Below are 133,553 nucleotides of genomic sequence, written 5' to 3' on the forward strand. Positions count from 1 at the left end.
TGTTAGCACTTGATGGTCTATAGCAGCTTCCCACCAGAATGGGCTTTAGGTGAGGCAGGTGAACATGTAGCCATATTACTTCAACAGTATTTAACATGAGATCCTCTCTAAGCTTTACAGGAATGTGGTTCAGAATATAGACCGCAACACAGCCCCCGTTGGCATTTCTGTATTTTCTGTAAATGGTATAACCTTGTATTGCTACCACTGTATCATCAAAGGTATTATCTAAGTGAGTTTCAGAGATTGCCAGAATATGAATGTCATCTGTTACTAGCAAATTATTGATTTCATGAACCTTGTTTCTTAAGCTCCATATGTTAACATGGGCTATTTTTAACACTTTTCTGGGATGCCTGATTATTTTTATTGCTTTACTGGGAAGCTTAGCAGAGGTAGACATATTTTTATTAGTGCAGGGTGAGCTGCACACAGTGGGCATATGATTACTGCATACAATAGCTGTAGGATCTGCAGAGGCATTCTGGGCAGTAAGAGGGACATAAATTAGGTTATTTACAGTGACTTCCAACACCCCTAGGATAATGAACATTTGCTGAAACATTATGACAACTCAGCGACACAATGGTAGGGATTAAATAAGCTGGACTTGGGTCATTGATAAGTCATTGTCTCAACGCAGCCTTATAATGCTGTGAAAGGATCCAGGAACCCAAATTATTTGGGTGGATCCCATCCTCCTTATAATACGAGCTTTGTTTCCAGAAGGTATCAGAATTGTCAATAAATGTTACATCCACAGAGCTGCAATAGTCTCGTAGCCAGTTATGGAGGGCTAAAAGTCTGCTGAACCGTTCAATGCCACGATTTAGGGAGGGCAGTGGGCCACGGATCTGGTAGTGAATGGCCACGGACCTGGTAGTGAAGCATGAAATCCAAGTTATTGGCATCCAAGAGGTTGTGAATTCAAATCCTAGGTGTGGTTGCGTCCCAAGTGTGCTAACTGATGTTGAGGTCAATTCCATTTTAGTTCCAGTTATTTCAGAACCCTTGTCCGGTATTGAAAATAATTGGATTTAGAATTGGAATTCCTACAGTGCATTCGGAAAGTATTCAGACCCCTTCACTTTTCCACATTTTGTTACGTTTCAGCCTTATTCTAAAATTGATTAAATTACTTTTTCCCATCAATGACAAAGCGAAATCAGGTTTTTAGAAAATGTTGCACATTTATTTAAAATAAAAAACAGAAATACCTTATTTACATAAGTATTCAGACCCTTTGTTATGAGACTTGAAATTGAGCTCCGGTGCATCCTGTTTCCATTGATCATCCTTGAGATGTTTCTACAACTTGATTGGAGTCCACCTGTGGTAAATTCAATTGGTTGGACATGATTTGGAAAGGCACACATCTGTCTACTGGATATAAGGTCCCACAGTTGACAGTGCATGTCAGAGCAAAAATCAAGCCATGAGGTCGAAGGAATTGTCCGTAGAGCTCCGAGACAGGATTGTGTCGAGGCACAGATCTGGGGAAGGGCACCAAAAAATGTCTGAAGCATTGAAGGTCCCCAAGAACACAGTGGCCTCCATCATTCTTCAATGGAAGAAGTTTGGAACCACCAAGACTGAGAAATCGGGGGAGAAGGGCCTTGGTGACCAAGAACCCGATGGTCACTCTGACAGAGCTCTAGAGTTCCTCTGTGGAGATGAGAAATCCTTCCAGAAGGACCACCATCTTTGCAGCACTCCACCAATCAGGCCTTTATGGTAGAGTGGCCAGACGGAAGCCACTCCTCAGTAAAAGGCACATGACAGCCCACTTGAAGTTTGCCAAAAAAGCACCTGAAGGACTCTCAGACCATGAGAAAGAAGATTCTCTGGTCTGATGAAACCAAGATTGAACTCTTTGTCCTGAATGCCAAGCGTTACGTCTGGAGGAAACCTAGCACCATCCCTACGGTGAAGCAAGGTGGTGTCAGCATCGTGCTGTGGGGACGTTTTTCAGCGGCAGGGACTGGGAGACCAGTCAGGATCGAGGGAAAGATGAACGGAGCAAAGTACAGAGAGATCCTTGATGAAAACCTGCTCCAGAGCGCTCAGGACCTCAGACTGGGGCGAAGGTTCACCTTCCAAATGGACAACAACCCTAAACACACAGCCAAGACAACGCAGGAGTGGCTTCAGGACAAGTCTCTGAATGTCCTTGAGTGGCCCAGCCAGAGCCCGGACTTGAACCCGATCAAACATCTCTGGAGGGACCTGAAAATAGCTGTGGGGTATTGTAGATTGATGAGGGAAAAAAACAATTTAATCAATTTTAGAATAAGGCTGTAACGTAACAAAATGTGGAAAAAGTCAAGGGGTCTGAATACTTTTTGAATGCACTGTATTTACTTCCTGTATGTACTTGTCATTATGGGGTATTGTAGATTGATGAGTGGAAAAAAACAATTTAATCAATTTTAGAATAAGGCTGTAAAGTAACAAAATGTGGAAAAAGTCAAGGGGTCTGAATAATTTCCGAATGCAGTAAAAATGATAGAAAACACTGTTACTGTAGACATAAAATGACGTAAATGTACCACTAAATTAACAGCAATGGATAACAGTGTAGTTTCATGTTATCACATGTTGAATCACATGATTTTACATGTGGAAAATCACGATTTCACACGACACATGAAAATATGTGTTTTTGGAACACTTTACATGTGACATTTCACATGTAAAAGCATTTTTTTAAATATACTTCAAAAGTGACATTTCACATGTGAAAACTTGTTTTTGGAACACTTTACATGTGAAAATGTGTGTTTTTGGAACTTCACTTAGCATGTATTATCGTTGTTTGAACTCACAACCTCTGGTTTTGAGGAACACTCACCTTTTTGCTACACCACCAAGTCTGTAGCGTTCCACTACACATTCATTACCGATACTCTTTGGCACTTAGCAAAAGAGAGCCATCAATCAATTTATAACATTTTTGACATGCGTTTTTCTGGATTTTGTTGTTGTTATTCTATCTCTCACTGTTCAAATAAACCTACCATTAAAATTATAGACTGATCATGTCTTTGTCAATGGGCAAACGTACAAAATCAGCAGGGGATCAAATACTTTTTTCCCTCACTGTAAATAGCCATCACTAGCACATTAGAGGCTGCTGCTGCCTATAGAAATCACTGGCCACTTTAAGATATGGAACACTAGTCACTTGAATAATGTTTACATATCTTGTATTACTCATCTCGTTTGTATATACCTTATTCTATAATATTATACGGTATCTTAGTCACTTTAATAATGTTTACATATCTTGCATTACTCATCTCATATGTATATACTGTATTCTATAACATTCTGCTGTATCTTTAGTCCATGCCGCTCTGTCATTGCTCGTCCATATATGTATATATTCTTAATTCCATTCCTTACTAGATTTGTGTGTATTGGGTATTTATTGTGAAATTCTTAGATATTACTTGTTAGATATTACTGCACTGTCGGAGCTAGAGGCACAAGCATTTCGCTACACCCGCAATAACATCTGCTAAACAGATGTATGTGACAAATAAAATTCGATTTGATCATTTATTTAATTGACTTATTTCAGCAATTAGAGGCTTTTCTGTATAGTTATCTAATGTTCGTGTGTTACATTATTCTGTTTTAATGTTACTCCTGAATCACTATGATGTATATAATTGTTTTTCTTGTGTATTTTAACAAAGCTAAGATTTGCTTTGAAGTCAATAGTGTAGGAATATTGTGTAATATAATCTAGCGATTGACACAGACATATTGGTGTAGCAGGAAGTTTGGAATGCAGTGAACCAAGAGGTTGTGAGTTCAAATCCCAGGTAAGCACATGTTGAATAACAATTACTGTATAAATAAACACACAATGTAATTATGTATGTCTAAGTTGAAAACACTGTATGTTAAAACCACTTTGTGTGTTTCTTAAAGACTTGTTTGCAGGGCATTGCTTGTGAAAGTCTAAATCCACATGTGAAAGATCATCACGTGATGTGTTCCAAAAACACGGTTTCACATGTAAAAATCCACGTGAAGTGTTCCAAAAACACATAATTTCACGTGTGGTCTTTCCATAAGGAATCTTATGTTCTATAGGATCAAAACGCTGCACACATGCTCTATGTTCTTGCGTTATATAGTATTGTGGTGTAGGTGGCTGGAAACAATGTAAAGCCTATAGAATAGGGCCACATTTATATAATGTAGAGTTTGTTACATACATTACCAGTCAAAAGTTTGGACACTCATTCAAGGGTTTTTCTTTATTTTCACTATTTTTTACATTGCAGAATAAAAGTGAAGACATCAAAACGATCAAATAACACATATGTAATCATGTAGTAACCCCAAAAAGTGTTAAACAAATCAAAATATATGTTATATTTGAGATTCTTGATGACAGCTGTGCACACTCTTGGCATTCTCTCAACCAGCTTCATGAGGTAGTCACCTGGAATGCATTTCAATTAACAGGTGTGCCTTCTTAAAAGTTAATTTGTGGAATTTCTTTCCTTCTTAATGTGTTTGAGCCAATCAGTTATGTTGTGACAAGGTAGGGGGGGTATACAGAAGATAGCCCTATTTGGTAAAAGACCAAGTCCATATTATGGCAAGAACAGCTCAAATAAGCAAGGAGAAACGACAGTCCAACATTACTTTTAGACATGAAGGTCAGTCAATACAGAACATTTAAAGAACTTTGAAAGTTTCTTCAAGTGCAGTCGCAAAAACCATCAAGCGCTATAATGAAACTGGCTCTCATGAGGACCGCCACAGGAATGGAAGACCCAGAGTTACCTCTGCTGCAGAGGATAAGTTCATTAGAGTTACCAGCCTCAGAAATGGCAGCCCAAATAAATGCTTCACAGAGTTCAAGTCACAGACACATCTCAACATCAACTGTTCAGAGGGAACTGTGTGAATCAGGCCTTCATGGTCGAATTGCTGCAAAGAAACTACTAAAGAAGAAGAAGAGACTTGCTTGGGCCAAGAAACACCAGCAATGGACATTAGACCGGTGGAAATGTGTCCTTTGGTCTGGAGTCCAAATTGGAGATTTTTGGTTCCAGCCGCCGTGTCTTTGTGAGACGTGGTGTGGGTGAACGGATGATCTCCGCATGTGTACTTCCCACCGTAACGCATGGAGGAGGAAGTGTTATGGTGTGGGGTGCTTTTCTGGTGACACTGTCTGTGATTTATTTAGAATTCAAGGCACACTTAACCAGCATGGCTACCGCAGCATGGCTACCGCAGCATTTTGCCGCGATACGCCATCCCATCTGTTTTGGGCTTAGTGGGACTATCATTTGTTTTTCAACAGGACAATGACCCAACACACCTCCAGGCTGTGTAAGGGCTATTTTACCAAGAAGGAGAGTGATGGAGTGCTGCATCAGATGACCTGGCCTCCACAATCCCCCGACCTCAACCCAATTGAGATGGTTTGGGATGAGTCGGACCGCAGAGTGAAGGAAAAGCAGCCAACATGTGCTCAGCATTTGTGGGAACTCCTTCAAGACTGTTGGAAAAGCATTCCAGGTGAAGCTGGTTGAGAGAATGCCAAGAGTGTGCAAAGCTGTCATCAAGGCAAAGGGTGGCTATTTGAATAATCTCAAATATAAAATATATTTTGATTTGTTTAACACTGTTTTGGTTACTACATGACTCCATATGTGTTATTTCATAGTTTTGATGTCTTCACTATTATTCTACAATGTAGGAAATAGTACAAATAAAGAAAAACCATTGAATGAGTAGCTGTGTCCAAACTTTTGACTGGTAGTGTAGCTACATACACGCACCAAAGTCCCCCATTTTAACCCTGATAGAACGAGGGTTCGAAACAGTGAAAGGAGTTAAATTAATTGAGTAACTCAGCAATCCAGAGAGTTAAATACAAATACTAGGTATTAGTTGTGGTCTTTGGTTCTTAGCATGGGAAACATTGAGGAACAATGCAATTAGTGAGTGAGTAAGTGGGTGTGGAAATTAATTACTTAGGAAGTAAAGGAGAGAGTTACAGGTTGAAGCATGTGTGTTACAGCATAAAGCAGATGAAGGATATTTGGTAGTGAGCCCTTTCCCCCACCAAACGTCACTGATGCAATGGTGGAGCAGGAGTAATCTCTTAAACCAGGTCTGATCCGCTCAATGGGGGAATCTGTGTGACGATATCGACCTGAATGGCAGCACAATGCCAGGCTCCGTTTTCCCATGGTCAGGACTGGGCCTTAGGACTAAGTTAAAGCTCGGGGGCGTTGTGTGTGTGTGTGTGTGTGTGTGTGTGTGTGTGTGTGTGTGTGTGTGTGTGTGTATATGTGTGTGTGTAAACCGGCAACACCACAGATAGTGGCACCATATATAGTCAAAGGTCTCAAAGTATTTTATACAGTACAAATGAGTAAACGATTGAAGAAAGAAATCCAGCATCATATGACTGGACATATTCTGAGTGTGCAAACAATGTACACCTATATAATGCACCTATATAATGCACCTATATAATGCACCTATATAATACACCTATACAATCCACCTATATAATGCACCTATATAATACATTTACATTTACATTTTAGTCATTTAGCAGACGCTCTTATCCAGAGCGACTTACAGTTAGTGAGTGCATACATTATTTTTTGTATTTTTCATACTGGCCCCCCATGGGAATCAAACCCACAACCCTGGCGTTGCAAACGCCATGCTCTACCAACTGAGCTACATCCCTGCCGGCCATTCCCTCTCCTACCCTGGACGACGCTGGGCCAATTGTGCGCCGCCCCATGGGTCTCCCGGTCGCGGCCGGCTACGACAGAGCCTGGATTCGAACCAGGATCCCTTAGACCACTGCACCACTCGGGAGGTTGTACACCTATATACACCTATATAATGGACCCATATAATGTACCTATACAATACACCCATATAATACACCTATACAATGCACCTATAAAATACACCTATATAATGCACCTATATAATGCACCTATGTAATACACATACTGTATGTAATACACCTATATAATGCAGCTATGTAATACACCTATGTAATACACCTATATAATGCACCTATATAATACACCTATATAATGCACCTATGTAATACACATACTGTATGTAATACACCTATATAATGCAGCTATATAATACACCTATATAATGCACCTATATAATACACCTATATAATACACCTATATAATGCAGCTATGTAATACACCTATGTAATACACCTATATAATACACCTATGTAATACACCTATATAATACACCTATATAATACACCTATATAATGCAGCTATGTAATACACCTATGTAATACACCTATGTAATACACATACTGTATGTAATACACCTATATAATGCACCTATGTAATACACATACTGTATGTAATACACCTATATAATGCAGCTATGTAATACACCTATGTAATACACCTATATAATGCAGCTATGTAATACACCTATGTCATACACCTATATAATGCACCTATATAATACACCTATATAATGCAGCTATGTAATACACCTATGTAATACACCTATATAATGCACCTATGTAATACACATACTGTATGTAATACACCTATATAATGCAGCTATATAATACACCTATGTAATACACCTATATAATGCACCTATATAATACACCTGTATAATACATCTATATAATGCACCTATAAAATACACCTATACAATACACCCATATAATACACCTGTATAATGCACCTACATAATGCACCTATATAATGCACCTATGTAATACACATACTGTATATAATACACCCATATAATACACCTATATAATACACATATATAATGCACCTATGTAATACACATACTGTATGTAATACACCTATATAATGCAGCTATATAATACACCTATGTAATACACCTATATAATACACCTATATAATGCACCTATGTAATACACATACTGTATGTAATACACCTATATAATGCAGCTATATAATACACCTATGTAATACACCTATATAATGCACCTATAAATTACACCTATACAATACACCCATATAATACACCTATATAATGCACCTATATAATACACCTATGTAATACACCTATATAATACACCTATATAATGCACCTATGTAATACACATACTGTATGTAATACACCTATACAATACACCCATATAATACACCTATATAATGCACCTATATAATGCACCTATGTAATACACATACTGTATATAATACACCTATATAATGCAGCTATATAATACACCTATGTAATACACCTATATAATGCAGCTATATAATACACCTATGTAATACACCTATATAATGCAGCTATGTAATACACCTATGTAATACACCTATATAATGCACCTATATAATACACCTATGTAATACACATACTGTATGTAATACACCTATGTAATACACATACTGTATGTAATGCACCTATATAATACACCTATGTAATACACCTATATAATACACCTATATAATACACCTATGTAATACACATACTGTATATAATACACCTATATAATGCACCTACATAATGCACCTGTATAATACACCTATATAATACACCTATATAATGCACCTATATAATGCACCTATATAATACACCTATGTAATACACCTAAATAATGCACCTATATAATACACCCATATAATGCACCTATATAATGCACCTATATAATACACCTATAGTGCCTTCAGAAAGTATTCAGACCCCTTGACTTTTTCCACATTTTGTTACGTAAAAAAAAAACTGAAATATCAAATTTACATCAGTATTCAGACCCTTTTGTCAGTACTTTGTTGAAGCACCTTTGCCAGCGATTACAGCATTGAGCTCTGTCAGAGTGACCATCGGGTTCTTGGTCACCTCCCTGACCAAGACCCTTCTCCCCCAATTGCTCAGTTTGGCCGCACGGCTAGTTCTAGGAAGAGTCTTGGTGTTTCCAAACTTCTTTCATTTAAGAATGATGGAGGCCACTGTGTTCATGGGGGCCTTCAATACTGCAGAATTTTTTTGGTATCCTTCCCCAGATCTGTGCCTCGACACAATCCTGTCTCGGAGCTCTATGGACAATTCCTTCGACCTCATGGCTTGATTTTTGCTCTGGCATGCACTGTCAACTGTGGGACCTTATATAGACAGATGTGTGCCTTTCCAAATCATGTCCAATCAATTGAATTTACCAAAGGTGTAGAAACATCTCAAGGATGATCAATGGAAACAGGATGCACCTGAGCTCAATTTCAAGTCTCATAGCAAAGGGTCTGAATACTTATGTAAATCTGTTTTGTATTTTTTTTATAACTTTGTCAAGGGGTCTGAATACTTTCTGAAGGCACTGTATATAATACACATGTATAATACACCTATATAATATACCTATATAATGCACCTAAATAATCCACCTACTGTATATAATGCACCTATATAATACACCTATATAATGCACCTACAGTGGCTTTCGAAAGTATTCACCCCCCCCTTGGCATTTTTCCAATTTTGTTGCCTTACAACCTGGAATTAAAATGGATTTTTGAGGGTTTGTATTATTTGATTTACACAACATGCCTACCACTTTGAAGATGCAAAATATTTTTTGGGGTGAAACAAACAAGAAATAAATAAAAAAAACTGAACATTTGAGCATGCATAACTATTCACCCCCCCCCCCGCCCCCCTTTGTAAATGTCAATAATTTGTAGAGCCACCTTTTGCAGCAATTACAGCTGCAAGTCTCTTGGGGTATGTCTCTATAAGCTTGGCACATCTAGCCACTGGGATTTTTGCCCTTTCTTCAAGGCAAAACTGCTCCAACTCCTTCAAGTTAGATGGGTTCCGCTGGTGTACAGCAATCTTTAAGTCATACCACAGATTCTCAATTGGATTGAGGACTGGGCTTTGACTAGGCCATTCCAAGACATTTAAATGTTTCCCCTTAAACCACTAGAGTGTTGCTTTAGCAGTATGCTTAGGGTCATTGTCCTGCTGGAAGGTGAACCTCCGTCCTAGTCTCAAATCTCTGGAAGACTGAAACAGGCTTCCCTCAAGAATTTCCCTGTATTTAGCGCCATCCATCATTCCTTCAATTCTGACCAGTTTCCCAGTCCCTGCCGAAGAAAAACATCCCCACAGCATGATTGTCATGCCCTGGCTCTGGGACTCTTATATGTTGAGCCAGGTTGTGTAGATTCTATGTGTTTGTGTTTCTATGTTAGGATCTAGTTCATGTGTATCTATGTTGGCCGGGGTGGTTCTCAATCAGAGGCAACGAGAATCAGCTGTTGCTTGTTGTCTCTGATTGGGAACCATACTTAGGCAGCCTGTTTGGCACAGTGTATTGTGGGATCTTGTTCCGTGTTGGTTTGTGTTTGTTACCAAGGACTTCACGTATCGTTTTGTTGTTTTTTGTTCGTGTGGTGAATATATAATAAAGTATGTTCGCATTCCACGCTGCGCATTGGTCCAATCCTTTTGACGATTGTGACAATGATGCTGTCACCACCATGCTTCACTGTGGGGATGGTGTTCTCGGGGTGATGAAAGGTGTTGGGTTTGCGCCAGACATAGCGTTTTCCTTGATGGCCAAAAAGCTCAATTTTAGTCTCATCTGACCAGAGTACCTTCTTCCATATGTTTGGGGAGTCTCCCACATGGCTTTTGGCGAACACCAAACATGTTTGATTATTTTTTTCTTTAAGTAATGGCTTTTTTCTGGCCACTCTTCCGTAAAGCCCAGCTCTGTGGAATGTACGGCTTAAAGTGGTCCTATGGACAGATACTCCAATCTCCGCTGTGGAGCTTTGCAGCTCCTTCAGGGTTATCTTTGGTCTCTTTGTTGCCTCTCTGATTAATGCCCTCCTTGCATGGTCCGTGAGTTTTGGTGGGCGGCCCTCTCTTGGCAGGTTTGTTGTGGTGCCATATTCTTTCCATTTTTTAATAATGGATTGAATGGTGCTCCGTGGGATGTTCAAAGTTTCAGATATTTTTTTATAACCCAACCCTGATCTGTACTTCTCCACAACTTTGTCCCTGACCTGTTTGGAGAGCTCCTTGGTCTTCATTGTGCAGCTTGCTTGGTGGTGCCCCTTGCTTAGTGGTGTTGCAGACTCTGGGGCCTTTCAGAACAGGTGTATATACAGTGAGGGAAACAAGTATTTGATCCCCTGCTGATTTTGTACGTTTGCCCACTGACAAAGAAATGAGCAGTCTATAGTTTTAATGGTAGGTTTATTTGAACAGTGAGAGACAGAATAACAACAAAAAAATCCAGAAAAACGCATGTAAAAAATGTTATAAATTGATTTGCATTTTAATGAGGGAAATAAGTATTTGACCCCCTCTCAATCAGAAAGATTTCTGGCTCCCAGGTGTCTTTTATACAGGTAACGAGCTGAGATTAGGAGCACACTCTTAAAAGGAGTGCTCCTAATCTCAGTTTGTTACCTGTATAAAAGACACGTGTCCACAGAAGCAATCAATCAATCAGATTCCAAACTCTCCACCATGGCCAAGACCAAAGAGCTCTCCAAGGATGTCAGGGACAAGATTGTAGACATACACAAGGCTGGAATGGGCTACAAGACCATCGCCAAGCAGCTTGGTGAGAAGGTGACAACAGTTGGTGCGATTATTTGCAAATGGAAGAAACACAAAAGAACTGTCAATCTCCCTCGGCCTGGGGCTCCATGCAAGTTCTCACCTCGTGGAGTTGCAATGATCATGAGAACGGTGAGGAATCAGCCCAGAACTACATGGGAGGATCTTGTCAATGATCTCAAGGCAGCTGGGACCATAGTCACCAAGAAAACAATTGGTAACACACTACGCCGTGAAGGACTGAAATACTGCAGCGCCCGCAAGGTCCCCCTGCTCAAGAAAGCACATATACAGGCCCATCTGAAGTTTGCCAATAAACATCTGAATGATTCAGAGGAGAACTGGGTGAAAGTGTTGTGGTCAGATGAGACCAAAATGGAGCTCTTTGGCATCAACTCAACTCGTCGTGTTTGGAGGAGGAGGAATGCTGCCTATGACCCCAAGAACACCATCCCCACCGTCAAACATGGAGGTGGAAACATTATGCTTTGGAAGTGTTTTTCTGCTAAGGGGACAGGACAACTTCACAGCATCAAAGGGATGATGGACGGGGCCATGTACCGTCAAATCTTGGGTGAGAACCTCCTTCCCTCACCCAGGGCATTGAAAATGGGTCGTGGATGGGTATTCCAGCATGACAATGACCCAAAACACACAGCCAAGGCAACAAAGGAGTGGCTCAAGAAGAAGCACATTAAGGTCCTGGAGTGGCCTAGCCAGTCTCCAGACCTTAATCCCATAGAAAATCTGTGGAGGGAGCTGAAGGTTCGAGTTGCCAAACATCAGTCTCGAAACCTTAATGACTTGGAGAAGATCTGCAAAGAGGAGTGGGACAAAATCCCTCCTGAGATGTGTGCAAACCTGGTGGCCAACTACAAGAAACGTCTGACGCCAACAAGGGTTTTGCCACCAAGTACTAAGTAATGCTTTGCAGAGGGGTCAAATACTTATTTCCCTCATTAAAATGCAAATCAATTTATAACATTTTTGACATGCGTTTTTCTGGATGTTTTTGTTGTTATTCTGTCTCTCACTGTTCAAATAAATCTACCATTAAAATTATAGACTGATCATGTCTTTGTCAGTGGGCAAACGTACAAAATCAGCAGGGGATCAAATACTTTTTTCCCTCACTGTATACTGAGGTCATGTGGCAGATCATGTGACACTTAGATTGCACACAGGTGGACTTTATTTAACTAATTATATGACTTCTGAAGGTAATTGGTTGCACCAGATCTTATTTAGAGGCTTCATAGCAAAGGGGGTGAATACATATGCACACACCACTTTTCTGTTATTAATTTTTTAGAATTTTTTGAAACAAGTTATTTTTTTCATTTCACTTCACCAATTTGGACTATTTTGTGTATGTCCATTACATGAAATCCAAATAAAAATAAATTTAAATCACAGGTTGTAATGCAACAAAATAGGAAAAATGGCAAGGGGGATGAATACTTTTGCGAGGCACTGTATATAATGCACCTACTGTATATAATGCACCTACAGTGGGGAGAACAAGTATTTGATACACTGCCGATTTTGCAGGTTTTCCTACTTACAAAGCATGTAGAGGTCTGTAATTTTTATCATAGGTACACTTCAACTGTGAGAGACGGAATCTAAAACAAAAATCCAGAAAATCACATTGTATGATTTTTAAGTAATTAATTTGCATTTTATTGCATGACATAAGTATTTGATCACCTACCAACCAGTAAGAATTCCGGCTCTCACAGACCTGTTAGTTTTTCTTTAAGAAGCCCTCCTGTTCTCCACTCATTACCTGTATTAACTGCACCTGTTTGAACTCGTTACCTGTATAAAAGACACCTGTCCACACACTCAATCAAACAGACTCCAACCTCTCCACAATGGCCAAGACCAGAGAGCTGTGTAAGGACATCAGGGATAAAATTGTAGACCTGCACAAGGCTGGGATGGGCTACAGGACAATAGGCAAGCAGCTTGGTGAGAAGGCAACAACAGTTGGCGCAATTATTAGAAAATGGAAGACGTTCAAGATGACGGTCAATCACCCTCGGTCTGGGGCTCCATGCAAGATCTCACCTCGTGGGGCATCAATGATCATGAGGAAGGTGAGGGATCAGCCCAGAACTACACGGCAGGACCTGGTCAATGACCTGAAGAGAGCTGGGACCACAGTCTCAAAGAAAACCATTAGTAACACACTACGCCGTCATGGATTAAAACCCTGCAGCTAACGCAAGGTCCCCCTGCTCAAGCCAGCGCATGTCCAGGCCCGTCTGAAGTTTGCCAATGACCATGTGGATGATTCAGAGGAGGAATGGGAGAAGGTCATGTGATCTGATGAGACAAAAATAGAGCTTTTTGGTCTAAACTCCACTCGCCGTGTTTGGAGGAAGAAGAAGGATGAGTACAACCCCAAGAACACCATCCCAACCGTGAAGCATGGAGGTGGAAACATCATTCTTTGGGGATGCTTTTCTGCAAAGGGGACAGGACGACTGCACCGTATTGAGGGGAGGATGGATGGGGCCATGTATCGCGAGATCTTGGCCAACAACCTCCTTCCCTCAGTAAGAGCATTGAAGATGGGTCGTGACTGGGTCTTCCAGCATGACAATGACCCGAAACACACAGCCAGGGCAACTAAGGAGTGGCTCCGTAAGAAGCATCTCAAGGTCCTGGAGTGGCCTAGCCAGTCTCCAGACCTGAACCCAATAGAACATCTTTGGAGGGAGCTGAAAGTCCGTATTGCCCAGCGACAGCCCAGAAACCTGAAGGATCTGGAGAAGGTCTGCATGGAGGAGTGGGGCAAAATCCCTGCTGCAGTGTGTGCAAACCTGGTCAAGACCTACAGGAAACGTATGATCTCTGTAATTGCAAACAAAGGTTTCTGTACCAAATATTAAGTTCTGCTTTTCTGATGTATCAAATACTTATGTCATGCAATAAAATGCAAATTAATTACTTAAAAAGAATACAATGTGTTTTCTGGATTTTTGTTTTAGATTCCGTCTCTCACAGTTGAAGTGTACCTATGATATTACAGACCTCTACATGCTTTGTAAGTAGGAAAACCTGCACAATCGGCAGTGTATCAAATACTTGTTCTCCCCACTGTATCTGGGGAAGGGTAACAAAATATTCTGCAGCATTGAAAGTCCTCCCCACTGTATATAATACGCCTACTGTATATAATGCACCTATATAATACAGTCGTGGTCAAAAGTTTTGAGAATGACACAAATATTGGTCTTCACAAAGTTCGCTGCTTCAGTGTTATGAGATATTTTTGTAAGATGTTACTATGGTATACTGAAGTATAATTACAAGCATTCCATAAGTGTCAAAGGCTTTTATTGACAATTACATTAAGTTTATGCAAAGAGTCCATTTTTGCAGTGTTGACCCTTCTTTTTAAGGACCTCTGCAATCCGCCCTGGCATGCTGTCAATTAACTTCTGGGCCACATCCTGACTGATGGCAGCCCATTCTTCTATAATCAATGCTTGGAGTTTGTCAGAATTTGTGGGTTTTTGTTTGTCCACCCGCCTCTTGAGGATCGACCACAAGTTTTCAATGGGATTAAGGTCTGGGGAGTTTCCTGGCCATAGACCCAAACTTTCGATGTTTTGTTCCCCGAGCCACTTAGTTATCACTTTTGCCTTATTGCAAGGTGCTCCATCATGCTGGAAAAGGCATTGGTCGTCACCAAACTGTTCTTGGATGAAAATGACTTTACCCCATTCCTCAGCAGTCCAATCCCTGTACCTTTTGCAGAATATCAGCTTGTCCCTGATGTTTTTCCTGGAGAGAAGTGGCTTCTTTGCTGCCCTTCTTGACACCAGGCCATCCTCCAAAAGTCTTTGCCTCACTGTGCGTGCAGATGCACTCACACCTGCCTGCTGCCATTCCTGAGCAAGCTCCGCACTGGTGGTGCCCCGATCCCGCAGCTGAATCAACTTTAGGAGACGGTCCTGGCGCTTGCTGGACTTTCTTGGGCGCCCTGACGCCTTCTTCACAACAATTGAACATCTCTCCTTGAAGTTCTTGATGATCCGATAAATGGTTGATTTAGGTGCAATCTTACTAGCAGCAATATCCTTGCCTGTGAAGCCCTTTTTGTGCAAAGCAATGATGACGGCACGTGTTTCGTTGCAGGTAACCATGGTTAACCGAGGAAGAACAATGATTTCAAGCACCACCCTCCTTTTAAAGCTTCCAGTCTGTTATTCTAACTCAATCAGCATGACAGAGTGATCTCCAGCCTTGTCCTCGTCAACACTCTCACCTGTGTTAACGAGAGAATCACTGACATGATGGCAGCTGGTCCTTTTGTGGCAGGGCTGAAATGCAGTGGAAATGTTTTTGGGGGATTAAGTTCATTTTCATGGCAAAGAGGGACTTTGCAATTAATTGCAATTCATCTGATCACTCTTCATGACATTCTGGAGTATATGCAAATTGCCATCATCAAAACTGAGGCAGCAGACTTTGTGAAAATTAGTATTTGTGTCATTCTCCAAACTTTTGACCACGACTGTACACCTATATAATGCACCTATAAAATACACATATATAATACACCTATATAATACATGTACATAATGAACCTATATAATGCACCTATATAATACACCTACTGTATATAATGCATATATTTTTACAGTACAAGGGGAGGGTCTTGAAAATATTTTAAACGTAGGGGAAGGGAGTCCATTTTATTATGACACCTCGAGTTGGACCAGCATTGTGAAGTGGAAACGTCTAGCAGCAACAACGGCTCAAATGGGTTTCCATGCCGAGCAGCCTAAGATCACCATGCGCAATGCCAAGTGTCGGCTGGCATGCACAGAGCCCTGACCTCAACCCCATCGAACACCTTTGGGATGAATTGGAACGCCGACTGCGCGCCAGGCCTAATCGCCCAACATCAGTACCCGACCTCACTAATGCTCTTGTGGCTGAATGGAAGCAAGTCCCCGCAGTCATGTTCCAACATCTAGTGAAAAGCCTTCCCAGAAGAGTGGAGGCTGTTATAGCAGCAAAGGGGGGATCAACTCCATATTAATGCCCATGATTTTGAATGAGATGTTCGACAATCAGGTAGTGTACATGGATAGCTAAACTTCAAAACTGTCTAAGGGCATTTTTCGGGGCAAACTAAAGGAGGAAAAAATAAAACACAACCCTTCCTGTTTTAAATACGATATTTGTGTGCAGCATCAGAAGGTATTCAGAAGGTATTCATATCCCTTGACTTATTCCACATTTTGTTGTGTTACAACCTGAATTCAAACGGATTCAATATTTTTTTCTCCCCCATCTACACACAATATCCCATAACGACAAAGTCATAACATGTTTTTAGACATCTTTGCACATTTATTGAAAATGAAATACAGAAATATCTAATTTACATAAGTATTCACACCCCTGAGTCAATACTTTGTAGAACCACATTTGGAAAAGATTACAGCTATGTGTCTTTCTGGGTAAGTCTCTAAGAGCTTTCCACACCTGGATTGTGCAACATTTGCCCATTATTCTTTTCAAAATTCTTCAAGCTCTGTCAAATTGGTTGTTGATCATTGCTAGACAAACCATTTTCAGGTCTTGCGATAGATTTTCAAGTAGATTTAAGTCTAAACTGTAACTCAGCCACTCAGAAACATTCACTGTTTTCTTAGTAAGCAACTCCAATGTAGATTTGGCCTTGTGTTTTAGGTTATTATCCTGCTGACAGGTGAATTAATCTCCCAGTGTCTGGTGGAAAGCAGACTGAACCAGGTTTTCCTCTAGGATTTTGCCTGTGCTAAGCTCCACTACGTTAATTTTTTATCCTGAAAAACTCCCTAGTCCTTAACGATTGATTACAAGCATACCCAAAACATGATGCAGCCACTACTATGCTTGAAAATATGGAGAGTGGTACTCAGTAATGTGTTGGATTGCCCCAAAGATCACACTTCGTATTCAGGAAATGTTTTGGAGTACTACTTTAGTGCTTTATGGCAAACAGGATGCATGTTCCGGAATATTTTTATTCTGTACAGGCTTCATTCTCAGTTTTCTCCCATCACAGCCATTGAACTGAACTCAACAAAGGGGTTGAATACTTATCGACTCAAGACACTCCAGCTTTTCATGTTTGTTTTGGATTTTTTTTTAAAGAACATCATTCCACTTCGACATTATGGGTTATTTATTGTGTGTAGGCCAGTGACCAAAGAAATCTCAATTTAACCAATTTTAAATTCAGGCTGTAACATATCAAAGGGTGGAAAAGGTTGAGGGGTGTGAATACTTTCTGAAGGCACTTTACATGCTCACACCTGTAACTGCCAGAGCAGGCTTCTCTGTTATATGGGTTTGACGACGCATGCTGCAGCATACAGCCAGAATGGACAAGACCAGTCTGCTCATCAGTTTAACATTGGTGGACATTTGATTTCCCATAGTGGCTGCATCTGCAGTATTGCCTTTCACTTGAGCAAGCTATAGGATTTAACAGGCCTTTCACCTGAACAAGCTATAGGATTTCCAGAGGAAAGCTGATTATATGGAAGACTAGAGGGCATACATTTGACAAGTCACGGAGGGTTCTGAAACAAAAAGATTGAAACCGATTTTAAGGCTTGCACTCCCACCTAGTGGGGGTGGGAAAAAACTCTAACACGAGTTGCTTATATCAGAGGGCAAAAAACAAAAACAAAGTGGGAGTCAGGAAGTCCGTATTAAACACTGGAAAAAACTATTTTCATGATTGGAAACAGAGGCTTTCGAGACTGGGACAAAGTATGTGTTGTTCAGATCTGGAACATTTAGAATTGTAAATGCAGCAGATGTGCTAGTCTGTCGAGGCATCTATTCCAAAAGAGACAATGAAAAAGAGATTAAATAAAAGGTAAAATTCCATGTTCAAGTGCAATGCATTAGCATTTGTTTTTAAGTCCAGTTAAGACCGTGCACAATACATTTAGTAGATCATTTTATTTTAATATATTGATATTCGATTAGGGCACAGCAGGACCTTCCTAGAGTAACAGCAGAAAACATCAAGTTGGCAGTATTGTTCACCATTAGGTAACCAAAGTCAAACAACTTAAGTTCAATACACAGCATTAACTCTAAAAGTATGAGGTAACATTCTGCTTAACACCCTCTTCAAGGTGGTCTTTTTGGACCACAGGAGGTTGGTGGCACCTTAATTGGGGAGGACGGGCTCGTGGTAAAGGCTGGAGCGGAATAAGTGGAATGGTATCAAATACAAACATATGGTTTCCATGTGTTTGATGCCATTCCATTCGCACCGTTCCAGCCATTATTATGAGCCGTTCTCCCCTCAGCAGCCTCCACTGTTTTGGACTGAGTGTTCACCCAGACAGAACTACGATTTCACCTTGCACAAAACCAAAGTCCAGAACATTGAATGTGCATTTAAGTTAAACAATGCCTTTAAGAGCAGCAATTTTATATTCAACTCCATTTCTTTCCACAAAATGAACACAATCATGTCTGCAACAACATGATTTTTCAAATCACAAACTGAAACTCTCCATGCAAATATTTTCACAATACAGCAATACAATATTCTGTTTGATACTTCCAAACCACGTTTAAAATAAAGTTACGATGTTTCATATCTGATTAGCACTAGTATCTGCAAGTTAAGTCAACCTTGACACACACACAGGCTGTACTCCCAATTATCATCAAGCCCACTTATTAATTCCTCCCCCACTTTCCCAGTTCAATCACTGATAGAGATGAACAATTCCTCATAAAGCCAATTTCCTAATATATGTATTTTCCATAGACAACCTCGTGAAAGGATAAGATGCATAGCTTCCATTTTGCCAACACATTGGGTTTCAAGTGTAAACCCATTAAAACCCATTTTAGCAATTGGTGTGCAATCACCTGCATTCGAACTGGGAGGGGTTGTTGAGTCTTTTTGGGCATAAACGTCGGCGTGTGCGTCCATTTGAATTCGCACAGCAAAAGTCATTCGGCTGCAAGTGTGACCATGTAGGCAGAACACGGTCAGGCTACTCATTTTGAAATCAATGAAACCGTACCCATTCCTGACGGTGAACCACTTGACTATACCCCAGACCTTTGTCACAACGACTCCCTGGTTCTGTACGGCTCAGTTGGTAGAGCATGGCGCTTGCAACGCCAGGATTGTGGGTTCGATTCCCAGGGCCACTCATATACAAATATATATCCATCCCTCGTCCCCTGCGGCTGCCGGGCTGAATGCTACTGGCTTCACCAAGTGGATGAAGAGACAACCCCTCCCAGCTTAGATGAATTTGAGTCAATAACCATAGGTCAGAAAAACAGACTAAACCATACTGCCATGCTTGGCAACTTTAATCATTTGACTTAATACCCCTGGCCTAGTACTATCCCCATCAACTGTCCTACAGCCTTCTCCTCTCTCCTCTCACCGACTGTCCTACAGCCTTCTCCTCTCACCGACTGTCCTACAGCCTTCTCCTCTCACCGACTGTCCTACAGCCTTCTCCTCTCACCGACTGTCCTACAGCCTTCTCCTCTCACCGACTGTCCTACAGCCTTCTCCTCTCACCGACTGTCCTACAGCCTTCTCCTCTCACCGACTGTCCTACAGCCTTCTCCTCTCACCGACTGTCCTACAGCCTTCTCCTCTCACCGACTGTCCTACAGCCTTCTCCTCTCACCGACTGTCCTACAGCCTTCTCCTCTCACCGACTGTCCTACAGCCTTCTCCTCTCACCGACTGTCCTACAGCCTTCTCCTCTCACCGACTGTCCTACAGCCTTCTCCTCTCACCGACTGTCCTACAGCCTTCTCCTCTCACCGACCGTCCTACAGCCTTCTCCTCTCACCGACCGTCCTACAGCCTTCTCCTCTCACCGACCGTCCTACAGCCTTCTCCTCTCACCGACCGTCCTACAGCCTTCTCCTCTCACCGACTGTGCTACAGCCTTCTCCTCTCACCGACTGTGCTACAGCCTTCTCCTCTCACCGACTGTCCTACAGCCTTCTCCTCTCACCGACTGTCCTACAGCCTTCTCCTCTCACCGACCGTCCTACAGCCTTCTCCTCTCACCGACCGTCCTACAGCCTTCTCCTCTCACCGACTGTCCTACAGCCTTCTCCTCTCACCGACTGTGCTACAGCCTTCTCCTCTCACCGACTGTGCTACAGCCTTCTCCTCTCACCGACTGTCCTACAGCCTTCTCCTCTCACCGACTGTCCTACAGCCTTCTCCTCTCACCGACTGTCCTACAGCCTTCTCCTCTCACCGACTGTCCTACAGCCTTCTCCTCTCACCGACTGTCCTACAGCCTTCTCCTCTCACCGACTGTCCTACAGCCTTCTCCTCTCACCGACTGTCCTACAGCCTTCTCCTCTCACCGACTGTCCTACAGCCTTCTCCTCTCACCGACTGTCCTACAGCCTTCTCCTCTCACCGACTGTCCTACAGCCTTCTCCTCTCACCGACTGTCCTACAGCCTTCTGAAGTCCTCTGGCCAGTATTGGTCCTGCATGTAGTGGTTTGAGGTAGCGGGGTCTGGGAGAGTACCTATGTCCCAGTCCCTCATTCTCTCTCGCATATCCTGTTCCCACTCCCCCTCCACCAGTTTATACAGGTCCAAAGAAGCCAGAGCGTCCTCCACTGAACTGTGGCCCCTCCTTCCAACCTGGTAGGGATGAGACAAAGATAATGTGTCATCATAGAGTCAAAACCCCCTGACCAACCCAACACTGTCAAGGCTGTTATGATCTATCCATCCATTCAGATCCCTAACCTCAGATGCTTTTAAACGGTCACCAAAAACACCTAGACGGCAGGCAGGAGCACTCACCTGTATTTTCCTGTTTAGGAGGCCATTTGTCAGGATCTTGAGTGAGACGCAGCGCTTTGTGGGGAAGCCAGCCAGTCGCCTGAGCAGACGCGTGCCACTGGTGTCCCTGATCATGTGACCTGGGTGGGTCAAGTCTAAGGCCTGAAAGTCGTTGTACAGAGCGTGGCCGATCACTACTTTCCCCTCCAGTATTCGTAGTATCTGAACAAGGAAAGCAGACTGGTTAGTATTGGTGCCCATTACCAACGTGAGTATGCACACAAAACAAATAACCAAATTATTAAACTAATCGTAAATGGCTGCCTTTGGTCTCAAAGGAAAGGATATGTGCAACCTAAAACCCCTGAATAGTTGAAACCTATGTCCAGTTGGGCTTTCTAGCATAGAGACTACTCCGATCTTTGCCCACAAAGTAAAGGACTCAAAGGAGAGTAAATGGCAAAGCCAGTCTTCTGGTGGTTATGGTCTCATCACTGACCTCGGTCCTAGCCTCTGGGAAGGGCAGAGCGTTCTGTAAATGGTGCCTCTGGATGCCACTCCAACGGGTCCTGTAGTCGGTCACAGGCTGGCATGGACGGATGTACTTATCGTACAGGATGTTGCCATGGTAATCCACCAGGCTGCAGCGTGCCAATTCACTAGTGCGCCCGCCCAGCCCTGTGCCAACCATCTCACAGTCCATAGCCACCACAGTGGTCGGGCACATGCTGTTGCAGGGAGAACTGTGTCTGCTAGCTCGGGGTGGTGGGGGGGTGGGCTGGCCTCAGACAAGAAGCCACTGTCCACCTCCCATCGTTCACTCAAAGCGGCCGCAAACAGCTTTTTGCTTACTGAAGTCTGCCGGTTGGCTACCCTGTTGTCCCCAGAAGCAGCTGTCAGCGAACCCTGTACAATAGGTGTTAAGGGCACTCCACATTTAGCTAAATGAGTCCTTGAGTCTGTGGGTTTTAGAGTGCTATCAACTTCTAGACAGGTGTGCCTCTCAGGTAATTTGATATTTTTTACTCTTTGGATAGTGTCCTGCGTTTCAATGTTTTCGTCTGTCCCTTTTCTCTGATTGGTGATTTTATGATTCTTTTGATGCGACTTCCGTGCTCTGGCGTTCTCCACAGCATGGAGGAGCACGGCTTCCCGGGATAAATATATATAGTTGTTGATCAGTCCCCAATAACTGCGATGGATTTTACTTCCAATTGAAGTCACTGTTTCAAACATTGTTCTTGCCATGTAGTATCACATCTGCAACAAACAAAAGGTTACTAACTCATAAAAAATAATGTTAAAAAGTTAGAGAATATATGTGCAAGTAGAGAATCGGCAACTTTTACATCACGTCATTATTAAAGGAAAATACCACCACCAAAACAAAAACAAAACTTTGGGTAAGCTAGCTCGCGTGCATTGACAGCGTGTTACCAACGTGTCAAAATCACATTAACAATCAAAATGCCGTCAAACAACAACAATAGGATACATGCTTAGCTAACTTGATAAAGACATAGACTAACCAAAACGCTTTGCTAACAAATAATAGCCTAACACATTGCTAGCATACCATACCTCTGCTGACACGTGCACCAGTCCCGGTACGCGCTACAAGTTTTAATAACTTGCCACTGATTGGCTCGTACGCACATAAGCCCCGCCTTTGGGGTTCGCACTAAACTCTGATTGGATTATATAATGACAAATTAATGTATTTCTACAAATCAAAGAAAAATACCAACTCCTGACCCACTGTCAGTCATTTTATGGAAGAACTTCCAGTTCAATAAAATGTATTGGAAAGCTCCAACGACGTTGACCTCTACTGGAGAGGAAGATTACTTTATCAATAATCCTCCACCATTCAAGTCTGATTCAAACCGATTGAAACACTGAGTACGGTTAAATGCACGCAATAATGTGAGTATTGTGGATAGTAAGATTAATATAATAGTTCGGTTAAAACGTGTACATGCTTTGCAAGAAGAACGATTTCCCTAATAATCCTGTTTAAATGGACACATCTGAAATCCGGATACCTGATGGCACTCTGATAAATTCAGAAAATCGCCAATCAAAATATACGTTCTACCACAGCTACAGCACCCTCTCAGGCAGTACCATCCCAGGCTGCTTCAGTGGCCCAGAAATCAGGAGCTGACCCAGACGCAGAGCTGGATAAGTAAGAGATAACATTATCATAATCAAACTCATAACACTGCAATTCCGCTTGTTATACACTACATTAATTAACAACGTTATCTGTGAGACTAAAGTTGTATATTTAATTCAAATCATTACAACTGAATTCATCTTATTTTGTCTGATTACAACTAAATGTTTCTTTCTGTGTTGCAGGGCAGTCAAGAAATGGAAGGCCACAGAACATTACATCAAATCAAATTGTATTTGTCATATGCGCCGAACACAACAAGTGTAGACCTTACAGTGAAATGCTTACTTACAAGCCCTTAACCAACAATGCAGTTTTAAGAAAGAGTTGGTTTTTCAATATGTTGATGCCATTGATTAAAAGAGTAAGAATATGATGCATTGCCCAACCCAAAAAAATAAGCTTGTTTTACTCAATTGTTTGTAAACAATATAAATGTACAAATAAATTGTTGGTTGCATAAATAATGATTTGTTACATGAAATGTAAATATGAAATAGCAAAACCGAATGGAAACCCCTTTGTTAATAAGTATTGGCATTAATTCACTTAATGGTGAGGCTTGGAATAATGTATATTTTGTTACGCTGGATGTTTAAAATATGAGTAGGTGATTTGAGTCATGCTTCTTCAGTAGTGGAATAAATACACTTAGCACTTGAATTTTGTAAATAAATACTGTGTAAATACTGGAGTGATGTATGATGGTTAATAAAATTGTTCATACACCAATTTTTTTTATACTGTGTCCACGTGTATGTATGCAAGCATGTTAAAATTACATTGTTTTCAAGTCCTTTCAACCAAAACCGAACATAGACATCGGGCATAGTTCTTTTCAACATTTTGCTAGGTGGGAAAGACCAGGGTCAGGTAGTCATGGCTGGATCAATTCCATTTTGACTTCCAGAAAATCAGTTGTCGTCAGGTGTTTAGGAAGGGAGTCTCTTTCTTGCCAACAACCAGGAGTCACGTCTCTGCCCCACCATTATACTTCTTTAGAACAAAGACAGAGCACATTGGTGTCTTGAAGTGGCCTCTTACAATCAAGGAGTTTCCCGGAAACAAAAGCCTATTCCTGGACCAAAACACTCTTTCAGTACAATATCTCCATTGCATTTCAGTCCAGGAGTAAAGCTTACTCTGCGTCCAGGAAACGGGCCCGTTAAAAGTGCAACACGCTACATTTATAGAATGGTCCCCCCTGGCTTTGAAGAATATGGTTTAGAAATAAGATTATTTTATTATTATTTAGAGCACAACCCCTCCCCCCAACAACCCCCAAGGAATTCAGAAACATTTATTCATAAATTAAAATAAAACGTCTTGGTTTTCTGGGCCTTTTATTTCACAATCCTTTCAAATGTACAAAAACAAAAGATAAAAGGAATTCACCATAACTCCCCTCTTCCAGAAATAAACCAATAGATGACTGGAAATTGGTATTGTACCAAAGTGCATCAGAGGTACAGACAGACCAGGGGAAATAATCTCAATTTCAAAGCTGTCCCTCATCCCATACATTAAAAAATTAGGCAGGCCCTTGACACCACCTCCACTTTCCACAGTGTTCGCAGAGCGGCAGGACCCAAGAGGGCCCTCATCTCAACTGGGCTCAGAGCATTCTGTAGTTCACTAAAGATTGGAATATAATTTAGTTGTCAGTGTTTCCCTCCTCGGAATGTTGACTCCAGTTGAGCTTCTATAGTTCGTTCTTCTTCTTCTTCTTGGACTTCTCCTCTTCCTGAGCCACCAGGGGGTTGGTGGCCTCCTTCTTCAGGTAGGAGATTAAGTCACTGACCTCGCGACCTCCCTGAAAGAAAAAACATCAACAAGCCAGGTTAGCTGCTGCATCAATGTGACACAATAAGGCCTAAATGTGAGTTAAGCGTGTCCTTGGAATTTTACATGACAAGGCATGCAGTTATAAAGACGTTTTAGAACTAAACCAAGATAGACCACAGCCCGTTGTTTCAAATGGGAACAAATGAGTCATAGTGGGCAGAACAAGCAAGGAGGTGGGCAGAGCCAAGCACGAGCTGGTGAGATCCTATTGGCGCGTTCTAGCTACATTTGCATAATTCCATCATGGAATGCCTATTCTGTGAAGTGCGCGTGTGCAATAACTCAATTTGCCTTTGCACTCCTTCTAAACAATGTTTTTTATTTTTATTACTTTGGCAAAGGGTAAAGTCTACAAAACGTAGTCCACTCTGTTCGTAACAGATTCTAGTTTTCGGAACAGAAAACGGTAGAGATCAAATGTTTCACCAATGAGAAAATTAGCAGAATGTCGGCCAAAATCCATCTCGCTCCATCTGCTCACACTGGCGACCAATGGGCTTCCTCGCATCACCATATTTGGTAGTGAGTGGAAATGCCAAGCGGATGCTTCACATTTATACATCCGGTTAAATATCTGTCTCCTTGTTCTGTGGTTATATATGTATACTCGGGACAAACCTCATATTTCTTTGGGCTCATTTTCTGTCCAGCTGGAGCGAAGAAGATGGTAGGGAATCTGAAACAGGGGAAAGAAAAGCATGATGAGACAGACAGGACATCAGACAGGACATCAGACAGGACATCAGACAGGACATCAGACAGGACATCAGACAGGACATCAGACAGGACATCAGACAGGACACCAGACAGGACACCAGACAGGACACCAGACAGGACCTACATGTCAAACACTTGCTAAATAGTTATGACTGTTGGAGATTTATCACTCACCCCCTGACTTCGTATTGGGATGGCACGTCATTGGCTGTGGCGTCCATCTTTGCGATGACAATGTTGGGATCACTGGACAGCTGCGAGGTAGAGAGGGAATGGGTTAGTCTCACATGCCAATGCAGAATGGCCATAATCAGAGAATTTAAAATCAGTAGCCGTTACTTTCTCTCCCAGCTCTTTCCACTTGGGCTCCAGGCTCTTGCAGTGGCCACACCAGGGGGCGTAGAACTCAATCAGCACGTCCTTGTCCTCCTCGTTCACAATGGCATCAAAGTTCTCAGCCACCACAGTCTGGAGGACAACGAAAGAGGGCCTTGGTGAGAATGGTTTACACAGACAAACCTTGAAAGAACCCATGCCTCTTTTTGGCGTAAAACAGGGACATCTGTCGGACAGCGCAACACAAACATAGGCCCTCCCCCAACACACTGCTCCAATTGGAAACCATTGAGTTGCTGCTTCTTTTACACATTATTTTGTCTGATTTGGGAGCACCCAACCGCTCGCAATGTCAGTCTCAAGTGCTGACTCACCTTGACTGGGCCGTCGTTGGACTCAGGGATGGGCTCAGACTTGAGGTAACGCTTCAGCTTGCCGTCAAAGTAGTCCTGCAGGAAACGCTCCAGGGCCTTGCCGTCACGTCTGTGGAAAACCAAGACATTGTACTGAATCAGTATAGAAATAACACCCAGATACAGGATGTTTCCAGAGGTTTCTACAGAGGTCACCATGACCCGTTAGCGCTGTTATATTCAGCGGAAAGTGTACATTTAACTTGCTGGTAGTAAGACATTACATGTGTATCAAGCCTTGTCTGCTTCTAAACTGTGGTCCTGGCTGATATCCTTTGTTGCAGAGAGTTTAAAATGTCACAAACATGGTGCCAAAGCTCCAAGAGATTTTTTACATTCAAGGGACGCTTGAAAATGTTACTGGAGTTCTATGGCAGATTGTGCTCACTCACATAGTCTACTCACAACAGTAAGTGAAATCCCTAGTTAAATAACAGGTATGATCAATAAACTCAACCAGTAAATTCTCAACCCAATGTCCATCCCCCTATCCTAAGTGATACCATGTCCCGAAGTACCACTTGGAGTTGCGTGGTGATAAGTGACTCTTACGAGAACTCCTCGGCCATGACGTATTTGTCTCCCTTGGCGGTGCGTATGCCGACCACGGGCAGCTCCCCGGTGCTGGCGTCCAGGCCCATCTCAGCGATGTCTTGGCTAAAGCTGTTCTTGCTGGCCACGGCAAAGTTCAGCTTGTTCCCCTGGTCCAGGAAGCCCTTGGCTACCTTCATTACCCTATAGACGGTGAGAGAGAGGGAGTTGGGTTCATGCATACAACAACAATGCCTTGGAACATATTTTCGCGCATCCCAAATAGTCCAATGAAATGCAAATCTGTTGCAAATCTCCACTGAACATGCTTTTCCATCCGTGTCCAGGAAACCAGCGTTCAGAGTACACAAAATGAGATGCAAGTTAAGTCTTGGGGACTGAGAGCTGGAGAGATTACACTAACACACAAGACAAAAGGAGGTCCCCTCCTGGGAATAAGTGTTATTTATTAGGGACCCTACCTGTTCCTCCAGTAGTTGGATCCCTTGGGGTTCTTCTCGTAGTCCACATCATAGTAGGCCACCAGCAGGTCCTTGCCCTTCATTTGGTCCTTGTTGTCATCAGTCATGTGGGGGCACATTCCGAAGCTGATGGGGAAAGAGAAAAACGCAGTTTAAGAGCTACAACTCCTTTCATAAATGTCAGCATGCAAAATACAGTAGAATAGAGCTACAACTTGTTCAAAATAAATAAAATTCACCATCACCTCATTCTAGACCATGGAATTGAACAAAAAAAAGCTGCTCTTGACAGAAACTGGTCTTAACTGGTCCATGCATCTCCCAAGAATTCATTAAATATTCTTACAATAAGAATCCATTCAAAACCGCCTAAAATGGTTCATCACTGGCGGCAACACAAAAGGGAGAAAATATTGTGGTAAAACTCACATGTTGTCCTGGATGAACTGCTTGATCTTGGCGTTGGTGAACGTGTCCTCGCTGAACTTGACAATGCTCTCTTCAAATTTGTTGTTGAGGCGTGACGGACGGAACAGAATGATTCCCCTGCAATAAAAACAGAACACAAGCTGATACTAGTGTCAGAAAACACATCAAGCAAGGCAACGCAAACACAATGAGCAATATTAAAAAAAGGGACAGTTCACTTTAAATACATATTAACATGATTGTCCACTTACCTTACAACTACAGTGGAGAAATCACATTCATTTGTATTGAGTGAACCGTCCCTTTAAAAGGGACAAAGAAGACAATGATGAGAGAGCACTCACTCTCCCTCTATGCCATGTTTCTGGAGAAGCTCCTCGGCGTTGGTGTGCGCAAAACGGAAGGACTCTCGGAGGGCACTGGCCGACTTCAGGAACTCCGCTTCGGCTGGGCTTCCACCGTCAGCAAAGAAACCTGGACAGGACAGACACAGGAAACACGGCATACAGTCAAATATCATTGACGACAAAAGGCAAAAGTAGAAACATTTTACTCAGTCATTTGGTTTTGTTTATTCATGCAGAGCTCAACTTTAAAAAAGGCAAAACCTACCCACAACACTTGCGTCACGGTCTCCGACATACTTTGTGAAATCTGCCTCGGTCTTGAGCTCCACGGAAGCTGGACCGGCCTGCTTTTTAAGATGGCTGACAATTCCATCTGATAGAGAAACCATTGAAATACAGGGTCAAAACATGTAATAGGTGAATGACAGGCAGTGATTATGCATCTCAGCCCATCAGGACAAGACACAGAATGTTAAGGCTAAATACCTGCATTTCTGGGTCCATCATAGGCACCGGCGTCCTCTCCGTCTCTGAAGATCTTCAGTGTTGGGTAACCGCTGACTCCGTACTTCTGGCATACATTGTTGTGGACCGTGCAGTCGACCTAAAGCAAAATGATAGGCGGCCATTACTTAGTGAGTGTGACCAAGAGCACAAACTGGGCGACAGTTTAGAAACATTATGGACATGGTTGTCTTTACATGAGTATGGGGGATTACACACACAACCTTTTCAGTCCAAAGGTCAAATGCAATTGTCCAATGTAAGGTGCATTATGTGACAGAAGTACCTTGGCCAATCCGACGATGCCTTTCAGACGTGTGGCTGCCACCTCATACTCCGGAGCTAGTTTTTTACAATGACCACACCTAAGGAACAAACAAGTGAGGTAAGCTGATATCTGTAAAACAATAAAAAGCTTGGCTCTTATGTTGCCATCCCAGGCAGTGAACCATTCAGGCCTTAGCTTGAAATCTAGATGAGGGGTGGGAGTTAAAAGCAGGTGGAATTTGATACCACCACGACAGATCAAATTGAAGTGTAAATGGACGTTAAAATAAAATGCAGCCGCAATGGTTTGAGGAAAAAGGAAATCCACATATTGCTTGGAAAATACAAATCTGTGAATGCAGTTATCAAATCTGATCAACCATCTTGAAAAGGATAGATTGTTCTGATTATCTGAGGAAGCCCTGCTCAGGTTTGACAGCATTGTTGAACTATGTAACAGTTTTGGGGACCAATCAGGAGTAGCCACCCAAGCTTCACTGGCCAATCATAAGGTTACAACTAACCTAATGTAGTCACTGAGGTGTAGAACCTAGCAGGGTCAAGGCTAGAAGAGATCCAGCTTTTGTGAAATTAACGTTAGATTTGACATTTCGTGGCAGGTTAAGATAATTAGTTTAAGGTTAGGAAAAGGGTCAGGACTAGGGTTAACTAAAATCCACCCCCCAAAAAAACAACATATTTTGACAAACGCTGGATCCCTTCTAGCAATGACCACGTTGCAGGCGTAAAAGAAACGCCTGAGCGGAAGCCACATTCGTTTTTTAGCGCAAAAGGAAGCTAGGTTGAATTAGTTGGATCCTTGAAAACCCGGATGCATCCGAATGTTGGCAACTCCGCTAAGGGTGGGCCGTCACTAGTTATTACAGCCACAGTCATGATTATTGCTAAACCCCGCCTATTTCTACAATTTATCTAATTAAAATCTGATTTTAAAAACTTAACCCCACTGCTAACCTTATGCCTAACCCTACCTTTTTTGTTTGTATTCATTTTTAAGATAACACACCCCGGCACAAAGTTGAAATTGGCTAACTAGCGACAACCCAAAGGGTGGAGTACAACAGTGGCTGGCCAAGCCCCCAGCGTCCTTATTGGTAACCTAATTGTAAGGTAATTTCCAATTGTAATAGCTAGTAATTTATCATTCAGGCTAAGTCTGAGAGGTAGACAAGATAACTTAGCAAACGAATGATCAAACAAACTACGAATTAGAAGGCCATTTACTATTAAAACATGAAACGTTCTGGCTTGCCAGGCTCAACTAGTTAGCTATATTAGCCATCTAGTTAGTTAGCCAACTAACCAGCCATGTCCATCTGAGACACCTAACTAGTTAGTTAACGCCTTTAATAACGCGTAGCAAAGTGCATGTAACAAATGGTAGCAAAAATGGGTCACTAGGCTAGGCTGTGGCAAATTAGATAGCCATGCACTTCCTAACTTGTTATGAGCTAACCATTATCAACTAGGTACCTAGTTAGTTAGATGGACAGTTGGGGAAACAAATTTGCTAACGTTAATACAGTTAGCTACATGTTTATATAAATTCTAAGGAGCATTACCCTTTTTTGGACAAGCCAATGTTATTCCTCTTGCGTAAGTAACTGAACAGTAGAGACAAAGTAACGATCGCCAACTAGCTAGGTAGCTAACGGCGTCCGTTCACTGGAGATAAAATTGTAACGATTTAGCTTCAGAATGTAGCTAACCTAGCCAGTAGCAAGCTAGCTATGCGTTTCTGTAGAACTTACCATGGCGCAAAGAATTCAACGAGAATCATCCCGTGATCTCCAATTTTACTGTCAAAATCGTCATCCGTGAATTCAATCACATCACTCGCCCGGGCAGCTCCGGCGAGAACAACGAATAAAAACAATTTAAACATTGTATAACGCGCCAACGTCTTCAATCCTACAAAAAGAGCAGCAATTTTAAAATGTAAAGCCGTTTTTTCTGGGGGAAAACCTCCTAATGTTCAAGGCTTTCTCGCTAGGCCCAATGTTGGAGGCACTGTTCGAAAGAGAAAGGGGAAAAAAGGGCTAGCGGTGATGATGTGCACTACCGGGGCTTCTCAAAGTAACCCAAGTGTGGCATCTTACCATTGGAGTTTGAATAGCGTCATACTGCCTTAATCAGCCAATAAGAGTCCGGCACACATTATTTCCTTGTTCACTACCAATCCCCAGTCATCTCCTTGGCTTTATCTTGAATAATTGTATCGGAAAAAATCATATTGATCACTGAGCTCAATTCATCCAAATACAGTAAAACAAACGTTTATTTGTTTGAAAAATAAGATACAATCACAGATATTAAAATAGTATTTATTGTAATGTTCATTGCCTATTCATATCTATTCATAATTTGTGTTTTCCCCAAAAGAATACCTTGTTTGTATCAAATGAGACAATACTTACTTAAAAAAAATACAAATCACTACAGTATTTTAAACTGAGAGCCTGACAAAGTTGATTGATTTATGAAGTACAGACACCACCAAACACGTTTTAATAAAATCATGTAATAATTGCATAACAGGCGAGAGATTATGTTCTAGAACGGTTATACTGTTGTGACGTCACACATAGTAGAAGAACATATCGATGTATGACAATTTTGTGTTCTGTTTTATTTTTATTTCACCTTTATTTAACCAGGTAAGCCAGTTGAGAACAAGTTCTCATTTACAACTGCGACCTGGCCAAGATAAAGCAAAGCAGTGCGATAAAAACAACAACACAGAGTTACATATGGGGTAAAAAAACATAAAGTCAAAAAATACAACAGAAAATATATATACAGTGTGTGCAAATGTAGCAAGTTATGGAGGTAAGGCAATAAATAGGCTATAGTGCAAAATAATTACAATTAGTATTAACACTGGAATGCTAGATGTGCAAGAGATTATGTGCAAATAGAGATACTGGGGTGCAAAAGAGCAAAATAAATAACAATATAGGGATGAGGTAGTTGGGTGGGCTAATTTCAGATGGGCTGTGTACAGGTGCAGTGATCGGTAAGGTGCTCTGACAACTGATGCTTAAAGTTAGTGAGGGAGATAAGAGTCTCCAGCTTCAGAGATTTTTGCAATTCGTTCCAGTCATTGGCAGCAGAGAACTGGAAGGAATGGCGGCCAAATTAGGTGTTGGCTTTGGGAATGACCAGTGAGATATACCTGCTGGAGCGCAGACTACGGGTGGGTGCTGCTATGGTGACCAATGAGCTAAGATAAGGCGGGGATTTGCCTAGCAGTGATTTATAGATGGCCTGGAGCCAGTGGGTTTGACGACGAACATGTAGTGAGGACCAGCCAACAAGAGCGTACAGGTCACAGTGGTGGGTAGTGTATGGGGCTTTGGAGACAAAACGGATGGCACTGTGATAGACTACATCCAATTTTCTGAGTAGAGGTGTTGGAGGCTATTTTGTAAATGACATCGCCGAAGTCAAGGATCGGTAGGATAGTCAGTTTTACGAGGGCATGTTTGGCAGCATGAGTGAAGGAGGCTTTGTTGCGAAATAGGAAGCCGATTCGAACCAGGATCTCTTGTGGCTCCTGAGTGGCGCAGTGGTCTAAGGCACTGCTTTGCAGTGCTAACTGTGCCACTAGAGATCCTGGTTCGAATCCAGGCTCTGTCGCAGCCGGCCGCGACCGGGAGACTCATGAGCGGCGCACAATTGGCTCAGGGTAGGGGAGGGAATGGCCGGTTGATAGAGCATGGCGTTTGCAACGCCAGGGTTGTGGGTTTGATTCCCACGGGGGGCCAGTATATATAATAAAAAATTATATATACATATGTATTCACTACCTGTAAGTCGCTCTGGATAAGAGCGTCTGCTAAATGACTAAAATGTAAATGGTTAGACTGTAAACTCTCCTTCCAGACTCACATTAAGAATCTCCAATCCAAAGTTAAATCTAGAATCGGCTTCCTATTTCGCAACAAAGCCTCCTTCACTCATGCTGCCAAACATGCCCTCGTAAAACTGACTATCCTACCGATCCTAACCAGACACCTAGGTATTTGTAGTTGTCCACATACTCTAGGTCAGACCCGTCGAGAGTGGTGATTCTAGTCGGGTGGGCGGGTGCCAGCAGCGTTCGATTGAAGAGCATGCATTTAGTTTTACTAGTGTTTAAGAGCAGTTGGAGGCTACTGAAGGAGTGTTGTATGGCATTGAAGCTCGTTTGGAGGTTTGTTAACACAGTGTCCAATGAAGGGCCAGATGTATACAAAATGGTGTCGTCTGCGTAGAGGTGGATCTGAGAGTCACCAGCAGCAAGAGCGACATCATTGATATACACGGAGAAAAGAGTCGGCCCAAGAATTAAGGAACAGTTCAGTCATGTCAAACTGCTTAGGTGAAGTCATGTCAAACTGCTTTGGATTGCATAGCTGAACTAAATTAATACAGACAAAATGGGGACACAGGTAAGTAATAACTTGTCATATCAATGGAAGTCTTTACAAACTTTAGTATAAATTCAGGGACTAATCTCTGACAACAGTTGCATTTTTCTGATGGTTTTCATGGTTATTTCCCACGGGAAATGTTGGTGTTTTACCCAATAAATTACTGGGAGTTTATATGTAGTGTGCGACTCTATTTATTTATTTTAATAGCTTATAGTTTATTCACCATTAGTCGCACCTCTACACTAAATAATGTTCTATGGGTGTGTGCCAGCTCATGCTTTTTATTAGACTTGAGGTGATTAAAAACTAAACCTGATAGGTTTAACAGCTCATACCCTTTGTTATAAGCTGCATGCTAAATAACAAGGATGCTTATTGTGTGTGTGTGTGTGTGTGTGTGTGTGTGTGCGTGCGTGCGTGTGACAGACGTGGAGAACTACACCGTTCTAATGGGGAAGGACACACCAGCTGGTGCGCTTTGAGATCTACCCCAGAGAGGCAGCACCATCACAATGGACCACCGTTGCCAGGGACGACTGGATTCTAAAGAGTATCCCTCCACAGAGTCTTGAATGGAAAACCTTTTAGTTGTACTGTACCTAGAAATGTCATGGGGGGATTCTACTATGGCGATGTACTTGAGACTCATGTTGAATTTCATGATTATTTATAGCAACATTTCAGGTGTTGTCTCAGAGAAAAGCTTTGCACAAATTCCTTTCTAGTGTACTGTTTACTGTATATTGTATAATATTATTGTGGGACTAATCTTCGGTCTGATGCGTGGGTTCACCATGATTAATACCACAACAAAGAATACTTGTTGATGCTTTTTTTTTTTTTTTTCAATGACATAAGATGTTTCACTACATTTAGCAGAGCGACTTACAGTAGTGAGTGCATACATTTGAATACTTTTTTCGTACTTGTCCCCTGTAGGAATCAAATCCAGGTGTTGCAAGTGCCATGATCTACCAACTGAGCCACACGGGACCTAGCTTGAATGCCTACTGCATTTCAAATGCTTTTCAAAAATCTTACTGTATTCACTCAAGTAAATCCTACTTGAGTAAAAGTCTAATAAAAGTATTTGGTTTAAATATACTTAAGTATCAAAAGTAAATGTAAATGCTAAAATATACTTAAGTATAAATCATTTCAAATTCTTTATATAAAGCAAACCAGACTGCACCATTTTCTTGTTTTTTACATTGACGGATAGCCAGGGGCACGCTCCGACACTCACACATAATTTACAAACTAAGCATTTGTGTTTAGTGAGTCCACCGGATCAGAGGCAGTACGGATGACCTGAGATGTTCTCTTGATAAGTGTGTGAATTGGACCATTTTCCTGTCCTGCTAAGCATTCAAAATGTAACGAGTACTTTTGGGTGTCAGGGAACATTTATGGAGTAAGAAGTACATACCTTTCTTTAGGAATGTAGTGAAGAAAAAGTAAAAGTTGTCAAATATATAAATAGTAAAGTAAAGTACAGATACCCCAAAAAACTACTTAAGTAGTACTTTAACTTAAGTAATTTACACCACTGGATACACATAAATAAATACATGCAAAACCACATAGATATGTCTATGCATTATATATACAGATATACAGTACGTATACCAAACATTATGAACACCTTCCTAATATATTCCACAGGGCTGCTGGCCCATGTTGACTCCAATGGTTCCCACAGTTGTGTCAAGTTGGCTGGATGTCCTTTGGGTGGTGGACCATTCTGGATACACACGGGAAACTGTTGAGCATAAAAACCCAGCAGCATTGCAGTTCTTGACACACTCAAACCGGTGCGCCTGGCACCTACTACCATACCCTGTTCAAAGGCACTTAAATATTTTGTCTTGCCTATTCACCCTCTGAATGGCTCACATACACAACCCATGTCTCAATTGTCTCAAGGCTTAAAAATCCTTCTTTAACCAGTCTCCTCCCCTTCATCTACACTGATTGGAGTGGATTTTACAAGTGACATCAATAAGGGATCATAGCTTTCACCTGGTTAGCCTGTCATGCAAAGAGCAGGTGTTCTTAATGTTTAGTATACTCAGTGTATGTTATACAAATGGGTACGTACAGATAGATACAGAATAGTTTGCGGAAATCATAGAAATTTAGAAACACCCGGAGACGATAAGTATTGGCCAATACAGATGAACTGTTTGAATTACATTATTGAGTAGGTCCAAATCACAGTTACAGTACTCAAGTTACCTCTTTCCTCCCCAGCCTTCAAAGGAGTGGACGTTCGCGACCTGGAGATTGTGGAACTCCTGAGGAAGTTCCGTATCCTCTGCTACCTGAAAATGGTCTCCAAGTTCAGGCAGATCCGCCTTATCTTGTTGGCCATCTCCAAAGCTTTCAAGGTAGGGAACTAACCATAGGTATATAATTATTATTCTGAATGATCATTCTATTTCTATGGAACCAACCGTTTTTCACACCCACTGTATTGGTCCCACTGTAATGGTGTCAGCGTTTATTGTGAAGTTAGAGAGTGAGTGACACAAACTTTGGTTGTAGAAGCAATCATGAATGACTTTGAGGTCTCTTGATTTCCCATAAATAGGCCATGTCACCAGGAAAAAAACGTCTAGCCCTCCCCTAGTGGATAGTGACTATTCAATTCAATTCAATTCTACTTAAAGGAAAATTCCACTCCAAAACTATTTTGATATTTGTTTCATTAGTCCATTGTTTTTTATAGTCCCAAAATGTTTTGCATGTCAGCAAGTTTTCAAGATATATAACTTAAAAAAATACAGAAATACAGCCGGCATTGAAAACTTGATTACTGACATGCAAAACATTTTGGGACTATAAGACACAATGGATTCTATTTCTGTATTTTGTATTTCTGTATTTTGAAAGTTATATACACTGAACAAAAATATAAAGCAACGTCTAAAGTGTTAGTCCCATGTTTCGTGAGCTGAAATAAAAGATCCCAGAAATGTTCCATACGCACAAAAAGTGTATTTCTCGCAAATTCTGGGCACACATTTTTTTTACATCCCTGTTAGTGAGCATTTCTCCTTTGCCAATATAATCCATCCACCAGACAGGTGTGACATATCAAGAAGCTGATTAAACAGCATGATCATTACACAGGTGCACCTTGTGCTGGGGACAATAAAAGGCCACTCTAAAATGTGCAGTTTTGTTACACAACACAATTCCACAGATGTCTGAAGTTTTGAGGGAGCGTGCAATTGGCATGCTGACTGCAGGAATGTTCACCAGAGCTGTTGCCAGAGAATGTAATGTTCATTTCTCTACCATATGCCACATCCAATGTCGTTTTAGAAAATGTGGCTGTACGTCCAACTGGCCTCACAACCGCAGACCACGTGTATGGCGTCGTGTGGGTGAGTAGTTTGCTGATGTCAACTATGTGAACAGAGTGCCCCGTGGTAGCGGTGGGGTTATGGTATGGGCAGGCATAAGCTATGGACAATGAACACAATTGCATTTTATTGATGGCAATTTAAATGCAAAGAGATACTGTGACGAGATCCTGAGGCCCATTGTCGTGCCATTCATCTGCTGCCATCACCTCATGTTTCAGCATGATAATGCACGGCCCCATGTCGCAAGGATCTATACACAATTTCTGGAAGCTGAAAATGTCCCAGTTCTTCCATGGCCTGCATACTCACCAGACATGTCACCCATTGAGCATGTTTGGGATGCTCTGGATCGACATGTACGACAGCGTGTTCCAGTTCCTGCCAATATCCAGCAACTTTGCACAGCCATTGAAGAGAAGGGGGACAACATTCTATTGGCCACAATCAACAGAACAGCCTGATCAACTCTATGTGAAGGAGATGTGCCACGCTGCATGAGGCAAATGGTGGTCACACCAGATACTGACTGGTTTTCTGATCCACAACCTTTTTTTAAAGGTATGTGACCAACAGATGCATATCTGTCTTCCCAGTCATGTGAAATCCATAGATTAGGGCCTAATTTATTTATTTAAATTGAATATTTTCCTTATTTGAACTGTAACTCAGTAAAATCTTTGAAATTGTTGCAAGTTGTGTTTATATTTTTGTTCAGTATATCTTGAAAACTTGATCACTGACATGCAAAACATTTTGGGACAACAATGGACTAATGAAAAATAGTTTTTGGGTGGAGTTTTTTTCTTATTGATGACAAAATATATCTGTGTGTTTACAGGCCATGACCTTCATATTGTTACTGCTGCTGGTGTTTGCTTATATCTTCGCTGTGGTCGGAGTCATCTTGTTCCAGAGTTACACTCGCTCCAACGTCGAGGGCCTGGTCTACGATATTAACTGTAAATGTGTGATATTTGCTCATACTATGAAATATAGATTTATTTGGAAGTATTGAACAGTAGTATTTCTCTCATTCTCATTTATGATAAAATAATATGATAGAAATGTGTTTAAAACAGTTGATATTGAGCTTATCGTGCAAAATGACATTTTCTATCATACATTTTGAGAAGCCTTAAAGAGTAGAATGCAAACTCTTCCCACTGGGCACAGACGTCAATTCAACATTTAATACACGTTGGTTAAAAATAATTCCATTGAATTGATGTTGATTCAACCAGTGTGTGCCCAGTGGGTTGATATTACATTACAGATAAAGTTGGAGTCCCACCAGTCAGAATCTATTTCTGTTAGGGAACAAAACCTAGTTTTGACAAATTCATATTACACCTTCAAAAGGTTTTTGACACATTTTCACAAACTTTCATATTGTCTCCCAGAGATGTCTACAACTCCTTCATCCCTCTCGTCATCCTCTTCATCATGGATCACTAGTCTGCTCTGCTCGCCGACACCTGCAATCTTCCAGAACTGAACCAAGCCACCTGTGGCCTGTACATCATCCCCTGGCTCCAAACATAAAACAGACTGGATTTCCATTGCAAACCTTTTTAAACCATTTTCTATTTCATGCCCTAATGAATGGCCCCGTGGTTTCCTCTGTTAGACTGGGAGGCGTACGTGGAGGACAACATGATGGTGATACAGGACCTGGTTTCCTCGGTTAGACTGGGAGGCGTACGTGCAGAACCACCTGGATGAGGAGAGGAAGAGGCTGCAGAACCACCTGTACCAGGAGAGGAAGAGGCTGCAGAACCACCTGCACCAGGAGAGGAAGAGGCTGCAGAACCACCTGGACCAGGAGAGGAAGAGGCTGCAGAACCACCTGGACCAGGAGAGGAAGAGGCTGCAGAACCACCTGTACCAGGAGAGGAAGAGGCTGCAGAACCACCTGCACCAGGAGAGGAAGAGGCTGCAGAACCACCTGGACCAGGAGAGGAAGAGGCTGCAGAACCACCTGGACCAGGAGAGGAAGAGGCTGCAGAACCACCTGGACCAGGAGAGGAAGAGGCTGCAGAATGTGGTAGATAAGGAATCACACGTAGAGTAGTAGTAGTCCGCTACCAGACTGGCTTTAGACGAGGAAGAGACTGGGATCAGGTTAGAATGCATCTCAATAGACTGGGATCAGGTTAGGGCTGCATCTCAATAGACTGGGATCAGGTTAGGGCTGCATCTCAATAGACTGGGATCAGGTTAGAATGCATCTCAATAGACTGGGATCAGGTTAGAATGCATCTCAATAGACTGGGATCAGGTTAGAATGCATCTCAATAGACTGGGATCAGGTTAGAATGCATCTCAATAGACTGGGATCAGGTTAGAATGCATCTCAATAGACTGGGATCAGGTTAGAATGCATCTCAATAGACTGGGATCAGGTTAGAATGCATCTCAATAGACTGGGATCAGGTTAGAATGCATCTCAATAGACTGGGATCAGGTTAGGGCTGCATCTCAATAGACTGGGATCAGGTTAGAATGCATCTCAATAGACTGGGATCAGGTTAGAATGCATCTCAATAGACTGGGATCAGGTTAGGGCTGCATCTCAATAGACTGGGATCAGGTTAGGGCTGTATCTCAATAGACTGGGATCAGGTTAGGGCTGCATCTCAATAGACTGGGATCAGGTTAGGGCTGCATCTCAATAGACTGGGATCAGGTTAGGGCTGCATCTCAATAGACTGGGATCAGGTTAGAATGCATCTCAATAGACTGGGATCAGGTTAGAATGCATCTCAATAGACTGGGATCAGGTTAGGGCTGCATCTCAATAGACTGGGATCAGGTTAGGGCTGCATCTCAATAGACTGGGATCAGGTTAGAATGCATCTCAATAGACTGGGATCAGGTTAGAATGCATCTCAATAGACTGGGATCAGGTTAGGGCTGCATCTCAATAGACTGGGATCAGGTTAGGGCTGCATCTCAATAGACTGGGATCAGGTTAGGGCTGCATCTCAATATACTGGGATCAGGTTAGAATGCATCTCAATAGACTGGGATCAGGTTAGGGATGCATCTCAATAGACTGGGATCAGGTTAGAATGCATCTCAATAGACTGGGATCAGGTTAGAATGCATCTCAATAGACTGGGATCAGGTTAGGGATGCATCTCAATAGACTGGGATCAGGTTAGAATGCATCTCAATAGACTGGGATCAGGTTAGGGCTGCTTCTCAATAGTCATAAAAGTTGCTTCGTTTTGTTTCCTTGTCTCCTTCCCTTAATCTGCACTGATCAGTGAGAATGAAGGAGACGAGATGGGGAGAGGAAACAACTTTAGACTATGCACTTTGCAATAGTCTTGATAGCCGAGACTAGTAGAAATACTGTACGTCAACTATTGTGACAACAACTCCTTTTGGTTTCTTGTGTTTGCGTCAGGTACCTTGATCATGTATTTGTTAAGTATGCCTCATTTTATAACCTCATTGGAAAGTACTTTAATCTCTGAGGTGTAATGAATAAGATGAGTGTGTTCCATATACATAGATACAGTAGATATCTCTCTCTCTCTCTCTGAGCAAGCCAATAATAGCCTGGTTAAACCAGACTGAATGCTGCGCTCACCATTGTTTCACTTCACCTCAGTTAGGATGCCAGGCTAAGCCGATGAGGTCAAATATATTCCTTCCTAGTAGTAGTAGTAAACTTGAATGGCCTCACAGTTCCCCCAGATATTCAATAGGGGGCGCCCTTACACAGTTTTCAGTGAGCCCTCTGGGAGGCCACGCACCATATCCACCAATTCTCCTTGGGATTATTCCCTGCAATCAAATCCTCATATTATGGGGTTTAGATAGGCCTATCTGGTAAATACAACATTTTGTTGTCAGGGTGAATAATATTTTTACTTTCTCATTGAACAGTTTCCAATGACTACCCCCAAGCAATAAGACTCCTGAACAGGTCATCAAATGGCTACCCGGACTATTTGCATTGTGTCCCCCCCCTCAATTACCTAAAATGTTTCATTGGTGTTACCATCAATGGTATTACTACTCCTACTGGTGGCTCGATGTTATCATAGTGGTATTACTACTCCTACTGGTGGCTCGATGTTATCATAGTGGTATTACTACTCCTACTGGTGGCTCGATGTTATCATAGTGGTTACAGTTATTGAAAGTCCTTAAGATACCATATTACTTCACTGAGAACGGAAAGATGTTCCCAAATACGTTTAACAGGCTGGTAGAGCATGTTTGACAATGGATTTAGAAGTGGATAAAAAAAAATCTAAACTTAATAATATAATAAATAATAATATGCCATTTAGAGACGCTTTTATCCAAAGCGAATTACAGTCATGTGCGCATACATTTTTACGTATGGGTGGTCCCAGGGATCGAACGCACTACCCTGGCGTTACAAGCGCCATGCTCTACCAATTGAGCTACAGAGGACCACTTGAACTTGATTGGCCAACTCCCCCAGTCCTCCTGCATCAACTTACAGAATTTGTATCCTTTTGGGTTGCTGCAGTTCAGTGTTGTGGCCCTTTGCCTACTCAGAGGGCTGTAAGAAAACTCAAAATCAGTCACCAAAGATATGTGATAAAAGGCAGGAATTCCTTTGGTGAGGGGTTCATATTGCACCATGGATAAGGTTTGACAGCAATATACGGTATGCTTTGGTTTTGTTTATCTGGCCACTGTCTCCAAATGCTAACAATTTGGCATTTGTGGCAAGTCATATGCCCAATATTTTTCACGTTTCATCATGCCCACATTTATCTGACCGCAGTCTCTCAGAACTTATGTAAGATGATTATCGTGAAATCAATAGTGTTTGTATCTATGAGGAACATGCATAGGTCTACAGGTATTATGAACATCCTTCATAGAGTATCGGGTCTATATCGTGTGCAGAGTGTCTGGTCAGGGCTAGCCTGGTGTCAGATCTGTTTGTGCTGTCTTGCCAACTCCTATGGTCATCTCATGGCATGACCATGCTAGGTCAGGGCATACATTGAACAACTTTCTACTTTTAGGCAGATTACAGGTACACTGAACAACAATATAAATGCAACATGTAAAGTGTTGGTACCATGTTTCATGAGCTGAAATAAAAGATCCAAGACATTTTCCATACGCACAAAAAGCTTATTTCTCTACATTTGTTTACATCCCTGTTAGTTAAAATTTCTCCTTTGCCAATATAATCCATCCACCTGACAGGTGTGGCATATCAAGAAGCTGATTAAACAGCATGATCATTACACAGGCACACCTTGTGCTGGGGACAATAAAAGGCCACTCTAAACACAACACAATGCCACAGATGTCTGAAGTTTTGAGGGAGCCTGCATTTGGCATGCTGACTGCAGGAATGTTCACCAGAGCTGTTGCCAGAGAATTTAATGTTAATTTCTCTACCATAAACCGCCTACAACGTCGTTTTAGAGAATTTGGCAGTACGTCCAACCGGCCTCACAAATACAGACCATTTGTAACCATGCCAACCCAGGACCTCCACATCCGGCTTCTTCACCTGCAGGATCGTCTGAGACCAGCCACCCGGACAGCTGATGAAACTGTAGGTTTCCACAACTGAAGAATTTCTGAACAAACTGTCAGAAATCGTCTCAGGGATGTTCATCTTCATGCTCGTCGTCCTCACCAGGGTCTTGACATGATTGCAGTTCGGCGTCATAACTGACTTCAGCGGGCAAATGCTCACCTTCAATGGCCGCTGGCACACTGGAGAAGTGTGCTGTTCACTGATTAATCCCAGTTTCAACTGTACAGGGCAAATGGCAGACAGCATGTATGGCGTTGTGTGGGCGAGTGGTTTGCTAATGTCAATGTTGTGAACAGAGTGCCCCATGATGGCGGTGAGGTTATGGTATGGACAGGCATAAGCTACGGACAACGAACACAATTGCATTTTACTGTGATGAGTTCCCATTGTCGTGCCATTCATCCGCCGCCATCATGCCAGCTAGCTACCTACAATTCAGCTGTTTTTCTAACCTCATTATCTGAAGCGTTAACGTTAGGTAGTTAGTAGCTACTGTACTTGAAATGTAGCTAACTGGATAGCTAACTAAACAATAGCTGGAACGACCTAGCTTTAATATTTGGAGATGCTTTCTCTCCATTGGGACAGACGCGAACTGGCTGAATTGATTCAGTGGCTAGCTTTGCACTTAACTGGCTAACAGTAGCTACTAAGGGTAAGTTATAACCTACATTTCTTTTTGTTTTGTTTTTACATACTGGTAACCAGAGTCGTTCAAGGGAATTCGGGACATAGGTGACTAGTTAACGTTAGCTTGGCTCTCTGTGTGTTCGTGCCGTGGGTGGAGGGGTTAGTTCGTTGGCAGAGAGCAATGGCTAGCTAGTATGCTAACTATTCTAGCTAACTAACTGGCTGAATAAGTTGACGACGTACTCACTCAAACTGTCAAAACTAACCCAAAACTTTACACAATGTTATACATGGACACAAATGATCTGCTTGGCGTGTTAACACACTGGTGGTTTGTTGTAACCAAGTATTGGTGCTAAACCGTGTTATTGGAGGCTGGCATGCTAGTTGGCTTTGGCGTCATAGGATTCGTTGCTCTGGACAGTTTTCACAGAAGAATACTGTACCAAGTTAGCTATCTGAATAAACTAAGTTAGAGTCTATTCCTAGAAAACATTAAACCGCTGTAGTTTACAACAATTATAATTTCTAAAGTGGGAGTTATATTTGAGTGTTTCAGTGAAACGTAAGTGAGGGAGGCCCCGCTCTATCGCTTTCCCAGATGTTTAGTTCATTTCATTCCGATCTCCTTTGCATTATTGTAGCCTTTTTTCTGTAGCCTGTCAACTATGTGTCTGTCTATCCCTGTTCTCTCCTCTCTGCACAGGCCATACAAACGCTTCACACCACGTGGCTGTTGCCACTCTAATCTGGTGGTCCCTGCGCGCACGACCCACGTGAAGTTCCAGGTCTCCAGCAGCCTCTGGATCTGCCGTTCTGCTGCCAACAAGGCAGAGTTCATCTCAGCCTATGCTACCCTCCAGTCCCTCGACTTCTTGGCGCTGACGGAAACATGGATTACCACAGATAACACTGCTACTCCTACTGCTCTTTCCTCGTCTAACCATGTGTTCTCGCATACCCTGAGAGCATCTGGTCAGCGCGGCGGTGGCACAGGAATCCTCATCTCTCCCAAGTGGACATTCTCTCTTTATCCCCTGACCCATCTGTCTATCTCCTCATTTGAATTCCATGCTGTCACAGTCACTAGCCCATTCAAGCTTAACATTCTTGTCATTTATCGCCCTCCAGGTTCCCTTGGAGAGTTCATCAATGAGCTTGACGCCTTGATAAGTTCCTTTCCTGAGGATGGCTCACCCCTCACAGTTCTGGGTGACTTTAACCTCCCTACGTCTGCCTTTGACTCATTTCTCTCTGCCTCCTCCTTTCCACTCCTTTCCTCTTTTGACCTCACCCTCTCACCGTCCCCCCCTACTCACAAGGCAGGCAATACGCTTGACCTCATCTTTACTAGATGCTGTTCTTCTACTAATCTCACTGCAACTCCCCTCCAAGTCTCCGACCACTACTTTGTATCCTTTTCTCTCTCGCTCTCCTCCAACACCACTCACTCTGCCCCTACTCAGATGGTAATGTGCCATCGCAACCTTCGCTCTCTCTCTCCCGCTACTCTCTCCTCTTCCCTCTGCTAAATCCTTTTCCCTCCGATCTCCTGATTCTGCCTCTTCAACCCTCCTCTCCTCCCTTTCTGCATCTTTTGACTCTCTATGTCCCCTATCCTCCCGGCCGGCTTGGTCCTCCCCTCCTGCTCCGTGGCTTGACGACTTATTGCGAGCTCACAGAAGAGGGCTCCGGGCAGCTGAGCGGAAATGGAGGAAAACTAGACTCCCTGCGGACCTGTCATCTTTTCACTCCCTCCTCTCTACATTCTCTTCCTCTGTTTCCGCTGCTAAAGCCACTTTCTACCACTCTAAATTTCAAGTCTCTGCCTCTAACCCTAGGAAGCCCTTTGCCACCTTCTCCTCCCTGCTGAATCCTCCTCCTCCTCCCCCCTCCCTCTCTGTGGATGACTTTGTCAACCATTTTGAAAAGAAGGTTGACGACATCCGATCCTCATTTATCAAGTCAAATGACACCGCTGGTCCTGCTCACACTGCCCTACCCTATGCTTTGACTTCTTTCTCCCCTCTCTCTCCAGATGAAATCTTGCGACTTGTGACGGCCGGCCACCCAACAACCTGCCCGCTTGACCCTATCCCCTCCTCTCTTCTCCAGACCATTTCCGGAGACCTTCTCCCTTACCTTACCTCGCTCATCAACTCATCCTTGACCGCTGGCCATGTCCCTTCCGTCTTCAAGAGAGCGAGAGTTGCACCCCTCAAAAAACCTACACTCGATCCCTCCGATGTCAACAACTACAGACCAGTATCCCTTCTTTCTTTTCTCTCCAAAACTCTTGAGCGTGCCGTCTCTAGCCAACTCTCCTGCTATCTCTCTCAGAATTACTTTCTTGATCCAAACCAGTCAGGTTTCAAGACTGGTCATTCAACTGAGACTGCTCTTCTCTGTGTCACGGAGGCTCTCCGCACTGCTAAAGCTAACTCTCTCTCCTCTGCTCTTATCCTTCTAGACCTATCCGCTGCCTTTGATACTGTGAACCATCAGATCCTCCTCTCCACCCTCTCCGAGTTGGGCATCTCCGGCGCTGCTCACTCTTGGATTGCGTCCTACCTGACAGGTTGCTCCTACCCGGTGGCGTGGCGAGAATCTGTCTCCGCACCCTGTCATTCTCCGCTAACATCAAAGCGGTGACCCGATCCTGTAGGTTCATGCTCTACAACATTCGCAGAGTACAACCCTACCTTACACAGAAAGCGGCACAGGTCCTAATCCAGGCACTTGTCAACTCCAGTCTGGATTATTGCAACTCGCTGTTGGCTGGGCTCCCTGCCTGTGTCATTAAGCCCCTACAACTTATCCAGAACGCCGCAGCCCGTCTGGTATTTGACCTTCCCAAGTTCTCTCATGTCACCCCGCTCCTCCGCACACTCCACTGGCTTCCAGTTGAAGCTTGCATCTACTACAAGACCATGGTGCTTGCCTACGGAGCTGTGAGGGGAACGGCACCTCCTTACCTTCAGGCTCTGATCAGACCCTACACCCAAACGAGGGCACTGCGTTCATCCACCTCTGGCCTGCTAGCTCCCCTACCTCTACGGAAGCACAGTTCCACTCAGCCCAGTCAAAGCTATTTGCTGCTCTGGCACCCCAATGGTGGAACAAGCTCCCCCATGACGCCAGGACAGCGGAGTCACTGACCACCTTCCGGAGACACTTGAAACCCTACCTCTTTAAGGAATACCTGGAATAGTATAAAGTAATCCTTCTACCCCCCATAAAAAAAGAAGAAAAAAAGTGGTTGTCCCACTGGCTATCATAAGTTGAATGCACCAATTTGTAAGTCGCTCTGGATAAGAGCGTCTGCTAAATGACGTAAATGTAAATCACCTCATGACATTAGCAAGGCAAATTGAAATACATTGCACTAACTGGACACAAAAATAAAGTTATAAAACCAAGAAAACAATTTATAATCCCTCCATCTCCTGTAATTTGAAGAAACTAATTCGAATTGAATAATATCCAAAACATGCTCAACTATCACTTTTCACTCTCTATCCAATAATGTCACCAGCTTCTCAATACATATCAAATTTTATTCATAAAGCCCTTTTTACATCAGCAGATATCACAAACTGCTATTCAGAAACCCAGCCTAAAACCCCAAACAGCAAGCAATGCAGATGTAGAACACATAGAACCCCCCCCCCCCCCCCCCCCCCCCCCCCCAATAATACTCTGCGGCACAACCCCAATACAACACACTAGCTTCATTTACTGATAATAATCCTATGATTGGATGGACAACATGTCAGTTCATACTGAAAAAGCTTTGATTGGTTGGAGGACGTCCTCCGGAAGTGGTCATAATTACCATGTAGGTCTATGGAAGGGGGTGAGGCCTACGAGCCTCCTAGGTTTTGTATTGAGGTCAATGTACCCAGAGGAGGACAGAAGCTAGCGGTCCTCCGGCTACACCATGGTGCTAACCCAGAGAGTGCTGTTGAAGTTACTATAGACCTTCATTGCAAAACAGTGTGTTTTAAATAAGTTATTTGGTGACATGAATATATTTAGTGTTTCACTATTTTTATTTGTAAGAAATTTCACTGAGGAAGATGGTCCTCCCCTTCCTCCTCTGAGGAGCCTCCACTGCCTCACACAAGGGCACATTACAGGAATAACTTATTGTCCTACTTATACAATGCTATCTCTGACTCTGTGGCTACCTTGTAGTGTTCAGGCCTCTCCTTTCAGCTCTGGGTCGTGTTCATCAGGAACCAAATGGAAGAAAATGGACTGAAACAGGGGCTTGTCCAATAAGAAACACTAGTTTTCATTTTGCATTGCAAGACGTTTTAAAACTGGCATATGACCCTTGTTAATCTAGTTAATGCAGATAGATAAACAGACCCTCTGGCTTCTGTCCACTGGCTGTAAATCAGATCACTGCAGAACAATAAAGGCCAGTGCAGACCTCTCTGTAGGAGTTACATCCTCTTGTGGGACCGTCTCCAATGCTGTAATACTGTGTACTGGCAACCGTTTACATCTGTAGTACTTCACTGCGGTGGTTTTGTGCCACCGGATAATATGGTACTGGTTGTCTTGGTATTTCAAAAGCCTTATGGGAAGAAAAAAAACGGTCCTTAAAACACTGCACTACAGTTACCGTAAACACTGGGTTACAGTACATTAAACACTGGGCTACAGTTACAGTACATTAAACACTGGGCTACAGTTACAGTACATTAAACACGGGGCTACAGTTACAGTACATTAAACACTGGGCTACAGTTACAGTACATTAAACACTGGGCTACAGTTACAGTACATTAAACACTGGGCTACAGTTACAGTACATGAAACACTGGGCTACAGTTACAGTACATTAAACACGGGGCTACAGTTACAGTACATTAAACACGGGGCTACAGTTACAGTACATTAAACACGGGGCTACAGTTACAGTACATTAAACACGGGGCTACAGTTACAGTACATTAAACACTGGGCTACAGTTACAGTACATGAAACACTGGGCTACAGTTGCAGTACATTAAACACTGGGTTACAGTTACAGTACATTAAACACTGCACTATAGTTATATATGGCATGGTGTATTATATATGGCATGGTGTATTATATGGCATGGTGTATTATATATGGCTTGGTGTATTATATATGGCATGGTGTATTATATACAGTGCATTCGGAAAGTATTCAGACCCCTTGACTTTTTCCACATTATTACGTTACAGCCTTATTCTAAAATTGATTAAATTGTTTTTTTCCCTCATTAATCTAAACACAATACCCCATAATGACAAAGCAAAAACAGACTTTTTTTGCAAATGTATTACAAATAAAACACAGAAATATCAAATTTACATAAGTATTTAGACCCTTTACTCAGTACTTTGTTGAAGCACTTTTGGCAGTGATTACAGCCTTGAGTCTTCTTGGGTATGACTCTACAAGCTTGGCACACCTGTATTTGGGGAGTTAATCCCATTATTTTCTGCAGATCCTCTCAAGCTCTGTCAGGTTGGATGGGGAGCGTCGCTGCACAGCCATTTTCAGGTCTCTCCAGAGATGTTTGATCAGGTTCAACTCCGTGCTCTGGCTGGGCCACTCAAGAACATTCAGAGACTTGTCCTGAAGCCACTTCTGCGTTGTCTTGGCTGTGTGTTTAGGGTCGTTGTCCTGTTGGAAGGTGAACGTTTGCCCCAGTCTGAGGTCCTGAGTGCTCTGGAGCAGGTTTTCATCAAGGATTCTCTCTGTACTTTGCTCCACTCATCTTTCCCTCGATCCTGACTAGTCTCCCAGTCCCTGCCGCTGAATAACATCCCCACAGCATGATGCTGCCACCACCATGCTTCACCGTAGGGATGGTGCCAGGTTTCCTCCAGACATGACGCTTGGCATTCAGGCCAAAGAGTTCAATCTTGGTTTCATCAGACCAGAGAACCTTGTTTCTCATGGTCTGAGAGACTTTAGGTGCCTTTTGGCAAACTCCAAGAGGGCCGTCATGTGGATTTGACTGAGGAGTGGCTTCCGTCTGGCCACTCTACCATAAAGGCCTGATTGGTGGAGTGCTGCAGAGATGGTTGTCCTTCTGGAAGGTTCTCCCATCTCTACAGAGGAACTCTAGAGCTCTGTCAGAGTGACCAGCAGGTTCTTGGTCACCTCCCTGACCAAGGCCCTTCTCCGCCGATTGCTCAGTTTGGCCAGGCGGCCAGCTCTAGGAAGAGTCTTGGTGGTTCCAAACTTCTTCTTTTTAAGAATGATGGAGGCCACTGTGTTCTCGGGGACCTTCAATACTGCAGACATTTTTTCGTACCCTTCCCCAGATCTGTGCCTTGACATAATCCTGTCTCGGAGCTCTACGGACAATTCCTTCGACCTCATGGCTTGGTTTTTGCTCTGACATGCACTGTCAACTGTGGGACCTTATATAGACAGGTGTGTGCCTTTACAAATCATGTCCAATCAATTTAATTTACTACAGGTGGACTCCAATCAAGTTGTAGAAACATCTGAAGGATGATCAATGGAAACAGGATGACCCTGCGCTCAATTTCGAGTCTCATAGTATGAAAAATGTATGCACTCACTAACTGTAAGTCGCTCTGAATAAGAGCGTCTGCTAATTGACTAAAATGTAAAATGATAGCAAAGGGTCTGAATATTTATGTAAATAAGGTATTTTTTGTTTTATAAAATGTATACGAAGCGGCTCCAGTGGGCACGCAATCACAAACACTAGACAATTGAGGAGTGGAAAAACATCGCCTGGTCTGACGAATCCCGGTTCCTGTTGCGTCATGCTGAGTCAGGATTTGGCATATGCAGCATGAGTCTTTGGCCCCATCCTGCCTGGAGTCAACGATACAGGCTTGTGGCTGTGGTGTAATGGTGTGGGGAATGTTTTCCTGGCACACATTAGGTCCCTTGATACCAATTGAGAAATGTTCCCATGCCCAGAAGAATTCAGGCTGTTCTGGAGGTAAAGGGGGGGTCCTAATAAATGGGTGTACCTAATAAAATGGCAACTGAGTATATATGGCATGCTGTATTACATATGGCATGGTGCATTATAAATTATATGGCAAGGTGTGTTATATATGGCATACTGTATTCAGTTGTAGTAGTAGAAGGACGTGAAGGGTTAGTGTTTCAGAGTAACTGGGTCTTTAGCATCTGGTTTTTCGTGATCTGATGAAGATCCAATCACAATCTGTTCAAGGTAGGCCGCGTCTACACATGCTATTAAAAGCCCTGTTTATACCTGCTGCTAACATGTGGACTGATGTTGTCCACATTCTGAGGTGTAGACGATTAAAATAACTGATGGTGATCAGACCTTCCCGACTGTCGCCGGAAGGTAGCCGGGATGAATTGATTGGTTGGATGAATACTAAGGGAGAGAACTTAGTGACAGATCAGTGGGAGGAGTTTACAGGTGAGCGTCAAATAAAGAAAAGGCTCTCAGGGAGGATGGAGGGTCAGGGAGGTGGTTGGAGGGTCAGGGGGGTGGTTGGATGGTCAGGGAGGTAGGTTGGAGGTGGATGGAGGGTCAGGGAGGTGGTTGGAGCTGGTTGGAGGGTCAGGGAGGTGGATGGAGGGTCAGGGAGGTAGGTTGGAGGTGGATGGAGGGCGTTAAACACAGGTTACGACACCAAAGTTCAACCGTTCGAAACCCAATGTGGCTTTTGAGTGCCAACCTTACTCAGCACCAAAAAAAAAAAGAACATGTTTTTAAAGTGTATTTATAGCCCTGGTTACATTTGAATTCATGTGATATTGGTGCTCTGGTCAGGATGATCCAGGTACAACACGTCCCGACTACATCCGGAGGAAGATCATCACAATCACTTATTTTAATCGTCTACACCAGTCTAAAAATCTGTGCACAATCAGAATGTGGACAAGATCAGGACCAGGTTAAAACGGGAACCAAATACTTGGTCCAATGAGAACTGCTCATTTTCATTTACCGTTGCAAAAGGTTTTGCTACGGTGTCCTCTAATAAACACAACCCAGATTTCAGTAACAACATGCCTCTCCAAGGCTTTTCAAACAAACAGACAGACGTTCACTGGTTGAATACGGAGAGGGATTCCACCGCCTGATTATGTTACAATGTCCAATGTTAGCCTGGCTGGCAGATCTGAGGTCAGTTTTTAGAGGCAGTGCTCTGGTTACAACTTCTAATATCAGAACATGTTTTATTAACAATGATTTATGATTACAATTGTAGTAATTGTATATATTGTGAATGCTACTCAGATATGTAGTTCTTACATATCGTACATTCTCATAGCTAACATACTTGTCACTTACCATACAAACAGAAAATAAATCAATGCAAACTCACTTTTTGACCTTAAGTCTCGGTACAGTACAGCAGTTAGCACAGTGCAGTGTTGTTAAAGGCTCTGTGTCGTCATGACACCAAACCCTACCAAGCTGATCACAATCAAGCACTGAGCACTTGGTTACCATGGCGCCCACCTACTGTAAGTCAGTCAAAGCTTTGCTTTCATGCACGCAAAAACACCAGCTTTTAACAGTTAAAAGGTTACCAAGGTCTGCACAGGCATGCAACAGGTTTATAATATTAATGACGAATGAGAAAGGTATTAAATAGTTGGTTTCTTTAATAAAATATGTTTGAGAATGACATTCGATGGTGAGTTGAAATGATATTGCTGCTTGATACATACAGTACATCATCAAGCACTGAGCAGAGCAGTTTTGCATGAATTATTAGTATGACTTAGTTCAACCTGTGTCTTATTAAAACCCCAGCATACAGACAAACCCCCTTACAAGTTATTTTCAGTCCAACATGGCTGTTGTGTTACATTCAAGTTGTCAACAATCACTACATGGTTACACTATCTACTATGAATGTAGACTACCACAAATGGATGGATTATGTAAGGGATAATCAACGGGGGGCTATGTGTTCTATGGAAAACAATTAACGACGTGGAAGGTATGTTCAATGAAGCGCTAGCAGAGGGGAACTGACCTTCCACAGAGTTACATTATTTTCCAGAGAACGCATAGAGCCCCGAGTTGATTATCCCTTTTATACCATGGCTATAATTTAAAATGTTCCGCTACAAATGTGTTCATTTGCCAGTAGAAATATGTTCAACATCCACCGAAGTTGCTAGCAAGCTTACTAGAGAGCTACAGTAGTTGCCGTAGTAACCAAACAAACAGACTTGCTAGTTTAGCTAACCAAACCATCAGTCCTAGAATGCCATTATGAAAATCTAATTCAACAATGCTAATAACGTTTTCAATTCGACTTTCGCTTTTCAAAAGCAGCTCAAACATAGAACATAGAACTATAGCCTTTTAATTCTACCGTGCTGATATACCGTGCGTTATAGGGAAATAATGCACGCTCTAGAATGCTCTTCAAGCCTATCAGAAACAAGCATTCAACAATATCATGGTATAAACTACTGTAGTAGTACCAGTATAGGATATAGGCATATTCATCCACACCCAATAATACACAGGAGAGGAGAAATGTTAGCACACACATTGAGTATAGGACATGCTGTAGTTTAGGGTTAAGAAGTTTATTCTATTCATGTAACCTATATTTAGCCAGGTTAGTCTATTTTTCAAAAGAGACCTGGTTTAGGTGTTAAGCAGGAGTCCATTTCATAGGGATTAGAGCTATAGGTATGCAGAGTTCAGCCAACTGGTCAGGCATTTTGGCTCCAAACGTCCCAATGACTACCAGAATGTAATGTTCTTGGAACGTTTGGTGCCATATCTCAAAGAGAGTTGGATGTGTACACATGACCTATGGCTCTGATGGGGATGAGACAGAGAGGTTGGTAGGAAGAGGTATATCTGGGGGAGGGGAGATCAGTCTACTTCTTGAAGGGCGGGGGGATCTTGATGTCCTGACCCTTCTCCAGCTTCTTCTCACAGTCGATCAGGTAGTTGACGCCGTCCACCACCGTCTGCACTAGCTGGACCTGATCACAGAGAGAACCAGTGGGCGTGTTGGAGAGCGACTGCATTGCAGACGCATGACAGATCTCACAACATCTAGGTAGGGGTTTAGCATATCAGCTAAGCACAACCTATGATATAGGCCTAGCAATCTGATGCCCGACTGCACAGTTGTGGACGAGGCACGCAACTAATGGTTGATGCAACGTCTGCAATGTAGTCGGCCTGGAACGCAACCGAAGTGTGTGTGTTTGAGATCGATTGCATTGCGGCCAGACTGCCAAATCACTGATCTACAAATCATCTTTCATCCCAAATAACTACTCATTATGTGATCAAGATTAGTGATCCGAATTCTAAACCCTTTTGCATGGCCTTGTATTGTAGGCGCCGGTAATGGAGAGTGGACAGTACGCCATTTTAAACTATTGAGATGCACCACGTGGTTGTGTGACGTTTCTCCTAGGTACAGATCCAGGATCAGCTTCCCCTCCTTCCAATCCTAACTGATCCATTAGTAGGGGGAAAATGCTCAATCAACTCAAGATCCGTGTCTAAACCTACACCATGTATTCCCCATTACCTCCGACTGTCCCAGTCTGTCCAGGTTGGAGATGTCGAAGGTGCTGCCCACGGCTGCAGTGTCCACTCCCCCGGTGCCTCTCTTCTGCAGACGCAGGTTGTCCAGGATCTTAGTGAAGCGGGGGTCCTGCAGGTTTACAGACAGGGGTCACTTTCAGTAGACGCCAAACATAAAAACGGTCAGAAATGGAGAGATACCATCTCAACGCTCATTTCTGATATAAAAATTTTCTGCTACGGTGTGCCCTAACGAAGAGAAACATTCAGAAGACGATGGGTGTGGATGACTGGCTAGTGGGGATCGTATTGGTCCCTGGTGTAAGGGTAAAGGTCTCATTCAAATCCTTCCACGGAGGTCCGGAGTACTGCCGGTTTTTCGGTTCTACCTGATAATTAAATCGCACCCAACTGGTGTCCCAGGTCTAAATCAGTCCCTGATTACAGGGGAAGAATGAAAACACGTAGTGGAACTGGCTTCGAGGTCCAGAGTTGAATTTGAGAGGTTTGTGTATTTGTGAGTGTGTGTCTGTATTGGGAAAAGCCAAAGATAGCTTGTGTGTTGGGTATGACGTGGGCGACAGGTAGCCTAGCGGTTAAGAGCATTGGGCTAGTAACCGAAAGGTCGCTGGTTCGAATCCCTAAGCCGACTAGGTGAAACAATCTGCCGATGTACCCTTGAGCAAGGCACTTAACCCTAATTGCTCCTGTAAGTCGCTCATATGTCAATGTAAAATGCTTGTTGGTGCTCTGAGTAGATGTTACCTTGCTGAGCTTGGGCAGGTTGACGTGTACCCCAGCGCGGAGCCCAGTGCCCAGGTTGGAGGGGCATGTGAGGATGTAGCCCAGTCTCTCGTTCCACATGAACTCCCAGCCTTTCTCCTGGATCAGCCTCTCCACCTGACCAAACATTACACTTTAGACTAGATGAAAACATTCCATTCGAACTTTATTTGCCCTGAGATGCATACTGTCTTGCACGCATACAATGGCAGTCTGCATACACATCATGGTTGGTGTGTGCGTGCACCTCTTTCAGGCCTGTGCAGAAGCGGTCAAACACTCTCTTCATGTTGCCTCCCTTCTCCATAGAGATGACCCTGGTGTGGTCCTCTTCATTGATCCAGATCAGGAAGGTCTTAGTGTTGTTGTGCCTGGGTTTGGTACAAAGGAGACGAGAGGGTTGAAAACACAAAACATATCAATACTCATTTAAACAAAATAAAAACACTCTTCAATCAATACTTGTGTAGTGCTTCCTAATGTCATTGGATCCCACTGCTGCCACCAGTGTACGTAGACTATTTCAGAGGAGCTGATCCCGATCATTGATATCGATGCTTTTCCTCAGAGGCCTGTATTTACAACGTAGAAGGTTCTGCTTCTCCTTACTGTCGGTAATCAGGTTTGTTCCGAGTGGTCTAAAAGGAGCTCAGAGCATTCTTCAAATTGGATTGAGTTAAAGTATTTATACATGACAGAGAGATAATTTTCCCATCCTCTATTGCACCAGCTAGAGTTCATGTCCGGGTTCCATTTACCATACATTATACCTTCACCACAAACATTGAGGTGATGGTGGCGGTATACAGTATTGCCTCATACGCAATAATCTAATTGCATTGTAATGGATACAGTATTGCTATATAAGCAAATATGCTCTTGTAATGCATTGCATTGTAAACAATGGCATATTTTCCCATTGGCCTCCTGAAAACAATGAGAATTTAATTAAGTAATGGATAGGTCTGAAGCCAGGAGAGCAGATAGAAGATTGAAAGATGGAGAGAGCTGTCAGATAAAGAGAGAGAGAGAGAGCTGTCAGATAAAGAGAGAGAGAGAGCTGTCAGATAAAGAGAGAGAGAGAGAGAGGGGGGCTCTGAAGTGCGACCATTTTGATCTCATATGCTCCTAGATATTTTGCTGTGCGACATCAGAAAAAATAATATCAAACGGATAATAACTGTTGTAATGATGGGCTTCACTGGGCAGAGTGACCTGCCCTGGAGAAAAAAGCGAGCACAGATTTGTTCAATCCAAAGCCTACAGAATATTTAAGAATGCATCAGTGATTTGTATTTTTTGCAACTTTCTGAATGGCATGGGAATGCCTGTGTCTACCACTTGGTGTAGTTAGTTAGCGATGCCGAAAAGTGGTCTCTTGATGTGATTTAAGGATTGTTGTGGACTTAGAACATCCCATTTTTCTTTGTTTTTCTATTAAAAAAAAGAAGAAAAAAAGTGTGATTTTGAGAGTGAAAACCTCCCAAAAAACTATGGGAAATCCGAAACCTGGAGAAAAAAAAAAAACTTTTGTGGTTTTGGTTGTTATTGTTTTGGCAAATATATGACTTCTGAGTGGCTGGTAGATGTATTAAATCTGGTGGACCAAAAAGTTTGTTTTTAGGCCCTGTTCATAAATCATGTTGCGGGTGGTTCCAGTTCCAAAACTACTAACAGACCTTTGTTTACACCTTCTTCAGTCATGTTACCTCATTAGCTAGCTTGCTAACAACCTGGTTACTTTACCAGTGTCTCTAACCATTTGGGGGCACGGAAAGAAATGAAAAGCTTCTTTAGAAGATGAATGACAACAGCAATGAATGAATGACTGATCTCTTGCATGTCATCACTCAAACTTGACATTCTTAAAGATATCAAATGTAATGTATCTCAATAGGTAGTGCTAAATGTAGAAACCTGATATTCCACAAATGACTTTGTAATTTCAATGACAAGTTTTTGTATCAACGGCTTTTTATAATAAACAAATGTCTTTACAGTTTTACATATTAATGTCTAGAGCATAACATGTGCTTCAAAAGTAGCTAGAATTCAGATAGGCCCAATGTGCTATATCTCAATCCATAAAAAAAAAAAATATATATATATATATATTCTGGTGCTTCTAGATTTTATCTTGTGCTCCTAACTTTTTTAAGTTGGGGGCAACAGTGCTACCAATGAACATGTTTTATTTATGAGGATGAATTATAGAGGAGAGGAGAAGAGGTTGGCATGGGAACAGAGGGGGGTCAGAGAAAGGCTGGAGATCGATGCTGGAGCAGGTCATGGCAGGGTAGCGGTTGGCATCAGGCTATTTCTGGGCACTGGCTGAAACTCAATGCGGAGAGGGCATTGTCGGCATCAATAATGTACGTCTAAGGCTCAGTGTACAGGAGATACAAGCTAGTGGGCATTGTCACTTTGCTAGAAGGAAATCCTCCATAAAGAATGGTCATGGTGATGTGTAGCACAAACTGTATGCAAATAATAACTGTGAGACAATCATCAAAAGCACCGCTATGACTGTTTATGACCACTAAGGTTCTGTATCTATAACCAACAGGTGCTTACCAGATACCGCGTGCATCTGGCCAATCGCGGGCCATCCCCGAACAGGTCAGCAGAGGGGACACGGGTTTGTCGAACAGGAAGTGGTCCTGTGTCAACACAGTAGAGACAGGAAATGCTGTCTTAATGAAAGGGGAACAATATCAAACGCCTAACAAAACATTGTTTTGTTTCCCTCTTCTCCTGTCCTCTGACTCACGTCAATGAGCTGCTGCTGCTCCTGGTCTGTCATGTGGGTGAGGCTGTAGTACGTCCCCGCCAGGTCCCCCTTCAGGCCAGCCAGAGCATCCACCACCACCCTCTCCACTTCCCGACGCTCTGCCCGGGTGCACGCCGGGGGCAGGCTAAGTCCCCTGATGCTACGGCCCGTCCTGACCCGCGACGACAGCACGTAGCGATCGTCGAATTTGCCCGACTTGAGCTGACAGACGGAGGGAAACAGAAAAATAACGAATGGCATAGCTATAGTAGTAAATAGTATGGCATTTAGGCCTAGTATCATGAAACCAACCCGATGGAGGAAATCTATGCTCCCCAAAGAGCAAAATGGTTCGTCAAGGAAGTCATGACATGATTATTGATCCTACATGATGTTCCTTTGATATGTGATTTGTATGCCTTATACAGTAACTGACATTCATTGTAGCGTAACACATCGTCGCGGTCTGACGAAAACCTCGTAACTCAATTTTTGCCCCTTTATTTTTATTGAAAGCAGTAACTTCCCTCAATGTACTCTGAACATTTTATGAATAAAGGACCAATAAAATGTATTCAAAATAGCTTCTAGTTTCAGAATTATATGTTCGTTAAAACTGAAAATATGGCCATTTGTTTCAATTTCCTGAAAGGTTTCTGTTTTGGAGGTTTTCATCAGACAGCAACGATTATTCACGTAATAACGTAACATATGATTAACATTCCAGTATTTTTTATTTTTATTTAACCTTTATTTAACCAGGAAGGGCTCATTGAGATTTAAAATCTCTTTTTCAAGAGCGTCCTGGCCAAGATAGGCAGCACCAAGTCATTACAAAAAATTACAGACAGACAACATGAAAAACTACAAGTAATCTAGTAAAAACCATTCATGAATTCACAAGAGTATAACAATATCAAAAACAGCAAATTAAAAACATTGACAGGTCAGGGAATCAGCCTCAAAATCCTTCATCAGAGATTTAAAAACACCAATCGGGACAAGTTCTTCCAGTTTAAAATTATTTTGTAAGGTGTTCCAAGACGATGGCGCAGAGTACATAAAATACCTTTTACCAAATTAAGTTCGGACATTTGGAACAGTTAGCAGGATAAAGTCCAGTGAACGAAGAGAGTACCCACCACATTTCTGAACAATAAAAATGCCCAAATAAAAAGGTAGTAAACCCAAAATGGCTTTGTAAATAAAAGTATACCAGTGACTGAGCCTACGAGTGACTAGAGAAGGCCAGCCAACCCTGGTATACAAAGTACAGTGGTGCGTAAGGGTTTTGCAGTTTAAAATAAATCTCAAAGTACCATGATAAAGAGTGTCAATTGATCTCAAACACTGAGCGGAAGCATTCATATATAAAATATCCCCATAGTCTAGTAAAGGCATAAATGTAGCTGATACTAGCCTCCTTCTGGCTTCAAAAGAAAAACAGGCCTTATTCCTAAAATAAAATCCCAATTTCAGCTTCAATTTTTTTGTAAGTTGTTGAATATGCAATTTAAAAGAGAGGCCGTCATCAATTAGAATTCCAAGATATTTATATGAGGTTACAACCTCAATCTCCTTGCCCTGACAGGTAGTAACAGGTGAAAGGTTCAGAGGTCTATTTCTTGCATTAGAAAACACCATTAGTTTAGTTTTGTCAGTATTGAGGATAAGCTTCAATTGACACAAGGTATGTTGAACAGTATAAAAAGCAGTTTGCAAGTTCTGGAAAGCTTTTGTAAGAGATGAGGCACAACAGTAAATAACAGTATCATCAGCATAAAAATGAAGTTGTGCATTTTGGACATTTTTGTCTAAATCATTAATATAAATAGTGAATAAGAGAGGACCAAGTACAGAGCCCTGGGGCACACCATTCAGGACAGACAATTTAACAGACATAAGCCCATCAAATTGAGTGCACTGAGTTCTATCAGACAGATAGTTAGCAAACCATGCAACTGCACAATTGATTTACTGCCTAACGATATAATATTAGCTGGGATCACTGATTAGTGTAGCATCCTGTCAGTGAACCTGTCCACCTTCTAATATTAGATATGGTAGTATGCAACACCTAACATCGTCTGTGTGTGGTGTGACCAGGTAGCGATAGCGAACGGTCAGGACAGACGTAATCAGCTCCACCATTCAGCCAGTTACAGAAATATCCCCGATGAGGGCAAACTGTCACATCTCGTGTACGTCCCAAATGGCACCCTATTCCCTATATAGTGCACTACTTTTGACCAGATCCCTGGTCTAAAGTAGTGCACTATAAAGGGAAGAGGATGCCATTTGGGACGTAATCATATACTGTCGTTTTTCAGTGAAGTTGCATCTCTGTACCTTGCTGGAGTCCAAGTCGGTGGGATGGGTCATAGTCTGAGGGTCGTAGCCGTTGTGCCTCTCCTTGATGACCGGGTCAAGGAGGTCTGCAAACACCTGAAACCCCCCACATCCACACCAGAAGTCTGACTATATACCATCATTATACAGCCTATCATATAGTTGTCACAACTGACAGGATGGGAGTTATGTAGACTACATATAATCACTGTCACTTTACAAACTACCAGACAGGCTCACAGTATAGTATTGTACTCTAGTTAAGTATGATTTATGCTATACTATTATAGAAATGTCTATAAGTAGGTGTAGTTTCATAGCAAGCAATGACACTGATGACCACATGATGAGATCCCAAATGAGTCTCCTCTATCCTAAAACCAGCACCCCTCTGATGCGGTGGGAGTTGGCCTCAGTCTGAAACGGGACAGGGGGATTGGGTGTGGCTGTTCTCCATGGTCAGATTAAGTGGCTGGGATTGGCTCTTGCTCCTCCTCATGTAAAAAAGTATCAAAGACAGATTCCTCCTTCATTCTTAATGTCGTTGAGATAAATGTAGCCTGTTGACTAAATGGGCTTTTTATGGCTTTAAGAAACTTCCAGATAATTTATCATACTCTGCAACAATCCAAAAGACTGTAGGGGTTTGATACTGTAAAGCAATTGCTTTTTTTCCCTGTCCATAAATATGCTCCACAACTTGACCTTCGCCCATAACTCTAGGGTTAGGTTAAGTCTAGACAGCTTGTCTGTCCAAACATTGGTTATTAGTTTATAAAATTATTGCATCTGAGCTCCTAGAGTGTGAGGCTCTCCTTTTCTTTAGTCTAAAAGCTGCCTTAAAAATGTTACTACCAGTCAAATCTTTGCTTCCTCGATCCTGGTTTCCTCAATTCCCCACCTTCCTCTCAAAGCTCATTTGAGGACGAGGTCCAGAGGGACATTGGATCCTCAATACGCTTTGAAAGAGAGGTGAGGAACTGAGAAACTAGACAGCCTATGGCTTCACCCTGATGAAATCAATACATTTGTCATCTGCCTTCATTGACTTCTAATTTCTGCCACCAACCAATGCCGCCTGCTCTGACCTCATAGGACTCCTCATCCCCTGCCACCATGCCCACAGTTTTTATGAAGGGGTGCCCGGGGTTGTCCACGCCAGTCTGGATGGCCTGGTCAAGAGTGTACCCGTTGGGCGTGGCCTTTTCCACAAGCTTGGCATAGATGGCAGGGGTCAAGTGGCTGGCCATGCAGTTGTTGTGCTTGCGTAGGTCCGGGTACTCCGCACTGTCGGGATACATTCAGTCACACAGACAAAAAAAATTGCTGAATCATTGTCTTTGAGAACCACAAGGATAATTTAAATAAAAAATATTTAAATACGCGTGACTAATAAGTGTTCATTCTGATTGGTGACCCATGATAATTACAGCCTAAGACTCGCTGCAATGTAGCCTAGGCTACTCAATAGTGATTTATAGTATGAAAAATGTATGCACTCACTAACTGTAAGTCGCTCTGGATAAGAGCGTCTGCTAAATGACTAAAAAATGTAAAAAATAAAAATATTTATACAGTGATTTCCATTAATGGCTGACTGTTCTAGTCTAGCTGTGCTTTTCTTTGACTTATAAGTGACGGCGCGATATGTTCAGCCTTCACCTGGCACAGTGCGCGGTCATCACAGACATAACAGTGTTGCCATACATGCTACAATCTGCTCGCACAAGACGTCGAGCATTCCTCGACTATGCTTTGGAAACGTTATATCCTATATTTCTTAATAGGCCTACGCATTATGTAATCTGTTTGCATTTTGCCTCTTCTGTTTGCATCTTCTCTAATCGGTTTTGCGGTAGATTCTGCCTATCATTATAAAGCCATAAAGCTGAGTTTTAACCCAGCCCCCATGCCAGTCATAAGGAGATTCATTCTAGACCATTCCAACATGGTTCTGGAAAAAACACACCTGTCTGTCTCATCAACAAATTAATTAGAGCGTATCAATGTAGGCTACATTTTGTTGGCAAAACATTCCATCAGTAGACCATGCATTCAGAGAATTCTCTTGAATATACATTTTAATTGTTTATATTTAGGCTATCTTTCATCATTAGGCATAAAAAACATGAGGTGGAATATAGGTTTAATATTTCATGAATATACAGGCCTAGATCATTTATCATTTCCACAAAAAGCTAAGAAAGAAAGAACCGACTAGAATTAGCACATTCATACAATGCTGCTGCTAAAATAATGGCATCTCGTCTCCAGTCACTTGAATTGTTTTGACAGTCAGAGAATTCAATCTAGGTCAGCATAGACTATTATTCATGTATTATTGTATCTAAATAGGCCTACAGCATGCCAATATGTCGCACTTGAAATGGCTGGACTGAATGTCCATATTTCACAATAAAGGGCGTCGTGGGTTACCTTGCGGGGTACACTCTCCGTACTTGCGCTCCTGCGGTGACATGTTCACGGTTGAGCAGAAAGGCCGCTGTCAAAGATCCGGCTCCAACTAATGACAGAATGCCCACATTTCGTTTGCTGGACAAAATTCTGGCGAAGTTGTTTGCCATTGCTTTATTTCCACAGTTTGAGAGGTAGGGATGTATGAAATGTGAGCCTTGGTGGTGCTACGAATCTAAAAGAAAAGGATGAAATCAGAGAGGATAGATGAGTGAGGCTGGAAGAGGAGACGGCGCGTGGTGTGAATGCTGAGGGATCCAAGTGAATGCAGCAAGACGAAGCGGCTACACTAGGCTGTAGCAGCATTTGCTGTAGTCCGTCTGTATTTCACCCCTCCTTTCAAAACGCTCTCAATTCCCATACACACCAGCCTACTTAATTCAGTGTTGGACGGTAGTTACACCTACTGGAAAACAAGTTCTTTTTACATGAAATTGTTAATACAGATCTGAATTTAATTGTGTTATTGAAACACTACTGAATTGAGAAATAATAATTAGAAACTGTTAGATTTACAAAATGTATTCAGGTAATTATGTTTCAACTCAATTAGAACAAGTAGGCTTCCACCCAATGTTCCCTCTAAACTGCAAGCGTGCGCAGTAGCCCCGAGCTCCCCCAGGACTGCTGCACAGAGCGCAGAACAAATATCAGCCCACTGAGAGAAGCACATAATTGAACTTCAAGTTTTCCCTGTTAGTTAACACGATCAACGAGTCCCTCTACTGTGGCAATTGTGATCGAATCAACGCAATATTGGCCACTTTCAATGCAACATACCGACACAAAACTAACTATGCAAGAGATTTTGTTGTAGGCAGAACCATAGGAGTAGGATACTATTGCGCACGACTCAGCCCGTAATCTACACAGGCCGTGCGGCATAGCCAATCAGAGCTGCAGTAGGCCTATATGCAAATAGACCATTGCCATATACAGTGGTGGGAAAAGTACCCAATTGTCATACTTGAGTAAAAGTATAGATACCTTAATAGAAAGTTACTCAAGTAAAAGTGTAAGTCACCCAGTAAAATACTTGAGTAAAAGTATAAAAGTATTTGGTTTTAAATATACTTAAGTATCAAAAGTAAATGTATTGCTAAAATATACTGAAGTATCAAAAGTAAAAGTATCAATCATTTAAAATTCCTTATATTAAGCAAAGCAGAAGGCACCATTTTCTTGTTTTAAAAATGTACAGACATGAAATGAGGAAACAGCAAGCTTATACATTATCTGATCAAAGTTCACAGGAGGAAATTATGCATGAGGCATTTTTTTATACAGGCATAAAGGCAATTCCATTGCAGGAGGAATGATTGCATAAAATATGCTTTTGCATTAGAAATTAGCAATCAGCAGTCTTATCATGTGGAATAATAAAACTAATAAAAAAATAGCAGTCTACTACTGAATGATAAAACTGCAATAAATAATAATTGTTAAACATATCATAATATGGTACGGTAGAGTTAACATTCATGGCAAACCAATTATTAAAATATGTAAAGCACTTATACATTGTAAGTTAATAAAACAATTGTGACACACTACAAGATGTTAAATATATGTAGGATAGTCTCACCTTGTTGCAGTACCCAGTTACTGGATGGCACTGCCCATCGATGCCTTTGGCCACCCTGGCAGTCCTGTGAGGCGTGGTGGTTCCTTATCTCCGTTAAGAGTTGATTGTGCCTATCAGAGCACCTGATACACACATGACTAACACCTACCAGTTCACCTGACACACACACACACACACACACATCATGACTAAACGGGGTCTACAGTCTATGAAAACAAGTGCCGACGGAGGTCCGTTTGCGTCGCTCTCTACGTAGCCATGTACATTTGTGCAGCTGAATTTTGGAACGCGACAAACAGACGTCCTTCGGCTCCATTTGCGTAGAGCCTTTCACACTAGCACCCCCCCCACACCCCATATGTACACCTATATCCTTACCTGGAAACCAAAAGTGTTGCATAATGGGTTAATAATTCAGGATAGGATAACTATTAAGTTATTGGAAGTTATTTCATATCTATACTACTGTCTGCCAGGGAGGCATTGAGTTGGAAGATAAAGGGTGATGTACTTTACAGATCTGACCTTTGAACAGGAGAGTTCAGAGTTAGACGATCAGGTATCTTTTATCAAATATACCTGCTGATAAGGCAATAAATAAATAAAAACCTGGACAGGTTTACTGCCCGTCCACTGGGTCCAGTGATGGAAACTTTGAACCAAAACTGTGATAAATAGTAGACCTAACTAGTATATTTTTTGAAAAATTGTAAATAAAATTAAAAAAATAAAAAAATAAAAAGGTACAGAAATTAAAACAGGAAATGACAAAAAGAGGTTTGCACAATGACTTGCATGAGGAGTACGGAAAGTGAATTACTCATTGTAGCTCCCAGAGATGACACCAAGGCTTTAGGGTCTGCCAACATTGAGATTTTGTGTCTGAAAAATCTGGATTGAGCCAATAGTTTTTCAACGGAAGTCATCGGTTGCTGGATGAATGACAACTAAGACGATAGTTTGTCAAAAAACACACAATATGTCCACCTTTGTTAAGTATGCAATTCATCTGAAAAACAGTAGGTGGATAAAAGCAGACAATGACGTAGTCCTATCCCCATGTCATCCGCGTTCCTGCGTCTCAGTGTGGCCGTACCCTTAGCCAAGTAGGCTAGCACAATCTTGAATCGTGTAAACAACCCAGACTTGATACCTGGTCAGTCACATACTGAACATTCAGTGGTCAATGAACATTCGGGGGATTCTAGCGATAAAGAATGTTACTTATATATTTAAATAAACACTAATAACTGTGGTTTTAGTTTTTCAAATTTTATTTCATTCAAATAAAACAATATGTAATAAGATATTTAAAGTTAACTACACTGCTCAAAAAAATAAAGGGAACACTTAAACAACACATCCTAGATCTGAATGAATGAAATAATCTTATTAAATACTTTTTTCTTTACATAGTTGAATGTGCTGACAACAAAATCACACAAAAATTATCAATGGAAATCAAATTGATCTACCCATGGAGGTCTGGATTTGGAGTCACCCTCAAAATTAAAGTGGAAAACCACACTACAGGCTGATCCAACTGATGTAATGTCCTTAAAACAAGTCAAAATGAGGCTCAGTAGTGTGTGTGGCCTCCACGTGCCTGTATGACCTCCCTACAACGCCTGGGCATGCTCCTGATGAGGTGGTCTCCTGAGGGATCTCCTCTCAGACCTGGACTAAAGTATCCGCCAACTCCTGGACAGTCTGTGGTGCAACGTGGCGTTGGTGGATGGAGCGAGACATGATGTCCCAGATGTGCTCAATTGGATTCAGGTCTGGGGAACGGGCGGGCCAGTCCACAGCATCAATGCCTTCCTCTTGCAGGAACTGCTGACACACTCCAGCCACATGAGGTCTAGCATTGTCTTGCATTAGGAGGAACCCAGGGCCAACCGCACCAGCATATGGTCTCACAAGGGGTCTGAGGATCTCATCTCGGTATCTAATGGCAGTCAGGCTACCTCTGGCGAGCACATGGAGGGCTGTGCGGCCCCCCAAAGAAATGCCACCCCACACCATGACTGACCCACCGCCAAACCTGTCATGCTGGAGGATGTTGCAGGCAGCAGAACGTTCTCCACGGCGTCTCCAGACTCTGTCACATGTGCTCAGTGTGAACCTGCTTTCATCTGTGAAGAGCACAGGGCGCCAGTGGCGAATTTTCCAATCTTGGTGTTCTCTGGCAAATGCCAAACGTCCTGCAGGGTGTTGTGCTGTAAGCACAACCCCCACCTGTGGACGTCGGGCCCTCATACCACCCTCATGGAGACTGTTTCTGACCGTTTGAGCAGACACATGCACATTTGTGGCCTGCTGGTGCTCTGGCAGCGCTCCTCCTGCTCCTCCTTGCACAAAGGCGGAGGTAGCGGTCCTGCTGCTGGGTTGTTGCCCTCCTACGGCCTCCTCCACGTCTCCTGGTAGCGCCTCCATGCTCTGGACACTACGCTGACAGACACAGCAAACCTTCTTGCCACAGCTCGCATTGATGTGCCATCCTGGATGAGCTGCACTACCTGAGCCACTTGTGTGGGTTGTAGACTCCGTCTCATGCTACCACTAGAGTGAAAGCACCGCCAGCATTCAAAAGTGACCAAAACATCAGCCAGGAAGCATAGGAACTGAGAAGTGGTCTGTGGTCACCACCTGCAGAACCACTTCTTTATTGGGGGTGTCTTGCCAATTGCCTATAATTTCCACCTGTTGTCTATTCCATTTGCACAACAGCATGTGAAATTTATTGTCAATCAGTGTTGCTTCCTATGTGGACAGTTTGATTTCACAGAAGTGTGATTGACTTGGAGTTACATTGTGTTGTTTAAGTGTTCCCTTTATTTTTTTGAGCAGTGTATTTTATATTGTTTTGTGAAAAGGTATTTAAAATATAACATCTACCACAAACAATTTAGAAAAGTTGATATTTAAAGATGTGGACACCCCTTCAAATTAGTGGATTCGGCTATTTCAGCCACACCCGTTGCTGACAGGTGTATAAAAATCGAGCACACAGCCATGCAATTTCCATAGACAAACATTGGCAGTAGAATGGCCTTACTGAAGAGCACAGTGACTTTCCATGTGGCACCGTCATAAGATGCCACCTTTCCAACAAGTCAGTTCGTCAAATTTCAATCGTGCTAGAGCTGCCCCGGTCAACCGTAATTGCTGTTATTGTGAAGTGGACATGTCTAGGAACAACAACGGCTCAGCCGCGAAGTGGTAGGCCACACAAGCTCACAGAACAGGACCGCCAAGTGCTTGAAGCATGTAGTGCTTAAAAATAGTCTGTCCTCGGTTGCAACACTCACTACCGAGTTCCAAACTGCCTCTGGAAGCAGGAGCTTCATGAAATGGGTTTCCATGGCCGAGCAGCTGCACACAAGCCTAAGATCACCATATGGAATGCCAAACGCTGGCTGGAGTGGTGTAAAGCTCGCCGCCATTGGACCATGGAGCAGTGGAAACACGTTCTCTTGAGTGATGAATCACGCTTCACCATCTGGCAGTCAAACGGACGTATCTGGGTTTGGTGGATGCCAGGAGAATGCTACCTGCCCCAATGCATAATGCCAACTGTAAAGTTGGAGGAGGAATAATGGTCTGGGGCTGTTTTTCATGGTTCGGGCTAGGCCCCTTAGTTCCAGTGAAGTGAAATCTTAACGCTACATCATACAATTACATTCTACACGATTCTGAGCTTACAGCTTTGTGGCAACAGTTTGGGGAAGGCCCTTTCCTGTTTCAGCATGACAATGCCCCCGTGCACAAAATGAGGTCCATACAGAAACGGTTTGTCAAGATTGGTGTGGAAGAACTTGACACAGGCGTGCAAAGAGCCCTGACCTCAACCCCATCGAACACATTTGGGATGAATTAGAACGCAGACTGCGAGCTAGGCCTAATCGCCCAACATCCGTGCCCGACCTCACTAATGCTCTTGTGGCTGAATAGAAGCAAGTCCCCGCAGCAATGTTCCAACATCTAGTGAAAAGCCTTCCCAGAAGAGTTGAGGCTGTTGTAGCAGCAAAGGGGGGACCAACTCCATATTAATTCCAATGATTTTGGAATGAGATGTTCGACGAGCAGGTGTCCACATACTTTTAGCCATGTGTTGTAGTGTATTTTCGGCCCAGTTCTGCATTTAAATTATGGTTAACTTTACTAATCTAGGTATAAAAGTATAAATAAATTGTTTTAAAAACAAACAGTCAAATTAGGAATGTTAATAGCTTTATTTAAAAGAGATTAGCTTTTATTTACAAAATAACTTCAATATATAAACATATGTACATACTAGGCCACTATATCTTCCCTTTTACGAAAAATAAGTTGTGTGACAAAAACAAATAAAAAAACACAAACTAGCCAATAAATAAACATTAAGAACCATAATCTTTTAAAATGTTCATGTTGTGAGACTTGATTGTAATGTAGTTCAATTACGCTTTTGATCCAGAGAAAAAAGTGTTTGTATTTGACTTGACCCTTTGGACTAACAAATATCCCAAGCAAATACTTCAGTCATACATATACCAATCCAAAAGGAAAAGATAACTAGCCATCAACCCAGGGTTGGCGAAAAAGCCAAGTGTCCAATGATGTTCTCTCAGGGTAGGTTGTGGCAGAACATTCATAGGCAGAGCTTTTTTCTGAGGCCTCAAATATGAAATAATCAACATTTGGGCCCCCTGTTTAAAGAATACCTTACAAAACCGCTGGGTTGAAAGAAGTCTGACATGGAGACTGCTGGGCCAGGCCAGTCCAGGCCAGTCCAGGCCAGTCCAGTCCAGGCCAGTCCAGGTCAGTCCAGTACACGTCAGTCTCTTCATGCTGTAGGTCTTTCCTGTAGTTGGCCGTCTGGGGGGGCTGGCTGAAGGGAGAGAGCTCCAACTCAAACGCCATCTTCTTGTGAGAAGGGGCTTAATCTAAAAGACAATCAGATGTACATTTCTTTACACATCATTTAGCCTTTTCTGAACTGAATGGCATATTTTAAAATTCCTAGCTGAGATATTAGGAACAAAACTAAACACTGGTAGTAGAGTAATATAAAACATACATAAGTCTGAGCATAATCTCACCTAGAAAATAAAGGGGTTCTCTTGGTGGCAGAACTTGCCTTCCCCTTGAATAACATGGGCGACTGAGTGAGGGCTAGAATCCCACTGGCAGACACTGGCTTCCTCACCTTAGAGCTGGGGGGCGTCACCAATGCTGAAGGTAATCAATCAAACCAACAAACAAAAATCAACTATTGCGAATCAATAAACAGATGAAAATGTCACCATTAGAGGAATCATATTAATAAATTAAATTAATAAAAAGACTCACAGTGAACAGTTCCAGTGGCCCAGACGGAATCTTCATCTTTTAGAGGCTCGGCACCTTCAGCCTGCTGAACCTGGCCCATCCAGTCCATGTCCTCCAGCTGGTCCAGAGGAGAGCCTGCTCTCTTACCAGGGGAGAGCCTGGTAACCTGGCTGGACCTGGGAGCCAGTGGTGCCATGCTGGCTGGAAGGGCGTCAGTCTCCTCAGTCTCCTTCAGTCTGTAGACTCCCTCCAGCTCTGTCTCGTCCAACATCTCCAGCCCCTCTAGCAGGGGCTCCTCCTTCAAGCCCCGCTGCTTGCCCCCCACCGCCCCAGGCCGAGCCCTCTTCTTTCGGGGCCAGCTGTTGAGGCTCTCTGGGGTGGACCTTCCCATGCTCTGGGGGGACGGGGTCAGGGGGATGAGCTCTGCTGTGCCCAGGGGGGACATGGTCCCTGTGGGGTGGTGCGTAGGGGTGTAGGACTGGCAGATGTACGTCTGGAAGCCCCCTTTCCCCGGCGTGCCCTTGGCGGGAGTGCCGTGGGTGCATAGTGATGGCGAGACGCAACCGGAGTCTCTGTGTTTGGAGCAGAGGCCAAGAGGGCTGTCCGTGTGGGGGTGGTTCATACTGACAGTGGGAGTCTGAGACCCTGCAGCCCCATCCCCGGCATTGAAGGAGTCCATGCGCTTTAACTTGAGCTTGGGCAGCCCCGACGCCTGCATCTCCAGCTCCACTTGGTATGCAAGGGGGTTCGGGCTGACGAGCTCCTTCTTGCGACTTGTGGGGATTCCTGAAGTCCTGGGGGTGGAGAACCGAGATGGTTCAGTGGAGTACCCCCAACGGGCTGCTGCCTCCCTCTGCTGGCGGTCAGGGGTCCGGCGGAAACCATAGCTTCTCCCAGGTGTAGTGGTTTCTGCGGGCATTGGCTGTTTGGCAGAGGCTCCGGTAAACTCGAAGACTTGGTCGCCGGACTTTGAGGGTTTCCTGGAGAAGGATATGTGCATCTTGAGGCCGTCAGTGATTTGGGTCTTGACCACGGTGGCCTCGGAGATGTCGATGCTCTCGTCCTCACTGGTGGTGGCGCTGAACTGGGAAGATTCAAGCTGCTGGGAGCTGGCCTCCATCTCTTCGCCCAAGGCCTGGGAGTTGGACTGGGAAGACTGCTCCCTCTCCTGGAAGTCTGATGGCACATTTCCGCTGGTCACGTTGTCACTGGTTTCCTCACTTGTAAGATCCATGCTGGCTGCTACTACAGTTAAACTCTCATTTGACAGGGATCTCAGGTTCTGCCTGGTTTTAGCTTTCACACCCTGGCCAGAGCCAGTCCTGGTCAAACGTTTAGCTGAAGAGGTGACAACTGTCGTTTTATTCAGTTGGGTTTTGACAGGAGTCTTAGGTGACGTTTTGGACCTTGACAATACGGAGGTCCCTTTCGTTGGTGTAGGCATGCCTTGGTCTGGAGGCATGGAGAGATAGTCTTCAACAGGAGTTCCTCCAGAGGGTGTGTGCATGCGGTGGCCAGGGCTCAGAGATTTCCTGGGGGTTCTGGTGGTGGGAGTGGGTGGGGAGAAGTGGTCAGGAGGTGGTGTGGAACCAGAAGAGTGGCGTTTCTGGGGACCATCAGGGAGGTCCTGCTCATCCTTAACAGGTGTGTTGAACTTTCCCATAACAAGCCGTTTGGAAGACCTCTGATGCGTCATCTCAACGCCACCTGCAGCAGAATTTTCCTGAATCCTGGACAGAGACGCCTGGGGGGAAATTCTGAGCGATCGCTGTACTACTTTTTCTGGAGTCTTAGATATTGCCTGTTTGCTGCTGGGACTCTTGAGCGGACTGCAGAACTTTTCAGGTGTGTTCATCAACAGCTTTGGAGAGCGTCGGGTGGAAAGGCGAGGCGACTCTGGCACCTTGAAGGGTGTGTTAGTCTCCGCGACTCTAGGTTTCCGTGGAGACGGGGACCAGGTGACATGCTTCCTGGGTGTTCTGGAGCAGGGAGGGCTCTGGAGCTGGCGAGCGCCGATGGGAGACAGACACTCCAGTACTGTCTTGACCGGAGTCCTCAGGATGCCCTTCAGAGGGCTCACCTTTTGGGGCGTCTCCAGCACCAGGCTCCTCCTGGCTGGGGATCTGAAGGGGCTGCCCCTCAGGGCCATGCCGCCCTGCCCGTGAGAGGGCCCTGCCATCTGGCTGTCTGTGACCGAGTAACTCTGGACCCTGGAGGACCTGTGGGTCTTAGGTGTTCTGGGGGTCTGAGGGCTTCTGGATGTCCTGCTCCCTCTAGCAGACCTACCAGGCGACTTTGTAGGAGTTTTCTTTGGACTCTGAAAAGGAAAACCAATCAAGTATTTCCAATAAGTATCGTAAATTAATCAGTATTGTTATTCTTTGCTTGGGAGAATTTTTTTTTTTGGTATACAGTGCATTCGGTAAATATTCAGACCCTTTCACCTTTTCCACCTTTAGTTACGTTACAGCCTTATTCTAAAATTGATTTTAAAAATAAATCCTCAATAATCTACACAATACCCGATGACAAAGCAAAAACAGGTTTTTATACATTTTTGCACAAAAATTAAAATAAATATCACATTTACATAAGTATTCAGACCCTTTACTCAGTACTTTGTTGAAGCACCTTTGGCAGCGATTACAGCCTCAAGTCTTCTTGGGTATGACGCTACAAGCTTGGCACACCTGTATTTGGGGAGTTTCTCCCATTCTTCTCTGCAGATCCTCTCAAGCGCTGTCAGGTTGGACGGGGAGCGATGCTGCACAGCTATTTTCAGGTTTCTCCAGAGATGTTCGATCGGGTTCAAGTCCGGGCTCTGGCTGGGCCACTCAAGGATATTCAGAGACTTGTCCCGAAGCCACTCCTACATTGTCTTGGCTGTGTGCTTAGGGTCGTTGTCCTGTTGGAAGGTAAACCTTCACCCCAGTGTGAGGTCCTGAGCGCTCTGGAGCAGGTTTTCATCAAGGATCCCTCTGTACATTGCTCCGTTCATCTTTCCCTCGATCCTGATTAGTTTCCCAGTCCCTGCCGCTGAAAAACATCCCCACAGCATGACGCTGCCACCACCATGCTTCACCGTAGGGATGGTATTGGCCAGGTGACAAGCGGTGCCAGGTTTCCTCCAGACGTGACGCTTGGCATTCAGGCCAAAGAGTTCAATCTTGGTTTCATTAGACCAGAGAATCTTGTTTCTCATGGTCAGAGTCCTTTAGGTGCCTTTTGGCAAACTCCAAGCGGGCTGTCATGTGCATTTTACTGAGGAGTGGCTTCCGTCTGGCCACTATCCCATAAAAGGCCTGATTGGTGGAGTGCTGCAGAGATTGTTGTCCTTCTGGAAGGTTCTCCCATCTCCACAGAGGAACTCTGGAGCTCTATCAGTGACCATCACGTTCTTGGTCACCTCCCCGACCAAGGCCCTTCTGCTACGATTGCTCAGTTTGGCCGCACGGCCACCTCTAGGAAGAGTCTTGGTGGTTCCAAACTTATTCCATTTGATGGAGGCCACTGTGTTCTTGGGGACCTTCAATTTATGGTAACCTTCCCCAGATCTGTGCCTCGACACAATCCTGTCTCGGAGCTCTACGTACAATTCCTTCGACCTCATGGCTTGGTTTTTGCTCTGACATGCACTGTCAACTGTGGGACCTTATATAGACAGGTGTGTGCCTTTCCAAATAATGTCTAATCAATTGAATTTACCACAGGTGGACTCCAATCAAGTTGTAGAAACATCAAGGATGACCAATGGAAACAGGATGCACCTGAGCTCAATTTTGAGTCTCATAGGAAAGGGTCTGAATACTTTTTTTTATTTTTATAAATGTGCAAACGTTTCTAAAAACCTGTCATTATGGGGTATTGTGTGTAGATTGATGAGGATTTATTTAATTTTTAATCCATTTTAGAATAAGGCTGTAACGTAACAAAAGGTGGAAAAAGTGAAGGGGTCTGAATACTTTCCGAATGCACTGCATGACAACTGAAGAGGTTCAACGAGATGGAGTAGTTACCTGGAAGACATCAGAGTTAGACAGCTGCCTCCAGCTGGAACTGGACTGTGTGGCTTCAAACAGAAGACGTACTGGAGACCGTACTGACCGCAGGCTTACCGCACCTACAGCAATTGAATGATCAACTGTCAATGTGTGTCAGCTGAAAGATAACTGTACTGATACACCTGAAATAATGGTGTTTAGTCCACCTACCTATTTTGCTGTTGCTGAGCGGGAGCTGAGAGGAGGAGAGAGCTCTGTCCAGGTTGCGGGAGCGAGGCTGGGAGCTTGAGTAGAAGCTGGAATGTCTCCTGGCAAAATTCTTCAACCTTGGACTCCTCCTCAAGTCTGTTATAAATATCATAACATCATTTTTCATGTCTTTCATATTGTCATTTTAAAACAATTAAAACCACTGACTGTTTATCAACTTATACAATTACATTTTTTATGTGGTTGATATTAAAAACTTTATTAGCATCTCAGAAATGTGCACAGGACATTGTCTGTTTCATATACACTCTTAGCCCCCGTCACTGACCTTCTGGAGGCTTCTCTGGCGACTCCTCAACGATGCACTCCTCCGTCGGGACAGACCTCCTGACAAATCAAACAGTCAGGACATTTCACATTTTGCTTATCCACTATTGTCCCCCATGATGCACTGCTACCAATTCAGTTACAGTAATAACTTCTCCTAAACAAATAAAATGTTAAACTAATATATAATACAACAAGGCTCTCCACAGGCCAATTCTGAGCCACTTGCACTGCCAACAATGAAATACAATTTTTTAATATATGAATGATGACAAATTAATTGGTTAATTAATATTAAAAGGTCCAATGCAGCCGTTTTTTTTCCCTTCTAATCTCAATATCAAATAATTTCTGGGTGACAAATAATTACTTTACTGTTATTGTTTTCAATTAAAATGGTAAAAAATAAACAAATATTGCTTCTAAGCGATTTCTCAAAACACAATTTTACTAGGAGTGGTCTGAGTGGGGAGGGGAAAACTGAAAACTAGCTGTTATTGGCAGAGAGGTTTGGAACTCTTTCTTATTGGTCTATTAACTAATTTACCGATTGGTGATGGCCCCAGGCAGGCCAAAACTCCATCCCACCAAAACAGGCAGTCTTTTCAAACAGCTCATACACTAAAAAGGCATTATAATTTTTATAATTTCCAAGTATTATTCCAACCTCATAGTGTGGAAATATACACTGAACAAAAATATAAATGCAACCTGCAACCATTTTAAAGGTTTTACTGAGTTACAGTTCATATAAGGAAATCATTCAATTTAAATAAACCATTTTTTGTTTTTGTTTTTATATTTAGCAGACGCTCTTATCCAGAGCGACTTACAGGAGCAATTAGGGTTAAGTGCCTTGCTCAAGGGCACAGACAGATTTTTCACCTAGTCGGCTTGGGGATTAGAATCAGGGACCTTTAGGTTACTGGCACAACGCTATTAGCCACTAAGCTACCTGCCGCCCAATTAGGCCCTAATCTATGGAATTCACATGACTGGGAATACAGATATGCATGTGTTGGTCACAGATACCTTTAAAAAAAGGTAGGGGCATGGATCGGAAAACCAGTCAATATCTGGTGTGACCACCATTTTCTTCATGCACCGCGACACAGCTCCTTCGCATAGAGTTGATCAGGCTATTGATTGTGGCCTATGGAATGTTGTCCCACTCCTTTTCAATGGCTGTAAGAAGCTGCTGGATATTGGAGGGAACTGGAACACGCTGTCGTACATGTGGATCCAGAGCATCCCAAACATGCTCAATGGGTGACATGTCTGGTGAGTATGCAGACCATGGAAGAACTGTGACATTTTCAGTTTCCAGGAATTGTGCATCAGATCCTTGCGACATGGGGCTGTGCATTATCATGCTGAAACATGGGGTGATGGCGGCGGATGAATGGCACGACAATGGGCCTCAGGATCTCGTCACGGTATCTCTGTGCATTCAAATTGCCATCGATAAAATGCAATTGTGTTCGCTCTCCGTAGCTTATGCCTGCCCATACCATAACCCAACCACCACCACGGGGAACTCTATTCACAATGTTGACATCAGAAAACCACTCGCCCACACACCCTGTCTGCCATCTGCCTGCCTTTACATGTTGCCTTTATATTTTTGTTCAGTGTGTATATATATATATATATATATACATACACACACACACACACACACAGTGGGGGAAAAAAGTATTTAGTCAGCCACCAATTGTGCAAGTTCTCCAACTTAAAAAGATGAGAGAGGCCTGTAATTTTCATCATAGGTACAAGTCAACTATGACAGACAAAATGAGAAAAAAACAAATCCAGAAAATCACATTGTAGGATTTTTAATGAATTTATTTGCAAATTATGGTGGAAAATAAGTATTTGGTCAATAACAAAAGTTTCTCAATACTTTGTTATATACCCTTTGTTGGCAATGACACAGGTCAAACGTTTTCTGTAAGTCTTCACAAGGTTTTCACACACTGTTGCTGGTATTTTGGCCCATTCCTCCATGCAGATCTCCTCTAGAGCAGTGATGTTTTGGGGCTGTCGCTGGGCAACACGGACTTTCAACTCCCTCCAAAGATTTTCTATGGGGTTGAGATCTGGTGACTGGCTAGGCCACTCCAGGACCTTGAAATGCTTCTTACGAAGCCACTCCTTCGTTGCCCGGGCGGTGTGTTTGGGATCATTGTCATGCTGAAAGACCCAGCCACGTTTCATCTTCAATGCCCTTGCTGATGGGAGGTTTTCACTCAAAATCTCACGATACATGGCCCCATTCATTCTTTCCTTTACACGGATCAGTCGTCCTGGTCCCTTTGCAGAAAAACAGCCCCAAAGCATGATGTTTCCACCCCCATGCTTCACAGTAGGTATGGTGTTCTTTGGATGCAACTCAGCATTCTTTGTCCTCCAAACACGACAAGTTGAGTTTTTACCAAAAAGTTATATTTTGGTTTCATCTGACCATATGACATTCTCCCAATCCTCTTCTGGATCATCCAAATGCACTCTAGCAAACTTCAGACGGGCCTGGACATGTACTGGCTTAAGCAGGGGGACACGTCTGGCACTGCAGGATTTGAGTCCCTGGTGGCGTAGTGTGTTACTGATGGTAGGCTTTGTTGCTTTGGTCCCAGCTCTCTGCAGGTCATTCACTAGGTCTCCCCGTGTGGTTCTGGGATTTTTGCTCACCGTTCTTGTGATCATTTTGACCCCACGGGGTGAGATCTTGCGTGGAGCCCCAGATCGAGGGAGATTATCAGTGGTCTTGTATGTCTTCCATTTCCTAATAATTGCTCCCACAGTTGATTTCTTCAAACCAAGCTGCTTACCTATTGCAGATTCAGTCTTCCCAGCCTGGTGCAGGTCTACAATTTTGTTTCTGGTGTCCTTTGACAGCTCTTTGGTCTTGGCCATAGTGGAGTTTGGAGTGTGACTGAGGTTGTGGACAGGTGTCTTTTATACTGATAACAAGTTCAAACAGGTGCCATTAATACAGGTAACGAGTGGAGGACAGAGGAGCCTCTTAAAGAAGAAGTTACAGGTCTGTGAGAGGCAGAAATCTTGCTTGTTTGTAGGTGACCAAATACTTATTTTCCACCATAATTTGCAAATAAATTCATTAAAAATCCTACAATGTGATTTTCTGGAGAGAAAAAAATCTCAATTTGTCTGTCATAGTTGACGTTTACCTATGATGAAAATTACAGGCCTCTCTCATCTTTTTAAGTGGGAGAACTTGCACAATTGGTGGCTGACTAAATACTTTTTTCCCCCACTGTATGTATATATATATATATATATATATATATATATATATATTTTAGTATATAGTTTATAATCTGGATATATATATATATATATTTTTTTAAACATGTCGGACTCACCTGCCCATCTGTTGCCTGTGCAGCAGGCGGTTGGACACCTGCTTATGAAGGGGCGTCTCCATCACCTTTTTGGTCAGGAGGGAATGCCGATCTGAAAAGGGCAGATTTCCTCTGTAAGTCCCAGTGCTAACAAAACCTTTTTGCTTGTTACTGATGCAATGAGCTCTAGGAATGCTGAAGTATCATGGAATATACTGTCTTTACCACCACCACCACCTGTCGTCTGGGAGCGTTTTCGCTTCAGTCCCTCCACGGCCGAGACAGACCGACTCCTGGGCATCTTGGCCTTCTTGGAAGGGGAAATAGTCTCCTGGTTGAACAAGTTCCTCCGGACCTTTGTGACCTCTGTGGACCAAATAAAGTTGTGTTAATTGAATTGGACAATCACAGCACAAGATGGCTAAGATGTACACTGCCTTCCCTACGGGACACCTACAACACCAGGTGTCGCAGGCAGGCCAAGAAGATCATCAGGGACCTCAGCCACGCCCAGTTCTCCCTGCTTCAATCAATCAGACGCGGGCAGTACAGGAGCATCATGGGAAAAACTGAAAGACTGGCCAATAGCTTCTACCACCCCCCCGAGACAAGGAGTTTGTTGATCTAACAGAGGAGTTGGAGGACATGACTTACCTTGTGCAGCCTGCTTTGGGGGTGGGGGCGGTTCAGCGGCTGTTTTCTCCACAGAAACACAGAGCTTCGGCTTGGCCTGTTCATACGACACAGGGAGATCAACATTTGGGTGATTAGTACGTTCATACTGTACATCCGTCCAGACAGGACTAACACAAGATCAATATTACGAAGACCCAGTGATCGAGGCCCTATTTTATCTGACTTTACAGCTGTTGTAGAATAAAATAACGTATCCCGTCTTAGCTCACCGCTCTGGTGGACTTCCTGGGCATCTCTATCTGTAGACTCTGGGATGCTTCAGTCATGCTGCGATGGCGAGTCAGCCTCCCACTCCTCAAACACAACAGAGGTTAGTTGAAGAGGGCTATATATGAAAGTGTACTAACAACAAGCAGACATTCATCCACTTCAACAAGAAGTACATGTAAAATGGTTTAGCTGTTATCATCTAACGAAGTTCCCATGGTCCTGTGTGGCTCAGTTGGTAAGAGCGTGGCACTGGCAACGCCAAAGTCATGGATTCATTTCCACTGTCCTGTAAGTCGCTTTGGATAAAAGCGTTGGCTAAGTGGCATAGATTATTATTACCATATTACAAAGCAGATAACTTGGAACGGTCACTGTCACTTGGAACGGTCCCTCTGGCCCAAGCTAACTCACCTCCTCTTGCTGGCGGAGCGGTCGCGTAGCTCCTGTAGTCGCTCCCCGCAGTCGGAGGCCATGCTGAGGGCCGTGGAGAGGGGAGGGGAGGAGGAGGAGGGAGAAACGCTGTCCTTGGTCACGGACTCGTCGCTGAAGAAGTCCGAAGGCAGCACGGCTGACAGGGCGGCGGGCAGCTGGGTTCCCAGGCTGTGGTAGACGTCTGCTAGGACCCTCGGGATGGTCGTCAGGAACCTGACAGCCCACAACACCATTTATTGTACTTTATACAGCTCTATTTACACTATAACTTTATACAGTGCTATTTATACTATAACTTTATACAGCTCTATTTACACTATAACTTTATACAGCGCTATTTGCCTCATCTCCTTAATCTGGATTCAACCCCTAATGTTCAGTCCGATTTCACAGAGAGGAAACTCACACGGGGAGGACCTCATCTTGCAGGAACTTGGCCAGGTACACCGGGTCTTTGGTTAGAGAGATGATTCTCAGCATATCAGCCACCTGGGTAGAGGGAAGGAGAAATCAAAGCATGTCAATGACTCCTATTTTGTTTGGATCCAGGTAGTAATGTGTTGGGGTTGTGGAGGTGGCTATGATCAGTCGTTTCCTACCTCCTCCACCATCTGCTCCACATCCGGTGTGTCGGCCTGCTGCTCAGAGGGGAGGAGTCGGCACATCTCGAACCTGAGCACCGCCTGCAGCTGGCACCTGAGAGAGACGTCAGTGTTAGTCATTGGTCGTGTTCAGTAGGGCAAACCGTGGTAAAACATTTTGAACCCGAAAACAATTCGCGTTTCTTATTGGACCAGTCCAGGTAGTCTCCATTTCAGTCGGTTTGGTGCTTAATGAAAACAACCCTCTATTTAAAATCACACATATCAGTGAGGACCATAAGCTGCTGTTCAATATAATAATAGTAGTCTCTGGCTTCAAAATATTATGTTTAACAGTCACTACTTACTCTCGAACTTTGCTGTCGGCGTCAGGAGCGTTGCTGTAAAGCTGGCGGATGGACTTGCTGGACTTGAGCAGGTTCTGTTGGATGAAGAGCCAGACCTGCACCTGTTGAGCAGAGAGAAAGAGTTACTTCATGCATATTCAGACGGAATACGTGAACGTAATGAAGAGGAACCCTTGCATTAGGGTTGGCCGATAGCCACATTTTCATATAATCTAAATTGTTAAATATCACGATAAATCGGTATTCGCGTATATCGCTGATACAGTGGGGAGAACAAGTATTTGATACACTGCCGATTTTGCAGGTTTTCCTACTTACAAAGCATGTAGAGGTCTGTAATTCTTATCATAGGTACACTTCAACTGTGAGAGACAGAATCTAAAACAAAAATCCAGAAAATCACATTGTATGATTTTAAAGTAATTAATTTGCATTTTATTGCATGACATAAGTATTTGATACATCAGAAAAGCAGAACTTAATATTTGTTACAGAAACCTTTGTTTGCAATTACAGAGATCATACGTTGCCTGTAGGTCTTGACCAGGTTTGCACACACTGCAGCAGGGATTTTGGCCCACTCCTCCATACAGACCTTCTCCAGATCCTTCAGGTTTCGGAGCTGTCGCTGGGCAATACGGACTTTCAGCTCCCTCCAAAGATTTTCTATTGGGTTCAGGTCTGGAGACTGGCTAGGCCACTCCAGGACCTTGAGATGCTTCTTATGGAGCCACTCCTTAGCTGCCCTGGCTGTGTGTTTCGGGTCGTTGTCATGCTGGAAGACCCAGCCACGACCCATCTTCAATGCTCTTACTGAGGGAAGGAGGTTGTTGGCCAAGATCTCACGATACATGGCCCCATCCATCCTCCCCTCAATACGGTGCAGTCGTCCTGTCCCCTTTGCAGAAAAGCATCCCCAAAGAATGATGTTTCCACCTCCATGCTTCACAGTTGGGATGGTGTTCTTGGGGTTGTACTCATCCTTCTTCTTCCTCCAAACACGGCGAGTGGAGTTTTGACCAAAAAGCTCTATTTTTGTCTCATCAGACCACATGACCTTCTCCCATTCCTCCTCTGGATCATCCAGATGGTCATTGGCAAACTTCAGACGGGCCTGGACATGCGCTGGCTTGAGCAGGGGGACCTTGCGTGGGCTGCAGGATTTTAATCCATGACGGCGTAGTGTGTTACTAATGGTTTTCTTTGAGACTGTGGTCCCAGCTCTCTTCAGGTCATTGACCAGGTCCTGCCGTGTAGTTCTGGACTGATCCCTCACCTTCCTCATGATCATTGATGCCCCACGAAGTGAGATCTTGCATGGAGCCCCAGACCGAGGGTGATTGACCGTCATCTTGAACTTCTTCCATTTTCTAATAATTGCGCCAACAGTTGTTGCCTTCTCACGAAGCTGCTTGCCTATTGTCCTGTAGCCCATCCCAGCCTTGTGCAGGTCTACAATTTTATCCCTGATGTCCTTACACAGCTCTCTGGTCTTGGCCATTGTGGAGAGGTTGGAGTCTGTTTGATTGAGTGTGTGGACAGGTGTCTTTTATACAGGTAACGAGTTCAAACAGGTGCAGTTAATATAGGTAATGAGTGGAGAACAGGAGGGCTTCTTAAAGAAAAACGAACAGGTCTGTGAGAGCCGGAATTCTTACTGGTTGGTAGGTGATCAAATACTTATGTCTTGCAATAGAATGCAAATTAATTACTTAAGTCATACAATGTGATTTTCTGGATTTTTTTTAGATTCCGTCTCTCACAGTTGAAGTGTACCTATGATTAAAATTACAGACCTCTACATGTTTTGTAAGTAGGAAAACCTGCAAAATCGGCAGTGTATCAAATACTTGTTCTCCCCACTGTATATGATATCCTAATAAATCGCCCAAACCTACCTTGCATTCACATTAGCTTTTTATCTCCTCATGTCAAGTCAGGTATTACTTCACATTAGCTTTTTATCTCATCATGTCAAGTCAGGTATTACTTCACATTAGCTTTTTATCTCATCATGTCAAGTCAGGTATTACTTCACATTAGCTTTTTATCTCATGTCAAGTCAGGTATTACTTCACATTAGCTTTTTATCTCATCATGTCAAGTCAGGTATTACTTCACATTAGCTTTTTATCTCATGTCAAGTCAGGTATTACTTCACATTAGCTTTTTATCTCATCATGTCAAGTCAGGTATTACTTCACATTCGCTTTTTATCTCATGTCAAGTCAGGTATTACTTCACATTAGCTTTTTATCTCATCATGTCAAGTCAGGTATTACTTCACATTCGCTTTTTATCTCATGTCAAGTCAGGTATTACTTCACATTAGCTTTTTATCTCATCATGTCAAGTCAGGTATTACTTCACATTAGCTTTTTATCTCATCATGTCAAGTCAGGTATTACTTCACATTAGCTTTTTATCTCATGTCAAGTCAGGTATTACTTCACATTAGCTTTTTATCTCATCATGTCAAGTCAGGTATTACTTCACATTCGCTTTTTATCTCATGTCAAGTCAGGTATTACTTCACATTAGCTTTTTATCTCATCATGTCAAGTCAGGTATTACTTCACATTAGCTTTTTATATCCTCATGTCAAGTCAGGTATTACTTCACATTAGCTTTTTATCTCCTCATGTCAAGTCAGGTATTACTTCACATTAGCTTTTTATCTCATCATGTCAAGTCAGGTATTACTTCACATTAGCTTTTTATCTCATCATGTCAAGTCAGGTATTACTTCACATTAGCTTTTTATATCCTCATGTCAAGTCAGGTATTACTTCACATTAGCTTTTTATCTCCTCATGTCAAGTCAGGTATTACTTCACATTAGCTTTTTATCTCATCATGTCAAGTCAGGTATTACTTCACATTAGCTTTTTATATCCTCATGTTAAGTCAGGTATTACTTCACATTAGCTTTTTATATCCTCATGTTAAGTCAGGTATTACTTCACATTAGCTTTTTATCTCCTCATGTCAAGTCAGGTATTACTTCACATTAGCTTTTTATCTCATCATGTCAAGTCAGGTATTACTTTAAGGGGAGAAGAGAGAGACCTTAAGGATTTTCAAACAGAACCTGTCCACTAGGTATTTTCTTCTCTGTCTGTCTTACCCCCAGGTCTGTCTTACCCCCAGGTCTGTCTTACCCCCAGGTCTGGGTTGGGCCTCAGGAACATCTTGACAGCAGAGAGGAGGTGTTGGGCCTCAGTGAGGAGGGAGGAGTCTCTCTCAGCCACAGTCTTCTCATAGCCGGCCTTCAGGTGGGACAGCAGCTCGGCCTCGCTCTTGAAGTCTGACAGGAGAGAAGGCAGGGAAGTTTGTGACAGTTATTAAGTGGTGGGATGTTCAGAACATTCATTGAAGATAAACAGAAAGTACAGAGCTGACATGATTCCCTACACTACATAAAACACAAAAGAGCCAACTCCGCTCTATAAAATATACCATTTTATCTAAATGCTCTGTAATCACTCTTGAATGCGGCCATCTTCATTCCATTGTCTACCAATTATGAGAATAGACCTCTATCATCAATCAGTTGAGCATTAAAAGCTGAATCTGAACCATGCTGAGACTATGGGTGAGGCCTTTGGGAGCAGAAGATATATCCCTGTTGTGTTGTTGTTGTGGTGGGGGTCAAACAGACAGGCAGACACTTACGTTGGGCCAGACAGACAGACACTTACGTTGGGTCAGACAGACAGACACTTACGTTGGGTCAGACAGACAGACACTTACGTTGGGTCAGACAGACAGACACGTACGTTGGGTCAGACAGACAGACACTTACGTTGGGTCAGACAGACAGACACTTACGTTGGGTCAGACAGACAGACACTTACGTTGGGCGTTGTGTCCAGTCTTGGCCCTGTCTCCTGAGCGTCTCTTTCCCAGCCTCTCCTGTCCCCTGCAGCCCTCGGCCCCCGGCGCCCCCCCCTCTGTCTCCACAGCCTGGCTTTTCTGGGCCTTGACATTCAGACGGGCCACGTTCAGCATCTGCAGTGAGCGGCTCATCGTCTTCATCTTCTGCCTCACCGGCGTGCGCTGGGCGCCACCTGCAGGCAGGAGGAGAGATGTGGACAGACACTCAGCAGGGGAAGAACAACATGGTAACAAGCATCTCTCCATTGTAGGTTTTGAGCTGCTACACTGATGGCATATCACAGGAGAATCGAAAGCTATGAGATGCTCGCTGATTAGTACAAAATATATTGATACATTTATAAAATACAAACAGAGGTCACTGACTTGAGCAGGGAGGGGGGGAGGGGGGAGGGGGGGTCTTGAGAGCTTTGGGGAAAAAACTTGAGAGCTATGCAGCCCCAGCTCCTTACGTTTCTTCCCCGTCTTGTCGCTGTGGGACTGGGAGGTCATTCTCTGGTAGAGTTCTGACAGGCTGCTGACAAAGTCCTGCTGGGGGTCTGACAGCTCCTCTTCCTGACCCTCGGTTTCGCCCTCTGGCACCGCATGGAGCAGCCTGGACACACACACAGGACATTGACATATAGTGAGTAATAGTTTAAAAGGTCATGATAAAGCAGTTTAGCTGCATCTTTTATATGTGTGTAAGAAAGACACTAACCTCCGGGAAATTGTTAAAGGGCCCTGTATGTATTTACAACTAGGCTACTGTGTTATAATGACCTTGTCTTTAACATCAATAAATTGTGATCGAGTCTTGTTTCAATTACCCATAATTACAGACATAACGTTAAAAGGGCAAATCATACCTCATTGACTCCATTAAGTGGGAGCTGACTCCTGATTGGTCAGCGTGCGGGAACCAGCCCTCCACCAGCCCAGTGGTCAGTGGGCTGGACCAATGGCTGAGCTCCTGCTGTGCCCAGTCAGGAACCTGGGGCTCAGTTCGAGGAGCTGTGGATGAAGGACAGTACTCAGTCTGTTACAATAACACTGCACCAATAAACTAAAAGGGTGAATCATTTTCTGGAGATCTGTAATTGATTTGGTATAAAGGTAAGAAAGTCAGACAATTAAGACCTGGATGAATAGGTGAGACCAATGCCACAGACGCAAGGTGGAGCTATCGCTCAGACTACTAGTAACTACTAGTTGTTAGTCATCTCAGACCTACAGTAACTACTAGTTGCTAGTCATCTCAGACCTACTGTAACTACTAGTTGCTAGTCATCTCAGACTCGTAGTTCTTTAAAATCAGACCCCCTGGATATCAGGTTAGCGTTGCGTCCAGTTCTCGATTGACAGAATTTGTAACCCCATCGCACCTTCTCGAACCCATAGGTGAGACCAATGCCACAGAAGCAAGGTGGAGCTATCGCTCAGACTACTAGTAACTACTAGTTGCTAGTCATCTCAGACCTACTGTAACTACTAGTTACTAGTCATCTCAGACCTACTGTAACTACTAGTTGCTAGTCATCTCAGACCTACTGTAACTACTAGTTACTAGTCATCTCAGACCTACTGTAACTACTAGTTGCTAGTCATCTCAGACCTACTGTAACTACTAGTTGCTAGTAATCTCAGATATGTCAAGGCGGAGTACTAAAGTGCAGAGGAAATAAAAACAGGAATGAAACAGAGCCAATCATAACCTCCATCTCCCTCCATGATGTCATAGAACATTCCCAGGACGCTGCTGACCACCTCGGGCAGGTCTGAGGAGGTGTCTGCCGCTGCTGGGGCGATGACATCCAAGGTCAGGGTGTGGTCGCCGGAGGCGACACTGGGCCGGAGGATGGTGAGCAAAGCCGTGAGGGCTGAGAGGGGAGACAGGAAGGCCGAGCACGGCAAGTCTCCTCCGTCACTCACCTCTGCAAACTGTGGAGACACCAAACTAGTTATTAGGCCAATTTTTACTTTACAGTAAAATAATAATTTCGTATTTTGATACTTATTAGCCTGATCAGTTGGGAGAATATGTTGTCTTATTGGAAGCAGCATCATGGTCATTGTGGTACACAGCATAATGGACATCAGTCAGATGTTGTTTCAGCAGGGCTGGTGGGTTTAGATGAAACCCTCTCGTTTCGAATTGAACACAATAGCTATTTTACAGCATACTGACACAACTAAACCAGGAAGACAACAGTAGCGAGCTATAACAGTACGTCCATGTCCTACACATTGTTGCCATATTGGTTGGTTTCATTCCCATTTGGAAAGTGTCAACAGAATCTTGCAACACCGGCGCTACAGTGCAGCTTTACCATGTGAAGAGCCTGGGCAGAGAGTTCCCTCAGTAGCTGTTGGAAGGCAGCTTCACCCTGGTCTGTGTGGTTGTTGTTGGGACACTGCAGCACCCAGGACTCCGAGGAGGATGCCTCTGTGAGGGAGTGAGCGTCCCAGCCCTGAAGGACCCCTTTCAGACACACCTCCACGGGGGCTGGGGGGAGCCTCTGTCTGAGGGCCACCGGCTCCAACATCACACCGCAGCTCTGTGGAGCATCACCTGAGTACATGACAGACAGCACACAGGGGAAATACAGCATGTCGATGTGAAACCAGATGGTTGTACTCATATCAATGATGAATACTTTTCACTACTACAAGCTTTACAAGTGTGGCCTTTTATTGTGACTTGGTGAAAATGTGTAGTGTGTAACCAAGGCATAACAGCTTTGTTATGTCATGAGATTGATCCAGTGACAGAGGGAGATTTTCCAAATGACAGATCCCTTCCATGCATCACAAACCTTGCCCCCATCTCAGGACTCCCTCCAGGACAGGAAAAGCTAGGCGGTACAGTCGTTCTGAGGACAACAGGTATCCCATGCTGGAGTCGAGTGGAAAGGCCTCCCTCCCCAAAATGGCATCTGGAGGGGAGCCGATTCCAGAGTCCAGCGGGGACTGAACACTGGGGGGCTTGTGAGGACAGCACAGGTTTAGCAGGGCGTCCATGGGGACCACTCTACCACCCAGCTCCCTCAACACCTCAGAAAGCCTCTCTGAGCCCCAGTGCTCCTCACTTCTCATAACCTGGAATGAGAAATAAGACAGGTCAGCAAGTCTTAACAGATTCACAATGAACATTTGTGGAGTGTCCAGTTATTTGAAAGTAACTGTTACTATTTACCTGGACATATGAAGTGCTGTCCACCCAGTGAAGGACAACTTGACGTTGGACCAACATTTCATGGATTCCCTTGGGTAGGATACTTTCGGAAACATTTGTGTGACTGGCACCGGCAGGGATTCCAGTGAGGGACACATATTCTCCTAAATCTGCCCTGGAGTGAGGACAGCTTGACAAGAGGAATAACACATTTCTCCCCGAGCTTGACAATTCATCCTCTGGTGGAGGAGGGCCTCCTTTACCAGCTCGACCTCTCCTGGGTCTCAATGCCAATTTGGTGGGAGAGGTGATATCTGGTCTGTCCCATTGGAAGTCCAACAGAGCTTCTTTCAATGCGTTCTGTATGGAAGCAGCAGGGCTGGTGGGTTGATTCCTTGGCTGAGCCGAGATTGTCTTCTCTCTTGCATCGAACTTTAATTGAAACTCCACCTCGAAGTCTTCAAATGTTTTGTCTCGTAGTTCTTTAAAATCAGACCCCCTGGATATCAGGTTAGCGTTGCGTCCAGTTCTCGATTGACAGAATTTGTAACCCCATCGCACCTTCTCGAACCCATACTTATATCCGAAATGAAGCAGAATTCGGAGAATGCCCTGCTTCAGTGGATGGTTTTTGACATTGACGTGTCCTGATGGCCGATAATCCACATCAATGACAAAAACTAAGTTATGCAAAGCCATAGCTGGAACCGGACACTTGCTCCATGTACACCAAGTAGATAGTTGCCACGAAGTTCGCTAATTTCTCAGCTGGTTGAACATGAACTGGCTAATGCTAACTTCAGATACAACATTTGCTAACGTTAGCTAGCTTGCTAGCGAGCTACGTTACTTGGCTCAAGCTAGCGAAACAATCTTTGTTTACGCAGTTTTTTAAATATTTGTTTTACCATAAATCGGTTTGGGAATGACCAGACGCCAACGCCAATCGAGTTGCGACTTGTAGAATAGCTAATTATTTAGATCCCCAAATTGTCACACGTTTGTTGTTTTTTATAATATTAAAACGTATCTACCATTATAGTTTTAAAGATTCGCCATTTTACTGCTCCTTCTTTCCTCAAACTCTTCGCGCCCCTGACTCGAAGTCCCTCCCCCTTTGCGGTGATTGGTAACATTGCACTCGATCCGTTTTCTCATTCGCCCAATGTGAGTAGAATACTTGTCGATGATTTGCCACCACTGTCACAGTAATCTCCGATTGGATAACTATAACATCAATAATCTCTGTAAAATCTAAATACCCTATGAAAGTTCCATACTGCTTTTGAATGGGCTTCACGCTAATATCAAGTTCATGAAAATGAATTCATGAAAATGTCACTTAAGATATATTTAAAATTATATTCGTGGATTAATTTACCTTTACCCAATGCCTTTTATGAAGGTTTTCGATTCGACATATTCACAGAGGGAATACGTCATTTAGTTGTGGCGTCTGCTGTAAAATATTCTCTCAGAATGTTGGCCTACTGAAGCATATAATGTAAACTCCACAAAATAAGAAAACAGGTGTATGGAACGAAGAAAGAAAATTAGAGCAAAGAAATCTTCTGTCAGAAAATGGGAATAAAAAAAGGCAGATGTGGACATATCATTCACTGTATCATTTCATGCTGTGGGTTTCAGATATGGAAGTGTCATGAATTTTCGTTAAGGTCCTATGTAAATAAAGTGTGACTTTATTGATGATGTAGGCCTAATGAGCGAACAGTACAGATTATATAACAAGGTCACCAACCTGGTCTCAGCATTTAGTATTATTCTGTACGTATATCCGAGACATTCCATTTAGTATGATATGTTACATTTCGTATGGTATGTATTATTTGTGGATGTCCATCATCCATGTCGTATGATATGTTACGAATTACTATTCATATATGTTATGAATTGCAATTCGTACAATATGTTACAAATTTGCTAAATGTACAATTTGTTATGAATTCCATTAGCTAGGTGGCTAGCGCCAGCTAGCTGGCTAACATTAGCTAGGCTAGGGGTTAGGGTTAAGGTTAGGAGTTAGATTAAAGGGTTAAGGTTAGGTTTAAGGGAAGGGTTAGTGAAAAGGGTTAGTGGAAGGGTTAACCAACATGCTAAGTAGTTGTAAAGTATCAAAAAAGTAGTAAGTAGTTGCAAAGTTGCTAATTAGCTAAAATGCTAAAGTTATTATAATGCTAGACATTCACGTTATACACCCACCCATCCACCCTCCTTTAGTTTTTGCCTTAAGTAACCTTCTGTCTTATGTAACCAAAAGTAACATACAGTGAGGGAAAAAAGTATTTGATCCCCTGCTGATTTTGTACGTTTGCCCACTGACAAAGAAATGATCAGTCTATAATTTTAATGGTAGGTTTATTTGAACAGTGAGAGACAGAATAACAACAACAAAAATCCAGAAAAACGCATGTCAAAAATGTTATAAATTGATTTGCATTTTAATGAGGGAAATAAGTATTTGACCCCCTCTCAATCAGAAAGATTTCTGGCTCCCAGGTGTCTTTTATACAGGTAACAAGCTGAGATTAGGAGCACACTCTTACAGTTTTTCTCAGTCGCTTTGGTGCATTTCTTAGATCAAAAGTGCAATTCTTGATACTACTTGTACAAATTCCAAATCATCTAGTCACTTGTGCACATCATTAAAGCAATTTCTTATTCCTTTGAACAAATTGCAATTGCTTTTGTACATATTGCAATTGATAATGTACAAGTGTCAGCTTTTTTCCACATTTTCAATTGCTCATGTCATGTTGATCAAAATATAGTAGATGGGTCTCTGTTGAATAGTCTTACCCCTCAAAACATCTAGGCATTAGTTCCTTGCATAAGCCATTACATGCAAAATTGTTGAACTATTTGTCATAAACTGTCAAGCATAGTTTTACACATTTCTATTAGACCTTTTGTACAAAAACGTAAATTGCTGAATCGTGCAGGTGAAATTAACCCTCACTCATGAAGGAATGTAAAGTGTTAGTTCAACCAACAATCAACCAGTTGTCTAAATTGCTCAAAGGTGCATCTCATGAAGAATCAATTGGCAAGCATATATAGACAGACCACAACACAGAGTTGCAATTTTCCAATAATGGATGGACCAGGAAACGAACAGGGTCAACAGCCAAGAGGAGGAAGAAGAGGAGCAAGGATGCGTGGTGGAAGGCAAAACAGAGGAAGAGGCAGAAGAGGACATAGGCGCATATCTGATGACATAAGGGCCACTATTGTAGACCATGTTGTCAATCATGGCCTTACAATGGCTGAGGCGGGTCGAAGGGTGCAGCCGAATATTGGGAGATCAACCGTGTCCTCAATAGTACAAACGTTTCGAAGAGAGAACAGGTATGTCCACCAATGTACAGTGCACTGTTACTGTATATAAGCAGTATACTGTATACTTCCTACAATGCTTCATATTACAGTAGTCCACTTGTATTTCACAGCATACAGAAATATACTCTATACAGATACATACTGCACCTTACATGCACCCACCTGTATGTTTTACAGTAAAATGTGTGTTCGCATAGTTTTTGTCTATGTGAAAGTGTGCGATGCATCACTGCATTTTTCCACACATAGGACTGCAAGATTACCTCAAACCGGTGGCAGAGGACGCCTTTTCACACCTCAACAGGAGGAGGCTATTTGCACCATGGTCCGAGCAAACAATGCCATGAGACTCAGGGAAATACAAAGGACCATTATAGAAGACAACGATGTCTTTGAAAACATCCATACGGTTAGCATCTCAACCATCGACAGGGTGCTGCATAGAAACCAGATGAGTATGAAACAGCTGTACCGTGTACCATTCCAAAGGAATGAGGACAGAGTTAAGGAGCTACGGTACCAGTATGTACAGGTAAAACATATATCTATGTAACTACTTTACAGCAACATTTTATAGTGTTACATAGTACAGTAAGCATAAACTGCACACATTTCCATTGCTGTGGAAGGAACATGCAATATATGTACATTTTATGTCACTCTTCCTTACCAAAACAAATTCAACTGTGTGTTCTGGGATATAGCGTATAATGGAGTTGGAATCAAGTGAACCCTCTCACAACTTTGTATACGTGGATGAGGCTGGCTTCAACCTGACCAAATGCAGAAGGCGGGGTCGGAATATCATCGGTCACAGAGCTACTGTGGATTTGCCAGGCCAACGGGGAGGAAATATCACCATGTGTGCTGCTATTTCGGAGCATGGTGTCCTAACCCATATCCCCCTTTTAGGGCCATACAACACCCAGCATCTACTCAACTTTTTAGAGACTCTCTACAGGGCTCTCATCCCTGATGATGAGAGGGGTCTGTTTAGAGAGGATTTGCCAAAGTATGTGGTCATTTGTGATAATGTGAGTTTCCATCGATCAAACATCATAAGGCAATGGTTTGTGACCCACCCGAGGATGCTCATAGAATTCCTCCCACCTTATTCACCATTCCTTAACCCAATTGAGGAGTTCTTTTCAGCATGGAGGTGGAAGGTGTACGATCGTCAGCCACACACACAGATGACCCTGCTGGCTGCAATGGATGCAGCATGTGAGGACACCACAGTAGACGCCTGCAGAGGATGGATAAGGCATTCCAAAAGATTCTTTCCACGTTGCATTGGAAGGGAAAATATCCGGTGTGATGTGGATGAGAATATGTGGGCTGACAGACAGGAACGTCTGGATGTGTAGAGACAGCACTAGAACAGTGCTGTGGGCAAAGTTGTGCCTTAGGGGTGGTTTCCTGTGTTTCTTTCTAATTTAGTTTTTTTTCCTTTGTGCCCCTTGGGTTGTCCAGTCTCTTTCAATCAATAACCCACATACAGTAATATGTAAATAGTACTGTTGAAATTGATATATGCCATAGAAGTGCAGCCTTGTGCATTTTCAATACAGTAACTGTCATCCAAACTGTAGCCTAAGTTTACATCAGGTAATACTGTCAAAGTACACAGTTCCATTGACAACATGCCTAAACATTTTGACAACCTTGTTCGTGAACAATGACTCAATGACTTATCATTCTGATGACACTGACATGATCATTGGCATGAATATTTACTTTTGAGAGATGTACTAAGGATTTTTAGTGACTGACTAGCTTTAGAAACATATCTATTGTATATTGCAGTTTGTACAAATTGTTCTGAGAAATGCACTTATTATTTTGCACATGTTAGGGATGATGTGAAAAATGCACCAAAGCGACTGAGAAAAACTGTAAAGGGAGTGCTCCTAATCTCAGTTTGTTACCTGTATAAAAGACACCTGTCCACAGAAGCAATCAATCAATCCGATTCCAAACTCTCCACCATGGCCAAGACCAAAGAGCTCTCCAAGGATGTCAGGGACAAGATTGTAGACCTACAAAAGGCTGGAATGGGCTACAAGACCATCGCCAAGCAGCTTGGTGAGAAGGTGACAACAGTTGGTGCGATTATTCGCAAATGGAAGAAACACAAAATAACTGTAAATCTCCCTCTGCCTGGGGCTCCATGCAAGATCTCACCTCATGGAGTTGCAATGATCATGAGAACGGTGAGGAATCAGCCCAGAACTACACGGGAGGATCTTGTCAATGATCTCAAGGCAGCTGGGACCATAGTCACCAAGAAAACAATTGGTAACACACTACGCCATGAAGGACTGAAATCCTGCAGCGCCCACAAGGTCCCCCTGCTCAAGAAAGCACATATACATGCCCGTCTGAAGTTTGCCAATGAACATCTGAATGATTCAGAGGAGAACTGGGTGAAAGTGTTGTGGTCAGATGAGACCAAAATGGAGCTCTTTGGCATCAACTCAACTCGCCGTGTTTGGAGGAGGAGGAATGCTGCCTATGACCCCAAGAACACCATCCCCACCGTCAAACATGGAGGTGGAAACATTATGCTTTGGGGGTGTTTTTCTGCTAAGGGGACAGGACAACTTCACCGCATCAAAGGGACGATAGACGGGGCCATGTACCGTCAAATCTTGTGTGAGAACCTCCTTCCCTCAGCCAGGGCATTGAAAATGGGTCGTGTTTGGTTATTCCAGCATGACAATAACCCAAAACACACGGCCAAGGCAACAAAGGAGTGGCTCAAGAAGAAGCGCATTAAGGTCCTGGAGTGGCCTAGCCAGTCTCCAGACCTTAATCCCATAGAAAATCTGTGGAGGGAGCTGATGGTTCGAGTTGCCAAACGTCAGCCTCGAAACCTTAATGACTTGGAGAAGATCTGCAAAGAGGAGTGGGACAAAATCCCTCCTGAGATGTGTGCAAACCTGGTGGCCAACTACAAGAAACGTCTGACCTCTGTGATTGCCAACAAGGGTTTTGCCACCAAGTACTAAGTCATGTTTTGCAGAGGGGTCAAATACTTATTTCCCTCATTAAAATGCAAATAAATTAATAACATTTTTGACATGCGTTCTTCTGGATTTTTTTGTTGTTATTCTGTCTCTCACTGTCCTAATAAACCTACCATTAAAATTATTGACTGATAATTTATTTGTCAGTGGGCAAACATACAAAATCAGCAGGGGATCAAATACTTTTTTCCCTCACTGTATCATACTACACTGAACAAAAATATAAATGCAACATGCAACAATTTCAAAGATTTGACTGAGTTACAGTAAATTCATTAGGCCCTAATCTATGGATTTCACGAATGGGAATACAGATATGCATCTGTTCAGTGGCGACCCGTCATTCGGTTTTGAGCCCCAACTGTTTAGCAAAAACTAATTTTGATTATATTTTTAATTAAGTTGTTTTTTTTGTACCTGTTTTGCATGTTATTTTGGCATTAATTCGTGTCACATATCAGTTTGCAAAAAAGGTAAAAACAGATTTATTGAGTGAATAAAGCCGCATACAAACATGGTCTCTTTCTTGCTTTCTTGTTTAAGGTAGCTCCAAAAATGCAGGCGTTTCAGCCTAGCTCAGGGCTTTCTGTTGTGGAGGAGCAGCCAGCGGAAAATACAGAGCGTAGGCCTTGATAATCTTCTCTAGTTGCGCTGTTATTGGCTCAGTGTTCTGTCACTCATGGGGACACTACATTACCGCAGAATCTACAGGGAGAGCTAGTCAGTTCAAGCCCCCTTGGGTGCTGCCATAGATTTACATTTGAAGTGCCCATCCAAGAAGGCTCAAGGTAATTGGCCACAGAAAAAATCACGTCAAATCACATATCTACTGTAGCTTTGATTGGACTGATAATGTCAACATCATACTTTCAAAAACCTTAGCTAGCAAACTAGACAAGCAGTCATCATCATGAATCACATCGACAATCTACTGGCAAATCTTTTTCAATCCTTGTCATGTGAAGAGAAATTATAGAAGGAATCAGTGTGTCACGTTCGTTGAAGGACGGGTCAGACCAAGGCGCAGCGTGAAATGCATACATGTTTATTTCGACGATAAACACACGAACAAAACAACGTGACGTGAAGTCCTCAGGCTAAACACAATACAAGCCTCTACACAGAACAAGATCCCACAACTAATGATTGCAAACAGGCTGCCTAAGTATGATCCCCAATCAGAGACAACGAGCGACAGCTGTCTCTGATTGGGAATCACACCCGGCCAAACATAGAAATACAACACCTAGAATGAGAACATAGAAATAACAACATAGAACTCCACACCCTGACTCAACATACTAGAGTCCCATAAATCAGGGCGTGACACAGTGGCTAACTGCAAGCTTTGCAAAGCAATCACTATTTTGCTTCCCCTGCCTGCTATTCGATGGAGAGGGTGTGTGGTCCAAGTCTGGGTTTAAGGATTTAAAACATCTGTCTGAAAGGGTCTCTTTTCCAAGCTTAAAGGGACAAACATTCACACGCAACACCATGGGCCAGAAAATGTTGAATACATTGGCCATGCTGTCAATCCACAATGACTTCTTCCGCTTTCAAAACAACTGGAAACCCGGAACTGGGAAATCTCAGACTTCAGTGAGTTCAAGACAACTGGGAACTCGGAAGAAAACGAGCTCCGACTGGGAAAATATGTTTTGAACGTTCATCCAACTCGGAATTCCAAGTTGGGAACTAGGGCCTCTTTCTAGAGCTCCGACCTGAAGATCACTGACGTCATGATTCAACCTTGTTTTTTCCCTGAGTTCCCAGTTGTCTTGAAAGCACCATAAATCCAGAGAATGCCAGACTTTGATTACAAAGTTTAAAGACAAAATTTGCCCACAAGAAGGACTGCCGCGCCACCTTCCTGTTCAAGTGAGCACAGCACAACAACGGTGAGTCCAAAAATGTATTGTATGCTGCTGCATAAATTATGTAATATGCCAGGGAGATATGTATACTGTAGCTAAGAAAGTAATACTAAGTGTATGTTGTGTAGGAAGCTGTTAGTAGCCCATGTGCCTCACCCTAATCATTCAGTCCCTTTCCCCCTCAGAACCTACTGTTCTGACTTGGTGGTGCACATGTAGCCTATAACCTGTTTTAGAGAAACGTCATCATCAAATATTGTAAGAGCTTTCTTTGTCTTCTTATATTCCCCCTTTATTTATCCTATGGTTCTGACTTGGTGTACAGGGAGAATACTGTAAGAACGGCCCATTTTCTGAATTATGTCGCTGTACATTTCAGAAGAGCTGATATTGACTACGTCCTTCTTAACTCGCTCATTAATGTCTTAATCGAAATTACGGATTGCCGCTTATTAGCTCATTGTTCCCTTATGCAATAGGTCTCTCATTAGTATCTTATTCATCATTTTAGGCAATGTTGGAATTATTTCATTATTTTACTTACTTTGTGTATTATAATAAGCTCATGTACTTTTCTTAACGAGGAGGGGATACAATATAATGTTGTTGGGTCTGAAACCATGTTTGCCAGAGACAGTCTCTTCCGATTCAAATATTTGTTTTCAACAAAAAGTTCAGGAATAGACCCATGTAATTCCAGTTGATATTGCGAGGGTTGTTTTGTTTGCGCAATGCGCTGTCTGTGCATCGTTATATTATATATAAAAGTGGATCCTCATTATTGTATTTTCCTTCCTTTTTGGACCACATAGGCCTAATAAAATGCTTCAAATGGTAGGCTAACCGAGTCTCTCTCTCTTTGTGTGGTTACTTAAAGAAGAGTAAAGTTAAGGGCTCAACATCTTGCTGAATTAATCTGAACTAACATCTGAATTTCTGTCGGTGTCCATTTAGAAAGTGCTGAATGAATAGGCCTACCTCGTCGCAGCTCGCTTGCTTGCACTTGCTTATACTTAGAGCTAAGTGTTAATGACATAAGAATAAACATTATGAATTTACTGAACATAAATGTGATAATGTTTCTGTATGGTTCAAAAGTCATTTTTCCCTTCGTTATTATTGAAGGAGAATGCGGTTCTTATCGACTCGCACAAATCCACAAGTAGTCAGTAGAAACCACATTTGTTTAAGCAAGTCAGCCATAATCAGCTATGGTTTTTTTAAACGCAGAAAATGAGGCTGAAGGAACTGTTTCGCTGTCAGATGAGGCTCCGCTGATCGGCAGGTGTAGCGGTGGTAAGGATTCACTCCATGGTGCTGAAAAGAAAGCTCTGCTGTTGGGACAGCTTTATGTAGGCTCTAACAGTTTGTGGGCACCATTTGTCACCGTTATAGGGCAATTAATGTATTGTTTAGTGTTGTTGTGTAGTGGCTTTGCAGGCATGCAAAAAAAATAAAAAATGTTAGGTTTTCCCCACCAAGATTTACATGCTAAAATCACCACTGCGTCTATTGGTCACAGATACCTTTAGAAAAGGTAGGGGCGTGGATCAGTAACCAGTCAGTATCTGGTGTGACCACCATTTGCCTCATGCAGAGCGACACATCTCCTTCACTTAGAGAACCTGTTGATTATGGCCTCTTCAATGGCTGTATGAAGTTCCTGGATATTGGCGGGAACTGGAACATGCTGTCGTACACATCGATCCAGAGCATCCCAAACATGCTAAATGGGTGACATGTCTGGTGAGTATGCAGGCCATGGAAGAACTGGGACATTTTCAGCTTGCGACGTGGGGCCGTACATTATCATGCTGAAACATGAGGTGATGGTGGCGGATGAATGGCACGACAATGGGCCTCAGGATCTCGTCATGGTATCTCTGTGCATTCAAATTGCCATCGATAAAAAGCTATTGTTTTTGTTGTCCGTAGCTTATGCCTGCCCATACCATAATCCCACCGCCAACATGGGACACTGTTCACAACGTTGACATCAGCAAACCGTTTGCCCACACGACAGCAGACAGCAAGATGCTTTCTGCCATCTGCCTGGTACAGTTGAAACTGGGATTCATCCGTGAAGAGCACACTTCTCCAGCGTGCCAGTGGTCATCGAAGGTGAGCATTTGCCCATTAAAGTCGGTTACGACGCCGAACTGCAGTCAGGTCAAGACCCTGGTGAGGATAATGAGCACGCAGATGAGCTTCCCTAAAACGGTTTCTGACAGTTTGTGCAGAAATTCTTCAGTTGTGCAAACCCACAGTTTCATCAGCTGTCCGGGTGGCTGGTCTCAGACGATGGCGCAGGTGAAGAAGCCGGATGTGGAGGTCCTGGGCTGGCGTGGTTACACGTGGTCTGCGGTTGTGAGGACGGTTGGACGTACTTTTCTATGGTAGAGAAATTAACATTAAAAAAAAAACTCTGGCCACAGCTCTGTTGGACATTCCCGCAGTCAGCATGCCAATTGCACGCTCCCTCAAAACTTGAGACATCTGTGGCACTGTGTTGTGTGACAAAACTGCACATTTTAGATTAGCCTTTTATTGTCCCCAGCACAAGGTGCACCTGTGTAATGATCATGCTGTTTAATCAGCTTCTTGATATGCCACACCTGTCAGGTGGATGGATTATCTTGGCAAAGGAGAAATGTTAACTAACAGGGATGTAAACAAATGTAGAGAAATAAGCTTTACTTACTTTATTAGAAACAATAATTTCTGGTAATGCGTTTTGAAATGAATCTCGGGTTAATGAGTTAATGGCCAGACTGATGTTATTGACACATTGAATCAAATGTATACTTTCCAGAAAATATATTTTTCTATTACTTAAGATCATTACTCATACATTTTTTCCTAAAGCTGGTCATTCATGAAATTGCTTTAATTTTGTATGGAGTAATCTACTCCTGATGAATAATTGATTGTACCAGATCATCCTATACTTAAAGCCTTAAAGCTTATGACTAAAAGACAATTTACAAATCAGAATTCTTTGCATCTTTCTTAGTTGTACATGTACCAGAAAAATCTCAATGAGCAGGCAATTTAAGAAGTCTACTATCACGCAATACTTAAAAAATGTCCAATGTTACACTCTTACCTTGTACCTATGTTTGTCCTTTGCAGTAGAGGCATTAGAAGGCGTGGGCATGTTTGAGCAGATCCGTTTTCATGCAGTCGGTGAGAATTGGTTAGACATCTCTTCAACCAATGAATTGTTTATTTCGAAATTATAAAGAAAAACTTTTATAAACAATGGCAGCTCAAGATTCACAATTGCGTTTAGTTTGTTAAAATAGAGCCTTGAAAATGTTTTCTATTGAAAAATGCTAAATAAACTATAATTATTGATTATCTAGGCCTAGATCTCTCCCTGGTACTAACAATATCCTTTGTCTGGGCTCTGTCCATTTTATTCCCAAAAAGTAACCATGTACAACAAATTAAAACGCGTTTCCAACCTGATAATCCTTAAATAACAACATGTTTAGCACATCACACACCATTAGAGCTCTGTTAACAGACATATGACAGTAGCTGTCCTGTGTCAGTCAATCATAACAAATTCAATTTCTTAGAAATTAAAGGGAGATTTCACTGATAAATTAAAGTTAGTCATACGTTTTCAGACTTTAAAAGAAGAATGATGTTGAGCTATGTCAACATCTCAGGCAATCTGTTGTGTAAATCCAACTATATGTATACCCCTGCACATCGACTCGGTACTGGTACAACGTGTATATAGCCAAGTTATCGTTACTCATTGTGTATTTATTCCTTGTGTTATTGTGTTTCTATTATCTCTCTCTGTGTTGTTGGGAAGGGCCAGTAAGTAAGCATTTCACTGTTAGTCTACACCTGTTGTTTATGAAGCATGTGACAAACAAAATTGGATTTGAATCCCAAATGAATGGAAAATATGAGCACCGTCTAATTTCCTGCTTTGATTTGGTTCTTATCTTTTCCATTAAATTGGGGTGAAGGCATAAATCTACACAACATATGTTGTGGGATGTGGTTTATCTTCACAGACTTCTTTAGTTCAGAAAATGTCTGACAAACTTGGACTTGAGAGTGTAACGTTTGTAAAAAGGGCTTTATAAATACATTTGATTTTGAATTTGATAACGTCCCTTAAAAATGACCATTTAACAGGTTCCCAGATTGCAGACTGTACCTTTAACCCAGAGCAGTGACCTTGATATTGTTTCTACCTTCCAACACATTTTACACAACGTCCATTGTTATGTGTTCTCAGTCATTGTGAATATTTATTCTGTGAGTTCGCAGATGCCTCTTCAGACTTGCTGCTAACTTCAAGTAAGTTCCACACAAATGACATTGAACTCCTTCCCCCGTATGAGTCCTCATATGCACTGTCAGGTTTCCCTTTAGATTGAAGCATCTGCCACATTCGTTGCAGCGATGTGGTTTCTCCTGTGTGTGAGTCATCATATGCTTTGTCAGGCTTCCCTTCTCGCCGAAGCATTTGCCACATTCTTTGCACTGAAATGGTTTCTCCCCAGTGTGAGTCCTCGTATGTTTTATCAGGTCTGACTCGCAGTAGAATGCCTTGTCACATTCTTTGCACGGATGTGATTTCTCCCCAGTGTGATTTTGCCTATGCAGTTTCAGACGACCTTTTGTCGACAAGCATTTCCCACACAAATCACATTTAAAAACCAGCCCCATATGAAGATTAACCATATGATTTTTCAGGCTTTCCTTGTGAAAGAAATGTTTGCCACATTCTGTGCAGCAATGTTGTCTCTCCACTGTGTGAATCTTCATGTGCCTGATCAGGTAGCGGTTCAAGGCGAAACATTGCCCACATGTATCGCACATGTATGGTCTCTCTTCGCTGTGCCGGAGTTGCTGATGCCTTTTCAGACCACTTGCTGTCGCAAAGCATTTCACGCACATATCACACTTCAGATCTGACAACTCACTGGTTTCTTTCATTGGCCGTCCTCTTCCTCGCTTTGGTTTAAGAGGCTTTAACCCTGACAGTGATATTCTACTCTCCACTCCATCCACTTTTCCGCTATTACTTTCACCATTGTCACTTTCTGGATTTACTTCAGAGGGGGGTTGATAGTCACTGGTTGATTCTGATTCTCTGTTGCTCTCGCCATCAGATTCTCTGTAGCTCTCGCCATCCAATTCTGTTTGGTTCTCTACCGTTACGATGTTGAAAGAGTTCCACATAGACTCCTCGGCATCAGACTCCACCGGCCCCAGACCGGGGCTCCACTCCTGCTCACAGTGCTGCTGCTCTGAGTTAACATCCTCTTCAGAGACAGTGAGCTGCTGGAGGTCTGGAGGAAAGGAGAAAGGATTAAATTGGATGAAAACGTAAACGCTGAAAACAGACAAGAAATAGGGCTCAACCTATTTCTTGTCTTGTGTCAGATGTAAGTGAAGTTACATTAAAAATGTATTTGAAAAGCAGCTATAGGCTAAGGCTAACTAAGTATGGTGGCAATCCAACAGTTGGCCGAGCTCGTGAATGGCTTTTGTTTGTACATTTTTGACTCATTATTGGACTGAACACGCATGATGCGCCCCAGTAAATAGCCCAGGTATTATAGACTTCATATCACTTACCTACCTTGCCTTGACTTTCATACAAATTCTTGATATACAGTCTGAAACTAATGACTGGGTAAATCCATGTGAATTCAATCACTTTTTGACAGCGCCCCTTTTTGATTTAAACAAAACTTTTCATACATGTTTAGCCATGGAAGAAGTGGTCAGAAAGTGACTTTTTGGACCTGAATGCCAAAACATTCAGGAGATAGAGGTGTTCAAAGTTGACCCATTTTGTATACCCCACCCTACCATGAGACATCCATGTCGTCATCACTGGAAAAGATACAAAGATGCAGGCGTCCTTCCCAACTCAGCTGCCGGAGAGGAAGGAAACCGCTCAGGGATTTCACGAGGCCAATGGTGACTTTAAAACAGTTACAGAGTTTAATTTCTGTGATAAAAGAAAACTGAGGATGGATCAACAACATTGTAGTTACTCCACAATACTAACCTAATTGACCAACCTGGTCTCAAAGCATTTCATATTATTCTGTATGTAAATCCGAGACACTCCATTTAATATGATATGTTACGTTTGGTATGGTTACATAAGACAGATGGTTACTTAAGGCAAAAATGAACAGAGGGTGTTTGGTTGGGGTGGATGGGTGGGCGTAAAACGTGAACGTCTAGCAACTCAAAGGTTGTGAGTTCTAATCACATCACAGACAACTATAGAATTTTGGGGGGGATAAAAATAAATGAAAAAGAGCTAAACACAAAATCCTAGAGGAAAACCTGGTTCAGTCTGCTTTCCAACAGACACTGGGAAACAAATTCACCTTTCAGCAGGACAATAACCTAAAACACAAGGCCAAATATACACTGGAGTTAGTTACCAAGATGACATTGAATGTGCCTGAGTGGCCTAGTTACAGTTTTGACAAATCGGTTTGAAAATCTATGGCAAGACTTGAAAATGGCTGTCTAGCAATGATCAACAACCAACTTGACAGAGCTTGAATATTTTTTTAAAGAATAATGTGCAAATATTGTACAATACAGGTGTGCAAAGCTCTTAAGAGACTTATCCAGAAAGACTCACAATTGTAATCGCTGCCAAAGGTGATTCTAACACTCAGGGGGTTGAATACTTATCTAATCAAGATATATTTGTGTTTTATTTTTCATCAATTTTTTTTACAAATGTTTGAATTTTTCTCCCACTTTGACATTAGAGTATTTTGTGTAGATCGTTGACACAATGACAATTAAATCCATTTGAATCCCACTTTGTAACCCAACAAAATGTGGAAACAGTCAATGGGTGTGAATACAGTACCTTCTGATGGAACTTTATATCCGTGGTCGATAGATGGGGGGAGGGGGGGGATTGCCGAGCAATGCCAAATAAATATTTAAATCCAATTGTTAGATGCAATCCCCCCACAACATGTAGTTATTTCAGCGTGAATTATCTTGAACGCATGTACAATGGTATACCCTGAGACAGAAATCTTGTACACAGTATGTGTACAGTATGCCGTCAAACTGTGGAAACCCAGTAGCTAAAATAGTTATTCAAAAACGGAGGGCAATTTAAGACAAAATGTAGAAAATGATTGACAAATTAACACTTATTTTTCTGTCGTCTTCTTTTTTCAAGTACATTTTCTATAGCCACATTTTCCTGGCAAAATTATATATTGTAATTGCAATATTACTGAGCAGATATGATACTTGGCTAGCCAGCAGAGCTAAAGTCTCACGTCCTTTCTTTTGGTTAGTGCTATACGGAATCCTTGGGAAGTCAGTTAGTTTCGCCAATGCTATCTCTAACTTCCTTCATACTACTGAACACAGAGACATAAAAATGGTATCTACAAGTTCATCTGACTCTGGGGAAGGGCCTCATTGCCAAAATCCTGAAGTATTCCTTTAACCTTACCTTAAAAGGTCCAATGCAGCCGTTTTTATCTCAATATCAAATAATTGATTGACAATTAAGTACCTTACTGTGATTGTTTTCAATTAAAATGTTCAAAAATAGCTTCTTATCAAAGAGCAATATCTCAAGCAAAATTTAGCTTGGACTGTCTGAGTGGTTTGAGTGGGGAGGGGAAAACTGAAAAATTAGCTGTTATTGGCAGAGAGGTTTGGAACTCTCGTTGTTGTTTGGTCTAATAACTAAATTACCGCATGGTGATGTCACCATGGAAGGCAAAAACTCCAAAACAGGCTGAAATTTCAGGGGGTCTTTTCAAACAGCTTATATTAAAAGGGCATTATCATGAATTTCACAGTATTATTCAATACTAAATATAATCATATTTGTTGTCTTGGCTGTGTGCTTAGGGTCGTTGTCCTGTTGGAAGGTGAACCTGCGCCCCAGTCTGAGGTCCTGAGCCCCCTGGAGCAGGTTTTCATCAAGGATCTCTCTGTACTTTGCTCCGTTCATCTTTCCCTCGATCCTGACTAGTCTCCCTAGGCTCCCAGTCACTGCCGCTGAAAAACATCCCAACAGCATGATGCTGCCACCACCATGCTTCACCGTAGGTTTCCTCCAGATGTGACGCTTGGCATTCAGGCCAAAGAGTTCAATCTTGGTTTCATCAGACCAGAGAATCTTGTTTCTCATGGTCTGGGAGTCCTTTAGGCGCCTTTTGGCAAACTCTAAGCGGCTGTCGTGCCTTTTACTGAGGAGTGGCTTCCGTCTGGCCACTCTACCATAAAGGCCTGATTGGTGGAGTGCTGCAGAGATGGTTGTCCTTCTGGAAGGTTCTCCCATCTCTACAGAGGAACTATGGAGCTCTGTCAGAGTGACCATTGGGTTCTTGGTCACCTCCCTGACCAAGGCCCTTCTCCCCTGATTGCTCAGTTTGGCCAGGTGGCCAGCTCTAGGAAGAGTCTTGGTGGTTCCAAACTTCTTACATTTAAGAATGATGGAGGCCACTGTGTTCTCGGGGACCTTCAATGCTGCAGAAATGTTTTGTTACCCTTCCCCAGATCTGTGCCTCGACACAATCCTGTCTCGGAGCTCTACGGACAATTCCTTCGACCTCATGGCTTGGTTTTTGCTCTGACATGCACTGTCAACTGTGGGACCTTATATAGACAGCTGTGTGCATTTCGAAATCATGTCCAATCCATTGAATTTACCACAGGTGGACTCCAATCAAGTTGTATAAACATTTCAAGGATTATCAATGGAAACAAGATGCACCTGAGCTCAATTTAGAGTCTCATGCAAAGGGTCTGAATAATTATGTAAATAAGGTATCTGTTTTTTATTTGTGATAAAGTAGCAGGAATGTCTAAAAACCAGTTTTTACTTTGTCATTATGGGGTATTTTGTGTAGATTGAGGAGGAAGAAAAGTAATGTAATACATTTTAGAATAAGGCTGTAATGTAAAAAATGTGGAAAAAGGGAAGGGGTCTGAATACTTTCCGAATGCACTGTATGTTGACTGACGCAACTTTAGCTAATATGGGGACAACGATGTAGGCTGTGTGTAGCGGTTATGATATGGTTTGGCTTGGAAAGGTTTTTTCGCCTGGTCACATACAGCTGATGTGTTGAGCATTGAAATCCACAAGCAAAGGGAAAAGGTGAGAGGAGGAGAGTGCATAGATGCGAGAAGGAATACAACGTGGCTGCTATGAAAGTGAACTGTGTTTACACGTGATCGGGGTGTATTCATTCCGCCGACTCTGTTGAAAAACGTTTCTTAAACAGAAGCAAACAGAACAAAATGGGGATAAACATACCAGAATTTGTCCAATAGAAACTCTTGTTTGCAACTGTTGGACTAATGATTACACCCTATATCAGCTAGAATGCATGCAAGAGTGTGCAAGGCGGTATTTAATGTGTCAAAGAGTGTGTGTAATGTGTCAAGAGTATCCGGTAGTAGTAGCCTAAACCTATCACGAACTGGGTGAATGGAATATGAATGACAGTCATCCAATATGCTGTAATAATAAATCGTCTTCCCTCATCTTAAATGGCACTGACAGCCACTGCATAACACCTCACATTATTCTGCCCAAGAACAATGATAACTCCTCTCACCCAGTGGCATGAGGGCTGTTTAGGTGAGTGCTGATACCGTCCCATGATAAGCAGTACCCACTTTGCCAAAGGGAAATATTTAGCTTGTCCATGCCCAGCACGCCGCACCAGGGTGCTGTTGTCCATGCCCAGCACGCCGCACCAGGGTGCTGTTGGAGAGACGCAGCGCTGCGGCACTCCAACGCTCCATCAAACTCATTTAACATAAATGCTGTTGCTTACGGTAGAAACAGTAGTAGCCTATGTGGTTTTTATGTAGCCCAAAGCCTTGAGACCAAATGTATTACAATGGCATGAGACAGACACATTTTAAATCATTCACTTATTAACGTGGAGAGAGTGCAGGAGAAAGTCAACTAAAAAGGCAAGCGGGCAGACGTCAGCTTTGGAGCAGCATAATGAAAAACAGGTGGACAACAAATGGTGCTGAAACTAATTCATTTCAACAATTGTCTTCATTTTAATTTGACTTCACTAACAACAAGAGGGCTTTGTTGGAGCCTATTTCTTCCTATTAAAAAAATAAGAGGTAGGCCTACCTGTTTGACAGACACAATTTTGCTACAGCCAAATCCTCCAATACTGTCACCATGCACTCCTTAAATACCTCTGTCTGGGCAGAAAAGGTAACTTTTGAAAGTGCCATGCTTAGATTCATAAGGATGTCTAATATTAAATTATTTGCAAACAGCAACCGTTTCGTTGCAAACTATACACTGGTTTGACAGTGGAGAAATATGTTAAAAATGCCTATTTCACTGTCCATTCTTCCCTGAAACTTCTACTTTCATTATCCACCTTTCTTTTGAGACTTTTTCAGAGCGACATTTTCACTTGATTGCAAGCTGTTTTTCCCCAATCAACGCAAAAATAAATATAAAAAAACGAATTTAAGAGACATTGGTGATTGTATCAGTGTAATCAGATTGAAAATATTAGGATATGTTATTGACATTGAACTGATTATATAGCCTACTAAGCAGATGTGTTTAATTTGTAGCATAGGCCTATGAATTGGTCTGATAATATGTTCTGCCGACTATTAGCTGAGAAAAACACTCAGGAGTTCCCGTACCGGGAATAAATTAAATCTACTTTCACCCCTGAAAACACAGGAAAATCACGTTTTTGAATGCACTGGGCCTTTAACCATTTTAAACGTCAACTTCAATAGGGTGACGTCAGTTGGACGTCCCAAAGATGCCGGATTGCAAGGAACCTTTTAATTTAGTCAGTAGCTAGATAACTATGTGACTAAATGATGTACTACTCAAAGCCCCTCAAATTAAATGACTAAAATTAGGCTACAATGTAAAATGAATGTCAAATAGAGAGACGTAGTCACAAACCTGCTAATCTATGCAACTTTATCTCTGGTTTGAAAACCAAATCCAGCAGTCTTCGTAGACGTGAATTCGCCCGTTCCAAACGAGATATTTCTTCCTGGTACTCTGCGATCGTTTTTTGAACTACCACAGATATCTCCAAAGGAACTGCTGTTAATTTTTCGTTGAGAAACACATTGAGCTGCTGAAGTTTAGACATTTTTGGGAGGAAAGGGATAGGTAGGAGAATGTATTGTTATTTTGCTGTTCAACTGTCACTATATAACTACGGGTCTGTGTTTAAGAAACAGGAAATTACGTTATTCTTCTGTAAATTTGTTTGGCGGATCGCAACCAACTGGAAAGGGGCACACACCGCCTCTTACTGTACTGGAGTGTGAGGCCGGTCACGGCCTACCTACACCACTTTATTATGTTACCTAATCCTGTATTTATAAAATAAAATAAATCTCTACACTCTAAAAAATTAGGGGATCAACAAGGGTTCTTCTAAGATCCTCAAAGTTCTTTGAAGAACCTTAGGGTTCTTGGCACTGAAAATTGCCTCCAAAAGGATCTTCCAAGAACCCCATAGAAGGTGGGGTTAATCGAGGAACCTCATTAGTTGGTGGGGGTTCTTGCAGGAACCTAACTGTCCAACTGAAACATTTGGATTTGAATTTGAAAGGACAGCAGGTGCAGGCACTTCACTGAAAAATGTAAAAATCGCCACAATTTAAGGTAAGGTTTGTCCCTTGTATGATCTAACTTGATATTGTTTTATGATGATAACATCTATCTTTTCATATTTGTGTAAATCTTTCTAAAACAGAAAATGGATACAATTCAATGGATATCAATCAACAAAGAGGTAAGAATATGTATGCTATAAGAATATGTTGAAGGCTAACTGTATTGGGTGCAGATGACTGAACTGCTCACTTTTGTGTCTGTAGGTTTACAGATGAGGAGGCATATGTCAATTGGTATTGGTATGTTATGCAGATCACATGTACCATCCTCCTCCCTTACCTCTTCAATGAAACTCCCATAGGCCTCTACATTATGGACAAGGTATGTGTATGAAAACCATTATCAAAATAGTTGTATTCATCCACATTTACCACAAAAGCCAAGGTATGAATACTGTCGTGTGCATGTTTTGTTAATCATCTGTATAATTACTATTTTTTGGGGTTCACAGACTTCACCCTCCCTACACCTCTGATGAATATAACAGGAAACCTGTTCGATCACCATGCACTGCAAAATCATTCTGGCTATGGATACGGAGAACATCAACACATTAACATCAACATGCCAGAGGATATACCCATTGGACATGGGGCTCTGCTGGGAGTTTACCTTATATTTGGATTTTTTTATACCCATCCCCAGTGCTTAATTTGAGCCGGATCCTGTACACCTCTCCGTTTTGAAATGTTTCGTTCCGGGACCTATTTGGCCGGATCCTGTACCTCTCGTGGCATGAAAAATAATTGTCACTTTTTGCAACGTAACAATTATAACAAAAGCGATTAAAGTTCATTCGAGTGGCCTCTTCGTTAATTAATTCAGAATGGCCTACTACACCATGATAATTTAGCCACAGAGGATCAATAGCTTATTTTTATTTTGTAATTGCCTAGCTGTGGATTGTGTGTAGCCCAATAACAACGCATAGCCTACAGTCGGGAACGCGCGGCAAATCTGTTAATGAACTGCTTGCAGACAAAACAGGCCTTTCGCAATATTTCAAATACAATCGCGGGAAAACAGGTTGGAAACCAAATGGCTCCTGCTGAAAAGAGAAGATCAACTTCCAAATATTGTTTTACAAAGTAAAACAAGAGCGAGATATAGGTTTTTGGCACGAACACATCGGCCATCACGGGTGAGTGAGCTGCGCATCATTGGGTGAGTCAGTGAAACTGGAAGGCATGTTTAGGACTATCATTTCCTCCTCATAGTGTAGCCTCCAAACACCTAGGTCTATGCTATCGATGGATTCAAGGTCGTTTTTATTGATCTCAGATTCTCAGTTTGTCAATGTCAAAGTAGCCTGCCATTTCGATCATTTGTACGGTATTAACTAAAATGTGCTGATAATGTTCCATAGCCAAGCAACTATCCTGCACCATTCCCAGACATTGTGGGAAGGTTGTATGCAAAATAACCATAGGACAACCACTCTCTCACCAAGCGCTAAGAAACATATATTCTCAGAACATTATGTGCTAGCTGGGAAATGTCTTCTTTTCCAAGTCTTTGAATGCAAACTGATGTTCCAAGGTCAGTTTAGGATTGTGTGACGCCCATAAATTTATGGTATCAGATTTTATGGATAGAACATGTTTGGGAGTCCTCCAAGGATTTCCATTGGGAATTGTTTAGGCATGTTGCCACCGGCAGGGGGCGCAGAAGGAGCACCAAGTGTGATATATTACAAAGTTGTATTTTTATAGTAAAAGACAATTGCTCCAAAGGGGTTGTTGAACAAAACTTTCTATACATATTTTCCCATGTTAGTGGTCAGAGAGTAAGTTTTTGGACCTGAATGCCAAAACATTTAGGAGATAGAGGTGCTCAAAGTTTACTCATTTTGCATACCCCACCCTAATATGAGACATCCATGTCTTCATCACTGGAAAAGATAAACGGTTGCGTTTGATATAATTCAAAAGCTTACAAAAAAGGTTGTCAAACTATTTGATAATTTCTTTGGGAAAAAACAGTTTTCATAAAAAGTTATCTAAAAACGCGTGGAATCAGATTTCTTTCATTTTTGCATAGGTTGTAGCTTTGACCGTATTTGACATAATCTGAGGTGTTACTGTTGTGACCTGCATCAGTTGAGACACAGCGTGCTCTTGAATACAGGGTGGGTGTCATGTTTAGGCTGATAAATGTATTAAAATGGGAATAAAATGGACATTTCAAATGGTAGCACAAAGATGGTTGGAGGTCCACACAGAGAATGTTGACTTAAATGATACTGTCAATCTTCATTTGGAAACCTATTGAAACTATAGATAGTAGAATAGACATTCCCATTTAATAAGTTAACATTCGATAGTCGGTGGATCAGCGGCCATCTTTGTTGTAGTAATTGGAAGTTCAAATTTAAATTTAAATTGCAATGATGTACCAGCTAAATTGCAGTGGTCTGAAGGGATATGTCCATTCTATGAATTATTATTTGACTGAAATGAAACCCGCCCTGTATTCAAGTATGCTGTGTCTCAACCGATGGCAGGCATAACACAAACACCTCAGATGATGTCAAATCGGGTCTAAGCTACATGCAAAAATGAAAGAAAAAAAAAAAACTAGGAGTGCACACGTTTTTAGATACTTTATGTTAAAGGTAAAAAGATTACATCATTGTTATTTTAAAAAATACATGGATGTCTCATGGTAGGGTGGGGTATGCAAAATGGTAAACTTCGAGCACCTCTATCTCCTAAAAGTTTTGGCATTTTGGCATTCAGGTTATGGACAAAAATAATTAAAAAGTATTTAAAATATTAAATTAAAATTAACGACCCCAAAGCAAATAATAAGGTGGAAAATATCCATCAATATAATTACTTAGTATGCATGAGGGGCTCATCAAAACATCTGATTGGCATCAGTGCTAGTTGTAGAATGCATCCCAAATGGTTCCCTGTACTCCAGCATTTTGGATTTGAAATCAAATGTTTCATGAGGCGACAGTACAGAATGTCACCTTTTATTTGAGGGTATTTTCATACATATCTGTTTTACTGTTTAGAAATGAACCCTTTATATATCTAGTCCCCCTATTTGAAGATGTCATAAGTCGCCACTGCATAATTATTCTGACAAATTCAATCATAGTTTATTAAAGTGGTTAAAAGTTTAGTATTTGGTCCCATATTCCTTGCACGCAATGACTATATCAAGCTTGTGACGTTACAAACTTTTTGGATATATTCACAGCTTGTTTTGGTTGTGTTTTAGATTACTTTGAATGAATTCAGAGGTCGTTTTAATGTTTTTCACGCAGAAAAAAAATATAAAAGGCATATGAAATATCTTACTGCGTTTTGTAAACACTTATCTAAAATGCTTCTTATGGTAATTTTTTCGGCAACAGACTGGTTTTGTGCTACTGGAATTCGTAATCATTTCTGTCAATTGACAGTTGATAGTACGATCGGATGATAGGCTACTCATGAAGTGTTCAAAAAGTGTTTTAATAGGCCTAAATAAATGTTGGCAAAATACCTCCCTGCACCTTCTCACCGCAAATAAATCTGCAGATTAGGACCAGCGCGCGGAGGGTTCTGGGTGTGCCTACTCTGAGCCTGTGCGTCCTCAATTTGCAGCGGGCAGCCACGTTGCTGTCACTCAGTCAGAATGCCCATCCGTTTTATATTTTTTCCCTACCCTTGCCCCTCTTGTTAGATACTATGCACCTTGATAGCAAACGTCCTCGCCATGTGATTTACCGTAGGAGCAGGCAGCTGCGATCTAAACGATCAGACCTAAAACATGCAAGGAAAAGTGATCAAGTGAAATTATGAAGCGAGTGGACAGAAATACTGTTTCTCTCTATCCAATCAGAGCAGCATGATCTACGTACAGCCCGCCCTTCTCTTAACAGACAGGCAAACTAGCCAGTTTAGTTATTTAGACCACGTAGAACCTTGCACATGACTGACTGACATGAGAAAGATGCTCGCTGGCGCCTGAACATTTTATTTTTCTTCCGATCACAGATAATTACAAAAGATACTTGGATCATAATCGTATCCAGAAAATAGCACATATCCGTTTGTACAAAAGGCTGTGAAGTATTTGTAGTTAATCATATCTGTAATGTTAGTTCATTATAGCAGAGCTGTAGCTCCGCCCACCGGTGAAGTGGAGCAGAGCATGCTGGGCGATCTCCAGTTTAGAGAAGAAGATCAGCTCAAGAGTAGTGAAGTGAGAGAAAGCTCCAGCCATCCTTGTGTTTTCCCACCAGTTAGCTTTCATTGTGTTAGCCAAGACCAGTGGGCGACCTTCTTGATATACCACACACACTCTGGTTGAAGCAAGTTGCCAGACCACTAAGTGCCTTAGCCCATCCATACTACATACACTGTGCGGTGCTGTTCCGTGCCTGTGCATATTCGGCGTTTTTAAACCACCTCAACTGGAATTCTACCTGTCTGTCATCTGTGCCCTTACCAGCACACGGGAGGGAACACATAAAGTAAAATCTAACCTAAAGAATATACAGTCCACCAAGTCCTCACTTACACCGTTATGACACTCGTTTTGTCCGACTACTCGGCAAATCCCTAAAAATTCACGAACGGGCATGCTGACAGCGGTCTGACTGATGTGTAGCTACTAGCTTCTCCGGTAGCCTACTTTTCTCGGTGTAGCCAGTAAAATGCAATGTTAACTTCCAGCAAAACATTAGGAAATGTAGCTGGCTCCATTCTTTCTAAGATAAACATTAGAAATATGGCCACCATGCATCGTTTTTGCAAAAAAAAAATAGCTTTTTCATTGTAGGCTAAGCTCGTTTACTTGTGTGGCTGCGTTGTAAAAAAATTAATTATTTTCTCCCGAATACGTTGCACTAATGTATTTTCTGTGAAGAAAAACTGTATTTGCACGCCCCTGATCACATTTGACTTTCAATATAAAACGCAGGTAAAATTGTTTAAATAGCAGATATATAAAGTGCTTTTAATTTCTAAATGGTAAAAGATATATGTATGAAAATACACTCAAATGAAAAGTGACATTCATATGAAACATTTGATCTCAAATCCAAAATGCCTGAGCATAGAGCCAAATTTAAAATGTTAGCTTCCCTGTCCAAATATATACGGAGGGGAGTGCAGTGCATTATGGGTTCTAGACAAAAGCAGTTTCCCACTAAATAGGTAATAGGTTGCCATTTGAGGGGCAGCCATTTTGTTTATTTATTATTATTATTTTTTGGTAATTGGGCCAGAGATGTGTCATGTGCCATCATCAAACGTCTCACTGACCCAAATATGTGATGCTTGAGACAGAGCCTTGCATACAACTGGGTACAAATTGTTCCCTGGATGTCCTTTGGGTGGTGGACCATTCTTGATACACACGGGAAGCTGTTGAGCGTGAAAGAGGTACACATATGATCTCACATGGTACTGTTCGGTACCTTTTAGAGTACATGTGCGGATAATCTTGTATAATGGCACATTCTTGTCACCAATATTTTCAATATAAAAAGGTACAATCATCACACTACGGTGAAGGTACATTTGTCACACCCTGATCTGCTTCACCTGTCTTGTGCTTGTCTCCACCCCCCTCCAGGTGTCACCCATTATCCCCTGTGCATTTATACCTGTGTTTTCTGTTTGTCTGTTGCATTTCTGTTTTCCAGGGTACAAATGTATTTTGTGTACCTTCGATACCCTTAATACTCACCCTAAGTTACAATTATGAATTTTTGCCACTTAAAAGGAACTAAATGCTTTGTCACTGTGGTCGTACACTAAAAAGGCACATTTATACCATTATCATATTTGCCAGCATGCTCTATTGCAGGTTGATTTTCAGTGCCGATTTTAGCATGTACATTTCTTTTTTTTGATGCATGCCAGCAAAGCGACTACACAACACAACACTAAACAATACATGAATTGCACTATAACGCTGACAAACGGTGCCCACAAACTGCTAGAGCCTCCATAAAGCTGTCCCAACAGCAGTCCCAACAGCAGTCCCAACAGCAGTCTCAATACCTTACCACTGCTACACCTGGCTATCAGCGGAGCCTTGTCTGGCAGCGAAACAGTTCATTCAGCCTAATTTACTGCCTATAAAAAAAACATAGTTGATATGGCTGACTTGCTTAAACAAATGTGGTTTCTACTGACAATTGAGATGTACAAACTATGGCATAATGGGACGACGAGCGGATAAGAGGCAATCCGTAATTTAGATTAAGACATTAATGAGCGAGCTAGGACGGACGTAGTCGAGCGAGCTAGGACGGACGTAGTCAATATAACTATTTGTTCAGCACTTTTGAAATGTACAGCGACAGAACTCAGAACATGGGCCGTTCTTACAGTATTCTCCCTGTACACCAAGTCAGAACCGTAGGATAAATAAAGGGGGCATATAAGCAGACAATGAAAGCTCTTACAATATTTGATTATTACATTTCTCTAAAACAGGCTATAGGCTACATGTGCACCACCAAGTCAGAACAGTAGGCTAAGTTATGAGGGGGAAAGGGACCAAATTATTACTGTGAGGCACATGGGCTACTAACAGCTTACTACACAACATACACTTAGTATTACTTTCTTAGCTACAGTATACATATCTCCCTGGCGTATTACATCATTTATGCAGCAGCATACAATACATTTTTGGACTCACCTTGTTGTGCTGTGATCACTTGAACAGGAAGGGGGTGCGGCTGTCCTTGTGGGCAAATGTTGAAATCAAACTTTGTCATCAAAGTCTGGCATTCTCTGGATTTATGGTGCTTTCAAGACAACTGGGAACTCTGAAAAAAACCAAAGTCGAATCATGACATCAGTGATCTTCCTGTCGGAGCTCTAGAAAGAGGCCCTAGTTCCAGAGTTCTCGACTTGGAATTCCGAGTTGGATGACCGTTCAAAACGTATTTTCACAGTCGGAGCTTGTTTTTTTCCCCAAGTTCCCAGTTGTCTTAAACTCACTGAAGTCTGAGATTTCCCAGTTCAGAGTTTCCAGTTGTTTGAATGCGGCAGAAGTCATGCTGGATTGACAACATGGCCAATGTATTCAATCTTTTCTAGCCCATGGTGTTGAATGTTTATCCTTTTAAGCTTGGAAAAGAGACACTTAAACCCAGACTTGGACCACACACCCACTCCACTGAATAGCAGGCTAGTGATTGCTTTGCAACGCTTGCAGTTAGCCACTGATTCCTTCCAAACCACTCCTTGTTGAATTTAAGATTTCCAACTTGTATAATGTTTATGTCCAATGGCCGACATGTTTTTATCTATAATTTCTCTTCATATGACAAGGATGGAAAAGGATTTTCCAGTAGATTGTCGACTTGATTCATGATGATGACTGGTCTAGCTTGCTAGCTAAGATTTTGAAAGTATGATGTTGACATGATATGGTAGATATAATGTGATTTGACATCATTTTATCTGTGGCCAATGACCTTGAGCCTTCTTGGATGGGCACTTCTGATGTAACTATGGCACAGCACCCAAGGGGCTTGAATTTTTTTGCCCTACCCTTAGATTTTGCAGCGACGTAGTGTCCCCATGAGTGACAGAACACTGAGCCAATCACGGCGCAACTAGAGAACATTACCAACACCTACTCCCTGTATCTTCCGTTGGCTGCCCCACCACCACAGAAAGTACTGAGCTAGGCTGAAACACCTGCATTTTGGAGCTGCCTTACTCAAGAAAGCAAAAAAGAGACCATGTTTGTATGCGGCTTTATTAACTCAAGGATTCTTTTTACATTGTTTGCAAACTGATATGTGACACAGATTAATGCCAAAATAACATCCAAAACAGGCAACAGCTAAACAGGCTAAAATAGTAATTATTACAGCTTTTAGGCTACCAACTGTTTTTGCTAACTGCATGGTTCAGGTGAATTCCATTTTAATTCAGTAAATTCAGAGAAAGAAACAAATATATTCAATAATAGAACATCTGAACAGGAAGATCATTTCACAATGTGTATTTTGATCGTCTGCAAATATGGGCACAATCAGGACAAAGGACACATGCTAGCACCAGGTATAAACGGGGCTAGAGATTCCTATCTCAATGAGACTTCACCTTCGGACAATGCATGGGCCATCGATAGTAAGCATGACACAAGCAGGAGTTCTGTGAGAGCCTTATTGGCATGGCTCTTGTCCCCACCAGCCTCTCTCTCCCTGAGACTCCATCTGATCTGAAACTGACCTCTTTAGGTAAGAGAACAGACTGTTACATAAGCAACATCAGAACAACCGATGATTCTACAATGCTGCCCGGAAACAAAATGTAAAAAAAAAAATCGTAACACAAACGCATCAAATAAACAGTAGACCTAACTGTTCATGGAGACCTGGGGTGAGAGAAAATATTAATTATACTCATATCAATATCCGAGCGGCCAAAATGCATCAGCACTGTGAAACATTAACAAAGATGAAACTGAACATGTTGAGCCGGAATGGTTCCTCCTGGCCAAAATGCATCAGCACTGTGAAACATTAACAAAGAGGAAACTGAACATGTTGAGCCGGAATGGTTCCTCCTGGCCAAAATGTCATAGGGAGTTAGCATCAGGGTCATTGAAGCTGTGTTGAGTATCTGACTGGGAGGGAGGTGTTGCCAATAGCCAGCCAAGTGTGAGGGTATGAAATTGAAAGACGCAGTTCATTTTGCTGACGTTTTTCGTACATCACATTTTCATCACTCTCTCCCATCTCCACGGCAACAGTATAAAAAATAGGTTGTGGGAGAGTGGCCAATCTGTCACCACGACACGAGAAATGAGAAACACATCTCACCTTCCTTCTCTCCTCTCTCCCCCGCTCCCTTCCTCCAGTCCTGCCCTCTGATCCGTCACACAAATGTTTGTAGACTTGAATCAGCTGGTAAAATAAGAGAAACCTGTTTGAGATATATGACAATTAGTGAAGTGCATGGTAAACACAGTGACTAGTGGGTGTTTGGGGGTTTTGAGTGACATTGGCCATTTATGTGCATCCAGCTGTCCGCACTGAGAGCTGGCCGGAGAACAGGAAGTGGTTTGTGTTTGGTGTGCTGGATCTGTTGACGACATGCCACTAGCAGGGTCACCCGAGCAGGGTCACAACCAATTCACACAACGTTGGTATGGATTGGAATAGAACATGCATGACATGAATGCACACAATCACACATGAATCAAGTGCACACACACACACAGTATTATCCCAAGATTTTGCTCTACTGTGATTTCCTTTCGGTGCTGCACGTGTACCACACACACATCAAAGTAATCTAACTACTTCTCTTTCTGTAGTTACATTTGAAACGGGAGGCCTACTTGTTGTATATCTGCGCCAACCATCAAGCAGGTGCATGCCTAATACAGTCTAGCATTGTTTGCTCAGTATTGCACTGGTAAAATGGCCACTGATGAACCTTGTAGGCCTATCATTTGTCACTTGTCATTCAGCAGCTGAGGTCATCAAGAGGCCTTCCAAGGGACAGCTGAGGTCATCAAGAGGTCTCCAGCTGAGGCACTTTCCCTCCACCAGGGTTTTGTTGTGGTTTTGCTCGCTGCTGATGCAAGCTGAACATGATTTATGTGCGTCATGATGGGGTAAGTAAGCGTGAAGAAGAAGGCCAAGTTCCTTGGTTGAGTGTTTATATGCTGGAAGGGGGGCCTAAGTGTCCCAGAACTCATTGCATATCCTATCCTATCCATGATATAATAGATTGATTAATATCATATCATAATATGAACCATTCAACGTTCAAGCCAAAATTTGACGTAAAGAATTAGCAACTAAAGTTCTATAGTGTTTGCATGTGAGCAAAAGAGAAAACAGCTGAATATATTAGCAAATATTTATTAAAGTACAACATAACAAATATAGATGTAAAACAGATGTATAAAGGCTATTTATCTTAGAAATCAAGAGTGACTTAAGCCAAAAGCGTCAACGACAAAATAACATTTATAGTTTCTGCGTGTTATAAACAAAATAAGAGAATACATATTTTCACATTTGGAAAGGCATTTCCCCCCCCCCAAAAAAAATCTTCAAGATGAAGGGTGAGAGGCGGTCACTAGCTATGGAGCTTAACACAGCAGGAAGAGCTGTGCCAAAGCGTTGCCAAGTAACTCCTGACATTAGTTACCATTGAATCACTTTCAGTGGTCGGTCAACGCTTTCAGAGTTTAGTCAGTCAAAGCTGAATGAGCCATTAAAAAAAAATAAAAAATCATGACTGCACTTCAATCTCCTTGAAGCAGAATATAATAGGTACAACATGGAAAAACAAGTTCAAATGTCCTCCTGTCCTGAAGTCGTCTGCAGTAGAAAAGGAATCTATCTGAAGTGGTGTATTCAACACTGCGTCAAAGCTCATGTGTTAACCCTAGCTTCTCTGAGAGGCGTTAGCAATATAATCCAGCCAGTGATATATATTACTAGGTAGAGTTCTTTACAAAAATGCTTCAAATGCATACCATAGATATACACTGAGTGTACATTTTACATTTTAGTCATTTAGCAGACGCTCTTATCCAGAGCGACTTACAGTTAGTGAGTGCATACATTCTTTTTTTTATTTTTCATACTGGGCCCCCGTGGGAATCGAACCCACAACCCTGGCGTTGCAAACGCCATGCTCTACCAACTGAGCTACATCCCTGCCGGCCATTCCCTCCCCTACCCTGGACGACGCTGGGCCAATCGTGCGCCGCCCCATGGGTCTCCCGGTCGCGGCCGGCTACGACAGAACCTGGATTCGAACCAGGATCTCTAGTGGCACAGCCTTAGACCAATGCGCCACTCGGGAGACATGTACAAAACATTAAGAACACCTCCCTCAGAACAGCCTCAGTTCGTCGGGGCATGGACTCTACAAGGTGATGAAAGCATTCCACAGGGATGCTGGCCCATGTTGACTCCAATGCTTCCCACAGTTGTGTCAAGTTGTCTGGATGTCCTTTGGGTGGTGGACCATTCTGAATACACATGTGAAACTGTTGAGTGTGAAAAACCCAGCAGTGTTTCAGTTCTTGACACAAACCGGTGCGCCTGGCACCTACTACCATACCTTGTTCAAAGGCACTTAAATATTTTCTCTTGCCCATTCACCCTAAGAATGGCACACATACACAATCCATGTCTCAATTGTCTCAATGCTTAAAAATCCTTCTTTAACCTGCCTCTCCTTCATCTACACTGATTTTGAAGTGGATTTAACAAGTGACATCAATAAGGGATCATAGCTTTCACCTGGATTCACTTGGTCAGTCTATATCATGGAAAGAGCAGGTGTCCTTAATGTTTTGTATACTCAGTGTATATCGATATGCTAATATACAGTATACTTGTATGTAGAAACATATATTTTCAAGAAGAATGGCCTCTATACACACAGAAGCAGCTTGGAGATCCGTCCAGTCCAGTCCAGTTCATTGGGCCCCCGTGTGAAGCAATATTAGAGGGAAAAGGGGGCGTGTGTAATTGCCAGGAAGGCGGTGTACACCTTTTTCTACTTCTCCTCAGGCCCCGCCCCTCACTGGGCAGTGTCAGAGTCACTGGAGTCAAGGCTTTGCTGTGGGGGCGTGGCTGTGCGGCGGCCGGTCGTCGGGCAGTAGAGAGCCTGTGTGCTCCTGCGAAGGTTCTCCAGGGACTGCAGGAAAGACCGGCGCGCCCTCTCCTCCTCCAGGGGCGAGGCGCCCTCCTCCTCCACCTCGGCGATCTCGGCGAAGGTGACGGGCTGGGTCTTAAAGCGGGCCTCACGGGGCCGCCGGGAGCGGCTCTTGCCACGAGCGGGCCTCTTGGGGACGGGGAGCTGCTGGGGGAACTCCTCCATGGTCGAGGAGAGCAGGTGGGCAGGCAGCATGTGGTGGAAGCCCTGGGTCTCCATGGGCATCTGACGGACAGCAGCCATGTGGTGGAAGCCCTGGGTCTCCATGGGCATCTGACGGACAACAGCCATGTGTGGAGCACTGAGTGTGAAAGCAGGTGTGAAAAGCAGTTGTTTTGCTCCTTCGTCTCTTTTCGCGTACCAAAGTTCTCCTCTCTCTCTCTTTGGTGCCTCCTCTTCTGTCAGAGGCTCTTTCTCAGCAAAGATAGTGAAGCAAAGTTCTCTCTCAAACTCACATAGAATCTCCTAAAGTCCTGGATTATGAAACTCAGTGGCAGTACCAAAGAGCTGCTGTGTCAGGTGTTGGCTTCTGTTTTCCAATTCTCCAGTATCTGAATCCTAGTAGAGCCTGTGTGAGTGGAGATCCGATATATTAGTCCACTCTGTTCCTCCTTCTTGATTCTCTATAGCTCTGCCACTGACAAAGACAGCTCCGGCAATGGCTTTTATAGCTCTCTCTCTCTCTCTCTCTCTCTCTGCCCGCTCTCTCGTTCTCTCCCTATGCCCTCTCTCTCTCTGTGCCATCAAACTCCCCCACCCCACCCCACCCCACCCCACCCCCAGTCACGGTTCCAGCTTCCATATCAGTCGCCCAGAGTCAGTCTCCCTAAATAAACAGAAACGGAGTGAGAGGAGCAAGGGAGCGAAGGGCGTCTGGTAGAGAGAGGGAAGAGTGGAGAGTAAAGGGAAAGACTGAAACTAACCAATAGATTTTGAGGTGTATATGGGTTAGACACTCTAAAACCATATAGCTAGTCAGCTGTGCTTGCACTGTATTTATGTGGGGATTGCGTACCTTAATGCCACTGTTTATCTTACAACAGTGGCATTAAGGTATGCAATCCCCACATAAAATGCATACATGTAGATACATACACATAGGAACACGCACGCAGAGAAACGATGAAGCACATTCAGGAGAATACCAAGGGGTTCAGAACATTATGTGTAGGACCAATTACCCATCGAGATCCTAAACTCATAGAAAAGAAAAGTGCTATCTACAACCAAAATGGTTATTCGGCTGTCCCCATAGGAGAACCCTTTTTGCTTCAAGGTACAAAAAAGGGATCCAAAAGGGTTCTGCGGCCGTCCCCATACGATAGAACCCCTTTGGGTTCCATGTAGAACCCTTTCCACCGAGGGTTCTACATGAAACCCAAAAGAGTTCTACAATTCTCTATGTTTTTATCGCTGACTTCATAAATTAAGACAATTTAATAGAAAACCTGTATTAAACAAAGATTGTAAAGACCACATACACACGTACATCTACTGAATGCACATATATGGACGTATGGGATCTGTACTCATCTATACAGGTGATATGAACTGGCAGAGTCAAAGTCTTTAGGCCTTGACTGGAAATGTCACCGTTGGCATGGCGACACATAGCCAAACACTGGCAAATCCCAGTGCGGTCCATATTAGCATAGCTGTCGTCATCACCGTCATCTCTGTAATGCATAGCGGTAATGACAAAAATTATCTCATGTGGCTGTGGATTGAGGCCATCTGTGAGGCACGTTTGTCAGTGCTGAGACGACATTGACCTCAAAAGCTGAGGTTTTGGCTAGGATGTCATGCAAGTGTTATGGCAATGACAGCAGGTTCTAAAATGGTTTTCATTTCATCAGGCATTCTTAGGATGATACCTCAGGAGAATTGAAAGGAGACTGGGTCACTGTATACCAATACTCTTCACTAGCACGCATTTGGGGCGCGCACACACACACACACACACACACACACACCAGGGGTGTAAGTAGATGTAAAGTCGTAAATACACCCATCAGCTCTATTTTTGGTAACTCAGTATGAAGGTCATTCCCTCCAGCCTCCAGTTGCCATTCAGGTGACATCACGTTCATATGACATTCTTGTTTGGTGGTAAGACCGTGTGTGTGTGTGTGCTTGTATTTGTGCGTGTGTGTGTGTGTGTGTGCGTACATGCAAATGACTTACTGGTTCTGTATCCACCCGTGCTCCTTGACGAATCGGCAGTGTTGCACCACGTTGGCCTAAAGACCTCTCTGGGGCAAAGGGTTGTTTTTCCTATTATGATCAGGCACATAATGCTTGTACTGTACATGAGGTCTGTAAAGACAAGGAGAAGGAACAGGAGGGTACTCTGCTCCATTCTGTCTTAAACCCAGGTCTGGCTGCGTACTTATGAAACTTCATTATTAACAAGGTCTGGTTGGTTAGTTATGAAACTTAATTATTAACAAGGTCTGGTTGGTTAGTTATGAAACTTCATTATTAACAAGGTCTGGTTGGTTAGTTACGAAACGTCATTATTAACAAGGTCTGGTTGGTTAGTTATGAAACTTAATTATTAACAAGGTCTGGTTGGTTAGTTATGAAACTTCATTATTAACAAGGTCTGGTTGGTTAGTTACAAATCTTAATTATTAACAAGGTCTGGTTGGTTAGTTACAAAACTTCATTATTAACAAGGTCTGGTTGGTTAGTTACGAAACGTCATTATTAACAAGGTCTGGTTGGTTAGTTACGAAACGTCATTATTAACAAGGTCTGGTTGGTTAGTTATGAAACGTCATTAACAAGGTCTTGTTGGTTAGTTACGAAACGTCATTATTAACAACGAGTCGCACGGAAGGATGGAAAACGAATGTCCGTGTTTTAATTAATGGGTAGGCTTGACTTTCACTTTCCATTGAATGTGTTAAGTGATGACAGAGGGTTGGAGGACAGGGGTCTATGGTGGAGTAGTGTTACATGGCTCAATAGAAGAGGTCCTCAGAGCAGAGGGGCTGAAGGATGTTTTTCAATCATGTGAAGGATAGAGGATAGAAGAGGCTTGTCAATCTGTGTATGTGTGTCATGTAACAAGGTGATATACACAACATTAACAAGGTGATATACAGTACAAAACATTAGGAACACCTGCTAACCAGGTGAATCCAGGTAAACGCTATGATCCCTTATTGATGTCACTTGTTAAATCCACTTAAATCAGTGTAGATGAAGGGGAGGAGACAGGTTAAAGAATGATTTTTAAGCCTTGAGACAATTGAGACATGGATTGTGTATGTGTGCCATTCAGAGAGAGGGTGAATGGGCAAGACAAAATATTTAAGTGCCTTTGAATGGGGTATGGTACACTGCTCAAAAAAATAAAGGGAACACTTAAACAACACAATGTAACTCCAAGTCAATCACACTTCTGTGAAATCAAACTGTCCACTTAGGAAGCAACACTGATTGACAATACATTTCACATGCTGTTGTGCAAATGGAATAGACAACAGGTGGAAATTATAGGCAATTAGCAAGACACCCCCCAATAAAGGACTGGTTTTGCAGGTGGTGACCACAGACCAGTTCTCAGTTCCTATGCTTCCTGGCTGATGTTTTGGTCACTTTTGAATGCTGGCGGTGCTTTCACTCTAGTGGTAGCATGAGACGGAGTCTACAACCCACACAAGTGGCTCAGGTAGTGCAGCTCATCCAGGATGGCACATCAATGCGAGCTGTGGCAAGAAGGTTTGCTGTGTCTGTCAGCGTAGTGTCCAGAGCATGGAGGCGCTACCAGGAGACAGGCCAGTACATCAGGAGACGTGGAGGAGGCCGTAGGAGGGCAACAACCCAGCAGCAGGACTGCTACCTCCGCCTTTGTGCAAGGAGGAGCAGGAGGAGCACTGCCAGAGCCCTGAAAAATGACCTCCAGCAGGCCACAAATGTGCATGTGTCTGCTCAAACGGTCAGAAACAGACTCCATGAGGGTGGTATGAGGGCCCGACGTCCACAGGTGGGGGTTGTGCTTACAGCCCAACACCGTGCAGGACGTTTGGCATTTGCCAGAGAACACCAAGATTGGCAAATTCGCCACTGGCGCCCTGTGCTCTTCACAGATGAAAGCAGGTTCACACTGAGCACATGTGACAGATGTGACAGAGTCTGGAGACGCCGTGGAGAACATTCTGCTGCCTGCAACATCCTCCAGCATGACCGGTTTGGCGGTGGGTCAGTCATGGTGTGGGGTGGCATTTCTTTGGGGGGCCGCACAGCCCTCCATGTGCTCGCCAGAGGTAGCCTGACTGCCATTAGGTACCGAGATGAGATCCTCAGACCCCTTGTGAGACCATATGCTGGTGCGGTTGGCCCTGGGTTCCTCCTAATGCAAGACAATGCTAGACCTCATGTGGCTGGAGTGTGTCAGCAGTTCCTGCAAGAGGAAGGCATTGATGCTATGGACTGGCCCGCCCGTTCCCCAGACCTGAATCCAATTGAGCACATCTGGGACATCATGTCTCGCTCCATCCACCAACGCCACGTTGCACCACAGACTGTCCAGGAGTTGGCGGATGCTTTAGTCCAGGTCTGGGAGGAGATCCCTCAGGAGACCATCCGCCACCTCATCAGGAGCATGCCCAGGCGTTGTAGGGAGGTCATACAGGCACGTGGAGGCCACACACACTACTGAGCCTCATTTTGACTTGTTTTAAGGACATTACATCAAAGTTGGATCAGCCTGATCAACCTGTAGGTTTTCCACTTTAATTTTGAGGGTGACTCCAAATCCAGACCTCCATGGGTTGATAAATTTGATTTCCATTGATAATTTTTGTGTGATTTTGTTGTCAGCACATTCAACTATGTAAAGAAAAAAGTATTTAATAAGATTATTTCATTCATTCAGATCTAGGATGTGTTATTTTAGTGTTCCCTTAATTTTTTTGAGCAGTGTAGTAGGTGCCAGGCGCACCGGTTTGTGTCAAGAACTGCAACGCTGCTGGGATTTTCACGCTCAACAGTTTCCCGTGTGTATCAAGAATGGTCCACTACCCAAAGGACATCCAGCCAACCTTTGACAACTTGTAGAGTCCATGCCCCGACAAATTGAGGCTGTTCTGAGGGCAAAAGGGGATGCAACTCAATATTAGGAAGGTGGTCCTAATGTTTTGTACACTGAGTGTATGTATGTATGCATGCGTGCAAACATACGCGAGCACACACTTTTCCCTTTCACACACAGGTTCAGACGGAGACTTCGATCCAGTCTACCTTTTGTGTGAGAGGGAAAAGTAATTACCAGCCAAGTCTGGTCCATAAGGTCAGAGGTGAGGGGAACACGCCACAGGCCACATTCCTGACCCAGCTGCTTTCCTCCATGTACCCACCATATTGACACCACCCATCGCCATGGTAACCCTGCAAATGTCAGGGCACTAAAAAAGGGAGGGGAGGGTACCAGTGTGTGTGTCGGGGGAGAGTTGAGTACGGAGAAAGAGAGAGTGGCCGTGTCCAAATATCCATACAAGCGTATTACATATTGAACTGCATACTCATTTCAGCGTTTGATCGTAGAATTCACCCGTCTTTTCCCGACTCTGCTAATCAGATACATTTACGTGCTGTACCAAAATGAACGAATGGCGCGAGTCAACACAATCGGAGTATTTCACATACTATAAAATGTTCCTTTTTTTTCACATTATTTAGTATGCTAGTATGAGTATTTGGACGTGGCCAGTTAGTGTGTGTATACAAGATGTTTGTGTGTACATACTGTGTGTGTGTGTGTGTGTTCTGTATCCTCGATCTTGAATGTATGTATATAAAGGATGTGTGTATAATGTGCATGCAGCCTCACGTGTCTTATGTTTTCGCATCTCCATGTAGAATGCCTGTAAAGGGGTGGGAAGTGAGGGGGGTAAATCAATACAGCCCCTCTAGGGAGTTAGATATCCCTCAGAGACCAGACTCCCCCTGGAAAACACCACACAGCAAAATCAATGGTGTACATTTAACTCTGAAAGTGTTAAATATACACTATTTTCAGTGAACATACAGTGGGGGAAAAAAGTATTTAGTCAGCCACCAATTGTGCAAGTTCTCCCACTTAAAAAGATGAGAGAGGCCTGTAATTTTCATCATAGGTACACGTCAACTATGACAGACAAATTGAGGAAATAAAATCCAGAAAATCACATTGTAGGATTTTTAATGATTTTATTTGCAAATTATGGTGGAAAATAAGTATTTGGTCACCTACAAACAAGCAAGATTTCTGGCTCTCACAGACCTGTTACTTTTTCTTTAAGAGGCTCCTCTGTCCTCCACTCGTTACCTGTATTAACGGCACCTGTTTGAACTTGTTATCAGTATAAAAGACACCTGTCCACAACCTCAAACAGTCACACTCCAAACTCCACTATGGCCAAGACCAAAGAGCTGTCAAAGGACACCAGAAACAAAATTGTAGACCTGCACCAGGCTGAATCTGCAATAGGTAAGCAGCTTGGTTTGAAGAAATCAACTGTGGGAGCAATTATTAGGAAATGGAAGACATACAAGACCACTGATAATCTCCCTCGATCTTGGGCTCCACGCAAGATCTCACCCTGTGGGGTCAAAATGATCACAAGAACGGTGAGCAAAAATCCCAGAACCACACGGGGGGACCTAGTGAATGACCTGCAGAGAGCTGGGACCAAAGTAACAAAGCCTACCATCAGTAACACACTACGCCGCCAGGGACTCAAATCCTGCAGTGCCAGACGTGTCCCCCTGCTTAAGCCAGTACATGTCCAGGCCCATCTGAAGTTTGCTAGAGTGCATTTGGATGATCCAGAAGAGGATTGGGAGAATGTCATATGGTCAGATGAAACCAAAATAGAACTTTTTGGTAAAAACTCAACTCGTCGTGTTTGGAGGACAAAGAATGCTGAGTTGCATCCAAAGAACACCATACCTACTGTGAAGCATGGGGGTGGAAACATCATGCTTTGGGGCTGTTTTTCTGCAAAGGGACCAGGACGACTGATCCGTGTAAAGGAAATAATTAATGGGGCCATGTATCGTGAGATTTTGAGTGAAAACCTCCTTCCATCAGCAAGGGCATTGAAGATGAAACGTGGCTGGGTCTTTCAGCATGACAATGATCCCAAACACACCGCCCGGGCAACGAAGGAGTGGCTTCGTAAGAAGCATTTCAAGGTCCTGGAGTGGCCTAGCCAGTCTCCAGATCTCAACCCCATAGAAAATCTTTGGAGGGAGTTGAAAGTCCGTGTTGCCCAGCGACAGCCCCAAAACATCACTGCTCTAGAGGAGATCTGCATGGAGGAATGGGCCAAAATACCGACGCATACAAAGCTCTCCCTCGCCCTCCATTTGGCAAATCTGACCATAACTCTATCCTCCTGATTCCTGCTTATAAGCAAAAACTAAAGCAGGAAGCACCAGTGACTCGGTTAATAAAAAAGTGGTCAGATGACGCAGATGCTAAGCTACAGGACTGTTTTGCTAGCACAGACTGGAACATGTTCCGGGATTCTTCAGACAGCATTGAGGAGTACACCACATCAGTCACTGGCTTCATCAATAAGTGCATCGATGATGTCGTCCCCACAGTGACCGTACGTACATACCCCAACCAGAAGCCATGGATTACAGGAAACATCCGCACTGAGCTAAAGGGTAGAGCTGCCGCTTTCAAGGAACGGGACTCTAACCCGGACGCTTATAAGAAATCCCGCTATGACCTCCGACGAACCATCAAACAGGCAAAGAGTCAATACAGGTCTAAGATTGAATCATACTACACTGGCTCTGACGCTCGTCGGATGTGGCAGGGCTTGAAAACTATTACAGACTACAAAGGGAAGCACAGCCGCGAGCTGCCCAGTGACACAAGCCTACCAGACGAGCTAAACCACTTCTATGCTCGCTTCGAGGCAAGCAACACTGAAGCATGCATGAGAGCACCAGCTGTTCCGGATGACTATGTGATCACGCTCTCCGTAGCCGATGTGAGTAAGACTTTTAAGCAGGTCAACATTCACAAGGCCGCAGGGCCAGACGGATTACCAGGACGTGTACTCCGAGCATGTGCTGACCAACTGGCAAGTGTCTTCACTGACATTTTCAACATGTCCCTGACTGAGTCTGTAATACCAACATGTTTCAAGCAGACCACCATAGTCCCCGTGCCCAAGGACTCTAAGATAACCTGCCTAAATGACTACCGACCCGTAGCACTGACGTCTGTAGCCATGAAGTGCTTTGAAAGGCTGGTCATGGCTCACATCAACAGCATTATCCCAGAAACCCTAGACCCACTCCAATTTGCATACCGCCCCAACAGATCCACAGATGATGCAATCTCTATCGCACTCCACACTGCCCTTTCCCACCTGGACAAGAGGAACACCTACGTGAGAATGCTATTCATTGACTACAGCTCAGCATTCAACACCATAGTGCCCTCTAAGCTCATCACTAAGCTAAGGATCCTGGGACTAAACACCTCCCTCTGCAACTGGATCCTGGACTTCCTGACGGGCCGCCCCCAGGTGGTAAGGGTAGGTAACAACACATCTGCCACACTGATCCTCAACACGGGGGCCCCTCAGGGGTGCGTGCTCAGTCCCCTCCTGTACTCTCTGTTCACCCATGACTGCATGGCCAGGCACGACTCCAACACCATCATTAAGTTTGCCGACGACACAACAGTGGTAGGCCTGATCACCGACAACGATGAGACAGCCTATAGGGAGGAGGTCAGAGATCTGGCCGTGTGGTGCCAGGACAACAACCTCTCCCTCAACGTGACCAAGACAAAGGAGATGATTGTGGACTACAGGAAAAAAAAGAGGACTGAGCACGCCCCCATTCTCATCGACGGGGCTGTAGTGGAACAGGTTGAGAGCTTCAAGTTCGTTGGTGTCCACATCACCAACGAACTATCATGGTCCAAACACACCAAGACAGTCGTGAAGAGGGCACGACAAAGCCTATTCCCCCTCAGGAGACTAAAAAGATTTGGCATGGGTCCTCAGATCCTCAAAAAATTCTACAGCTGCACCATCGAGAGCATCCTGACTGGTTGCATCACCGCCTGGTATGGCAACTGCTTGGCCTCCGACCGCAAGGCACTACAGAGGGTAGTGCGTACGGCCCAGTACATCACTGGGGCAAAGCTTCCTGCCATCCAGGACCTCTATACCAGGCGGTGTCAGAGGAAGGCCCTCAAAATTGTCAAAGACTCCAGCCACCCTAGTCATAGACTGTTCTCTCTGCTACCGCACGGCAAGCAGTACCGGAGTGCCAAGTCTAGGTCCAAAAGACTTCTCAACAGCTTCTACCCCCAAGCCATAAGACTCCTGAACAGCTAATCATGGCTACCCGGACTATTTGCACTGCCCCCCCCACCCCATCCTTTTTACGCTGCTGCTACTCTGTTAAGTATTTATGCATAGTCACTTTAACTCTACCCACATGTACATATTACCTCAACTACCTCAACTAGCCGGTGCCCCCGCACATTGACTCTGCAACGGTACCCCCCTGTATATATAGCCTCCCTACTGTCACTTTATTTTACTTCTGCTCTTTTTTTTCTCAACACTTTTTGTTGTTGTTGTTTTATTTTTACTTTTTTTGTTTAAAATAAATGCACTGTTGGTTAAGGGCTGTAAGTAAGCATTTCACTGTAATGTCTGCACCTGTTGTATTCGGCGCATGTGACCAATAAAATTTGATTTGATTTGATTTGACTAAATACTTTTTTCCCCACTGTATGAGTCCCACTGTACTGGTGTTAAAATAACACTTTTGAAAGTGTTAAAAGATTTTACTCTGTCGCAGTGTTCCCCATTCAACTCTTTAAAGTGTTCAGATGAACTTGATTGTGGTGTTTGCATAGCTCTACCGTAGAGTAAGACGCAACACCTACAGTGTAAATCATAACATTACTATTTAGAGTAGTACTGACGCTGTTACACTTTGTCTTGTACGAAATGAACACCTGTAGTCTTACAGTAAATCATTTTGGGGTGTTGTTTTAAACACTGTATATTGTAAAGCCTAATTTGCATATTTCCCAGGGTTCCTTTTCTTTTCGAGTGAATTGTAGAGTTACCACCCATGACTGTATTTGTTAGTGACAGAGACATGGTTATTGAATGATTTCCTTTTAAAAGGCCTGTGGCTTTCACCAAGTGAGTACCTAGGCAAATGCTGTCATTAAAATTAAACTCTATGACAAGACATACAGTATATCCTAAGGCCTTACTTTGATGGCCTAGGTTTACCCTAACACAGCGGTGTTAGGAAACTCCTGGTTTACAGGCCACATCAGGCCTGCAAGTCACATTATGCTGGCTTGCAAAATGATGTGTAAATCCTATTGGAATCCAGCCAGAGTGGGGATATCCAACAGTTGGAATTTTTATTCACCCGCAACCTTCATTCAGAATGACTGTCAGGGTTCGGTAAATTGATAAGTAGACTACCTAAACCATTTAAACTGGAACAACCATTTCAGCAACTAACTGATTGGATTAGTTTAGAAAAATTTTTTGTTTATCTACATGCAAAAACAAAGATATTAAAAACAATATTTTTAAAAATCTACCTGCAGTAGTGCATGCTGGGAAATATGATAATAATGGGCGTGGTTTTGATGGGACTGTTTTGCTCTCCACAGTGTAAAACAATAACTCTGGTTATTAACACCAACACTGGGGTTATTTTACACCACTGAGTGTTAATTTCCCTGTTACAGAGTGAATCTAATTCCTGAATCAACACTAGAAATGTTACACCGGAAAATCAACACTGGCCAATTTGCTGTGCATGATCAACAATATTATTTATAGATAAGGGCTTCGTGCCGGGGAGACATTTCCATGCTGGGGCAACAACCTTCAGTTAACGTTATAATAACATACTAAGATGCACATACTAAAAGCCCATTTATTCTTGATCCGGAATCTGCGGCTATAAATGTGCTTTTAGCCTCTGATCCTCTTAATAACTGTGACTCAATGGTAAAATGGGAATACATCAATCTAACATGATTTCTCTGTGGGGTGGCAAAATTCAGGTAAAAAAAGGAGGATTCCGGATTTCCTGATTATTCCGAGAATCTTTTTCACCTGGGAATTTTGGGAACGATACCGGTATTTTGCAACACTATATCTCGGACATATAATGTAAATGACATTTATTTTTAAGTGACACCACACGATAATTACATTACAATTTCTTACAGTCATGAACACAACCCTGTCATTTTAACCCACTTAATCCCAACATTTCTCCAAGTTTCACCGTCATTGTGAAGCCAAAGTCATTTCTGAAGATTATTCTTTATTTCATGTGATTATAGTGATTCATTTACGTCTGTCCCTCATTTTAAGGTTATCCTGTTAAGTGACCTAAACTCTCGTTTTAATATGCTGAAACTATTCCTTTCAAAATATATTTTTTTCAAAAGAACCATTGAACATCTAATAAGTCAAATCATAGAGTAAAAGCAGGTGTGTTGGGAAACTAAGCGGGTCGAGCAGAACACGTCAACCCTGCTATAGAAAGACTAGAAATGTTTGAACAATTTAAATTTTTTTGTGAAGCTTTCATTCAATTGCCACTCCATGTTGCACACAACAAGCTTCAATTCCCCCTTACACAACATAATGTATGGCTGATTTAAGAACAATAACGTCAACCCTGTTGCGGTCAACCCTGTTGCGGTCAACCCTGTTGCGGTCTACCCTGTTACGGTCAACCCTGTTGCAGTCAACCCTGTTGCAGTCAACCCTGTTACTTTATTTGGCACTTAATAGGCCTTACTATAGTCATTTTTTTAAATGTAACTTATTGAGACTTATTTGGTACAGAAACCGTTGTTTGCAATTACAGAGATCATACGTTTCCTGTAGGTCTTGACCAGGTTTGCACACACTGCAGCAGGGATTTTGGCCCACTCCTCCATACAGACCTTCTCCAGATCCTTCAGGTTTCGGGGCTGTCGCTGGGCAATACGGACTTTCAGCTCCCTCCAAAGATTTTCTATTGGGTTCAGGTCTGGAGACTGGCTAGGCCACTCCAGGACCTTGAGATGCTTCTTAAGGAGCCACTCCTTAGTTGCCCTGGCTGTGTGTTTCGGGTTGTTGTCATGCTGGAATACCCAGCTACGACCCATCTTCAATGCTCTTACTGAGGGAAGGAGGTTGTTGGCCAAGATCTCACGATACATGGCCCCATCCATCCTCCCCTCAATACGGTGCAGTCGTCCTGTCCCCTTTGCAGAAAAGCATCCCCAAAGAATGATGTTTCCACCTCCATGCTTCACGGTTGGGATGGTGTTCTTGGGGTTGTACTCATCCTTCTTCTTCCTCCAAACACGGCAAGTGGAGTTTAGACCAAAAAGCTCTATTTTTGTCTCATCAGACCACATGACCTTCTCCCATTCCTCCTCTGGATCATCCAGATGGTCATTGGCAAACTTCAGACGGGTTTGGACATGCGCTGGCTTGAGCAGGGGGACCTTGCGTGCGCTGCAGGATTTTAATCCATGACGGCGTAGTGTGTTACTAATGGTTTTCTTTGAGACTGTGGTCCCAGCTCTCTTCAGGTCATTGACCAGGTCCTGCCGTGTAGTTCCGGGCTGATCCCTCACCTTCCTCATGATCATTGATGCCCCACGAGGTGAGATCTTGCATGGAGCCCCAGACCGAGGGTGATTGACCGTCATCTTGAACTTCTTCCATTTTCTAATAATTGCGCCAACAGTTGTTGCCTTCTCACCAAGCTGCTTGCCTATTGTCCTGTAGCCCATCCCAGCCTTGTGCAGGTCTACAATTTTATCCCTGATGTCCTTACACAGCTCTCTGGTCTTGGCCATTGTGGAGAGGTTGGAGTCTGTTTGATTGAGTGTGTGGACAGCTGTCTTTTATACAGGTAACGAGTTCAAACAGGTGCAGTTAATACAGGTAATGAGTGGAGAATAGGAGGGCTTCTTAAAGAAAAACTAACAGGTCTGTGAGAGCCGGAATTCTTACTGGTTGGTAGGTGATCAAATACTTATGTCATGCAATAAAATGCAAATGAATTACTTAAAAATCATACAATGTGATTTTCTGGATTTTTGTTTTAGATTCCGTCTCTCACAGTTGAAGTGTACCTATGATAAAAATTACAGACCTCTACATGCTTTGTAAGTAGGAAAACCTGCAAAATCTGCAGTGTATCAAATACTTGTTCTCCCCACTGTACATTGGATTTGAAAAAAGTAATCGACCAGTACTGTTTTCATCTAATTTCAACAAGCATTATAAACATTGAAATTAGGGTAATTTAAACTTAAATACATGTACTTAACCTGACTAACAGGTTGTTACGTCAATCTAATTCCAACATAATCATCAGAACTATGTATACACTGAAATTGTGTTGAAAATTCCATGTAGAAACGTTCAAAATCTTTTTCATCCTATATTCAATATAAACCTGCCAATTTATTAGGTACACCCATCTAGTACCGGGTCGGACCGCCCTTTGCCTCCAGAACAGCCTGAATTCTTTGGGGCATAGATTCTAAGAGTCGGAAGCGTTCCACAGGGATGTTGGTCCATGCTGAAGCGATGGCATCACGCAGTTGCTGCAGATTGGACGGCGGTACACCACCGTCACCAGCCTGTACCGTTGACACCAGGCAGGATGGGTCCATTGACTCATGCTGCTTACGCCAAATCCTGACTCTGCCATCAGCATGACGCAGCAGAAACCAGGATTCGTCGGACCAGGCAATGTTTTTCCATTTCTCAGTTGTCCAGTGTTGGTGATCACGTACCCACTTGAGCCGCTTCTTCTTGTTTTTAGCTGATAGGAGTGGAACCCGGTGTGGTCGTCTGCTGCAATAGCCCATCCGTGACAAGGATCAACGAGTTGTGTGTTCCGAGATGCCGTTCTGCACACCACTGTTGTACTGCACCGTTACTTGTCTGTTTGTGGCCCGCCTGTTAGCTTGAACGATTCTTGCCATTCTCCTTCGACCTCTCTCATCAACTAGCTGTTTTCGTCCACAGGACTGCCGCTGACTGGATGTTTTTAGTTTGTCCCACAATTCTCGGGAAACCCTAGACACTGTCGTGCATGAAAAGCCCAGGAGAGCAGCCGTTTCGGCGAGCCGGTCCAGTATCACTTGTCCAGTATCATTGTTTGACCCATTCTAACGTTCAATCGAGCAGTAACTGAATGCCTCGATGCCTGTCTGCCTGCTTCATATAGCAAGCCACAGCCACGTGACTCACTCTGTAGGAGCGATCCGTTTGGTGTATCTAATAAACTGGCCAGGGAGTGTTTATTGGTGAAATTATGTTTCAAATGTTTCACATTTGACTAGTTTCAATGTTGATAATAAAATAGAGGTATATTGAAATAAAATGTTAAGCCACCGTCCAATGATTTTTGCCTGAACAGTGACTCCTACTGGTATATAAGGGGTAATGCACTTCAGTGACAACAAGTCTACCATCCAGGTGTCTACCTCTATGCACGCTGCTTAGCTTTGGAAACAAGCTGCGTTCGATTCAGCTGAGCTATCATGTCAATACATTTAGACATTGATCAGCATCCAGTCATTTGTGTAGACTACCTAAATAACATTGAATAGTTGAAAGTAACTCATCAAACTTTTCTTACATAATCTGTATGTGAAAGTAAATTTAGAGTGAGGTTGGGTTTATGTAGGCTACATTGACATCTGATTTGCCCAAAGGACACACATTTCAACGTGAAGCTAGGTATACTATATTACTCAATTAGATTGATGTAACAACCCGTTTGTCAGGTTAAGTCAATTTATTTAAGTTTAAGTTTTACCTTAATTTCACATTTTACAACGCCGATTGAAATTAGATAAAACAGTACTGGTGGATAACTTTTTTCAAATCCAATATATTTTCCTGTTGATTTCACGTTAACAAATGACATTGAAACAACGTTGATTCAACCAGTGAGTGCCCAGTGGGTTGTTCCCTAACCATCAACATGTTATTTTATAGATTAGAAAGGAAATGGGTAGAAAACGCTCTGCCAAGTGGTAGACTAGGTGGAATTTTCATTATACTGCTGCTTAAACCTTTCACCCAATTTATGTTTTAGGTCTACGTGGTATTAAGAAAGGGTCTTGTGGTTTGGGATTGGTCCAGAGAGTGGGTCATACATTTTACTGGAAGTGTTGGGAAATGGAAGAGAGGAGTGGAGGAGGAGGAGGAGGAGGAGGAGAGGGAGGAGGAGGAGGGAGAGGAGGAGTGGTGGAGGGAGGAGGAGAGGTGGAGGAGGGGAGGTAGAGGAGGAGTGGTGGAGGAGGGGAGAGGAGGAGGAGTGGTGGAGGAGGAGAGGAGGAGGGGGAGGGAGAGGAGGAGTGGTGGAGGAGGAGAGG

At 43.0% G+C, this 133,553-nt stretch overlaps 5 protein-coding genes and 1 pseudogene across 8 annotated transcripts; all 6 read right to left on the reverse strand.

Annotated features, from left to right (window-relative positions):
* Positions 1-21,006: 21,006 nt before the first annotated feature.
* Positions 21,007-23,042, reverse strand: LOC311148987 (apoptosis-enhancing nuclease-like; annotated as a pseudogene). The gene is made up of 4 exons (XR_014615653.1): positions 23,010-23,042; positions 21,928-22,688; positions 21,450-21,650; positions 21,007-21,284 (listed from the first exon to the last, which is right to left on the reverse strand). The product of XR_014615653.1 is annotated as an apoptosis-enhancing nuclease-like (transcript).
* Positions 23,043-24,933: 1,891 nt separating this feature from the next.
* On the reverse strand, positions 24,934-31,591 carry LOC311149066 (protein disulfide-isomerase A3-like). The gene is made up of 13 exons (XM_084186171.1): positions 31,251-31,591; positions 29,498-29,576; positions 29,194-29,311; positions 28,973-29,080; positions 28,705-28,834; positions 28,361-28,477; positions 27,932-28,057; positions 27,471-27,653; positions 26,880-26,988; positions 26,509-26,637; positions 26,344-26,423; positions 26,071-26,128; positions 24,934-25,420 (listed from the first exon to the last, which is right to left on the reverse strand). Exons 1-13 carry the CDS (start codon positions 31,382-31,384, stop codon positions 25,310-25,312), a joined length of 1,482 nt encoding a protein of 493 aa, XP_084042297.1. The 5' UTR covers positions 31,385-31,591; the 3' UTR covers positions 24,934-25,309.
* Positions 31,592-51,651: 20,060 nt separating this feature from the next.
* LOC311148459 (creatine kinase U-type, mitochondrial) lies at positions 51,652-62,500 on the reverse strand. Of its 2 annotated transcripts, XM_084185433.1 has the most exons (9): positions 62,343-62,500; positions 60,995-61,193; positions 59,907-60,002; positions 57,558-57,779; positions 57,362-57,447; positions 55,035-55,158; positions 54,770-54,904; positions 54,009-54,134; positions 51,652-53,448 (listed from the first exon to the last, which is right to left on the reverse strand). In XM_084185433.1, the coding sequence occupies exons 1-9, from the start codon at positions 62,489-62,491 to the stop codon at positions 53,341-53,343; spliced, it is 1,245 nt and encodes a 414-aa protein (XP_084041559.1). In that variant the 5' UTR covers positions 62,492-62,500; the 3' UTR covers positions 51,652-53,340. The 2 variants fall into 2 exon arrangements, with proteins under 2 accessions (XP_084041559.1, XP_084041558.1); XM_084185432.1 differs by lacking the exon at positions 62,343-62,500 and having other exon boundaries at positions 60,995-61,187.
* A 5,684-nt stretch (positions 62,501-68,184) lies between these two features.
* ticrr (TopBP1-interacting, checkpoint, and replication regulator) lies at positions 68,185-87,219 on the reverse strand (the record flags this gene model as incomplete). Its single annotated transcript, XM_084185557.1, has 22 exons — positions 68,185-68,894; positions 69,051-69,183; positions 69,301-71,596; positions 73,296-73,399; positions 73,491-73,625; positions 73,819-73,877; positions 77,204-77,294; positions 77,411-77,548; positions 77,837-77,912; positions 78,088-78,172; positions 78,500-78,733; positions 78,927-79,009; positions 79,120-79,216; positions 79,470-79,564; positions 82,631-82,776; positions 83,327-83,539; positions 83,819-83,961; positions 84,215-84,359; positions 85,061-85,286; positions 85,676-85,917; positions 86,162-86,444; positions 86,542-87,219. The coding sequence occupies 22 exons, from the start codon at positions 87,217-87,219 to the stop codon at positions 68,861-68,863; spliced, it is 5,736 nt and encodes a 1,911-aa protein (XP_084041683.1). The 3' UTR covers positions 68,185-68,860.
* Positions 87,220-98,871: 11,652 nt separating this feature from the next.
* On the reverse strand, positions 98,872-106,008 carry LOC311148405 (uncharacterized protein). Of its 2 annotated transcripts, none has more exons than XM_084185373.1 (2): positions 105,744-106,008; positions 98,872-100,104 (listed from the first exon to the last, which is right to left on the reverse strand). In XM_084185373.1, the coding sequence occupies exons 1-2, from the start codon at positions 105,937-105,939 to the stop codon at positions 99,041-99,043; spliced, it is 1,260 nt and encodes a 419-aa protein (XP_084041499.1). In that variant the 5' UTR covers positions 105,940-106,008; the 3' UTR covers positions 98,872-99,040. The 2 variants fall into 2 exon arrangements, with proteins under 2 accessions (XP_084041499.1, XP_084041500.1); XM_084185374.1 differs by lacking the exon at positions 105,744-106,008 and adding an exon at positions 100,631-100,725.
* A 10,302-nt stretch (positions 106,009-116,310) lies between these two features.
* Positions 116,311-118,768, reverse strand: LOC311148507 (uncharacterized protein C11orf96 homolog). The gene has a single exon (XM_084185488.1). It carries the CDS (start codon positions 118,424-118,426, stop codon positions 118,001-118,003), a length of 426 nt encoding a protein of 141 aa, XP_084041614.1. The 5' UTR covers positions 118,427-118,768; the 3' UTR covers positions 116,311-118,000.
* Between the last annotated feature and the right edge of the window lie 14,785 nt (positions 118,769-133,553).

The sequence above is a fragment of the Coregonus lavaretus genome (assembly GCF_964263955.1).
Source record: "Coregonus lavaretus genome assembly, chromosome: 21".
Classification (NCBI taxonomy): Eukaryota; Metazoa; Chordata; class Actinopteri; order Salmoniformes; family Salmonidae; genus Coregonus; species Coregonus lavaretus.

Bases quoted from the DNA above. Each gene is read 5' to 3' on its own strand.
- LOC311148405 (XM_084185373.1), bottom strand. From the start codon at position 105,939: ATGTCTAAACTTCAGCAGCTCAATGTGTTTCTCAACGAAAAATTAACA. The intron at 100,105-105,743 runs GTTTGTGACTAC...CCTTTCCTCCAG, and splicing joins AAAGTTGCATAGATTAGCAG to ACCTCCAGCAGCTCACTGTC.
- LOC311148507 (XM_084185488.1), bottom strand. From the start codon at position 118,426: ATGGCTGTTGTCCGTCAGATGCCCATGGAGACCCAGGGCTTCCACCAC.
- LOC311149066 (XM_084186171.1), bottom strand. From the start codon at position 31,384: ATGTTTAAATTGTTTTTATTCGTTGTTCTCGCCGGAGCTGCCCGGGCG. The intron at 28,835-28,972 runs GTAGGTTTTGCC...TGTCCTGTCCAG, and splicing joins CCGTGACGCAAGTGTTGTGG to GTTTCTTTGCTGACGGTGGA. The intron at 26,638-26,879 runs GTGAGTCAGCAC...GTTGTCCTCCAG, and splicing joins CCAACGACGGCCCAGTCAAG to ACTGTGGTGGCTGAGAACTT.
- LOC311148459 (XM_084185433.1), bottom strand. From the start codon at position 62,491: ATGGCAAACAACTTCGCCAGAATTTTGTCCAGCAAACGAAATGTGGGC. The intron at 57,780-59,906 runs GTACAGAGATGC...TCCGTCTGTCAG, and splicing joins CCGACTTGGACTCCAGCAAG to CTCAAGTCGGGCAAATTCGA. The intron at 53,449-54,008 runs GTAATGGGGAAT...CTCTGTGATCAG, and splicing joins ACAGACTGGGACAGTCGGAG to GTCCAGCTAGTGCAGACGGT.